General features: G+C 34.7%; 15 protein-coding genes and 1 long non-coding RNA gene across 19 annotated transcripts; 10 read left to right on the top strand and 6 right to left on the bottom strand.

Moving 5' to 3' along the window:
• Positions 1–13131: 13131 nt before the first annotated feature.
• LOC135151366 (protein FAR-RED IMPAIRED RESPONSE 1-like) lies at positions 13132–15050 on the bottom strand. The gene is made up of 4 exons (XM_064089778.1): positions 15026–15050; positions 13775–14711; positions 13421–13679; positions 13132–13326 (listed from the first exon to the last, which is right to left on the bottom strand). The coding sequence occupies exons 1-4, from the start codon at positions 15048–15050 to the stop codon at positions 13132–13134; spliced, it is 1416 nt and encodes a 471-aa protein (XP_063945848.1).
• A 10390-nt stretch (positions 15051–25440) lies between these two features.
• LOC108212198 (exopolygalacturonase) lies at positions 25441–29446 on the bottom strand. Its single transcript, XM_017383924.1, has 4 exons — positions 29241–29446; positions 26455–26701; positions 25780–26292; positions 25441–25689 (listed from the first exon to the last, which is right to left on the bottom strand). Exons 1-4 carry the CDS (start codon positions 29444–29446, stop codon positions 25441–25443), a joined length of 1215 nt encoding a protein of 404 aa, XP_017239413.1.
• Positions 29447–30625: 1179 nt separating this feature from the next.
• On the top strand, positions 30626–33425 carry LOC108213680 (small ribosomal subunit protein uS7). 2 transcript variants are annotated; one of them, XM_017385474.2, is made up of 5 exons: positions 30626–30710; positions 30789–30898; positions 32409–32680; positions 32863–33066; positions 33195–33425. In XM_017385474.2, the coding sequence occupies exons 2-5, from the start codon at positions 30803–30805 to the stop codon at positions 33247–33249; spliced, it is 627 nt and encodes a 208-aa protein (XP_017240963.1). In that variant the 5' UTR covers positions 30626–30710; positions 30789–30802; the 3' UTR covers positions 33250–33425. The 2 variants fall into 2 exon arrangements, with proteins under 2 accessions (XP_017240963.1, XP_063946762.1); XM_064090692.1 differs by lacking the exons at positions 30626–30710; positions 30789–30898 and adding an exon at positions 32132–32286 and having other exon boundaries at positions 33195–33383.
• Positions 33426–35203: 1778 nt separating this feature from the next.
• On the top strand, positions 35204–45044 carry LOC108214234 (uncharacterized). Its single transcript, XM_017386112.2, has 20 exons — positions 35204–36525; positions 36781–36984; positions 37180–37284; positions 37437–37502; positions 37589–37753; positions 37829–37903; positions 38045–38199; positions 38270–38405; positions 38507–38576; positions 38670–38797; positions 38880–38936; positions 40162–40347; positions 40432–40524; positions 41302–41387; positions 41478–41544; positions 41619–41685; positions 41766–41902; positions 42555–42646; positions 42731–42797; positions 44451–45044. The coding sequence occupies exons 1-20, from the start codon at positions 35293–35295 to the stop codon at positions 44613–44615; spliced, it is 3354 nt and encodes a 1117-aa protein (XP_017241601.1). The 5' UTR covers positions 35204–35292; the 3' UTR covers positions 44616–45044.
• A 21419-nt stretch (positions 45045–66463) lies between these two features.
• Positions 66464–68370, top strand: LOC108194384 (exopolygalacturonase). Its single transcript, XM_017361334.2, has 4 exons — positions 66464–66669; positions 66879–67157; positions 67530–68042; positions 68143–68370. Exons 1-4 carry the CDS (start codon positions 66538–66540, stop codon positions 68368–68370), a joined length of 1152 nt encoding a protein of 383 aa, XP_017216823.1. The 5' UTR covers positions 66464–66537.
• A 4986-nt stretch (positions 68371–73356) lies between these two features.
• Positions 73357–75006, top strand: LOC108212197 (exopolygalacturonase). Its single transcript, XM_017383923.1, has 4 exons — positions 73357–73455; positions 73770–74048; positions 74172–74684; positions 74779–75006. Exons 1-4 carry the CDS (start codon positions 73357–73359, stop codon positions 75004–75006), a joined length of 1119 nt encoding a protein of 372 aa, XP_017239412.1.
• A 10213-nt stretch (positions 75007–85219) lies between these two features.
• LOC135151098 (uncharacterized) lies at positions 85220–86778 on the bottom strand. Its single transcript, XR_010289607.1, has 2 exons — positions 85935–86778; positions 85220–85528 (listed from the first exon to the last, which is right to left on the bottom strand). It is a non-coding gene; the product is annotated as an uncharacterized LOC135151098 (long non-coding RNA).
• A 1247-nt stretch (positions 86779–88025) lies between these two features.
• LOC108211453 (protein SINE1) lies at positions 88026–91828 on the bottom strand. Its single transcript, XM_017383058.2, has 3 exons — positions 91567–91828; positions 89907–91234; positions 88026–88879 (listed from the first exon to the last, which is right to left on the bottom strand). Exons 2-3 carry the CDS (start codon positions 91221–91223, stop codon positions 88145–88147), a joined length of 2052 nt encoding a protein of 683 aa, XP_017238547.1. The 5' UTR covers positions 91224–91234; positions 91567–91828; the 3' UTR covers positions 88026–88144.
• Positions 91829–94125: 2297 nt separating this feature from the next.
• Positions 94126–95079, top strand: LOC108211454 (probable carboxylesterase 9). Its single transcript, XM_017383059.2, has one exon. The coding sequence runs from the start codon at positions 94126–94128 to the stop codon at positions 95077–95079; it is 954 nt and encodes a 317-aa protein (XP_017238548.1).
• Positions 95080–95383: 304 nt separating this feature from the next.
• On the bottom strand, positions 95384–100376 carry LOC108213746 (PHD finger protein ING2). Its single transcript, XM_017385535.2, has 7 exons — positions 100225–100376; positions 100058–100129; positions 99633–99820; positions 98142–98205; positions 96913–97160; positions 96786–96824; positions 95384–96115 (listed from the first exon to the last, which is right to left on the bottom strand). The coding sequence occupies exons 1-7, from the start codon at positions 100268–100270 to the stop codon at positions 96011–96013; spliced, it is 762 nt and encodes a 253-aa protein (XP_017241024.1). The 5' UTR covers positions 100271–100376; the 3' UTR covers positions 95384–96010.
• A 56-nt stretch (positions 100377–100432) lies between these two features.
• LOC108213741 (pentatricopeptide repeat-containing protein At4g13650) lies at positions 100433–104425 on the top strand. Its single transcript, XM_017385528.2, has 3 exons — positions 100433–100533; positions 101023–101176; positions 101267–104425. The coding sequence occupies exons 2-3, from the start codon at positions 101063–101065 to the stop codon at positions 104369–104371; spliced, it is 3219 nt and encodes a 1072-aa protein (XP_017241017.1). The 5' UTR covers positions 100433–100533; positions 101023–101062; the 3' UTR covers positions 104372–104425.
• Positions 104426–104575: 150 nt separating this feature from the next.
• LOC108213742 (probable serine/threonine-protein kinase PBL18) lies at positions 104576–110975 on the top strand. 2 transcript variants are annotated; one of them, XM_064090563.1, is made up of 10 exons: positions 104576–104964; positions 105215–105286; positions 105382–105414; positions 105471–105626; positions 105830–105959; positions 106694–107031; positions 107105–107240; positions 108782–108918; positions 109166–109289; positions 110184–110975. In XM_064090563.1, the coding sequence occupies exons 4-10, from the start codon at positions 105597–105599 to the stop codon at positions 110741–110743; spliced, it is 1455 nt and encodes a 484-aa protein (XP_063946633.1). In that variant the 5' UTR covers positions 104576–104964; positions 105215–105286; positions 105382–105414; positions 105471–105596; the 3' UTR covers positions 110744–110975. The 2 variants fall into 2 exon arrangements, with proteins under 2 accessions (XP_063946633.1, XP_017241019.1); XM_017385530.2 differs by having other exon boundaries at positions 104576–104998; positions 105382–105626.
• Positions 110976–111301: 326 nt separating this feature from the next.
• On the bottom strand, positions 111302–112221 carry LOC108213745 (NADPH-dependent aldehyde reductase-like protein, chloroplastic). The gene has a single exon (XM_017385534.2). The coding sequence runs from the start codon at positions 112219–112221 to the stop codon at positions 111439–111441; it is 783 nt and encodes a 260-aa protein (XP_017241023.1). The 3' UTR covers positions 111302–111438.
• A 220-nt stretch (positions 112222–112441) lies between these two features.
• LOC108213744 (uncharacterized) lies at positions 112442–115490 on the top strand. Of its 2 annotated transcripts, XM_017385533.2 has the most exons (7): positions 112442–112743; positions 112829–112883; positions 113142–113216; positions 113458–113549; positions 114505–114586; positions 114827–114910; positions 115119–115490. In XM_017385533.2, the coding sequence occupies exons 1-7, from the start codon at positions 112442–112444 to the stop codon at positions 115224–115226; spliced, it is 798 nt and encodes a 265-aa protein (XP_017241022.1). In that variant the 3' UTR covers positions 115227–115490. The 2 variants fall into 2 exon arrangements, with proteins under 2 accessions (XP_017241022.1, XP_063946634.1); XM_064090564.1 differs by lacking the exon at positions 113142–113216.
• Positions 115491–116773: 1283 nt separating this feature from the next.
• On the top strand, positions 116774–118458 carry LOC108213743 (GATA transcription factor 5). Its single transcript, XM_017385532.2, has 2 exons — positions 116774–117353; positions 117494–118458. The coding sequence occupies exons 1-2, from the start codon at positions 117231–117233 to the stop codon at positions 118268–118270; spliced, it is 900 nt and encodes a 299-aa protein (XP_017241021.1). The 5' UTR covers positions 116774–117230; the 3' UTR covers positions 118271–118458.
• A 5671-nt stretch (positions 118459–124129) lies between these two features.
• Positions 124130–125553, top strand: LOC108213543 (uncharacterized). Its single transcript, XM_017385348.2, has 2 exons — positions 124130–124624; positions 124701–125553. Exons 1-2 carry the CDS (start codon positions 124160–124162, stop codon positions 125385–125387), a joined length of 1152 nt encoding a protein of 383 aa, XP_017240837.1. The 5' UTR covers positions 124130–124159; the 3' UTR covers positions 125388–125553.
• Positions 125554–143306: the final 17753 nt, after the last annotated feature.

Genomic DNA, 143306 nt, shown 5'->3' with positions numbered 1-143306 from the left:
TTTAAATAGAAAATTATCCACTTAATTAATTTAATCATATAAATTCATAAATTAAATTAATTCGAGAGTGAATTAATTTAACAAATAAATTACATAATTAATTTAATTATTTGAGAAGTGAAATAATAATCTTATTAAATATTTAATCACCCATTAATCAGCAGAACTACTTCCCGTCTTCTTTAAACATTAAAAACTCCGTCTTGATCAGTCGAGCGAACGAACCATCAACTTTGCTTGACTTCAAATATTCAATTTGAATAACTGATACACAGATGCACTGTCTGGTTCATCTGTATCTAGTTAAATCAAATATTCTTGGTCAAATAAACATTAAGAATTTGATTTGTTCGTCGAGACTTCGTCTTGTAAGTACTTCTTCATTAAATGGAATCTTCTGATAAAATAAAGTATAGAAACTTTATATCTTCTGAACTCCTGGACGTGCCACAAAAGATTATTTGTGCACTGAGGCTTGAACATATTAATGAACTTCTTTCAGTGGTGTGCAGCAGCATCCTGGAATTTATCTGACATATAATTCCCATAAATAATTTGACGTTCTTCGTACGGATTCCGTTGACTTGCTATTTACTGAGCTTTCTTATCTGAATTGAGTTGTACCTCTTTAAATACAAATAGGCTGAACATATGCCTTTCAATCTCCCCCTATTTGTTTGTTAACATAACATGCAAATTTCCTAGAGGATAACTCAACTAACAGATAAGACAAAGATTTAAACAATGGAATGTAAATAGCAAAAGTTTATGGCTTGCATTGAACATTAAACCATATTCATAATAGATTACAAAAGGATGTTCCTTGAACATATCTAACAAAATATCCTAATCAATCTATTCACTCAGAACGAGTGACTTCTCCTTCTTCAGCATCTGAACAGTGAATAATTGGAGTAGAAGGCTCATTCTGAGTAGGCTCTTCGGCTGCAGTGGATTCTCCACGCTTCTTTCTTTCACGAGCCAATGAGAGATAATATTGAACCTCAATATCCACAGGGTCTTCGATGAAATCTGCTGGCTGAGATTGATTGATATACTTCATCTTCCTGAAGTATTGCTGAATATTTCTTCTTGTGCAGTAGTTCACAATCTCAGTATCAGCATCAGCTTTGGCCTTAGTAGCGAAGCCCTTGGTACGTAGAATAGTGGATACAAGAACCAACTGACTCACATCATACTTGAGAAGATGTTGGTGATCCAGGTAGAAGGTTCCAAATTTTCTCTCGTGAATGAACTTGACACAGTAAGGCTTTCTGACAACTTGTGGACTGTTATGAATAGCACAATCCATAAGTTTGTCACGTAGGAGTTCATTCAAATTCGAGCTGCGTCTAATCTTGTTACGAATCACCCAGATTTCAGTTAGAGATAGAAACTTGAATAGATCAATTGAAACCCTGAATGTTCCGTTTCTCTGAGTAGAAATAATGATCTCCCATTCATTGAGAAGATTCTTGACACCAATAGTTATATATTCTAACTCAAGAGCAAGAGCACGCATAAACATATCTTCATTAGGGTTAGCCTCTCTCAGGTCATAAATGAAGGATTTGAACTTACCATCATTGAAAGGTTCCCTTTGAGGTCCAGAGAGGATTTGTCTTGCAATATCCCAGCTTTCACCAACTTTTCTGGAGATATCCTCTCTCTTTTCCTTGCACTTAGCATCCCACAGCTTCTGTTTCTCCAGCTTGACCAACTCATCAGTTGTCCTCTTCTCATCCACCAGTTTCTGCAGTTCCTGAAGCTTTGCTTTGCTAGCTTCATGTTGAGCTTTAAACATCTTGACTTTTTCCATGTGCTCAGGATCTACAGACTGATCTTCATTGAAAAGAAAGCCTTCCTCGAAACGACCTTCTTCTTCAGCTTCAAAGTAAGCAGAATCAAATGCATCATCATCATCAACATCTTCAGGAATGTTGTCATAATCCTGATTAGTGAAGATGTTCTCAGTTTCAGGCATTTTGCCTTTAGACTTGCTAGCTTTAGAAGAGTCCTTTTCACTTGCTTCTCCACCCTTATCACTCCTATCAGTATCACCACCATTGCCACCACCACCAGCATCACCACCATTGCCACCACCACCAGCATTGCTGTCATCCTTATCTTTGTCATCCTTATCCTTCTCCCCCTTAGTTGAGGGATCCTCTGGAGTAGACGGAGATGTTGACGGATTGATCTTTAAGTGTTGAACAACTTGAGCCATAGTTCGCTCCAAGTTGTCAAGCTTCGTCAGACAGAGCTCCTGAGACTTATCAAACTTGTCCATCTTAGAGTGAATACCCTTGACATGAGCATCTAGTTCCTGTTTGAGGGAATAGAATGAAGGATCAACAACCTTTTCTTGTAGAGTCACCAACTCTCCACTTCTGAATCTTGCGTTCTCAGCATTCAGCCTTTCTATTTCAGCCCTTAGAGCAGCCATTTGTTCCTGTAACAGATCTGTGTTGGTGTGTGCACTCACCTCACGAACACTCAAAGATTTTTCACTATCCTCTCGTGCATGTGTTTCGCTCGGTGTTTGCCTGATTTCACTCGTAGTTTTCACACCGTCACCAGCACCTGTATATACAACCATAGTTCCCTGAGATGGAACTGTAGGAGGTGAAGAAACAAATTGTTCTCCGAATGCCTGTGAAGGCGGATGTACTTGCAGGTTGCCAAGTAGATCCTGATCCAAAAAGAAAGAGTGATCAGAAAGATTTTCATATAACATGTTTTGAAATTCTGTGCTCTCTCTAAGTGAAGAATCAAAAGACACAGGTTCAGTGTTTACTAGCGTGAGTGCTAGTTGTGTGCTTGACTCTTTACAGGATACCGCGGTCGGACGGCCAATTTCAATAAATGCATTCTGTGGAGAGAATGAATCTAGAGACTGTATATTTACCATGTCAGAGTCCAAATCCTTTTGGGAGGAGATGGATGCGGCTGCAGTTGTCTCCGGTTCTGCCACCCTTTGCTTCTTATGAGACAGAGCTGCGGGTTCTCTCAGAATAGCACTCCCACTCCGTTTCCGGGCTACCTTTCGAACAACTGGTGTATGAGTAGTGTCGGTTGATGTGTTTGACGAAGACTCAGTTGTTGAATTGGAAACATCAGCTTGGATATGAACCTGGGTGTTTACAGGTTCAATGCTGGGAGTCTGGAAATCAAATCCAATATCACAATCAAAATCTGCAATATCAATATTAAAGGTATCAGTGAGATTAGAAAGTACCTGAGCTACCTGTAAATCAGCCCTGAAGTCCTGTAGGGCAGGATTGATAGCAGAATCAGCAGGCAGTGGCTGAGAGGTTGATTGAGGTTGAGGAATGGTATGTGTATGTGTAGGTGAAGGTGTTGGTTCAGATTGAGAGGGAAGAATGGAGGCTTGTTGGTCTGGGAAGAAGTTGTATTGTGGAGGGGATTGATGTTGAGATTGGTGAGGAGAGTTGTAATCTGGTGATTGTTGTGGTGAATTGTAAGTAGGGTTGTAGGGAGAGTAATGTGAGGATTGGCTGGATGATTGGTAGTCTTGGAGGAGTTGAAGTGGTTGATTGATACGTGGAGGTGATTGTTGTTGTGGTTGTTCTTGTTGTTGAGCCTGTTGTTGTTGTTGTTGATACTGTTGTTGTTGTAGTGGTTCCGGAACTTGTACAGGCTGAAAAGGAACACTGAATTGCTCGAGCATGAATGGAGTCACCACAAGTGGTACATTATCATGCTTTTTCTTGTTGACCAGCCTAGTTTGGATCTTGGCACATGTCCTCTGAATAGGAACAACAGGAGAATCGTTGTACATGTGCCTATCATCAGCATTCATCTTATCATTCATAAACAACATCAGGAATCTGGGGTAGAAGCATTCAACTTTGTCATTCTTCTGAATAGATCTCTGTGAAACAGACCCCATCTTCCTTATGATCTCCCTCAGCAATATCTTCCCAAAATTGATTCGACGGTTGTAAGCTATGCTGAATCCAAAGATCTGCAGCATTGAAGATATATTTCCAAAATTCTTCCTATTTGTGGGAGCAAACACCTTGGCAAGGGTGTCAAAGAACACATCCCATTCAGCTTTCAGATTTCCCTTTGACATCTTCGGGAGAAAAATCTGACCCTGATAATGAATATCTTGAAAGAATTGTCTCAATTCATCCTCTGAAGGATCAGGTACAAAATTGTCCCTTGGAAGTCCTAATATCCGGTTCACATCATCGACAGTGATTACAATCCTCTTCCGGTTAGGTAAATCCCCTATTAACTTGTAGTTCTCCAGGGTTGTAGAGTTGACAGCATTTGAGTAGAAGTCAAACAGAGGTTGCAGCTTGATCGGAATATCTGCAGTCATTGCTGTACTGACTAAGCTCTGTCTTGAAAGGAATCTGACCCAAGTCCGGAATCTATCAGAACAATCGTCAGGGTTAAGACTGGCACAGTAATTAGTCTCAGCAACCACGAATTCTCCGGCCATTTTTAATAATTAAAAATTGAATTAAGCGAGAATTTTTCAAACGAAATATGAATTCTCAAATGTCTCGCAAATTTCAACTATTAATTAAAGCTTAATTAATTAATTAATAATTCGAAATATTAGAATAATATCGAATTAAAAGTTAATTAACTTAGATGGCTCCAATCAATCCAAACACGCCCTTAAGTTGAAACAACAATCCCCAAATCCAAATATCTCAAAGCCAAACGCAGCCTTAGCCAAAGAACCCTAAAATTGATTATCAACCAAACAGCCCCTAAACTTTCAAGAACCCTAATTCGAATTGGGAACCTTAATTCACAAATCAACACAAACGAATACACAGGGAAGTCGAATCACGGCCAACCACAGTAAGGTTCGAAAGTCCGGCGAAAATCCGGCAGAGTTCCGGCTATAAATCGAGCAAAATCACAATCCCAGCAAGCAACAATGGCTTGAAATCACGTAACCACAGCAAGTTTTACACAAAACTTGAAAAAGAAACGCAGTCGAGTGTGTGTATTTCGTGTATGTACGAGTTGTAGAAGATGAGTTTGGGCAAGACAATCGAAATTGTCTTGCTCAAATGTCTTACAGGGAAATATATACACATCAACAAGACAAACCAAAGTTAAGTCTCGGTAAGACAATTTGAAATTGTCTTGCCGAGATTTTAACGAAGCAGACAAAGTCAAGTGTCAGTAAGACAATTTGAATTGTCTTACAGATACAACAAGCGGTTACAATGCATGCTCGGTAAGACAATCTAATTGTCTGCCGAGTTGTGAAATTATACTGAAAAACCGGTTCAGCAAGACAATTTGAGATTGTCTTGCCGAGCCAATCAGTAGACAATGCAATTGTCTAATCAGAAAAATAATAATAAAAATATGATTTTTGATTAATTTAAAAGATAAAACTTTTTGCAATTAAAATCAAAAATCTATAATAAAAACAATACTATAAATTACACAAATATTTTGTAAATTTCAACTTTAATTAAATATAAATACTTATGACTTTATCTTTAATTCAAAAAGATGAATTAACTTAAAATCAAATATTTATGCTTAATTAATTTTGAAAAATACAAAATAATTACAAATAATTATCTAAATGCTTAGGGAATATTACATGGGAGTGTATTAGCACTTAGAAAATTACAGACTAATATACAAACATGCATAATTACTCAGAATATTATCAGATAACATACAGAAAATCATATAAAATCTAATAAAATAGATATAATTATACAGAAAAAAAAAAAAAAAAAATATATAAAAACATATAATGCATATGAAAAATATATACAAGAGAACTATGTCATATTTAACATCCCTAACTCACAAACCAGCTTAGAGAAAGTGGATTCATCCAGTGGTTTAGTGAAGATGTCAGCAATTTGCTCAGTCGTGGGTACAAAATGTAACACCACTGTACCATTCATGACATGTTCTCGTATGAAATGATACCTGATATCAATGTGCTTGGTTCTAGAATGTTGAACCGGATTGTTGGAAATGGCTATGGCACTTGTATTATCACAAAATATGGGAATTTTGTTTACTACAACACCATAATCATTCAGTTGATTCTTGATCCACAAGATCTGAGCACAGCAGCTTCCAGCAGCTATATACTCAGCTTCAGCAGTAGAAGTAGACACTGAGTGCTGCTTCTTGCTATACCAGGAAACCAACCGACGTCCTAGAAATTGACAGCTTCCAGACGTACTTTTCCTATCAATCCTGCATCCTGCATAATCAGAATCTGTATAGCCGGTTAAGTCAAAACCAGTATTCTTAGGGTACCAAATACCTAAACCAGGTGTACCCTTAAGATATCTAAAGATTCTTTTGACGGCTATAAGATGTGATTCCTTAGGATCAGCTTGGAACCTAGCACACAAACATGTTGCAAACATGATATCTGGTCTACTTGCAGTAAGATAAAGTAGAGAGCCAATCATACCTCGATAGCTTGTGATATCAACTTTCTTACCAGATTTATCCTGGTCAAGTTTTGTGGCAGTGGCCATGGGTGTCTTTGCCGGTGAAGAGTCTTCTAGATTGAACTTTCGAAGAAGATCTCTGACATACTTGGATTGGCAAATGAATATTCCATCTTCCTTTTGGCTTACTTGAAGACCAAGGAAGTAGGACAGTTCACCCATCATACTCATCTCATAATTACTCTGCATTAACTTAGCAAATCTCTTGCACAAGTTATCGTTAGTAGAACCAAATATAATATCATCAACATATATTTGTACAAATATCATATCCTTATCATGCAATTTGTAAAAGAGAGTTTTGTCTATGACACCTCTAGTAAAGTTGTTTTCTATTAAAAACTCAGAGAGAGTGTCATACCATGTTCTTGGTGACTGCTTGAGTCCATAGACAGCTTTAAATAGAAAGTATACAAAATCAGCAAACTCTGGATTTTCAAAGCCAGGGGGCTGTTCCAAATATACTTCTTCTTCTAGCTTTCCATTCAGAAATGCACTTTTCACATCCATTTGATATACTTTGAAGTTGGAGTGTGCAGCAAATGCAAGAAATATTCTGATGGCTTCAAGACGAGCAACTGGAGCATAGGTTTCATCGTAATCAATTCCTTCTTCCTGAGAATAACCTTTTGCAACCAGTCTGGCTTTGTTTCTTACAACAATGCCATCACCATCTAACTTGTTACGGAAGACCCATCTAGCTCCAATGGTAGATTTTCCTTTTGGTCTTGGAACCAGGGCCCAGACTTCTTGTCTCTCAAATTGATTGAGTTCTTCTTGCATGGCAAGAACCCAATCAGGATCAGCAAGTGCTTCTTCTATTTTCTTTGGTTCTAGTTGAGATAGAAACCCAGAGAATAGACATTCATTTGTCGTAGCACTTCTAGTCCTTACACCAACATCAGGATCACCAATAATTAAATCAAAGGGATGATCTCTGCTCCAAATCCTTTCCCTTGGAAGTTGTGTCCTTGATGATTCAGCAGTATTATCATTAAGCTGAAATGTGTGACTAGTTGATCCATCAGCTCCCCCTGAGTTGTTGCCAGGTTGACTTGATGATCCACCACTGGCATCAGTGGAATCTCCAGCATTATTGCCATTTCCTCCACCATTGCCTGGATCATCATCATTGTTGTCATCTCCTGTTGCAACCTCAGGTGGAACATCATCATCTGAATCAGAATCTGGATAGTTGTCAAACTTCAGAGATTCAGATGGATCAGCAGATTGTATACTTGGAAGTTTAGTGTCATCAAATGTAACATTGACACTAACTTTCACTGACAGAGTATCAATTATAAAAACTCTATAAGCATTATTTGTATAACCAACAAAAATTGCCTCAGAAGCCTTTGGTTCAAACTTGTTCAAGTTCTCTTCACCATCCTTGAGAACATAACACTTGGCTCCAAAGACATGAAGATGTTTGACATAAGGTTTCTTGTTGTTATACAAATGAAATGGAGTTTTCATATGATCCTTGTTGATCAAAGTTCTATTCTGGGTATAGCAGGCAGTAGACACAGCTTCAGCCCAAAAGTACAGAGGAAGCTTTGCTTCAGCAATCATAGTCCTTGCAGCTTCGATCAGTGTACGATTCTTTCTTTCGACGACTCCATTCTGCTGAGGAGTCCTTGGTGCTGAATACTGCCTTCTAATTCCCTTTTCAGAGTAAAAGTTGATTAGAGTTTGATTTTTGAACTCAGTTCCATTGTCTGATCTTACAGCTTTTACAGAAACACCTTTTTCCAACTCAACCAACTTGATATGATCAATTACTGTCAGGGGAGTTTCATCCTTAGAAGCCAGGAAGTAAACCCAAGTAAATTTTGAGAAGTCATCCACAATAACCAAGGCATATCTTCCTCCATCAATGGATGCAACATTTACGGGGCCAAACAAATCCATATGCAACAAATGAAGTGGATCTGTAATGGTATTGATGGTTTTGCCTTTGTGAGATGCTCTCTTCGCTTTTCCTTTCTGACAAGCTTCACAAAGATCATCAGTTGAGAATTCCAGGGAAGGCAACCCTCTCACTAGATCTCTCTTGACTAGAGAGTTCATGGTTTTGAAGTTGAGGTGTGAGAGCTTCTTATGCCATAACCAACTATCTTCAGCAGACGCTTTGGCGTAGAAACAGTGAACTTCGTTTCCTGGTCCTGAAGACAAATCAGCTACGAATATATTGCCTTTCCTTATGCCACATAGTGAAGGACGCTTATCCTTGATATGTTTAATGATACATATCTCTTTTTCAAAATGAACATAATAACCTTTGTCACAGAATTGACTGACACTCAGGAGATTATGTTGAAGTCCTTCAACTATTGCAATATCTTCTATGATGATCCTTCCAATTTTGTACTTGCCATATCCCACAGTACGACCTTTGCTATTATCAGCAAAACTGACTGTAGGGCCAGCTCCTTCTCTTATGTCCTCCAGCAGGGATTTGTTGCCAGTCATGTGCATTGACGCTCCACTGTCAAGCACCCAGGTAACACGAACAACTCCACTGGCACCCTGCAAAAGACAACTTGATTAGACAGTCTTTGGGACCCACACTTGATTGGGTCCGGCAGTCTTAAAGAACTGATTTCTATCAGGTAATACAACAGAGCCTCTTGGACTGATACTTGGTTCAGATTTGACTGAACTTACTTCCTTAACAACAGCCTTATAAACCTTGGTTTTAGGCTTTGGAACATAAGTCTCCTTTCTCTTGTGAGAAGGACTAGCAGTCTTTGATCTAGCATGCTTGTTGTTTGTGTGTTGTCTAGGTGATGTGTTTTCATTTTTAGCATGCAAATTTTTAAAATAAGCAGACATCAAATTGAAAGCACAAGTCATACAATTATCAACACTACAAGATTTATGACATGCATCAAAAGCAGGAGCAACAGAAGTATCAGTCATAGTAGTAGGAACATCAATAGATTCTACTCTAACCTTATTATCAGATTTAAAGTTCTCAGTAGAATGACATCTATTGTTTTTGTTCTTACTATTAACAAAATTATTGGGCTTGTTGAATTTAGTTCTCTCAGAGTTGACACCTAAACCAGCTTTAGGCAACCTAACATTGCCTTTCACTTTAATTGGTTTCAGGTTTGTCAGAATCTCATCTCTCATCTCATTACTCTCTTTCATTTTAAGGTCTTCCTGTTTTAGTTCATATCTAATGACAACAGGAGTCTCTAAAAGAGGTTCTGCTTCTGAGGTTTTAAACAAAGGTTTAAGGGAATCTTTCAAAACAAAAGGAATCCCTCTCTCTTCAGCACTCTTCTTAAAAGGAGTAATGTTACTAGCCTTACCTACAGATTTGTTATAGTCAAAGCCTATTCCAACAGTTCTCTTGATCTCTTGTTTATCATTAAGTTCTTTGACTATCAAGGAGGCATCCTTAAAGGCTTTACATTTCACTTTCTCTTCATCTAGCTGAAGTCTTAAGGCAATCTCACCTTTCTCTAGAACTTTGACTTTAGCACATTGTAATCCTAAGTCCATAGTCAATTGTTCTATTTTAGGTTTTAATACTTTCATCTCATTCATTTTATAATCATGAATTTCTAAGACTAAAGTATCAATTTTAAGATTAGCAGCTTTCATCCTTTTAATAGCATCATCTCTTTCAAGTCCTAATTGCATAAACAGTTTAGGGCATGTAGGATCTACCTGAAAGCTTCCAGCAGGAGTAGGTGAAGATGATCCAGTAGTAGCCATGAAAGCAACATTCCCTAGCTGCTCCTCTTCATCACTATCTGTATCATCCCAGCTTTTGCCTTCTGCCAGATAAAACTTGCTTTTGAAACCTTGACTTCCAGAAGTACCATGATGCTTTCTAACCAGTGCATCATACTTCTGCTTCAGCTCATCATACGAATCTTTTCTTTTTCCTTGAACCTTGGGCTGTTTGCATTCAGTTGCAAAGTGTCCAGGTTCACCACAATTGAAGCATTTGAACTTGCTTCTGTCCACCATCCCAGTCTTATATCCTCCTTTGCTTGTAGAAGATGAATAGCCTCCCTTCTGAAACTTACTAACAGTAGGTTTGTATTTATAGGAAGGGTTCTTCCGGAATCTCATGTTTCCAAACTTCTTGGCAAACAGTGATAGAGATTGATCTTCTAACTGTTCCAGCTCTTCCATTGTATAGAACTCTTCGTCCCCACTGGTAGAAGCAGTCTGACCCATCTCAGGTACAACAAATTCCTGAGTAGTCTCAGAAGGAACAACAACATCCTTCTTCTTTTCTTCCAGTACAGGTGACTCAACAACTAGAGCTCTCGAATGGTTCTGTGTTTTACCCCAGCCATATCTCTGTTTACTCTGAACTTGCTCCAGTTCATAAGTTTTCAAAACTCCGTAGAGTCTTTCCAGAGAAATCTCATTCAGGTCTCTGCTTTCCCTGATGGCAGTGATTCTGTGTTCCAGATGTTCAGGAAGGGTTAAGAGAAACTTCATGTTGACCTCTTTCTTGTCGTAGAATTTCCCATTTAGATTTAAATTATTTATCAAATTATTAAGTCTGATAAATACTTCTGAAATCCCTTCACCGGAATGAGAACCAAACTGTTCATACTGAGCCATCAGTATCTCTTTCTTGTTTTCCCTAACTTCCTCTGAGCCTTCATTGATAATCTCTAATGTATCCCAGATCTGCTTGGCGTTCGTACAATTTACAACAGCATTGTACATCACTGGATTTAGAGATTCAACCAAGATTAGTTGAAGAGCATCATCTAAGTTCATCTGATCACTCTCTTCGTCTGTGTACTCAGAAAGTTCTTTCGGAATGACCTGATGAGGTATCAACACACCATCCTCTTCGTGTGCTAATATGACCTTCATCGGAGTAGTAACACCTTTGTCTAAAATCCCAATGTATTTTCTGTTTGCAGTGCGGAGGAATAGGAACATGTGCCTCTTCCATAGGCCAAAGTGTTCCTGGCTGAACGGTGGGATTTTAATGCTACTGATCTTTTGTGTACTCATGATTAAGGATTTGAAGTGAATAGTGTTTGGAGAGATTTAGATTTTTGAAAGAAAAATATTTTTAATCAAAATTAATTTTTGGAATAAAATTAATTCGAAATAAAAATATTTGGACGTTACAGAGTGTGTATAGGATCTGATACGGAAAAATGGTATCAACCGCTCTGATGCCAATTGTTAGGTCCAGATATGATTGTAGAAGGGGGGGGTTGAATACAATCAGTACCAAATCGTCGCGGAAGTTAATCTGATTGAATATGATTTGTTAATCAGATTATAATTAATTAATATAACAATGTTTGAAGTCGTTATATAATTAAGATGGTTCAGTTTTAATGTCCACTAAAGTTCGTAGAATAAATTCGACAGGGTATATTCTAGATTTAGTGATTAAAACAACCGGGTTATCAAAGCACAGAAAACTGTGGATATAACGATCAAGCAAGTTACGAACAACTTGAAAGCTTTACAAATGCTTTGATTACAAAGTGAATGAACACTTGAAAATGAAGGATGCAATGCCATATTTATAGGCAAAGCATTTGTACTTGTAAGACAATTGAAAGACAAGACAATTCAAAGTTGCAAAGACAAAGTAGCAAGGGCAAGACAATTTTAGATTGCCTTGCAAGCACAAGACACTGCAGAAAGACAATTTCAAGGCCCGTAAGACAATTATGAGCTCGGTCAGACAATTTACAATCGGTCAGACAATCATATTGTCTTGGCAGAGTGGTTCTCTCGGCCAGACAATCCAATTGTCTTGGCAGAGCACCTTCGGTCAGACAATCTTGGATTGTCTGGGAAGTCACAGAATGTCTTGCAGACAATTCATCTCGGTCAGACAATTCCTGATTGTCTTGGCAAAGCATTCTCGGGCAGACAATTCCTTATTGTCTTGGCAGTTGATCTCGGGCAGACAATTCCTTATTGTCTTGGCAGTTGATCTCGGGCAGACAATTCCTTATTGTCTTGGCAGATGGAAATTCGGTAAGACAATCTCAGATTGTCTTGCTGAGCTTGAGTGAATGATTGAATGTGATTTGTAGATTATATTTAAATAGAAAATTATCCACTTAATTAATTTAATCATATAAATTCATAAATTAAATTAATTCGAGAGTGAATTAATTTAACAAATAAATTACATAATTAATTTAATTATTTGAGAAGTGAAATAATAATCTTATTAAATATTTAATCACCCATTAATCAGCAGAACTACTTCCCGTCTTCTTTAAACATTAAAAACTCCGTCTTGATCAGTCGAGCGAACGAACCATCAACTTTGCTTGACTTCAAATATTCAATTTGAATAACTGATACACAGATGCACTGTCTGGTTCATCTGTATCTAGTTAAATCAAATATTCTTGGTCAAATAAACATTAAGAATTTGATTTGTTCGTCGAGACTTCGTCTTGTAAGTACTTCTTCATTAAATGGAATCTTCTGATAAAATAAAGTATAGAAACTTTATATCTTCTGAACTCCTGGACGTGCCACAAAAGATTATTTGTGCACTGAGGCTTGAACATATTAATGAACTTCTTTCAGTGGTGTGCAGCAGCATCCTGGAATTTATCTGACATATAATTCCCATAAATAATTTGACGTTCTTCGTACGGATTCCGTTGACTTGCTATTTACTGAGCTTTCTTATCTGAATTGAGTTGTACCTCTTTAAATACAAATAGGCTGAACATATGCCTTTCACGTATTCTGATATAACCGCATCCCATCCTTCCTCAAATTGTATAGGTGAAGAGTTTTCTGAATAAATCACAGACTTCAATTTGCCCATAAAAACTTTATCAGTAGCACGCTTCGGACCAATCTGTGTCAAAAATGAGTTTCCCAATTATGACCATTTGAAACAATATTCCAGATGTCTTAACTACAAAATATGAATTAATAGTTGAGCACCAAACCTGAGATGGTAGCTTATTCATTATATGCCACATGCATAATCTGTGTTTTGTAGCAGTCCAATTAATCTGAATTGCCTTTTTAATTGCAGGACACTGATCTGTTATCACACACGTTGGTGCACGCCCCATTGCATGTTTGAAGGTATTAATCAACCATTTAAAATTCTTATAATCCTCTTTTGCAATCAAAGACGCCCCAAAAGTTACGTTCTTCCAATGATTATCAACCCCGGTGAAGGGGACAAAAACCATATTATATCTTGCATAAAAAAAAGAAATAATCCGGTTAGTTTGCATTATAAAAAACAAACTGCAGGACAGATGTAATAATAGTAGAAGTGCACAAGTAATTACTTGTTAGTACGGAACGTAGGATCAAAGGAGACAATGTCACCGAAAATCTCATAATTAGCTTGCCCTATTGCATCCGTCCAGAAAAGGCCAGTAAGATGACCCTCTCGATCCATCTTGTAGTCAAAGAAAAACTTATTATCTTCTGCCTTCGTTCTCGTTTTGAACTTGTCAAGTATCATACAAGCATCGTGCTCACCAATGCCAAGCTTAACATCACGTGCAAAATTCTTGAAGTCTGAGCAAGTTGCACCAACATTCTCGTAAGCACCAACCATCTCTTTGGCTAAATTGTAAGCTCTTGTTGCACCAATCTTCACTCGAGAGCAATCCATAATCAAATTCTGATGACTTTTGGATACGTTACGATTACATCTCAAAAACATACTTTCAACCCCTTCTGCTAGAGGATGGTTATGCTCCTCCACAAAACTCATTACAACAAATCCACGTTGCCCTGCGGCTTTAAGCACAATTCGAGCTTCACACCAACATCTACGCGACGTTGTTCTCCTGCCTTGAGAACTACCGGCATCCATATCATCTATAGACTTTTGTTTGCCCGGAGTTGGATTGCCACCACAATTACACTGCATGACTTTGGAAACAACATTACCCTTTCTGTTGGATTTTTGACCAGACTTACGAACATCAAAACCACCTTGCCTGCCATATTCCCGATAAAAAAGAAATGCATCTTCTAGGGTTGGAAAATGCTGGCTTGTTCGTGGTTTATAAATCTCGTCACATGATGGAGTCCATAATTTGGCTCCAGTAGGCAATATGGAAACTTTTGGAGCTGCCACTTTGGGGTATTCACGTTCAACTTCTATATTGATCTCCTCTTCATCATCCTCATCACTTTCAGATGTTTCAGAATCGGAATCTCTATATGATTGTTCAGAGTCTGAACTTTCGACGTGGGGGACTTTTTGCTCACCTATCCATGAAAAAATATTATAAGTACACCTAACCATATGGGCAGTACCAAAATTAAACGGATCACAGCGTAAACATCAAAAAAATAAACTGAAGATTCGACTGAGGAACATAAGTACAGGTGCAGAACACAGCGAAAACCAACGAAGACTATGTGCAGAACGAAAAAAACCATTTCTCTGTACTGATGATACGATGGAAGACATATACATGACTTATACACATGTCCTGCACTGAAAATTTATGCACAATGGGCCTTGCAGTACAGGACTTCAAATACACATAAGATGCATCAAAAAATCATACAAAACTTACTTGATTCGGCATTCTTATTAGCCATTAGACAAAATACACAGAATGTTCCCCGAAGTAAATATATTGCCTCACACGTATGAAAAAACAGCAATTTAGAAGATGAAATATTAAATGGTTTCGTAGGTGCAGGACACTTGTATTACAAACACTCCTGGAAACCCTCAGTGGCAGTTGTAACTGCATGAAAAGATAAGCACGCACCTCCTATTCAAAAAACTGCACGTTTGGCTTTTAAAAAATAAAAAAAACTAAGAAAGAAAATAATAATCCAAAAAACATATTAGCCATTGGATGTAATAGAAGATTGAGGGCCCAGATTGGGACTCCAAGGACTCCAAAAATTATAGGACTCCATATAACTTTTGTCTATATATATATATATATATATATATATATATATATATATATATATATATATATATATATATATATATATATATCAGTGTGTGGTTACTTTTTATTTTGAAACAAATATGCTAATCTAATACTAATAGAAAGTCATAAGACATCTACACCAATGATCTGAGTTGAAAAATTTATAAATTGCAATCACATGTTCTCATGAAAAAACATTTAAAAGAATATTTTGAAAATAATGGATAAACAAATATAATTACCCATTTCATGCATTCTTGTTGAATTATTAATTTATTAAATTATTAATTAATACCTTCTTCGTTATGCAAACTATCGCGCATTTCATACAAAATAATTAAGGTGCCAATGGATAGTGACCAGTTTCTTATTTTCCTAATCAGTTATTAGTCAATAATCATTGTTATGAGATGCCTAATTTGAATGGTTTTACATTTCCGGGTCCAATTATCCATTTCAAGATGCAGCGACCGAATTGAAAGGGACCGCCGGACGGTAACATAAATTACCTCGACACTATTTCTTATTTGATTTAAAGTTTGGTCAAATAATTGACGAAAATGTTCTTTTATGCTTCCAATTTACCAATACCAGACAAAAGTATAACTCGAATTTATACAATTTTGATCTATTTAAGATTGACTAAAAAGACAATTACAAATTCATTTGAGCTTCAAAAGCAATAATAACTTTTTTGCTGCCCGACTCTTTCGAAATTCTGGACTTGGATGAATGCTGTTTGGCAGGGGCTGTTCACGTGCATGGTCCACATGGAGGGGGGTGTTTGGCTGAACTTCTAAGCCCAGCTTCTGGATTTATAAGTTAAAAACATTTATTTGTACTATTTGTGTAAAAAATCAAAAACCATTTATAAAAAACTAGGAATGGTAGCTTTTGTTTCACGAATTCTACTTATTACCCAAACACTTTAATCACTTATAAGTCTTAACTTATTTCTCACTTTTAGTTCACTTTTTTACTTTAAGCAAGAAAAACTTATTTTAAGCTCAGCCAAACGGCCCCGAAATCTTTATCACTTATATTTTGTAGTCAGCTCTGTTTCGACGTTTTGCACATGTAAAACAAGCACAGGCCTCCCAGGAATTGACCAAGCAGGAACTAGTTGATGGGGGCGTTTGTGTCTTTTATTACACATAACCATTTGTTCCTCATGACGTGCTTCTTCCAGTAGATGCGCACATATTGTTTTTTAGCAGACCAGATTCAAGTAATCTTATTTTAATAAGATTCCGCTCTACTCTGATTAAAACACAGTATTTAAATCATCCCTTTTTCAATTTTGAGTTCAAAATTTAAATATCGAGTTTAAGAAGTTCAAGAGTATCCTAAACTAACGTCCTCAATTAGAATTTAAGTCATTTTATATATACGAGTGTTCGAACATTGTCTTAATGATGTCTTAAAACACTAGGTAATTCACTGAGTGCCTCATTTCTAAGGCATCACTAGGCATGCCCTATCACAATTCTATCAATGAAATATTTTCTTCCCTCCCTTTTTACACATCTCTTCTCTCTCATATTTTTTCTTTGCTCCAATTTTAATTCAAATATAATCTATACTATACTATAAAAAGCCAACATAGGTATAATTTGTAGTCGTACAAAATTTTGGTTTGGTAGTCTCCGTTAAAACTAAAAGTCTACAACATGTAGATAGCTATTAAACAGTTTCATATACTAAAAACACTCCTTATGTATATTAATATCTTTTTAAAATATAATTTATAATTAGTTGAAAAAGATGAAACTACTGTTAATAACATATATTAATATTAAAAAAAAATTATAGATAAATGTATAACTAATTATAAATATACAATTTTGAATATCTTTTGTCTAAAATACATATAAATAATTAGAGACGCTACTTTTTAATTATAACGTATTCTACTCGAAATTTAACTCTAACGTGTTCTATTTCATTACAAACACGAACCATTACGTAACATACGAAGATATATGAAATATGAAAATTTTGATTTAAAATTAATTGAATAATAAACTATCACATATTAATATCAGATTAATAATTATAGATAGATAATAAATTATGAAAGCTAAATTTCCGTTAGAAGATATAATCAGTTGGTTAATATAATTTAACTAAAATTCAAATTATTAATACTAAAATACTAATAAAATGGTGTTAAGATTTAAATTATAATTAATAAATTACGAGTTATATAAGCGCCCGTGCTTTGCACGGGTTAAAGGCTAGTATTATATTAATCATAAAACACAATTTTAAGGCATATTATTGAAGTTAATGTACAAAAAGCATGTCTCAAATCACTAGGATACATTATTTTATTATATTTATAAAACATATGGTAGAACAATTGGACTTGCTCCAAGTAATATATTCTGCATTAGTTCCGGTCACCGAAATGATACTCGGGAAGTTCGGATGACCTGTGCGAACTTGAATCGGGAATGATAACGAGTGCTATGGAAATGGGTATCACAAGGGGTGTGTAAAGAATCTGTACCAAGTGGTGTTGAGGTTTCAATTTCATTAAAAAAAATTATTAATCCAAACACCAACATATGGATTTGAAATTCAGATTTCCGTTATGATAAGAAGTTTCATGTCGGGGCTTTACAACATCTTCAATGATGTTAGATACGATGTTTGACTAGATTGGACCTATAAGCCATTATATAAAATTTGTTGAATCTATAAGACATTGTGCTTCGATATTATTGGCTATATAATGGTTGATTATAATTTGAAAATAATATGTTTTTTTTTGATAAAAAGGAATCGATTCATTAATTAAAGCCATACGGCATCTACAAATACAATCGAAATTGGACAGACGCTGAAGAATATCGTTGTTGAATCCTTCCTTCTTGGAGAGGCAACTGAGCGATTTGAAGATGATTTGAATATATGCACTTGTTTTCATCTGATTGGTTTTCACCTGAATGTTCTGAACAATCGACCATAGATGCGATCCCATAATAACCTTCAAACCTGAATTAAACCCATAACAATCATGCCGACCAATAACCTCGATCATGGAGAATATCAAAACACACCAAAACAAAACAAACCAACTCTCACAAGAAGGAGAGACTAACAAAACCCAAATAAATTGGGAACTTATTGAATGAAAAATAAGGTTTCAAAACAAGAAAGTAGAAAAAAGAAGAAATCGGGGCTTTCCACCAGTGGAAACCGATGGAAGCCCCTTCAAAAATATCAGATGGAGGCTAGGGTTTTGAGAGAGAGAAAGAGGGTATTAACCACTAATTTTGAAATGAAAAAAATAATATGTTATTAATATCTTAGATTGCTATAAATAGGATATATTACTTTAATATGGTGGGTGTCTGGCATTAAAAAGCGGAGCTTCTTTTCCATGAAAAACCCGTCTCGAAAAAATATGAATTAAGGTCGGGGTTTTTATATTTCGAGTCGGGTAATTTTTTACCTGAAAAACTCGGGTCGGGTTCGGGTTGACCCAGTGTACCCGAACCCGACCCAAAATATTTATATATATAATATATTATATTAATTATATATATTTATATTTTAAAATTACATATACTTATGATATATTTATAGATGATTAAGAATATTTTTGTTCACATATAATCTCATTAAATTATTATTATATATTTTTAATATATTATAATAGATATAATTAAAATAATTAAAGTTTATTAAATTTCAGGTCAAAACGGGTCATTTTCGGGTCAATCTGGTACTGAACAGGTCGGGTTCGAGTTGAAATTTTTTAACCCATTTCAGTTTCGGATCGGGTTCAGGCTGACCCAAAAACTTAACAGGGTAAGACAACCCGACCTGAACCCGACCCATTACTCGAAATTGCCACCCTTAATCGGGGATCGAGTTTTACTTTCTTTTTATTAATGTTCTACACTTGTGTTATTGTGATTTAGGATTTAATTTTCCCGTTTTTATAATTAATGTTTTCACTAATTTAATTGATTTTGAATTTTGAGTTGATTTCTAGGTTGTTGTTGTAGTTGTTTTTTAGGTTGTAATGTTTTGCCTCGCAGGAATTATTTTTCTGTCTTGCAACCGGTTGCAACTTAGTATGCAAACAAATATATTTTTTAATTTTTTTTTCAAAGTTGCCTTTCTAGTTGCATATGGTTATATTAATCATAAAACACAATTTTAAGGCATATTATTGAAGTTAATGTACAAAAAGCATGTCTCAAATCACTAGGATACATTATTTTATTATATTTATAAAACATATGGTAGAACAATTGGACTTGCTCCAAGTAATATATTCTGCATTAGTTCCGGTCACCGAAATGATACTCGGGAAGTTCGGATGACCTGTGCGAACTTGAATCGGGAATGATAACGAGTGCTATGGAAATGGGTATCACAAGGGGTGTGTAAAGAATCTGTACCAAGTGGTGTTGAGGTTTCAATTTCATTAAAAAAAATTATTAATCCAAACACCAACATATGGATTTGAAATTCAGATTTCCGTTATGATAAGAAGTTTCATGTCGGGGCTTTACAGCATCTTCAATGATGTTAGATACGATGTTTGACTAGATTGGACCTATAAGACATTATATAAAATTTGTTGAATCTATAAGACATTGTGCTTCGATACTATTGGCTATATAATGGTTGATTATAATTTGAAAATAATATGTTTTTTTTGATAAAAAGGAATCGATTCATTAATTAAAGCCATACGGCATCTACAAATACAATCGAAATTGGACAGACGCTGAAGAATATCGTTGTTGAATCCTTCCTTCTTGGAGAGGCAACTGAGCGATTTGAAGATGATTTGAATATATGCACTTGTTTTCATCTGATTGGTTTTCACCTGAATGTTCTGAACAATCGACCATAGATGCGATCCCATAATAACCTTCAAACCTGAATTAAACCCATAACAATCATGCCGACCAATAACCTCGATCATGGAGAATATCAAAACACACCAAAACAAAACAAACCAACTCTCACAAGAAGGAGAGACTAACAAAACCCAAATAAATTGGGAACTTATTGAATGAAAAATAAGGTTTCAAAACAAGAAAGTAGAAAAAAGAAGAAATCGGGGCTTTCCACCAGTGGAAACCGATGGAAGCCCCTTCAAAAATATCAGATGGAGGCTAGGGTTTTGAGAGAGAGAAAGAGGGTATTAACCACTAATTTTGAAACGAAAAAAATAATATGTTATTAATATCTTAGATTGCTATAAATAGGATATATTACTTTAATATGGTGGGTGTCTGGCATTAAAAAGCGGAGCTTCTTTTCCATGAAAAACCCGTCTCGAAAAAATATGAATTAAGGTCGGGGTTTTTATATTTCGAGTCGGGTAATTTTTTACCTGAAAAACTCGGGTCGGGTTCGGGTTGACCCAGTGTACCCGAACCCGACCCAAAATATTTATATATATAATATATTATATTAATTATATATATTTATATTTTAAAATTACATATACTTATGATATATTTATAGATGATTAAGAATATTTTTGTTCACATATAATCTCATTAAATTATTATTATATATTTTTAATATATTATAATAGATATAATTAAAATAATTAAAGTTTATTAAATTTCAGGTCAAAACGGGTCATTTTCGGGTCAATCTGGTACTGAACAGGTCGGGTTCGAGTTGAAATTTTTTAACCCATTTCAGTTTCGGATCGGGTTCAGGCTGACCCAAAAACTTAACAGGGTAAGACAACCCGACCTGAACCCGACCCATTACTCGAAATTGCCACCCTTAATCGGGGATCGAGTTTTACTTTCTTTTTATTAATGTTCTACACTTGTGTTATTGTGATTTAGGATTTAATTTTCCCGTTTTTATAATTAATGTTTTCACTAATTTAATTGATTTTGAATTTTGAGTTGATTTCTAGGTTGTTGTTGTAGTTGTTTTTTAGGTTGTAATGTTTTGCCTCGCAGTAATTATTTTTCTGTCTTGCAACCGGTTGCAACTTAGTATGCAAACAAATATATTTTTTAATTTTTTTTTTCAAAGTTGCCTTTCTAGTTGCATATGGTTATATTAATCATAAAACACAATTTTAAGGCATATTATTGAAGTTAATGTACAAAAAGCATGTCTCAAATCACTAGGATACATTATTTTATTATATTTATAAAACATATGGTAGAACAATTGGACTTGCTCCAAGTAATATATTCTGCATTAGTTCCGGTCACCGAAATGATACTCGGGAAGTTCGGATGACCTGTGCGAACTTGAATCGGGAATGATAACGAGTGCTATGGAAATGGGTATCACAAGGGGTGTGTAAAGAATCTGTACCAAGTGGTGTTGAGGTTTCAATTTCATTAAAAAAAATTATTAATCCAAACACCAACATATGGATTTGAAATTCAGATTTCCGTTATGATAAGAAGTTTCATGTCGGGGCTTTACAGCATCTTCAATGATATTAGATACGATGTTTGACTAGATTGGACCTATAAGACATTATATAAAATTTGTTGAATCTATAAGACATTGTGCTTCGATATTATTGGCTATATAATGGTTGATTATAATTTGAAAATAATATGTTTTTTTTTTGATAAAAAGGAATCGATTCATTAATTAAAGCCATACGGCATCTACAAATACAATCGAAATTGGACAGACGCTGAAGAATATCGTTGTTGAATCCTTCCTTCTTGGAGAGGCAACTGAGCGATTTGAAGATGATTTGAATATATGCACTTGTTTTCATCTGATTGGTTTTCACCTGAATGTTCTGAACAATCGACCATAGATGCGATCCCATAATAACCTTCAAACCTGAATTAAACCCATAACAATCATGCCGACCAATAACCTCGATCATGGAGAATATCAAAACACACCAAAACAAAACAAACCAACTCTCACAAGAAGGAGAGACTAACAAAACCCAAATAAATTGGGAACTTATTGAATGAAAAATAAGGTTTCAAAACAAGAAAGTAGAAAAAAGAAGAAATCGGGGCTTTCCACCAGTGGAAACCGATGGAAGCCCCTTCAAAAATATCCGATGGAGGCTAGGGTTTTGAGAGAGAGAAAGAGGGTATTAACCACTAATTTTGAAACGAAAAAAATAATATGTTATTAATATCTTAGATTGCTATAAATAGGATATATTACTTTAATATGGTGGGTGTCTGGCATTAAAAAGCGGAGCTTCTTTTCCATGAAAAACCCGTCTCGAAAAAATATGAATTAAGGTCGGGGTTTTTATATTTCGAGTCGGGTAATTTTTTACCTGAAAAACTCGGGTCGGGTTCGGGTTGACCCAGTGTACCCGACCCCGACCCAAAATATTTATATATATAATATATTATATTAATTATATATATTTATATTTTAAAATTACATATACTTATGATATATTTATAGATGATTAAGAATATTTTTGTTCACATATAATCTCATTAAATTATTATTATATATTTTTAATATATTATAATAGATATAATTAAAATAATTAAAGTTTATTAAATTTCAGGTCAAAACGGGTCATTTTCGGGTCAATCTGGTACTGAACAGGTCGGGTTCGAGTTGAAATTTTTTAACCCATTTCAGTTTCGGATCGGGTTCAGGCTGACCCAAAAACTTAACAGGGTAAGACAACCCGACCTGAACCCGACCCATTACTCGAAATTGCCACCCTTAATCGGGGATCGAGTTTTACTTTCTTTTTATTAATGTTCTACACTTGTGTTATTGTGATTTAGGATTTAATTTTCCCGTTTTTATAATTAATGTTTTCACTAATTTAATTGATTTTGAATTTTGAGTTGATTTCTAGGTTGTTGTTGTAGTTGTTTTTTAGGTTGTAATGTTTTGCCTCGCAGGAATTATTTTTCTGTCTTGCAACCGGTTGCAACTTAGTATGCAAACAAATATATTTTTTAATTTTTTTTTTCAAAGTTGCCTTTCTAGTTGCATATGGTTGCTGCCTTGCTGGCTGTTGCAGATATGGTTGCATATGCAGCCACCGTATTTTTGGAAATATTTTCAGGGGTATAGTATTTTTGTAATTTGTTTTAAAAAGTGATAGTATTTTCGCAAAAATTCTTTTAAACTTGGTTATGTATAAAAAAAAACCCTAATTAATTCGATACACTATCATCGAATTGTTGGTAAACTTATCTTAAATCTAAAATTTTATATTGACCGAATTTTTCTATTTATATTACAAATGCATGTGTTAACTTACTCTGTGGTGGAGATGGAAAATTCAAATGCGGTGTGTTAACAGCTGCATTAAAAATACGGGTGTCATGAGCTGTGCCTTCCCAGCCTGCTAAAACAAATGTAAAGCGCATATGAAAGCTACATACAGCCATCACATTTTGTGTTGGCAAATTTTTCCGTCCAATAAAACGCACTTGATCATTTACAGGTACACATGCATGCACATGAGTACCATAATAAAAAGATAAGTCATTGCTATTTACTATAATACGTTATTATGATAAATTATTTTTTACGTGTGTGTACTACAAGTTTTCTTCAATTCGAAGAGTTACATATGCAAAGCTTTGTTTAAAATTTAACTTCATTATTTTGTTTTATGTATGAGCTTTTTTAGAAAATATGTTATTAATATATGTATAATTTTTAATAATATATATATTTCATAATTTGTAATTATATATTTGCAAAATTATATAATTTTTGTAAAATATTTTCAACAGAAACGCATCATTTACATTTTATATTCAAATATAAATATAAATAAAATTATATAATTTACATTTTACCAAAATATACTACTTAAAATTATTTTTTATAAACTGATATAATTTTCTTCTTCGTTTAATGTATATTACTCACCATATTTAATTTTTACCACTATATTATAATTTATTTTTTTAAACAACAAATTTATTAAAACCAAAAATATAACCTTAAAATTCATTTAAACAACCAAATTTATTTTAATAATTGATTTTGAGTTTTCCTTTTAAATTTATTACAAAAAATTCCACCTACCAATTAATCCAAGTTATAATTAAAAAAAAATATTTTATACATATTGTATTGTTTTGTTGTTTTGTTTAAAGTGTAACAACTACGGTATAGTTATACAAAAAAATTGCATGTGCGAGGGTTCGATGGCAAGACCAGTAACAGCTGGACGCAACAGCCGCTTTTGTGAAAAGCAGGGGTATACCAACTTTCTGTAAAAGCAGCTTTTGGACAAAAAGCAGGGTTGAAAAAAGCAGGGTTAAACTTTACCAAACAGATTTGTACCAGCTCTTTGACAAAAAGCTGTTGTCAATCGCAACCCCAACAGACACTTAATAATGAATGTGTAAACTCATCCAACTAAGAAAAATATATAAAAGAAACCAGTAATCAATTTAAAGAAAAGACGTTATTATCAATATAGATTTGACTTCAACATTTACAAATTCAAAAATAAAAAAAATTAAATATGTCTATAAGAATTATATTTTTTACTATGTGCTTTATTATATCCTATGTAAGTTTAAACCTCTTAATTATCAAAAATACAGTCATGTTTGTTCATTAAAAAAAGGGGTCTATATTTTAAAATTTAAAGATGATATACATATATGCCCCCAATATTATTGATATGTAAACTCTACTATTTTTATGTTTTTTGTTAGAAAAATTAGTGGTTCATATTTTGCAAAATCATTAAAAGTATGTATTTGTACATTACAAAAATGGTGCGAAAAGACTTGAACATTGTGCACTATATATATTTACTAAAATGATAATTACAATATCATATGTCGTGATACACATTTAGATATCTTGCATGTTCTATTTTAGACATTTTATGTAATTATTTTGATTATATATCTTAGAGATATGGATCAAAATCATAATATAAATTATTTTAGTGTTTAAAAATAATTTTGAAGGGTTCAATTAAATAAGCAAATAAGATCATGCTCAGTTATCATATTCGATATAGTCAACATAATGTATCCATACATCATAAATATATATGTTTTATATTTGGATCACAAATTTTCATCTTCATATTTGAATTACATATGATTGAGGTGCAATGAGTTTGAACATGTAGGAGGATTTTGTGGTCCGTTATAGGTTACATTAACATTAGAGCATGATGAAGTAGTTTCACCACCATCATTTAAACTTATGCTTATTGTATCCAGTTCAATTCCTTCACATGGCTTTTCGGGACTACATTGGAGTTTTACTGCAATTGGAGAAATTGATGTTCCTTGTACTCCAATAAACTTAACATCACTCACTTGTACGTGCGAATTACCCTGCAACATATATAGTAAATAATTTGTTAATAAAATAATATAATACTACTCACATGTTCATAGTCTTGTAACTATGTGTGTAGGACTTACAATGCACTCTTGATGCCCGCCACAGTAGTTCTGATCAATAATTATTGGATTCTTGGATTGATCCACGGTGATATCTTGAAATGTGACATCAGAAACCGTTGCCATACAATCAGAAGTGTATGTTTTGATCCGTACGCCATTTTGTGTATTACTCATTGTGCAACCATTAACATATACCCCAGTTACACTACTGTCATCTGTATTTTTTCCGATACTTCCAATGCTGATGCCGTGTCCAGGGCCACAAGTAACTCCAGTAATATTTATGTTTTGACTTCCTCCACCGATAGATATGCAATCATCTCCAGTCCCAATTTCTGAATTTAAGATGTTGATGTTACTTGCTCCGCTCGTATGAATGCCGTCAGTGTTTGGACTATCACCAGGTGCCGATATGGTAACATGTTCGATTATTGTATCTCCGCCATTAATGATTTTAATATGAAATCCTTTGCTGTTGAGCGATGTAATGTCTTTAATGTGCCCATTGTTAACAAATGATAGTGTGAGGGACTGCGAAATTATACATACATAAATACATATATATATATATATGTATATATATATATATTAAAATATCATATATTAGTAACACATTATTACCTAACAGTATATATATATATACATATACACACACATATATATACACATAATATAATAATGAGAGAATATTACAGTGGTAAGAGGAGGGCATCCCGGACAATGTCCAACCCACGCCAAATCACCTTCGCCGTTCAATGTCCCACTACCTTGAATGATCAATCCATCAACATTGTGAAATTTAATCCAATCGTTAGCATCAATTTTACCCGTTGGAGCCTGCAGAGTCCCGTCAAGTTGAAATGTTACTTGACCTTGACATGGTCCTGAAAATTGTATGGGATCAATCACATATGTCCCATCTGGTACAGAAACTGTCCCCCTGATTGGCACGCATCATTCCATGAATCCAACAACGACTGTAAAAAAAAAGTATCACATTAGTCCTTTTAAAAATATAAAAAAAATTTGTCTAAAAAGTAAAGCATGATTAAAAAAATATACAAAATTAACTATGACTTATTATAATTAAAAAACATTTAAACCAAAAACATTATATTTAATATGTAAACATGATCCGTCCAATAACTTCAAGACAAAATTTCAAAATCACCAAAATAATGTATGATTGTACACTAATTGCCTTGTTGATTTTTAAAAAAAGTACATCACAAAAATTAAGTGAAGGGATAAAATAAGTTATAAATTATTAGACCAATCATGGTATAATAAAAAAGAGAAGAAAAATATATATTTAAATAATAGAAACATACTTGAGTATCAATATCATTTTTATCATAGTTTTTGACATGGAAGGTGCGCGAGCCACAAACTTCATTACAAAAAATTATCATAAAAAATATCATTAAATTTTTAATAGAATATATATATGAATTCATAATTCTGATTTCTATATATGATTTATTTTGTATAAGTGTTTTGATAGAGGATTGAGACAAAGCTTTAGAAAACAATTACTATTTGTTATGTCCATTGGTACTCATGAGTTTATATTTATAGTCTGGACATTTAAGACAATGATAATAAATCGGATTTTTTTGTAGATAACATCATTAAAATCTTTTATAAGATGTAAAACATATCATGCAAGATTTTTATGGATTCTATTATTTAAGTATTCATTAGTATCTACTTGAAACTGGTTAAATAATACATTAAAAAAAGTCAATTAAAAATTTGATAGAAAGTATAATTTTATATGGTGATATATGATATCTAAAGGATTTTGGTATGTGTGATATTGAATAAAATATTATCTATATCAATATTTTATTCAAATCAAAGATTAAAATCTTAAAGTATGAGTAAAAATATTATTGTGCTTACTAATATCATCATTATAAAATTAAAAGATGTATATAAGTACAAAAAGTGAATTCAGTTTTATACCAAAACGTGAATATCCTACATGTGGTGTTAGTAATAATTTCATAGATCTTATAGGTCAATGATTATTTGTCAATATGCTAATCTCATATATATATTATGAATGAAGATATTAAAGCATTAAGATATTTAAAAACTAGATATGCAAGATTAAGCTCATCTTTGGTGCTCATGGATTTATATTTATCACCTAGAGGTTTCATGCAATGTTGAATTAATTGGATTTTTGGTAGATTACATCAATTTAATATTTTATAAAATAATGGATATCATAAAATATAATGTAACATACTATATAATAGAGATAACATTTACTGATCAACACAATAGGATAACATGAAACATCAATAACTAAGTTAAACACAAAAATCTACAGAATGACGAAAATAATATATATAAAGAATCAAGAAAGCTACAGGTTTCTAATATATATATAAAATAAAAACCGTAATTAGAAATGATTTTCAAAAAATCTAAAATGAATTAGAAATAAATAGAAAATAATATAAACCGAGCGGGGCACACATGCACGGTTAAAAAAAAAACAACCTTACATGCATTAACATATGCATGATCACACACATCACATTACATAAAAGTGAACAACCCGCCCCGCCCATTATTGAACCGCGTGTCTAACCGTCGTGTCCTCATGCCGGTTACGATTTTGTTTCTTTGGCACGAGCCCGGCAATGACACGGCCCGTCTGCTTAGCATTATCAGTTTTGTGTACGGACGGAACGAGCACGTCACGACTCAAACCGCCCATTTGGTCGGCTCTACTAAAACACATACTACAATTTTTCCAATAAGGCGAGGAATCACACATTTCACTATAAATCTCACTAAAATCATTGTTTTTTATATTATACATCAAAACATGCAAATATTAAAAATATTACAACGATTTTCTGGTTTATGCAACGACACTTTTTAACAACACAAATTTTTTTCAAATAATATTTCCAAATATATCCTTAAAACTTAAATTTTCATATTTTTCACCTTAATATAAAAAATATTTAAATATATTTAAAATTAATTATAACTAAAAAATATAATTATTTTTTACTTTAAACACATCAAATCTTATATCAACACAATACATATAACTAATCTTATTTTTATAGGGTTGCACTCAAATGAGAACCATTGTTATTGTGAGATATAAGATCCTATCCTAACCACTCATTTTATACCTTATATCAATCTTTCACCACACATTAATTTTTAATATTTAAATATTTTATCACCATCTTCTTTCGAATTTAACCAACTGCCAACTCTAATCACCGTCGAACTCCATTTACGGTCATCATCACTTCCGGCGACCACCAAAAAATCACTATTGGCAAACATAAAAAAGCACCACCAGAAAATAAAAAAATCACCACTAAAAACGAAAATCACCACATCCAACCACTATTTGTTCCCACCAGAAAATTACTTTCCAAGCTAAACTACGAGTAATGAAGATCAAAATCATCACAATTCGTCGAATCTAAGTAGAGCACCTCCCTTCCTTAACATATTGTTGTAGCACTACTGTGATCAAGTCAGCGACAGTCGACTCCGGCGACATGATCACCATCACTGCACCTAAAATCCGTTGCACAATCACGTTGAATAACAGCTTCGTCAACTTCATCAGCTTCACCTCCGGTAAAGATACTCCAGCAACTCTTTTTCCTGCAGTAGCGGGCGGGGGCGGCTGGTGCATGGTGGTTGGGGTGGGTAGAGAGGTGGATGAAAGAGATGAAATAGAAAATAAAAATTTAAAATGTGTGGTTGTGATTTAATTTATGGATAAAAATGTGTGGCTGAGATTAGATCTCATATCTCATATTAATATAGGATCTCATTTGAGCAAGACGCAGTGAGAACCACTATTATAGTGAGATATGAGATCCAATCATAACCACTCATTTTATACCTTATATCAATCTCTCACTACACATTAATTTTTAATATTTAAATATTTTCTCACCATCTTCTTTCTAATTCCACCACCTGCCACCTCCAACCACCGCCAAGCTCCATTTCCGGCCACCACCACTTTCGGCGACCACCAAAAAATCACCACCGTCAAAACAAAAATCACCACCGGAAAAATAATAAAAAACACTACTAGAAAACGAAAATCACCACATCCAACCACAATTTCTGCCCACCAAAAAATTACTCACTTTCCAAACTAAACTACATGTAATGAAGATCAAAATCATCACAATTCGTCGACTGCAAGATCGGACGCTTCCCTTCGTTAACATACTATCATAGCACCGTCATGATCAAGTCACCAACTGTTGACTTTGGCGACATGATTACCATCACCGCACCTAAACTCCGTTGCATAGTCACGTTCAACAACAACTTCGTCGGTTTTACCTCCGGCGAAGATGCTCCGACAAACTTTTCTTCCGGTAGCAGAAGACGAGGATGACTGTTGGTTAGTGGTGGGTGGGTAGAGAGGTGGATGTAAAAAATGAAATATAAAATAAAAATTTAAAATATATGGTTGTGATTTAATTTACGATAAAAATGTGTGGTTGATATCTCATATCTTATGTTAAGATGAGAATTTATTTGAGTAAGACCCTGTAAATATATTTATCACTATGACATCCATAATTTTTGTTGCTTATTTGCTTTTACATGTTATAATATTTTTTTTTTGATAGCACAAAACACATTAGTTTCGCCTAATTAGTTTTTGCAAGAAAATTATAGAATACAAAATGCGCAACCTCCACTCCGATAAAAGGAAAAAAAAGGCGCAACATCAACTCAACGCGCTGAAACCAAAATTACTGGACTTCAATTCGTGCCATCGAATGTCCAAAGTATTGGGCTGATAAGCATATCTAAAAACCGAGGTTACAAGGCCCAAACTGAAACCCAGTCCATTACTATTTAGGGTTTTACCCCTCTCTTGTTACTGATCTTTCGAGTTTTCACAGTATTCACTTGTGTTCTTGCTGCAGGTTTTTCATCTTCTGCCATTGTACGTGTATATATAAAAATAACTATTTATGATGATAATAATTTTTTAATTTCTGCAGATAAATCGCAAGCAATGGCGGATGTGGCTGTTTCTAACGCACCGGTTGATCCCACACAAGTTCACTCCGATGTTCTGTTGTTTAATCGCTGGACTTACGATGATATTCGGGTATCTAATATACGTGTTTATATTTACAATTTTATTATTTAGAGGTTTTGATTCATTTTTTTGTTTAACTGTTAATTGGTAATTATGTGTATTTATATATGCCTAATCAATGATTTCCTTTTGAGAGGCATGCAAAAACTATGAGTTATCATGTAAAATCTGTGTTTTATTTTAATTTTGAATGCTAGGGTGATGACGATGTTTCTCTGATTTTGCTACAAGAGGTATTAAATTATTATTGTTTTCGTAGAATTTCGAAAGTATGCACCATGTTTATGTGAGCAGTTTTTGGGCAAAGATGCATATTGAGGTGTTACTGTTGTATTGTTGGATGTGTCTACTAGCTCAAGATACTTTTCTAGTTCTCGAGTGACTGCTTCTCGCTTTCATTATATAGATTTTTATTATCGTATGTGAATATATAGAGGAGTTCGAGTTCACCTTTGGGAAAATAAACGTATATCAAAGAACCTTATGTGGCTTTTGTCGTATAGAGGAATTTTGTCATATTGTAAGAAGTTCCTGGAGGTTTTATGCGCTTGAATGTTTTGAAATAAGTTGGAGTTCTGTGATTTATTGTTGTTCCGTTGGAGGGCAGTGTTTTGGGTTCTCTGCATTCACTGGTGATATACTAAAGCAGAGAAGTATATTAGATTATTGTTTTTGTTCTCATTGGCATCGTACTATTATGTTAAAGTCGATGCTTGCTGGGTGAGTGATAGTTCTGGTGACTTTGTTTCACCCCTCTTTTCCGGTGATCATTTGCTGTTTATAATTCTTTTGCCTCCTTCATACACTTATTTTTATATTAAAAACTATTAAGATAATTTATATGGTTTTATATAGGTCTCTGTTTCAATGTTTAATTCTGAATGATTTTGAAAACAAAATACATATCGAGGCAATACTGTTTTATTGTTGAATTTATCTACTACCTCAAGATACTTCTCTAGTTGAACTTTTTGGCTTCTCATTTCTATTTTTACAAAAATTTACATTATAGAATTTGAATATAAGAAAAGGAGTCATCCTTGGGAAAACCAACAGTAATTAACTGTGTTTTGTGATAGGTAATATTTGTTATGCTTGTCAGCTTGTGTGTTATATAATTACTTTGTACATGTGCACTTATACACAAGTAGTACTCATTATTATTGTCAAAAGTTCCTCAAGGTTTTATTTGCTTGAATGTTTAGACATGAATTAGCGTTCTGTGACTTCTGTCATTAGTTGTTTAGTTTAATTGCTTGTTGAGGGGCAATGTTGTTAGCTCTTTTCATTCCCTTATATTTTAAAGCAGAGAATTATATTAAATGATTACTGCTGTTATGGTCATTTTGGTATTATGTTCAAGTTCATGCATACATGCTGCTGGGTTGATAGTTCCGGTGTCTTTTCTTTGCCTATTGTTTTTAGGAATCATTTCCATTTTTATAAATAGCATTTGCTATATAATTGCTTCTATTATTAACTATTATGGTAATGTGTATATGTATATGGTCGTATATAGGTATCCGATATTTCTGTAGAGGATTACATTACTGCCTCTGCTGCTAAAAACCCAATCTACATGCCTCACACATCTGGAAGATATCAGGCAAAGAGGTTCAGGAAGGCACTGTGCCCACTTGTGGAGAGATTGACCAATTCTCTTATGATGCATGGGCGGAACAATGGAAAGAAACTAATGGCTGTCCGCATTGTGAAGCATGCTATGGAAATCATCCACCTGTTGACTGAACAAAACCCTATTCAAGTTATTGTTGATGCTGTTATCAACAGGTAGTCGAATTGGAAAAATTTACACTTGCACAGTTTTGTTATGTCTAGTTATTGGAAAGATCTTCTCAATGAAAACACACAAGCATCAAGCATGAAATCTATTCCCCTGGCTTTATCTTTGCTACTGAAATTATAAGCATCTATACTCTTACATACCTAATTATACAATTTTTCCTCAATAGTGGTCCAAGAGAAGATGCCACTAGAATTGGTTCTGCAGGTGTTGTTAGGCGTCAGGCAGTTGATATTTCTCCACTCAGGCGCGTCAACCAGGCAATATATCTTCTCACAACCGGTGCACGTGAGAGTGCTTTCAGGAACGTCAAGACGATTGCAGAGTGCTTGGCTGATGAACTCATCAATGCTGCTAAGGGTTCTTCCAACAGGTACGGAAAACTAGGCCTTCTTAAATTCATTTCTTTTGTGAACTTGTACTAAAAATAAAACAGTCTATCTGTTAACAATTTACCTATACTTCATTGTAATTCTTACCAGTTTTGCTTTAATGATGCAGCTATGCTATAAAGAAGAAAGATGAAATTGAGAGGGTTGCCAAGGCCAATCGCTGAAAACTTGATGTATTGTATGGAGTGACTTCTCTTATAATGATAACTTATTTTCTTATCACCATCAGAAAGTTTGACATTGGCAAGAACTTATGTTTAACTCATCTCATAAGAGCATGAACAAAGTGTTTTTGATACCAGAGAATAAGTTTATTTCAGAATGCTTAGATGTTTCTCTGTAACTTTGGAAATTTGTTTCTGAAACTTTTGCTAGTTATTGCATTCACATATGAAACATTTTTCAATCATAAGGTAACGACGATTTTTCCTCTTTTTACAAATTCGGTACTCAAAATGATTTTTCATCCTTCCCAACTGCTGAATCATGCATATCTAAAAAGCTGATATTAATTTAGTTCCGTTTTTTCATTAATTAAAAAAGCAATCACAAAACCCAAAAGCTAATTGAAAATTTTACAAATCATGTCAATTCTATAAGTACACATAGCTTAAGTAGACCGCAAGGAAGGTGTGAAAGAAATGATTCAGTTCACAAAAGGCCAGTCTTAGCGCGAAAATATTAAACAGCCAAAAGTGAAGTAATCGATTTGAATTTTTGTGCTTTATTTGCTTGTAGGGACATTAGAAAAGGAATATGACGACCAAATTAGATTTGTAAAATATTAATTTGTTGGCGCCAACTGTCCACTAGTACAAGAGTACTTCCTTTCATGATTAGTTGTCTGAGAATAATCAATCCCGGGGCCTTGCCAATGTAGATGCCACTTCGTCGCCAATTTGTTTATGTGCGCATTAACATTAAATAATATCGGTTTGGCTAGTGTGTGCCCATGGGCACATGCTAAGTGCGGAAATTTTTGGATTTGGGAGATTTTGATTGGTGTGGTTGGTGTATTTGCAGGGGGTCCACCATTATCATAAGATAAGAGCCAATCAAAATGATCTAAGCACAAAATTTTCCGTGCTTAGCATGTGCCCATGGGCACACCATAGAAAAACCGAATTAATATTATTACCGCTAACTAATGACAATTAATTTTCTGCCATATATTAACTCAATATAGCTGTCTCATTTAGACAACTTTATATTACACGCATGAATGTAAGAGTTTTTTGCTAGCGTGGCAGATTCAACAACTAACAGTTTCTCAGTAGTAATATTACTCCTATTTAATACCCTGAAGCTCATCAACATATTTTATTTATTTTTATATTACATCTTGAAACCTATTTTTAAGTCAATCAGATGGAAACAAGTGTGTATATTCAAATCATCTTCAAATCGCTCGGTTGTCTCTCCAAGAAGGAAGGATTCAACAGCGATATTATTCAGCGTCTGTCCAATTTCGATTGTGTTTGTAGATGCCGTATGGCTTTTAATTAATGAATTGATTCCTTTTTATCAAAAAAGTCGATTCATAAATTGAATATATAAATATAGGCAAAAGAATAGTACTATTTCTGAAGCGTAATGATATCTTTTAAATAATTTATTTGAATAGATAAAAAGTAGAATAAGTCTATCACATGAGATTTCTGCTAATTTTTTAATACCCCTCCATCTTATACTATGTATCCTGTTTTAACTATTAAGAGGTCAATTTGACCAAATTTTGATCATTAATTAAAGAAAATTATGAATTATTTTAAACATCTGAAAAATGGATATTGAAGAGGATTAGATATACTTTCTAATGAAATTATTTTTTAATCTTTTTAAATTAGATAGTTTGTATAATTTGTGGTCAAAATTTAGTCAATTTGACTTTTCAATAGTCAAAACAAAGACACATATACCTGGAGTATAATTTAAAAAGAAATATATAGAAAATCAGGTAAATTACATCAACGGGAAAAAATAAAATGATACAGTACAGTAGATGAAAAGAAAGTATACTGTAAATACCTGACAGTTAAAAAAGGAACAGTTGTGACAGACAGTGTCTGAAAAATAACCATCACAAACCCCTATCTCTAAAACCCTATGATATAAATGTAAGTGTATCACACAAACACAGAACAGAGCAAGCGCCCCCGCATCAAAAACAGAGCGCCAAAACAATCATCTCTATCCACACTTCTCTCATGGCCTCCACCGAGTCAACTCACCTCCAACTCGCTGCTCTCCTCGGTCCTGATTTCACGCACTTCGATGCGCTCCTTTCTCACCTCATGTCCGCCGACAACGATCGCCGCTCCCAGGCCGAGTCGCTCTTCAATCTCGCCAAACAAACTCACCCTGACTCGCTCTCTCTCAGACTCGCTCACGTTCTATCGGCCTCGTCGAGTGTTGAGTTTCGCGCGTTATCGGCTGTGCTTCTGCGTAAGATTCTCACACAAACTGATGATGATGACTCGTTTTTGTTTTATAATTTGACGAGTGAGACTCAGAATAATATTAAGGCGTCTTTGATTGTGTGTTTAAGTCGTGAATGTGAGAAATCGGTTATTAAGAAGGTTTCGGATACGGTTTCGGAGCTTGCTTCCGTGATTTTAGCGGATGATAAGTGGCCGGAGCTGTTGCCGTTTGTGTTTCAGTGTGTGAGTTCCGAGAATTCGAGTCTTCGAGAGGTTGGATTTTGGATTTTTGGACAATTGGCTCAGTTTGTTGGTGAAACCCTAGGGAATTATTTCGAGATGTTGCATTCGGTTTTCTTAAGGAGTTTAGGGAGTGGTGTGGATTTGAGTGTGAGGAATGCGGCGTTAGGTGCTTCGGTTAGTTTGATTCAGTGTTTAGAGAAGGAGAGTGAGAGGGATAGGTTTCGGGATTTGGTGCCGTTGATGATGGGTACGTTGAATGATGGTTTGGGTTTAGGGGAAGAGGCGAATGCGCAGGAGGCATTGGAGATGTTGATTGAGCTAGCGGGGATGGAACCAAGGTTTTTTAGGAGGCAGATTGTTGATGTGGTTGGTTCAATGTTGAAGATTGCGGGGGCAGGGAGTTTGGAGGAAGGAACCAGACATTTGGCCGTGGAGTTTGTGATTACGTTGGCTGAGGCGAGGGAGAGAGCGCCTGGGATGATGAGGAAGTTGCCGCAGTTTATTAGGGGATTGTTTGAGATATTGATGCAGATGTTATTAGATATAGAGGATGATTCTGCATGGCATTCTGCTGTGACTGAGCATGAAGATGCTGGTGAGACCACAAATTATAGTGTTGGACAAGAGTGTTTGGATAGGCTAGCCATGGCGTTGGGTGGGAATACTATTGTTCCTGTCGCTTCCGAGGTGTTTCCAGTCTATTTGGCAGCTCCAGAGTGGCAGAAACATCATGCAGCACTCATTGCGCTTGCTCAAATTGCTGAGGGTTGCTCCAAGGTATATTGGACTTTATTGTTTTGTTGTATTTTATATTTGTTGTTCACATGGTAACTGAATTTGGATATAGTTTCTAATCAATGTTTCATTTTATGGCAATAATATAACATTTTATGCTCTTTGTTAACATTTCTTTGTAAATATTTTACCATTACATAGTTACTTGTGTTGAGTTTGTTGATGACTTGCTAATCATAAATGTTTCTTGATGTTTGGCTATTTCATTACTTCGGATGCTTTCCTTGCAAAATACAGATAATGACTAAGAATCTGGAACCAGTTGTTTCTATGGTATTGAACTCATTCCATGATCCCCATCCCCGTGTTCGATGGGCAGCTGTTAATGCAATTGGCCAACTTTCAACGGACTTGGGTCCTGACTTGCAAACCAAATATCACCATTTAGTTCTGCCAGCATTAGGTGCAGCAATGGATGATTTTCAAAATCCTCGAGTTCAGGTCAGTGGGTTTTTCTTTCTGACAATTTGATCCACATAAACTCTTGTACTGTTCCATTGATCGTGATTGACTAACATAATTTGTTAGTTCCATTTTGACGGTTATTCTTGTTACATTCTACAAGAGTACAAGACTGATATCCTTATACTGTCGTGGTAGCATTAATTTGTTTATGGACCTTCATCTGTTTTGCAGGCCCATTCTGCTTCTGCAGTGCTAAATTTTAGTGAAAGCTGTACGCCTGAGATCCTGGCACCTTACTTGGATGGGATTGTGGGCAAATTGCTCGTACTCTTACAGGTACATTGTAGTCCAGAATCCAACATTCATCAAATAGAAGTAGACACATAAGAATGCCTTTCTCTTCCTATATTATATGATTTTTGTGAACTTGTCTAGCTTGATTGTCGATTGAGCTGACTATTTAACATGTTTTTTTCCCCTTTGTTTAGCATGGCAAGCAAATGGTGCAAGAGGGAGCTTTGACAGCTTTAGCATCAATTGCTGATATTTCACAGGTCTTTAGCTTCGGTTCTGTGAATATCTTACTTATTATGGAATGCTTAATATTAGCTTTGGGACTCATGCACAAGATTATTTGCAGGAGCATTTCCAGAAGTACTATGATGCTGTTATGCCTTACTTAAAAGCTATTTTGATGAACGCAACTGATAAGGCTAATCGCATGCTTCGTGCTAGATCCATGGAGTGCATTAGTTTAATTGGAATGGCTGTTGGAAAAGACAAGTTTAGGGATGATGCGAAGCAGGTAGTAGCTTAGACAATAGTTGTTTACAATATTTTGTCTGTTTCTTCCAGGACTTACAGTTTCCTAATTTTCCAGGTAATGGAGGTCCTAATGTCACTTCAAGGATCTCAGATGGAGACAGATGATCCAACAACTAGCTATATGTTGCAAGTATGTTACCGTTAATGGGAATTTCTGAGTCTTCTTTTCACCAAACAAAGAGAATTTGTCCCAACTAGTTCTGTATTAAGAATGAATATGATAGTAGAAGAGTTTCTTTTATTTGTGAGTAAATCTCTTATTGTGCTACAGGCTTGGGCCAGATTATGCAAGTGCCTTGGGCAGGATTTCCTCCCTTACATGAATGTTGTGATGCCTCCTCTGCTTCACTCTGCCCAGCTAAAACCTGATGTTACTATTACATCTGCTGATTCAGACGCTGAGATAGAAGAATCTGATGATGAAAGGTTTGTTTCTTTGAGGTTATTGTTACAATATATTTCAATCAAAAGTTACTTCAATATTTTCTTTTTGCAGCATCGAGACTATAACACTTGGAGATAAAAGAATAGGGATCAAGACAAGTGTCTTAGAGGAGAAAGCGACAGCTTGTAACATGATCTGTTGCTATGTTGATGAGTTAAAGGAAGGATTTTTCCCATGGATTGACCAGGTAATCACTTCTGAACTGGCAGAATATTATAATAATGATTCTGCGTAAAGATTCAATTAAATTTGAGATGAATCAAAATTAAGAATTAATGATTTATGCAGGTTGCCCCAACATTAGTCCCACTTCTAAAGTTTTACTTCCATGAAGACGTTAGAAAGGCTGCTGTTTCAGGTGTTTAATTGAGCTTAAAATTTTGGAGGCTTCTCTACAACTTTAATAGATATATTTGATAAAATTATTGATGCCATTTTTCCTGATTTGTAGCTATGCCGGACCTTTTGCGATCAGCTAAATTGGCTGTAGAAAAAGGACAATCTCAAGGTCGAGATGAGTCCTACGTCAAGCAGTTATTAGATTACATCATACCAGCTCTAGTGGAGGCTTTACACAAGGTCACAATCTTATGTCATGAATAAATTATTAGACAGATTATAACTTGGTATTGACCTTGATGCTGCGACAATTGGCTTTCAGGAACCAGAGACAGAAATTTGTGCTAGCATTTTGGATTCTCTGAATGAGTGTGCAAAGGTGTGTAGCGAAAGTTTAAGCGGCTGATGAGTATTTATGATCATGTGTAATATCTAAGCATGTTACATTTTTCTCTGAAAACTACAGCAGTCTATCCATATGGGTACATGATTAGTAAGAATGTGATGGCATATGATGCATGTCCACTAGGGTTAAAGCTAAATCTAGTAGTATTAGAGTCTGCACTATTTGATTGAATGCACCGACTGCAGGTGTGCATATATATTTTTTTACGTAGCGTGTGTTTTATGTCATATTATAAATTGTTTTTAGGAGCTAGTCGGCTTTCTTCAATGTTGTGTATATTTTATTATTATAGTGGAGTTATAGCTAATTAGCATTGTTTACAAGATCTGTTCGTGTGCTTCTATTACATCCGGTTTGGTCCTCGGTCCCTATAATTTTGCAAATTTATTTTCCTTCAGTCTGGTCCATGACCTGACAAGCCCCCGGACCAGACACCATATCTCTATAAGGCTTCTCCGTCTTATTGTTTAAAATTTATTCAGTCTCCATTGACACCTTCCTTGAAAATATCTACATATATAGAACAGTTTTCTTCTCTCTACTAAAAATACAAGACCGACTTCTCTTTCTTTTCTATTTTGATATATATAAACAGAAATCTCCATAATATTATGCTTTATAATTTAATTTGAATGCAACGTACGACAACGGAAATCATTTGCTAGTAATAGAGATAAAGGTAAACTAGCATATCATTTATTGTCCTTAATTTCTTATATATAACCAGTAGAGTTAAATGGTTTCTCCAAGTATGTAATACAAAGTGTTATTTTGTTTGAATTATTTCAAAATTGGTTCCATGTCATTATGGGTTGTCTCAGGACCGAATTTTAGCTCTCCGATCTACAGTCCACATCTTCTGATAATTTGAGATCTTTGGTCCAATCTTGTTTTAGACCTTTGTGCTGTGATATGCATCTTAAAGTACATTTAAAATTTGTTAGAGTACTTTTCAATGTTTTGATGCACATCCTACTTTAATCATGGTGTGTCAACATTTTTAAAGTTGCAGCAAGACAGATACTTATTGCAAACTTGACAAATAGTTAAATGTCTTTATCCCTGATTCTACTTTTGAAAGTTGGTTGATATATGTATTTGTTGATTTATAGTTGAAGGTATTTTTCACGCATTCCAACTTGGTACTGAAGTTTATAATCATAGATGCTTAAGATTTTTTTATGTTGTTTTGCCCTAGATTTGTGGTCTGCTTCTAGATGAAAACCAAGTAAAGCTTATAGTGGAAGAGATAAAAACGGTAATTGCTGCTAGCTCTGCTAGAAAAGGAGCAAGAGCTGAGAGATCTAAAGCAGAGGACTTTGATGAAGAAGAAAGGGAACTGCTGAAGGAAGAAAATGAGCAAGAAGAAGACCTCTTTAATGAAGTAGTTTATATGTCTTGAACTTTTGTGGTGTAAATGTACATGTTAAGCTTCATTCTTGATTCATACTTTATACTTATGATTCAGGTTGGTGATCTTCTTGGCACTTTAATCAAATTGTTCAAAGTTTCCTTCTTGCCTTTCTTTGAGGACTTGTCACCACATCTGAATCCTATGTTGGTAAGTCTGTTACCTCTTAATAGTTTCACTATTATATGATTTGAGTGCTTTTTGTTGCATCTTCTGCATCTAGTTTAAAGGCTGCAGACACTTTTGAGCCATTTGACAAACCCAGTTAATAACATGTATTACACTAGTAAATGATATTCAATTTGAATTTTTTATTTTTTAATGGATTCTGTATGTTGTGTTACTGTCTTGTTGAAGTTGTGATAGTGATACTGTTTCAGATATTTGCATTTCAGTTGGGCAAGTTTTATTTGTTTCAAACATAAAAAACTTCTTTGTCGGACTCTGTTCAAAGTCCTTTTCTTATACGAATATAATTTCCTTCTTTTGGTTGATATTTTTTATTCAACAGAGTAACTCATTTCTCCATCTGTAGCATTTTTGTGTAATTCAATCGAAGATCATTTGTTAGTAGTGTTATAATTTCCAAAAGACAATTATTAGAGATCTATATACCATTGGAAAAACTAGGAATTCTCTAAAATGTGAGATATCTCAGAATAATTACATTATTTTTCCAATAATGAGGATAAAGATGTATCTATATATGTTCCAGGTTTTTTCGTAGATCATACTGCACGTAATGTGGTGAAGAAAACCGACCTAATGTAGTATGAATAATTTACACAAGTGGCAGGAATTAATATTATAACTTTAGCCAACCCCCAGTTTAGCAGAGCTTCACAACATGTATCACAACAATATTTCGAGTGCAAAGTTACTGGATGTGTAATATCGTTTCTCAACATATATACCTTCTACATGCAGGGTAAGGATAAAACTTCCGAGGAAAGAAGGGTTGCTATCTGTATATTTGACGATATTGCTGAGGAATGTCGAGAAGCAGCTTTCAAGTGAGTATTCATCCATAAAGTTATTTAATTCGTTATGCTATTAACCTTATACTTCTTGATATTTAAAGATTGCACTTGGTGGTGGTCCAGATATTATAATCATTATCTTCCCTTTCTGTTGGAAGCATGCAATGACAAAAGCCCAGATGTTCGACAGGTTCGTTTATTGTAAATATTGCAGCTACTGTCAGGTCACTGTATCTATATTTAACATATTTATATACTCTTCAGGCTGCTGTGTATGGGGTAGGAGTATGTGCAGAGTTTGGTGGATCTGCGTTCAGCAATTATGTTGGCGGTAGGGACCTTCACATTTGCCTAGTCAATTGTTCAAAGATCTAGTGTATATTCTCTAAAAGTTTGGTTTACTTTCTGCAGAGGCTCTTTCTAGATTGGATGTTGTAATAGGACACCCCAATAAGTTGGATTCAGACAATATCATGGCATATGACAATGCTGTTTCAGCACTTGGAAAAATTTGTAGATTTCAGCGTGATAAGTTAAATGCAGCCCAGGTATTGCACACATCTTATCTTACATTAAGTATACACTACAAGTGCTAAATTGAAAATGCAGATGACCTTTAAGCAAACTTGTTATCTTTATGAAGAAGTGGAAAGTATGATTCCCATTAGTGTAGTCTTCTTGTTTGGTTAAAGTTGAATTTTTGGCATGTTAAGGTTTTTTTTTTTTTTTTTTTTGACATATATGGCTTATAGCCTTACAAGCATCTATTCTGATAAATTCTCGGGATGAGCCAGGGTCGAACCCGAGACCTGGATAACAGAGGATAAACTCTCAACCACTTGAGCTATCCAACCGTGCTCACGCATGTTAAGGTTTATAATAGCTAAAATTAACAGGAATGAAGTCTTTTGTTAACTAGTTTTATTACCTTCTAGAGGTTTGGAACTAATTATATCCATTCTCATAATATTTCAAGGGAGGTACCATTATCTTTTGCAACTGAAATTTATTTGCTATAGTTAAGTGATGAAACTGTCTTGGTTTTTATTCATGCTTAATCTACAGTTTTCAGATCTTTTTCTCAATTTTTCTTGTTTTATTTTTCCTATTTATGTCAGTTTTCTTTAATTAATGAACACTGAACTCAAGCATGAAGAGTTTTTGACACTTAATATTTGTCATTTTTTTTGGTTTTGGCAGATTGTTCCTTCCTGGTTAAGCTGCTTGCCTTTAAGAGGTGACTTGATTGAGGCCAAACTTGTACATGATCAGCTCTGCTCAATGGTAGAAAGGTAGAAGATTGAGAATTGCGAATAATGTTAGTTTGCTGGTGTATATATTTTTTAAGCATTTCTGCTTATCAAATTTTTTTACAGGTCTGATATGGAACTTTTAGGGCCTAATAATCAATATGTTCCAAAAATAGTGATGGTCTTTGCAGAGGTACACATAATTTACTTAGCTGTGTTCTATATGTGACTAATTAATATTACTTCATCCCAGGTTTTGATACCATACTAATTGATTAAATATGATGTTGTTTACTTTATCATATGCATAATTTGGTAGCTCTCGTCAGCATATTACATATTTCCTTCTTTTGTGTACATGGAAATGCTTAATTATAAGCACTTCATGCGTTGGCCTCTTTGGAAACTGTAATCCTTCTTTAGACTATATGGGCTTCACCGCAATTATATGAAAGACTTCTGCTGCTTATATTGATGGAATTTCTTCCATCGGCAGAATATTTGTAATTTTTGCCACACATTTGGCTCAAAAGACACTCATGTCCTTGACATGCAGAGGGGGCACACTCCTGTACTTTACCATTTTATAAATTTCAGACACTTCTTGATTCATACAAGTATTTTAGCTAATTTATATTGAGAAAAATATTTATTGTTATTAAGCCACAAATTATACATAATATTTTATCTTGCACTAAAGGAAAAAAAGTAACTTACATTATAAATTTGGGAAATTAATATTAAATATAGGGTTTGGTTATATGTGGGACCTTAAGTTGGTACTAAATGTAGGGTTTTGAGCTCTGTTAATGCTCAGCAGTATGTACTCTGTTCAAAATATGTAGAGAACATGGCAATACATGTATGAAAATTCCAGTCCTACATATAGTACTAATGTTAAGGAGTCCTACACTGGACTTTTATAACTTATGTAAAATATGTTATAGGGCTTTGGCAAAGGTAGGGGAATAAAAGAGGCTTTTAAGACAATGGTAGGAGGGCATGTATATGCAGTCAGTCTTCATCCACCATTCTTAGTGCAAGTCCAACAGCTTAGCTAAAGGAGCTATTAAGTTTAAATTTAGGAATTTATCTCAAAATAGTGATGAAACAATGTCGTGGAGGTTCCTTGAAAGGCTAGACCATACATCTCATTCCTTATTTTTGTGGAACCTATATCTATTTTTCATTTTTATCAAAAAATTAATCACCTGGCTTCTTTTCTACACATCATTTTCCACCACTCCCAACTACTCCCTACTTGTTTTTTTTTTTAATTAATATAACAGTAAGGAGCAAGTATAAGTAATGTTGGTGGAGTTGATCTAGAAAACAGTGTCCTGAATCACTAGGAGTCCTATTTTTTTATAATATTAAAAAGGAACTCATTAGGACATTGTATTGGACTTGCTCTAGATTATGTATATCAGCTGCTGTCTCTTAAGAAATTCTCGTCACTTGCTTAAGAAATTCTCTTCACTTGCCAGTTAAAACATCTGATGCAAACTTGTTCAGTCATGGAGGCGGATCCATGCATGGGAAAATTAAAACATCAAAATAATACATAATATCATTCTTCCTATTGATCAAGGTTGTGTGGAATATATTTTATTGGACTTGTGAAATTGAAATAGGGTATGTTGTGTCGGTGTAGGGCCATAACAGGGTTTATTGTATTATATAATACATTTATGTTTCAGTCAAACTGGCATAGCAACTCTGCCTTTATACCTCCTCAGTGCCCGCTCTCTCTTATTTATATGCATTATGTTTCTTTCTTAAATTACTACCTCTAGTTCATATATACTTTGTTTGTCATTTTCTCCTGTCAAATACTATATTGCAGGTCCTCTGTTCTGGAGGAGATTTGGCATCAGAGCAAACGTACAGTCGAATGATCACTTTACTGAAGCAGCTCAATCAGACATTACCTCCCGATGCCCTTGCATCAACCTGGTCATCTCTGCAACCTCAGCAGCAGCTTACTCTGCAATCTATACTATCCTCTTAGTTTCTTGGCGCCAGAGTGACTGTCTTGGCTCCTCTTTGTGGGAAGTTTTGTCTTCAGTTGTGTATGATGTGTGTACCTTTCATTACAAGTTCTTCTGCATGCTTATACATAGTGTGCCGACATTTTTTTACAACAGAGGCTCTCAAAAAGAAAGAAAATTAGATATAGTGTGCATATTACAATCATTCTTTTCATTGGCATTTTGTTTATTGGGAAGAGAAGGAAAAGCTGAAGTTGGTTTGTCAATATTGGTTTGTAAAATTTTTATTTTGCATTAATGAGTGTACTTTAAGGTTTGAGATTTTCAGAAGCAAATTTTGCAGCAGGTATTGTCTGCAATTTTCCGCTCTTGAATGCTACAAGTACTTTTCTTCATTTTTTAAGGAACATATGGAGTATTGTACACTTTATGTAGTGTTCTTGGGTTCACCCGTCCCTGTTTGAGTACTTAACTTTGTTGCTCATTTCTTAGCTTATAATTGTTTTCGATTATGAGCGGATCCTTCGGTATTTTCTCTTGGCTGAACTCATTTTTATACTAAAAAAGCTGAGAAGAACATTCATGGGGTCTGAAACTAGCTGCAAGTTTACGGAATAACTTGGTAAAAAAAGAAGAAAAGAAATAGATCACTATTTTTAATCTTGTATCATGTTACTCAGTAGATCTATTTGTGCTCGAGGAATTTGAATTTGAAAATTTAAGTGGCAGTTAGTAGATCAATTTTTGATAGCTCGGCCTCGGCTTCGCTTTTTTGTTCAAGGTTCTGAGCAAATCCCATCTTTGATACTCCGTACTCTGATCTCTTTTAACAAATTTTTTTTACACTGTTTAAAGTTTTGTAAGAGATATTTGTATTTTGTTCTGTTTTTTTTTGCTGCCAACGCATGCTTATATGCCATACAGATTAGTATCTGTTTTAATATTTTTCGGATGAGTCAGAGTCGAACCAGGGGGACAACAGAGTATAAACCCACCACTTGAGCTATCCAATCGTGCTCGTATTTTGTTCTTATTTGATTTCATAATAAAGATATAAATTATAATTTTTTTATTCAAAAGTTTGTTAAAATAATAGGTAAAGTGATCAAGAGCTTTCTTTCAAAATTTGAATATTAATGTGAACATAGGGAATAATTTTTTCTTTTTATAACGAATTAGTATATGTAGATATCGTTGGAGTTCTATACATCTCTTAGTTATAATATCTAGCTGTTATGTGAAGTTTTAAAAATATATCCATCATTTATATTATTTTCACGTTATTTCACTCTAAAATATACCATGTTGTTATACTCATGAGTCATGTCCGGTGTATTCATTTATGTTTAATAATTATATTATCTATAATGTATAGTAATTGAAAAATCAAAGGAAGGGTAAGTAGATTTTGGCCTAAATACTGACTCGAACCAAATTCGAAAAATTAAAGGTTATAATATTAGGGTCATGTTCTAAAGAGAACCACTAACCATAGAACCATGGAACCACAATTTTTTAAAATTAAAAAATATATAATATATTTGTTACATAGCCAAGGGCACTATAGACCCAAAATATTTAGGATAAAAATCAGCGCTCAATTTTGATTTGATTGACAACTTTCCAAAATTCACCAGCGCTACTACATCAGCAGCATCGAATCATTCTCGAATCATCAAATCTTCAGCATCTTCGAATCAAGCTTCTCTATAGAGGTGAGAACAGTTTTATACATATATATACATACACTCGTCGATGAACTAACGAAACCATTGATTATACTTGCAGTGCACGAAGAACAGTGCAAACGAAGATTGTGCGATAACAACACAATGGATAAGATTAAGACTAGATGTTTTACCAAAACTTGTTGGTGTTCGATTGAAAGTCTTATCACAAAGCTAAAGTTACGAGGAGGGATATTGAGGTTCACATGCTGAACCTCTGTCTAGAGGAAGTCATATCCACCATGTTTTCAAGTGTGTTGTCGGAGTTGATTAAAAACAATTATCGTGGAATGAGTATTGATGTTGATATGAAAAAAAATGTTGTACAGTAGAGAGCGTTCGAATTGAATTGTTATTACAAATATAAAATTCCACCATAACTGCAGTGGCACATAAAGCGGCACATAAAATTCCACCTTAACTGAACTGCTACATAAAGGTTCATATGCAGAACCTCTGTATATGGGAAGTCAAATCCAACAAGATTACAATTTGGTTGTTTGAAATGACTGAGAATAGTTATGGTGGAAGGAGTGTTTGTGTGAATTGGGGAAAAAGTGGCACAAACAGTAAAGTTCATAGTACGAACCTGTTAGGTCCAAAGTATCGTAGAAGGGGGGGTTGAATACGATACTCACTACAATTTAAAATTCTTTCGAATCTTGCGGATAAATAAATTGCAGTCCTGTAAAGGGTTTCGTGTTCCGGATATTTATTGGGTCGGTTTCTGAGGATATTAAAATATTAAACCAACACACAATATTTTCCAAGGTATATCTGTATATTGATAAATACCTCGAAGGTGCTACAAATCCAAACCCGAAGGTTGGCTACAATGACCACTCCTCTAAATATTACAAGCCCTATCCACTACAAATATTTATGGTACAAAACTAGGCTAGGGTGTGTGTATATTTGAGAGAGTTTGTGCAAAGCACTTGGTCATCCATCCCGAAGGATGATGTGTAATTGTGAGAACCACAATCACATATTTATAGGCTTTCATAAACTAACCATGGTTAACGAGTTCGTCCTGGACGACTTGAGTTCGTTCGGGACGGATTCGATTTATCAGAAATAAACTAACTCCCAGGTGTAATGAATTGGCGCCAGTTACATATACATATATATATACATGTATTGTAAAGTTGCGCTTGATCCAGTGTACAGGAGGGGAGTCAAACCTTGCGCGGTCAAACCTTGCGCTATACAGGGGTTCACTGTGATTTAACTTAGAAGAAATCTAAGTGAATTAGCGCTTTGACTAGGTGAGTCAAAGCTTGCGCTTTGACCACACCAGTCAAGAGTTGCGCCAACTCAATCCATACAGTGTCCACTGTATACTCCACTTAGACAGAAATGTACAGCTTTGAGTTTGCGCCAAGGATGATAGATAGGAGGCGCAACATTTGACCGGGTCAAATGTTGCGCTCCAAGCCTTTGTACAGTGTAGATGCCTTAGTAGAATTTCCAGAGATGAGCCAAAGTGTACCTCTGAAGGAATGGCTTGGAGGCGCAAACTTTGACTTGGTCAAAGTTTGCTCTCCAAGTGAAGTTGCTCCCATGTTGTATGTATGTGACTTAGAAAATATTCTAAGTCCAATTCAAGCTCCATAGTGAATGTATTCCCTTGTTCTCTCTCATCTCTTGGGGACGAACTTTGACTTGGTCAAAGTTTGCTCCTCAAGAGTGCAAGTCTTCACTGTGATAATACTTAGAGAAATTTCTAAGTGAGGAAGAGCTGTTGACTTTTGGTCAAATGTTGCTCCTCACATAGCTTCCTTGTTATCACTCCTTTGACTGATATTGACTTGAGTTTGCTCCATCCATATATTTATATTATATTATATTCATAATATTATATAAATATATGTATAAATAAAGATATATATATAAATGTATATAAATAATATTTATATAAACATATAGTAATATATATATATACATATATTTAAATATATTCTCATATATTTAAATATATATAATATACATAAAATTATATGTAAATATAAATATAAATATATATAGGGATATATATATAATTATCTATAGATATAAATATACACATATTTATGCACATAATATAATATATATATATACACTTAAATATATAAATGTTTATGTAAAATATAAATACATATACTATACATATATATTTATTTAAATATATATACATATAAATATACATATACATATGTTTAAAAACATATATACATATGTATTATATATATTATATTTAATTAAATATACATATATACATATATAATTATATTTGTACATATACAAATATATAAGTGCACACATATATAAAATGTCACTTCCTGATATGGCTTTCTGTGGAAGCTTTGACATATGGCATTTGAGCAGTAAGCTTTGGCATAGCTGGCATTTGGCTTGACTTGGCTTTGGAACAAATGACTTGATATGACTGGATCAATTCTTCGATCGATAAATACTTTGCAAAGCTCCGTACGTGCTGACGCTTAGTGCACTGGTCTGGTTCACAAGCGACTAACACTGAAGTTGAACATTGTACCGTCTTTGTCAGCAACCATTGATCAGTCGGTTCCGGGTTAGTTTATGCTTCAGTTTGTTGATTATAAATAACCAACCAAGATATATAGAAATATCTTGCTTCAGGGGTTGCACTGAAATCTTTCGAGTACTTGGACAACATCTTCATTGCTTCCACAATCTTGAATACTTCAATCTTTATTCTTCACTGAGGCATGAACATATTAATGAACTTCTTCCAGTGAACTTATTCCTTCAAGACTGTAGATGGCTTCTTCAACCTTTGTCTTCGTATCTTCCGATTCCGGTGCAGGCGTAGTGTTATTTACTTGTCCTGTTCTATTGTTGAGTTATCATCCCTATGTAACAGATAGGGTTGTCTTTACATTTAGACTTACAATCTCCCCCTATTTGTTTGTTAATCATAACAAGCAAATCCTCTGGAGGATAACTCAACTAACACTAGAAAAAGTAAAAGTCCTGGACTAGTAAATAATGCTACAAAGTTTCTGGATCATATAATACATTTCCAGATTTCATGAATAGAAATAACAAATGTGCATATCACCTTTATTTCTCTGGTTCTTGCTTACCTGCCAGATAATCCTCATAGTCTGTCTTGAAGAGAATTCAAAACATTCCATTATGCAAAGAACAATCAGCAGCTTCATTGAATTCTTCAGTGGTAATGAATAAGTTCCTGTCTACCACTTACTGAAGAATAGATGTATCACCTTATACTTCTCCTCCCGTTACCTTGATCAGGTTCCCCTTGGTGATAAGTAGTTATCTCCCCTTAGATGAAAGATCAATCCTCCTCCTTAGTTGAAAGAAGAATCTCCCCCTCAGTAGTAGAAGAATCTCCCCCTTAGTAGTACACAGCTAAAGAGTAGTTTAATCCCCCTTAGTTGTAGACAATAGAAGAAAGCTAACTTACTTTTTCTTCCCCCTTTCATATATTCTCCCCCTAAATATATTCTCCCCCTTAGTTGTGGAATCCTCCGAGGATATGTGGTATCAAATAGGTCAAGGAACGTGTACAATACTTCCTGTACCAAAAGATAATCTCCCCATAGAGAACTAAACAACACTAAGCTGGGGTCGAAGAAAGAGTTCAGAAGAAGGGTTTACTTTAATTGGGTTGGTCCCTATACTGAAAGAATAGGTTCCAAACGGAAAAGTAATGAATAAGAACTGACATTCCAGTAACAACATCCATTTTGTCTTTAGGTATAAATTTGGTAATTAGTAGGTGTCTCACTAAAATGTTCTGCAGGTGTATCACTCAACACTCAATTTTCTCTCGGTTGTTTGGGTAAGGGTGTCACTCACAAGTTCTGTAAGTGTATCCCTCCACACAAATACTGAGCTTCCAGAATGCTGAGTACCTACAAGAAAATCACCTTAGCCACCCTTAAAGGGGGTCACCGGTGGTGCAATGGGAGTTCGTAATTCCCAGTCCCTGCAGACTCATCAGATAAATCCGAATCATGGTCCACAAGTTGCCAACCACTAAGTGGCTTATCCAATTAAGGATCCAGAGTTGTTTGCTCTGGGAGGTTAGACAAAGGCTTAATTATGGCAAAGGCCTAAGTCCTCCTCAATGTCTGTGAAGACACTTGATTCAAGAGAATCATCAACCATAAGTTCACACCATGAAATGGAATGAACCGTAGTTGCTTCCGTCAATTCTTTCAACATGTGAGTTTTCGATACTAAATATTATAATATGTACCTCACAAGTGTTTCACTCTTCTCAATTTCCTATGTGTTTGCACTCACTCATGCTCACATATTTCTCATTCTGATATCTCACTGGTCCTTCTCAGAATCTCACCAAGTGTTTAACTCTCAGTGTTTGGCTCACAGTGTTTCTCTCAGCACTCAAAGTATGGTCTTCTGTACCTGCATGAGAAAATCACCATAGCCCCTTCAAAAGAGGTCACTGGCGGTGCAATGGGGTTTCGTAAATCCCCGATCCTCAACTGACTCATCAATAAATTGACTCATAGTCAGAGAGTTGCCGATCTCCTATAAATAGGAAATCCATTCCGATTGGATCCAGATCTGTTCTTATCTGGGGAGGGAGACGAGAATCCTGAAGATTTGGCAATTGAGATCCTCGTTTCCTCCTTACACCGGTAAAGGCATCAACCATCTTATTTACCGTAAAATGGTAAATGAAGAAGTTGCTTCTGGAACAAAACCTTTAACCTTACTGTGCACTCTCTTGTATTGTGTCCATAAGATTTTTTGTTTATGCTCTTCATCAGAGTGATTACTGATGATGTGCTTGACTCAATACAAGATGCTCTGGCTGACGAGCGAATTTCAATGGACTCATCCTGTTGAGAGAATGATTCCAGAGACTGTTTTATTGCCTTTTCAGCTCTATATTCTTTTGGGAGAATACAGATGAGCAACAGTTACCTCAAGTTTGAAAACACCTTTTCTCCTTGAGAGGTAGAGCTGTGGGTACACTATCCCTCACATCCTTATTTGCTGTAACGAGTACAGTTTCTCCCTCATTGACCTCTAGTCTAATAAGTTCCTTATCACTCCAGGGGGAAAGTTGGGATGTGTTCTGAATTTGGTTTTATAGTCTGGGATAAAGATTGTTGGTTTTCAACCTTATGACTATTTAGGAAAGCCAAGAAGCTGATTAAGTTCCGAAGAACAGAAAGAGATATAAATGCATTTTAGAAAATCTATGATTTTGAATGAAAGCAATTGCATTTAATCTTTTGAGGAAAAATGAATCAGTTGTGATTGTAAAAATGATTTTCATAATGAATGACAATCACAACCGATGAAAGAATCAAAGTTTTCCATTAAAAACTGGTTTGAGTATGAGAGTCTGAATCTATGCATAAAAGGTTTAAATGAACTTGTCTTTAAAAAAAAAAAACACAGACTCCTGTTTCTCACTTCAATTTAAAAAGGAAACAAGAAAATTTATGCGCTACAGTGTATAAAGCACTCGCCACACTAATAAGTGAAAAGGCCTCATACTAGCACATCGTCAAAACAGACGCTGCAAGTGACAAAGATTACCAAGTACACAAATACAAGATAATCAATGTCTCGTCTTAGGACGCTTCATGTATAGATGCAAAATATTCTAAGAAGTATTTATGAAATTGAGTAGTGGATACCAATTGTTGAAATCAATTGATAAGAAAATTTCTTTGAAGAAACTCACCACTCCAGAACATAAATATGAGACAGAATAAAAATTATGTTGTCTCCCTTGTACTCAGAATATTAAACACCTAAAATATATTAGCACCAGTGGTTTTAAGAAATATGCAACAATATTTCACCAGTGCCAATACATCACAATCAATTCACAAATAAAACATTAATAAAGCATCAAAAATAGATACCAATTAAACATTTCAAAAATGAATTAATCATGCTTCTATTATTCTATCAAAGTCAATCATGAAACAAATAAGCATATAATTGTCATGGATCACAATTTAACTAAGATAAAATAATAATTACCTACGCAATATCATATGATTATCAGATGAGCATATAACAACTATAATCATGACAATCATACAAAGATATTCGCAAGCCCGAGGGAAAGTTGAAGAAAAGTTCACAAGTCCTATACATGTAATCATTAAACACAAGTGAATTCACACAACTCCTCGCAGAAAAATATTAACAATTAATATTAGTGATCTACATATAAGCATGCAATAATATCACTAACACTAAAAGTATCACAACTATATGCAGTTAGACATGAAATAAAATATCAATTAATAAATCATCAAATATCCAACACAAATAGTTATGCTTCAAGTATATGCACTAATATAAATGGATTCAGCCTAGAGAGAATCTAAGTAACTCCACAAATACTAGTATATCATGACTAAATTCTAACTAGATTCTAACCACATACCAATTACTGATACAAGTCACAAGTCTAGAAACAAATAAGTCATGCTTCAGATTTTATACCTATAAAAATGAATTCAACCTAGAAAATAATCCTAAGTATGTTCACAAATACAGATATATCACGACTAGATTATGACAAAGTTCTCTACTAGATACCAATTGTTAAAGAGGTATAGTTCAAGAAAAATAACATAATTAAGTCATGCTTCATGTCATCTCTAATCATTTAAATCATGAACAAATAAGTCACTTAATTGTCATGCAACATAATTTAAATAATTGAAATAACAAACGCTCATGCTAAAACATATAATCACCATCTAAGCATGCAAAGCAATAAACATGGCAATCACATAGAATAGCAAAAAGCACGAGGTACTGGATTTTAAATAAGTTCACAAGTCCTATGTATAGACAATTTAATACTCATGAATTCATTCAAGAAATACGATAGACATGCTCATGAAAGAAGTAATACCTTATAGAAAGTATAGTATGTGATCCACTTGCAGTTAAGTAAAGTGATAAGTTGAATACCTCTGAGACTTGACATTTCAGTTGATGTTACTTTCTTGTACTGATGAAGTCCAGTGGTTGTTGGCATAAGTCTTGGCAGGTCTAGAATCTTCCAAAATGCGCATATTCAAAAGATCCTTGACTTCCTTTTATTGCCATCATTCTTTAGGCTAACTAGTAGACCATAAAAAATTGCAACTTTCCAACAAACTCATCATATCACTAATCTGCATTCACTTAGCAATTATCTTGCACAAGTGACGTTAGTCCACATATAATATAATCATGGTATTACAGCACAGATAGTTGTATTGTGTGTGCCTTGTATCATGAGAGGTAATAATTTGGATACCAAATATGACTCTAGCAAACAGATATTAAGATAATATGCTAGTCAGAAGTCATACCATGTCTGTGACGATCATCAGGTATTGGATAGCAACTCATAGAGAGCTGGTGAAGAAATAGGTATACAAATTCCGTTGGATCTGCAACTGCAAAGTCCTTGAAATATTGTATGAATCTTCATCTTCTAGCTCACTGTAATATCCTGAACCCGAGTCTCGTCAATGGTGCTTTAGTTAAATCATGAAGGTCGTTGAGTCCCCTAAGATGTAGAGTCCTGAACTTGAAGATTCTATTTCCATCATCTTCATAACCTTCTCCTTTGTAATAACTCTAAGCAACCAAATTGGCTTGTCCCTCGTAACAGAGCCAAAAACATCCAGTTGGAATCTAAATACCCGACAAATACTAAGTACTGAATTGTCATTAGGTCAGGGTATCAGACTCCGCATAATCTGCTTTCAAACTGACTGAGATCATCTTGTTGTGCAATCACTCAATCTGGATCCCATTAAGAGCTTTTGAATCTTCCCCAAGTTTCACTTCAGATTGAAACCCAAAGAAATAACATCCTTTCACCATAGCTCTCCTAGTCTTCACTTCACCATTAGGAACATTTAAGAACTAGAACCCAAGAATGATATTGATTTCAAACCCTTTGTCTAAGCAGATACGTTCTTGATATGTCCTGTTCATCTTCAATTTGGTGTTGAGTTTGACTAGTAGATCCACCAAATGCTCCCCCTAAGCTGTTGCTGGGATGTCTTTAATAATCCTTATCCGTACAAAGAGATTCTGCTTGGATCTGAATCATTATTAAACCAATAATATCACCTTTAACAGCTTGGAGCAAAGTGTCGTTCAGTCTCTTGTCCAGACTTACAATCACCTTCTGTTGATTAATCACAATCACCCTGTAGACTGTAGACTCCATAGAGTAGCCGAGGAAAATATTCTTTGATCTTCAAATGCAAGACTTGTAAAGAGGCATTTTCCTCCAAACACATACCAAGAGTTAGTGTTTGCTTCTGATTGGCCACTGGCAAAAATGATGTCTTTCTGGATTTATCAATGATCAGGGTTCATCTTGATCAACCTTCATTTGTGACGTCTCGTCCTTCGAACACATACGAACAACACGAAAGAATCTAGAGCAGTCAATGATCATCGCAAAAAGATATCTAGCTTTGTTGTAGACATGACATTAACTGATCCGTAGAAATCCATACGTATCATCTGAAGCGGCTCAGCAATATTGATCATATCTTTGCTTCTGTGCGATGCTCCTTTGACTTCCCTATTGACATACCTCATAATTTTCATCCATAATGAATTCCAGATGAGGCAGTCCTCTCACCAAATCTCTTCTTACTAATAAAAAGAGCTCCTTGTTTTGACATACAAGTTTGAGAGCTTCAAGTGCCATAGCTAATACTCATCTGATGAGGCTTCACTATCAAAACAGCTCACTCCATCTTCAGTTGAAGTTCCATATTAGCTACGAGCAATATTCACATCTTTCTTGATTTAAGATAAAACACTATTCCATGAACTGACATAATGTCCTTTGTCAGAGAACCGTCTGATACTAGGAATGTGTGTTTTGACTCCTTGCAAGAAAGATATGCTTCCATGATGACATTCCAGGAAAACAGGCATGTCCCGTAAGAGAATCTTTGTTGTCATCTTTCAAAGATTATTGACGGAACTGCTCACATGATCACATTTGCTAATAGGTTACTTTTGGTGAATATATGATTTCAGCTACTCAGCAAACAGAGTGCACCAAAAATCATATGGAACATATGTAACCTGCAATCACAAATGGAAAGAGTTCTATGGTCCCCAATCATAACTGGGTCCGGATGGATTAGAGATTTTTCTTTAACAATGGTAACAACAAAAGCAACCTTAACATGCTAATTCTTATCTAGACATTGCCCTAATGTGATTCTCAAACATGCTTTTCTAAAATCAATGCAATGACAAAGACATGCATTCATGACATGAAAATAAGCAGACATATATGATGTTGAATACACATGGAAAACAATCAAAGATAAGACAAGAGCAAGACAGGCAGTTATGCAATTCAGAAGATTTAATACTCTCTACTTAAACCAATTAACACAAGTGCAACAGGTAGCAAGCAGAATTACATATATTCAATAATCTTCGAAAAGCATAAGGATCATAGACAAATTAATAATCACATTATCAATTCAAACTAAATCCCACTTTGTTGTTATATGGCATTATACTATCTCTATTACCAAAGTCAGTTTTAGATCTAACATGAAGTTCTAAAAGTTCTACTGACACAAGGTAGACATTCCATCATAGAACAAAATAAAATCCTTAACAAACAATTCAGATTAGATAAGCAAATCTAATTGTACTAGGGAATCTGAAAGTAAGTGTTTTAACAAAGTTATATATGCTAGGATCATAACCCCTAAAACTAAGAGTCGTGTTCCAAAGGAAAGCTTCTAATCTCACCATTGCAAATAATCAAATCCTAAATATTCATACACATGTTAAGAATCTGCTAAAGACACATGCATAAAATTGTCATCAATCCTAGTAACTAGAAAAGTGATCTAGCATACTAGTTCAACATTATCTATTGTGATGCTATCATGCTTGTGCTTGTGTGTTAAACAATTCTACTCGAAGATTTATAACATGCTTTGAATATAAAGAAATAAGTATTGCATAGTTAGAAAGAATTCGTACCTGAGATGTGCGAGTTGAGTCATCTTCAGAGAATGCTAGGATAGCCAGATAACCATAATCATCCTTCTCATCAGCAATTGATCCATCTCACACCTTTCCTAAAATAGCATAAGAACTTGTTGTGATGCTTCTTTCAAAACATCCACTTGAATTTCAGACAAGCCCCATCATCGTTGTTTGTCGAGGCTTCAATATATATAGCAACCCTTCTTTGCTAAAGATACCAATCAATATTGTGTGCACTGACCAACTCAGTTTTCAAACAACCTGTCGAACTGAACCCCGAAGAGTCACCACTTGAAACCAATGGATTCCATCTGAATCTGACATGACTAAACCTCTCAGATAGTGTTATGCTAATCCTTGAAGTTATGTCCTCACATTCTTCAAAAGTGTTAACTTTCGTCGACTTGAGCTTCCTCAAATTCAGTAGTTACAAACTCTTCTGTTCAATCCTAAGGTTCTGACATAAATGCACGAAACTGATTTGGTGCGGTAGTAACTCGATAATTATATCCTTAAACCTCCACAGTTCTCTGTCTTTGGTTCAGCTGATTCTAAATAGATTTAGCATTGGTACAATTCACTGTGTAATTGTATATCCCTGAATCACTGAATTAGATTGAAATCCCTTGAAGATTCTTCTGCAAAAACTTCTCTTTTCATACTACCAGTGGTGCCATTCAAAGTTGACATTCCGAGCCCTGGAAATATGCTTCATTATAGATGTAGCACATTCCCATCCTGATCTGGTGATCTGATAATCAAGTCGGAGTAATTACTCAGATCAAGGCCTGAAGTACCTTCTTCAAAATCCACTTTTAGTAGTACCAAATTAGTCTTCAATAGAATCTTTTTCGAATCACAATCAGCTTTGTCGAACATAGAAAACTGCTTCTAATAATCCTTTGAGAAATCAATTGGATTGGGTCATCAATGTACTTCCATTACCGGTTCTGAGAATTTGGTATTTGAAAGCCCGGTGTTTGTCTTGTAATCTGTCAGCCTGAACTGTCTCAACTAAATGTCAATCTGATTTGTCTTGGAGTAGAATAATTAAAAAAGTTACGGGACACTTGATTATTTAAACTAAGTTTAAATTATAAAAAAAATAAATTTAAAAATAAGTTTTAAAAGATAAAAGAAAATAAAGTATAAAATAAACTTAGTTAAATCTATAAAGTAAATTTAATTATATTTAAAAAATAAATTCAAATAAATTCATAATAAACTGAACAAGTTTAGAACAAATTTATTATAAATTCATTTAGTAAATATATTAAAATTTATTAGATAAATTTAATTTTTGAAAATATTCAAGTGTCTCGTCTCCAATTAAATCATAGCTTCCAGAACAAACTAAATTGAACCCTTGAACTTGAACTTATATCCATAATCAGTTAAAATCCTCTAAAATTTATATTTTATATTTTAACTTAAATTTAAATCATAAACTATACAAATTTAAATAATAAATTTATAAAAATTTATGATAAACTTGATAAAGTCTAAGAGTAAACTTTACAAGTCTGAAATAAATTTAAGCAAATTTATTAAATGAATTTAGTAAAGTTTATAAAGTAAATTTAATTAAGTTTATAAGATAAATTTAATTAATTCATAATAAACTCAATTAATAAGTTTAAAATAAATTAAGTCAAATTTATAAAATAAACTTTTTAAAATTTAAAGTATAAATTTATAAGTCCCGGTCCAAAGTTCAGTATCCGACAAATAATCCTTGCTTAGGCCTACGGACAAATTCAGCAACACAAACCGGAAGAACATTTCCCCTAATCAAATATCAAAAGCTAGGTTCTTGATTTTCCGTACGATAAGGATCCTGATTTGTATATCAATCAGCCTGCTCTGATACCAATTGTTAGGTCCAAAGTATCGTAGAAGGGGGGGTTGAATACGATACTCACTACAATTTAAAATTCTTTCGAATCTTGCGGATAAATAAATTGCAGTCCTGTAAAGGGTTTCGTGTTCCGGATATTTATTGGGTCGGTTTCTGAGGATATTAAAATATTAAACCAACACACAATATTTTCCAAGGTATATCTGTATATTGATAAATACCTCGAAGGTGCTACAAATCCAAACCCGAAGGTTGGCTACAATGACCACTCCTCTAAATATTACAAGCCCTATCCACTACAAATATTTATGGTACAAAACTAGGCTAGGGTGTGTGTATATTTGAGAGAGTTTGTGCAAAGCACTTGGTCATCCATCCCGAAGGATGATGTGTAATTGTGAGAACCACAATCACATATTTATAGGCTTTCATAAACTAACCATGGTTAACGAGTTCGTCCTGGACGACTTGAGTTCGTTCGGGACGGATTCGATTTATCAGAAATAAACTAACTCCCAGGTGTAATGAATTGGCGCCAGTTACATATACATATATATATACATGTATTGTAAAGTTGCGCTTGATCCAGTGTACAGGAGGGGAGTCAAACCTTGCGCGGTCAAACCTTGCGCTATACAGGGGTTCACTGTGATTTAACTTAGAAGAAATCTAAGTGAATTAGCGCTTTGACTAGGTGAGTCAAAGCTTGCGCTTTGACCACACCAGTCAAGAGTTGCGCCAACTCAATCCATACAGTGTCCACTGTATACTCCACTTAGACAGAAATGTACAGCTTTGAGTTTGCGCCAAGGATGATAGATAGGAGGCGCAACATTTGACCGGGTCAAATGTTGCGCTCCAAGCCTTTGTACAGTGTAGATGCCTTAGTAGAATTTCCAGAGATGAGCCAAAGTGTACCTCTGAAGGAATGGCTTGGAGGCGCAAACTTTGACTTGGTCAAAGTTTGCTCTCCAAGTGAAGTTGCTCCCATGTTGTATGTATGTGACTTAGAAAATATTCTAAGTCCAATTCAAGCTCCATAGTGAATGTATTCCCTTGTTCTCTCTCATCTCTTGGGGACGAACTTTGACTTGGTCAAAGTTTGCTCCTCAAGAGTGCAAGTCTTCACTGTGATAATACTTAGAGAAATTTCTAAGTGAGGAAGAGCTGTTGACTTTTGGTCAAATGTTGCTCCTCACATAGCTTCCTTGTTATCACTCCTTTGACTGATATTGACTTGAGTTTGCTCCATCCATATATTTATATTATATTATATTCATAATATTATATAAATATATGTATAAATAAAGATATATATATAAATGTATATAAATAATATTTATATAAACATATAGTAATATATATATATACATATATTTAAATATATTCTCATATATTTAAATATATATAATATACATAAAATTATATGTAAATATAAATATAAATATATATAGGGATATATATATAATTATCTATAGATATAAATATACACATATTTATGCACATAATATAATATATATATATATACACTTAAATATATAAATGTTTATGTAAAATATAAATACATATACTATATACATATATATTTATTTAAATATATATACATATAAATATACATATACATATGTTTAAAAACATATATACATATGTATTATATATATTATATTTAATTAAATATACATATATACATATATAATTATATTTGTACATATACAAATATATAAGTGCACACATATATAAAATGTCACTTCCTGATATGGCTTTCTGTGGAAGCTTTGACATATGGCATTTGAGCAGTAAGCTTTGGCATAGCTGGCATTTGGCTTGACTTGGCTTTGGAACAAATGACTTGATATGACTGGATCAATTCTTCGATCGATAAATACTTTGCAAAGCTCCGTACGTGCTGACGCTTAGTGCACTGGTCTGGTTCACAAGCGACTAACACTGAAGTTGAACATTGTACCGTCTTTGTCAGCAACCATTGATCAGTCGGTTCCGGGTTAGTTTATGCTTCAGTTTGTTGATTATAAATAACCAACCAAGATATATAGAAATATCTTGCTTCAGGGGTTGCACTGAAATCTTTCGAGTACTTGGACAACATCTTCATTGCTTCCACAATCTTGAATACTTCAATCTTTATTCTTCACTGAGGCATGAACATATTAATGAACTTCTTCCAGTGAACTTATTCCTTCAAGACTGTAGATGGCTTCTTCAACCTTTGTCTTCGTATCTTCCGATTCCGGTGCAGGCGTAGTGTTATTTACTTGTCCTGTTCTATTGTTGAGTTATCATCCCTATGTAACAGATAGGGTTGTCTTTACATTTAGACTTACAGAACCTCTATCTATTGGAAGTCAACACCAACAAGTTTTGGTGTTGATATGAAAAAGAAGGTTGTAATGTAGAGAGCGTTCAATTTGAAGTGTTAATACAATTCTAAAATTCTGAAGCGGCACATAAAGGTTCATATGCTGAACCTCTGTATATAGGAAGTCAAATCCAACAAGATTACAATTTGGTTGTTTGAAATGACTGAGCATACTTATGGTGGGATGAGTATTTGTGTGGAATTGGAAAGAAGTGGTACAAACATTGAAGTTCATATGCTGAACCTCTGTCTATAAGAAGTCAAATCCACCAAGTTTACAATTTGGTTGTTCGAAATAACTAAGCATAGTTATGATGGATTGATTATTTGTGTTCATTGGGAAAAAAATGGTACATTACAGATCATCTGAATGAAATATCATCACCAAAGTTAAATTTCCGATGTGAAACTTACAAGTTTCTATTAGCCACCTTTATTAATTTTTGTATCTTCGATCTTGTGAATCAAAGATATAGTGGGATGATTATGTTTGGAGATTTTTATTTTATTCCTCATTACCTAATCGTGGTACAAGGGGTCATGTTCCTCTTAGAAACCTTGGTCCAGGAACCCTTTAAATCTTCAAGTATTAATAAGGGTTCCGTAGCAGAACCTTTGTGTATATTCACTTTAAAAAAGGGTTCTGTAGAAGAACCTTTGTGTATATTCACTTTAAAAATGGGTTCTGTAGCAGAACCTTTGTGTATATTCACTTTAAAAAAGGGTTCTGTAGCAGAACCTTTGTGTATATTCACTTTAAAAAATGGTTCTCTAGCAGAACCTTTGTGTATATTCACTTTAAAAAAGAAATCAAGTAAAGGTAAAATTAAAGTACACTGAGATTATAAAATGTGAAGAGGAAATGTGTAAGAATAATAGAGCTGCCAAGATTAGAGGAGTTCATTTTGTAAGAATTATAGTACGAGAGGTTATTGTAGCTGAAGGTCCATCGACCGTTAAGTTCTAATGCAGAACCTCAAAGTCCTGATGTATAAAAATATAGTTGTCATGTAGAAAAGTCCCTATATACAAAAGTCCCTATATAGTAACCAGTTGGACAATTCTTGAGAATTATCTTAGCCTCACATTCACACTTAAGAGTATTAGTCCTTCTACGTTTAATCGTTTTCTCCTCAAACCTTCCGGCGCTACTACACTCTACATATTTATGTGTCATGACTCCACCTTTGTATTTTGCAGAGTTCTTACGTACAACAAACCCGCATAGTCGTCCATATTCAGTATAAAATTCAAATGCAGCTTCAACATCTGGAAACATCTGATTAACATATGGCTTGGATTTCTTATCACATTTCGGTATCCAATATTCTTCTCCGTCAGGTGATGTGTACTTGTACGAATCCACATAAATATCGTCATTGAGCTCATTAGTCTCCCATGGAATGCTGAGTAGCAGATTGTGATCCGTTATTTTCAACAGATACAATGTAAGATAAACACGTAGATTGTCAAAATATATAAGAATTGGTGTGCAGCAGCAGAACCTAAAATAAAGAGACCTGAGTATACATTCGTGTTTCTTCATGAACGCCCTCCATTGAGTACCAAATGAAAGAACACATGATGCAGTGTATGGAAAAATATGAAAAACAATCTGAAAGTAATACATACAACTAAGTTGTAATTGTTGTTTATGATTGATTTTGATTGATTTTCAATAAATGACAATATATGTAAAATTACACCACTATCCTTATAATTGATTGTACATATTTTATATTGATTGTCATATTATTTTTAAAGATTCTCTACGTTAATCTTGAGCCATTAAATCCAAATGAATCCAACGGTTGAGAATTGGTTCTATGGTTCTATTTTAAGCCTTGGTTCTCTCTAGAGCGCGACCCTATAATATTATATTATTAATAATGATGATGTTAGTGTAGTATTACAATTATGTTCTAAAAGTCGGTGATTAATCACCGATTAATTCCTGTTTCATAACTCGCCGTACTAATTATATATCCGATTATTTAACTAATCATCAGATTAATCCACGTTCAATTTAATTAATCCCCGATTAATCCTTGTTCAGTCACTTCACCGATTAAATTCAATTCCCGCTTTTTACAACACTGCAATTTACACACACTGATATGTTTCATATTTAATTTGATTTATTTGACTATTTTCTATTTATTGTGAACTTTATAATTGATTTATAGGATTCTCATTTCCATGCTTGCGTGTATCTCGATAACTGACATGATATTAGAAAAGATGTCGTTGAAAGAAATGTTTATGTAATCGAAACTTCCAAGTGAGCGACAAATTGGGAGATTAAGCCTCTTTCAACAAAAATATGTATTCGTTTGTTAAGTGACACAGATATAGAAAGTGTGCAAGATGATATCTTGATCCTCGTGTTCGAGTTCGGGTCTGATGTGTTGGAAGAAGCTATTTATAATATCGATGATGATCGAAACCTAGAGTTTATTATATAGGTTCGTTAAAATGCTTAACATTTTTAGCTAATTTTGTATTACTTCTAAACTGAACACAAGTGTACCCCAATAATTGAATTATTTCACAATTTGTTAAGTGCATTGCAGATGTGATTGGTGTTATTGAAGACTATAAAAAAGTCAAACGAATACTCCCTCCGTCCCCTGAGTTGTATACATTGGGGGACGGGGACGCGGCACGGACTTTAATGCTCCTGTAAAGTATAGTTCTATAATTTATTTTTAAGATTTTTCTTTTCTGAATAAAAGTTTGAATGTTATATTTTTATTTAGAAAAAGAAAATTTTAAAAATAAGTTATGGAACTATATTTTACAAGAACATTGAAGTGCGTGTCGAGCAGTGAAAAAGAAACGTATAGAATTAAATGGGACAAAGGGAGTAACTATTAAGATTAGATGGGATTGGGGTGTTATTGAAGACTATAAAAAGATCAAATGAATAACTATTAGAATTAGAGAGGATAATTATAAGATTTAATTTAAGTAGTAAAAAGCAAAGAAAAGAGCAGAGGTAACTTCCTCTCAAAACCCTAAAAAAACCTCTCAAACTTCTTCCTTTTCCCTGACCGTCGTGAGGGGCTTCCATCGGTTTTCACCGGTGGAAAGCCCCAAATCAATTATTTTCTTTGCTTTGTTCTTGTTTTTCAATAATACTCCTCCCCAGGTAAGGATTTCTATCTTTCAAGATTGTATCTTTGTTTGATAAAATCTTTTTTGGGTGAGTTTTGTTCCCAATTTATTTGGGTTTTGTTTATTCTCTCCTTGTGAGAGCTTGGTGTGTTTTTTGGTGTGTTTTGGTGTGCTTTGATGTGATTCAATGTCCAGGACGTTAGATCTGCCAGATTTTCAAGGGATTGGGATTGATTCAGTGGTAAAGATTTATATGGGATTGCAGTTACGATCGATAGCTCAAACGGGTTTTGATGAAGTTTTGATGAAGGTTATATGTGTATATATCAATTTCAACAAATCGCTTGATTGTGTCTTTGCAAAGACTAGATTAATCAGCGATATGATCTGTTTTATGTTTGTTCGACTCGATTGTTCTTGTAGATGCCGTATGGCTTTTCATTATTGAATTAATTTCCTTTTTTTTTTCAAAAAAAAAAAAGATTTAATTTAAGTGATGAGAGGTAAATTAAATTTGTAGACAATATCGCAGTAAAGCAGTCTATATCATTATGCTCTTACTTTTGATTATAATGAAATTATCTTTTTAATATCAATAGTATATCACATAAAGTTAGCGTATGGAGTGATCTGGATCAGTCAGTTAATGAGAATTTCTACCAGATGTTCACAAACCTAAAAAATCTGTGGTTGTCATCGGAACTGATACGAAACTTACTATCTTCTGAACTAGTTATCAAAAAATATATAAAAACATCCCTCCTCATTAGACACACGAAATCGCTCATTCGACGATGATTTATGAATGCATTGATTACATCCCTCATTAGCCTTAACAACGTCCATAACATGATCGATGCTTTAAAAGATTTCTAGATGAAGGAGTCAACTTTCGAAACAAATCCGTTTACGACTACTCGAGATTAACATGAATGATTAGTTCTATAAAATAATATGATAATACTATCATATCATTATCAGTATAGGTCCATCGATTATGTAGCAGTTGCCGGAGTGTGCTAAATAAATCAAGATTCGAAATTTAATTTGGTAAATTATAACTAATTGGAATTATGATAACTTCTACAATTTTAAATTAGTGACTACTTAACTTAGGATTAATATGGACATGTGAATATTAATATGGAGCTCCAGTCAAATACAAAAAGACGACAATACCCAAATAGTTAGTATATTGATTGCTTGGAAAAGGGAGGAATAGTTTCAATAAAAAGGAAAACCTAGTGCCAGCGGATATTAAAATTATATTGATATTGGTAGTCTAGGAAGACTTTGAGTTCATATATTGATCAAAGTTTAAAATAGATCCTTTACAGTTTTATACACAATTTTTTTTTCAATTTTTTAAATAAAAATTTAAAATCAATCCAAACTTATCATTTTATGTAATTCAAGACGTCAATCATTTCCGAAGGTAAAAGTTAAAAATGGTAAGATTCTAAAATCTGATATAAAATTTAATCCTTTCACATCACATTTAAAAATAATTTGATTATATCGCTAAATTTAACGAGTCTTTAATATCTTTCCAAATTACAAAAGTCAATGTATTAAATTTTTTGTTTAGTTGGTTGTTGGCTTGCAACTGATAACCTAAATTTTTATTAGTTGGTTGTTGATAGTTATTTGACCTAAATTTAATACATAATTTACTATATTCCAACTAAATAATTTAAATATTAAATTTATTATTTAGTTTACTTAATTTGTATATTTTAAGAAACCTAAAATTTTATAATTTATTTCAACAAAATAAATAAAATTATATTAATACAAAAACATTTTTAAATCTATTTATTTCGAATAAAATAAAAGATCCGGTGTCTAAAAAATATTATTATTGAAAGACACACCTTATTATATAACCACGTTTTTAATATAAAACTAAAATTTAAAATTTATTTATACTATTAATATTAGAATAACATAAAATTGACCTAATTATTAAAAATAGCTCATTACAAACTAGTATTCATTGAATAACTAAACATTCCAGCGAGTTTCCGAAAACCCTTATGAAATATTGTGTCTGAGTTTTTTTTCCTTTAATTTCAAAACCGACCTTGATTATATCCTATATAAATTTGAATGTCCTCCCTCTCTCATAAATAGTTTTCCAACAAAAGTCAGATGATTAAACGCCACAAGTCTCTTTATATGTTTTTATGTTAACAATTTATAATAGTACTACCAGTAAAAATAAGCAAACTGCAAACCTTATATTGAAAATCTTGGATATTAGATTTTCTTGAGTTGGGTTGATTTGGATGAAATGGAATAAAATAAAATGAATAATTATAAAGAAGTTATGTGGAAAAGAAATAATTTATGAGAAAATAGTGACCAAATATGAGTGAAGGTAAATTCTTTATGACGAAGATTATAAGAAAACATGATGAAAAAGTGTAATGAGAGTATTTGGGTAGAATTTCTAATTCAAATAGTTTGAAATTGAATGATTAAATGAATGAAAATTATGTACATTTTGTAATAAACCCCAATTTAGAATATAAATTTCATTCCATTCTCTCCTCATTTCACTCCATACAAGCGAACCAACCTTAGAATTTTCTCGCAAGGTCTTTAGCATTTATGTGGAACTCAAAACTCTAGCTAACAACTTCTCAACTAATCAATATTTTGTCTCTTGTGGCATCCTAACGAAAATTTTAGGTATAATCAATGTATATAACTAACTAATAAGTACTGTCACATTGTGAGACACTAATTCATAAGCACAGTCAAACCATAACATTCTCTTAAAAACAATCTTATTTTTTGTGATAAGAAAGCAAGAAGGAATCGATATGTCGATTGTTCAAAAGATTTGCTTCTTGATACTAATGCTAGTTTTGAGCACTCCACTTAATGGTGATGATAATACTTATAATGTGCAAGACTATGGCGCTGTTGCAGATGGAACAACTGATAACACTCAGGTACAGTCTTTCCTTCACCTTTCTATTTTCCGAATTGTATATTTCAATTGAAGAAACCCATTTTTTTTTACTTACTAATATGACTTATAACCTTACAAATTGAGTATCTGTTCTAAGATATTCTCGAAGTGAGTGATAAGTCTATGAAAGATAGTTCCAAACTATCTCCAACCAGCAAGATTAACACCTTCTTTTAATATAAATGACAGCCATTCATGGATACATGGAAAGCAGCATGCTCGTCAGGTGGCACGATGGTGATACCAGCAGCAGGGGGAAACTTTTTTGTGAATAAGATAGAGCTTGAAGGACCGTGCAGTGGTCAAGTAACATTTCAACTTGATGGGGTTATCGTGGCACCATCGGGTAATCCATATCCAGATTCTTGGTTTACATTTCACGCAATTGATGGATTTACTATGCAAGGTTCTGGTATGTTTGATGGCAATGGTCCTTCAGCTTGGGCGCAGTGCCCCGTATGCTCTGCAGTAAGTTGCATAATTTCACAACTTTCTACTGAATTCCTTATATGAGCTGCTCCCTCCGTCCTAAAATACATGTCACTTTTGACTTTCAACCATTCAAATCGACTATATTTTGACTCAAATTTATATATATTATATAATTGGAAAAAATTAAAAAAAATTATATCATTATAAAGGACATTTAGTCTATTTTAAAATATATATAACTTTTTTATTTTCAAAAATAATAAATAGATTTTTTTTAATACTTAGTCAAAGATTAGTTAAGTTGACTTCTTGAAAATAAAAAAAGGACATGTAATTTGGGACGGAGATAGTAGCAATGACGGTGTTTCTTGTGTAGTGTTTTTGTGACGATTAAAAATGTTTTGGCAGTCAATAGGACTGTATGCTATTACCAATGCACATATTCAGGACATCACATCACTTAATAGTAAAGGCTTCCACTTCGTCATGGTTGGAGGGGAAGGTGTCACATTCGAACACATCAACATAACAGCTCCAGGTGACAGTCCCAACACGGATGGAATAAATATGGCGCAATCTAACAATATCCAGATTATTGATTCTGATATTGGCACCGGTGATGACTGCGTGGCCATTGAAGAAGGGTGCACAAACATCAATGTGACGGGGGTTAATTGTGGTCCGGGGCATGGTATTAGCATCGGAAGCATTGGCAAGCTTGAGGCGGATAAAGATGTGCAAGGAGTTTATGTACAGCACTGTACTTTAACCTCTACTCAAAATGGTGTGAGGATAAAATCCTGGGCTCCTTCATATCCTGTCACTGTTTCAAATGTTACTTATGAAGATATCACAATTAATAATGCAAGTAATCCAATAATCATTGACCAGACATATTGTTATGATAACAAGGAGTGTCCGGTGAGTTCCCTGCATGTGAATAAATTCCTATAATCACAGATCTGGCAAGAGGTGTTAAATTATTAGTTCTCTGCTAAACAATTTTTTTCTTGCTAAGCAGGGCGAATCGCAAGTTCGAATCAGCAATGTGAAGTACATCGGCGTTACCGGAACTTCAGCATCTCAAGTTGCCGTGAGTTTACAATGCAGCAACAATGTGCCATGCCAGGACATATATCTGGAGAATATTGATTTAACATTATCAGGTGGAGGACAAACATCTTCTCAGTGTGTCAATGCTAATGTGACGTACTCGGGGACACAGAATCCTCCTCCTTGTAATCAATAAGAGATTGATGCATGTTGCATGTCGTTTTTTTTTAACGAAATATGAAAGTCCAACTTGGATAGATCTATCTATTTTCTATATATTTTTGGTGGAAAAAGTATGATCGGCGCAGAAACTTTCATTAAAATAGAATTGATTCTCATGGTTGTTCCGGAAAAGAATGGCATGTGAGTCATTACTTAAAACATCTGCATATACATGAATAATATTCATATCAATTTCAATATACACACAAACAAGAATACACACAAACAAGATACACACATACAAATGTTAAGAGCTGTCCTTTTTTTTTTTTTTAATTAAGAAAATATCTTCAATTAGTAACTTACGACGGATTTTGTTTCCATCGTAATATGTTACGACCGAATCATGTTATCGTCGTAAGTTGAGGCAGTAATCCGTCATAAATAGCCTATTTGTTGTAGTGTAATTCACACCTGGCATAGAAATACAATTTAATTTTATTTAACAACAAAGAACAACATGTTTTAGGTAATATATATTGAGAAATCTTTTTCCGCAGATGCAACTAATACGGTCAATAATATCTTATATAATTACAATATTAGAAAAATAATCAAGTTTTAAGCAACTATTTTTTTAATTTTAATTGTTTGCCATATGTAATGTGGATAAAACAAATATTAAATCTTTTATTTGTCGGCCTACTTTATTTCTTAATACATATTTTTCAAACTAGCTAACAAAAATGAGGATCACATAAAAATCAGATTATCATCGGATTTCACAAACAATACGTATACGATGATTACAACTTACAAATACCTATATATATCGTATGCCCTACACACACATATTACAACTATAGGTAATATATATACCTCCTCCAATCAATAATCAATAATCAATAATCACTCCCGCAACTATAAACATCTTACAACTATACTTGCCTATCTATAATCGATCACCAATAGGTGATATGGGTAAATTTTTTCTCAATACTGAAAAATAAATGTCTATTAACCGATGACACACATATTCACACATATTTTGAGTTTGAGTATATGGCATTTTAAGCATAAATGCGTTTCTGTGCAAAAATTATCATACCCCAACCATAAATGCATGTCACCTAATACCACAATGACAAATGCCTATTTTGCTTACGAGTTTTCAAATAATGTTATATTTGTTTTCCCACATAGTATTATATCATTACATAGATTCAATCTTAAGAGTAAATGAAGACCGAGTTTTTCAATAATGTTATATTTGTGTTCACATTGTATTATATCATTACATAGATCCAATCTTAAGAGTAGATGAAGACTATTTTAAGGTCATTTATGAGCTTTGCAATGTGCTGAGATTTGGGCTTTTTGGGCTTGGTCAAATGGTGATCCATTTGTAATCGGCTCTCCTATTGAGCTTGTATCATTGTTCACGTTATTGAGCTTGTAACCCGTTAACAACAAAAGAACAGACCAATATGACCATATTTTTAGAGATTTTTATGGCGCTTGACATGCTTTATCCATGGAACAATTTGTGCAAAACAATATATAATCGTGGTTGTGTGCATGTAAGTAGTAACGACCTATAATCAATCAAACAATAAATGATATAATAAAGATCTGAATCCAATACATAACTGTCTCCTTAAAGTATATTTACATGCTTACCGTGTGTGATTTGCGGTAATTTTCGAAGATAAAACAGATTGAACAAATCAAAAAAATTACCACAAGATATTCATGAAAATATTAAAAAAGAGAAGGCGGCCGTGTTTTGATGATTAACCCTAGATGTTTTATAATGACTATATAGACATTTAATTAATTAAGCCGGTGGTCAATTAATCTGTGATATAATCGGATTAATATTTACGGAATTGATTAGTTTTAAATTGAGTTAACTTAAATTAATTGTCAATTATTCAAGTTCAAACCTACTAGAAATATTTAATTAGCAAATTAGTCCCGGTGTTTTTGACTCAAGTTTCTGTTTCATTTGTGTCCGAAGGACACTCGTGCGAAAAGCATGAAAGCTTGCAAAGCTCAGATTATTTACCTAGAAAGCCCTTGATTCAGACCCCTTAGCGCCCCCTAAGTGATGGAACACATAGTTAACACAAGTAAACAAGGCATATGTGTTTTATTATATATAGCTAAGATAAGCTGTATATGTATATATGTTGAATATTGTAACCTTTTTCCTTCATAATTTTGCATTAACCAAATTTAGATAAATATATTTATTGAATACTTGAATATGCATGAACGAGCCTTTATGAAGAACACACTCTAAACATAATCCGACCCCCATTTTTCGACATCATCCCAACTATTTTCTTGTTCATACATTGTAGATTATCATTCGACCCACAACTAACAAGAGGTTACATATGGCCTTACTATATATTTAATATATAATATCTTATAACAACATTGAATATCATTAAAGGTTTATGATTTTATTAACATGAACAACATGATAATATTCTATTTATATTGTAAAGTCTAAAGATATATATAATCATAAAAAGTATAAACAGTACATCAATTGCATATTAAATTTTAATACTCGTGTTATATGTTCTTAAAATATTTATGTTAAATATATATAGAGTTCTACTCGAGTGGAAACCAAATTAGCCTAAAAACTAAAAACCAGTTTCTGGACAGTTTTTTATCACTATATTTAACTACAGATATCACTAATTTGTACATAACATATCACTAATTTATATATAGCATATCTCGCGGATATAAATATATACACACACATATATGCAACGTTTATGACCATCATCTTCACCCAAATCGTGATAATGGATCTCTTACCGCCGTTACCAGACGTTTCCATGACTTGCCACCATTGTCTATCATCACCAATAGTCACATATACTTTCCATCATAACTTACAAAACTAACGACTACTTACTATCATCATACAACTTCTCTTGCGGCTTCCTACCGTCAAGAACCTTCCTACGTATTAAATTGATCATCTATAATCGATTATCAATAGTTTAAATAAGTAGATTTTCTCAATTTTGATAATAAAAATCGATGTTTAAATACTGTATAAAAACAGTGATTAGTGCAGTATAAATTAGTGATACCCGTAGTTATAAATAGTGGTAGGGAAACTGGTTTCTAGTTTTTATTTTAAGAATGGTTTCTATTTGATCATGAGCCTATATATATATATATATATATATATATATATATATATATATATATATATATATATATATATATATATATATATATATATATATATATATATATATATATATAATGAGATTTAAGATTGATCGGTTCTCAACAACTTTCAAAGAAAAATTATAATTTTTATGTACCGGAAACTAAAGGTTCGGGATGGCAAATATGAAAGTGTATGTGAAAGAATAGTATGAAATAGTTTAATATGATGAACGTAAATATATATAAATAACATAAATATCATGAGGCCTAATAGAATTCAACTCTCTACTTACATATTAGTTCATTTCTCAATATTATCTACATATAATAGTGCAGTGTGTCTAATAAATTTTTTCTCTTTGTTATATTATAAATATATACAATAAACACACACACACACGCACATATATATATATATATATATATATATATATATATATATATATATATATATATATTTCTTTTTAGTTTTGTAGCTATTAGGTTCGTGTGTGTGTGTCTATATATCTATAAAGAGAGAGGGGGGAGGGGGGCTGTTTAATTAAGTTGGAATTTAATAATAAATATTATATACTATTTATAAAACATCCTAATATTTGATTTAGAACATAAAAGAAAGTTGTATTCTGATTATATAATGTACTTATATTTAATTTGTACGTATATATAATAATTTATATCTAAATATATATATAATTTTCTTTTATTATTATGTAATCCTAATCGTATATCAAATAATAAGATCCAATAGTTCGTATTTATTCTACTGTAGCATATCAAACAACCAAATTCTCATGCTTACTATATATAAAGATATAATTTATGTGTGAACTAAAAGAAAAAAATTATCTTTCTATTAACAAAAATAAGTTAAGAGTACTCTTGAGGATCAAATTTCTCAAAGAGTTTCTTGAGATCTATTTGGACAAGATTTTATATTTTTCTATTTAAAAACTTGTATATAGAAATTTTTAGAGATGTTCTGAATTACGTACACCCTCCATCCTGTTATTATTATTATCTTGTGTCAAAATCTAGTTTTTATTTAATTATAATAAATAGACTAAAAGTTATCAAGATTGTGTATTAAGTATTAAACAAATTCCGGCAAAAAAAAAAGTATTAAACAAATTAACATTTATAACACATAATTAAGTCAATAAAATAGGGACCATATAAAGAGGGATGAAGGAGTAATATATAAAGGGCGACCATCGTCACAATGTCATCATGAGCTAATAATTAAAGATTCAGCCTGCGAAATCTTTTAGCTAGCTTAATCGGTCCAGATATCATGAAGATATGATATATGTAATAATCTTACAGATCTAATAATGGGGCTGTTTGGGAAGCAGAAGTAATTTCTGCTTCTGGCTTCTGCTTTTCTTGACCCGTTTGTGTAAAGAAGCAGAAGCACTTTTAAAAAGCTGAGAATGCTAGCTTCTCTCTCACAGCTTCTGCTTCTTTTCCAAACACTTTATTAACTTTTTTACTTCTCACTTCTACTCTACTTCTTTACTTTAAGTATGGAAGCACTTTTTTTAAGTTTGGCCAAACGGCCCCAATATCTTAGATCTTTTTGGCCATAAATAAATCTGTATAGCCAGAATTAACTTATCACACTGTATATAAATAGGCCATGCATGAACGATGTACCACACATGATCGATTAATTTATAAGCACAAGCGTAAATAACAGTCTCCTCTGAGAAACACCAGAAAATCTCATTATTATTTCCATCATTTTTGTGCATAAGAAAGCCAGAAGATCGAGTAGGATATGTCGATTGTTCGCAAGATTTTTTTTTTAACCATGATGCTAGTTTTGAACACTCAAGTTAACTGTGATGGTAATACTTATAGTGTGACAGACTATGGTGCTGTTTCAGATGGAGAAACTGATAACACTCAGGTATTCCTTAAATTTAAATGGTCGCCAAATGTTTCATTTACGGTTCGAAAAAAGATACCTCGTTTTTTTGGTTAATAAAAGAAGGAAAATACTTGGTACACATAATTGTATATATATAAAATGTTGTGCATAATGACATGTGGTGGGTTTTAATTGGAATGGCCCTCCGTATTTACATCAACAACCCCAATTAAAACCCACCACATCAATTGCCACATCATTATGTACAAATTTTCTGTACACAATTTTGTGCACCTGGCTAGCACTACTCAAGATTTTTTTTTTTTCCTTTTTAACTTTGTGTTTTACTGCAGTCATTCATGGATACATGGAAGGCAGCTTGCAAAGCAGGTGGCACGATGGTGATACCAGCAGCAAAAGGAAACTTTTTCGTGAACAGGATAGAGCTTGATGGACCATGCAGCGGTCAAGTAACATTTCAACTTGATGGAGTTATTGTGGCACCATCGGGTAATCCATATCGAGGTTCTTGGTTTACATTTTACTCAATTGACGGATTGACTGTCCAAGGTTCTGGTATGTTTGATGGCAATGGTCCTTCAGCCTGGGCGCAGTGCCCCAAATGCTCTCCAGTAAGTTTCATAATTTTTTAACTTTTTACAGAATTTTGATTACCCCGGGCCGTATGATCTAGAAATAGCCCGGGTTCTTGTAGTGTACCTGGGAATTGTGATGACTGAAAATGTTTCCTGCAGTCAATAGGTCTGTATGCTATTACCAATTCGCATATTCAAGACATCACGTCGCTTAATAGCAAAGGTGTCCACTTCGTTATGGTTGGAGGGGACGGGGTCACATTCGAACATCTCAACATAACAGCGCCAAGTGATAGTCCGAACACTGATGGAATAAGTATGGCAAAGTCTAGTAATATCCAAGTCGTTGATTCCTACATCGGCACTGGTGACGACTGCGTGGCTATTGGACAAGGGAGCACAGATATTAATATCAGCGGAGTCAATTGTGGTCCGGGACATGGTATTAGCATCGGAAGCATTGGCAAGGTTGAGGCAGATAAAGACGTTAATGGAATTCATGTACAAAACTGTACTTTAACCTCTACTCAGAATGGTGTGAGGATAAAATCCTGGGCTCCTTCATATCCTGTCACTGTTTCGAATGTTACCTACGAAGATATCACAATTAATAATGCAAGTAATCCAATTGTCATTGATCAGACATACTGTTTTGTTAACAAGCAATGTCCGGTATGTTCCCAATATTTCAATGGATATAATTCTTATTTATATTCGTCTTCAGATTTATTTGCTCTTTACTAAAGAAATTTTCATTACGAAACAGGGTGACTCGCAAGTTCAAATCAGCGACGTGAAGTATATCGGCGTTACAGGAACATCAGCATCTCAAGTTGCTGTAAATCTACAATGCAGCAACAGTAGGACATGCCAAGACATACATCTGGAGAACATCGATCTTACGTTGACAGAAGGAGGACAGGCATCTTCTAATTGTGCCAATGCTAATGTGACGTACTCAGGGACACAAAATCCTCCTCCTTGTAATCAATAATCTCAGTAAGAGACTGATGCATATTGTTGTTAATTTTTTTGTGAAATTGGAAACTCCAACTTTGGATAGAATCATTGGCGCCATCTATGATCTATAGTGCTTATAAACTTAAATTTAATCATATGCCTATATAAAATTGAGAAATGTTATTGAACATGTTTATGACAAAATTGAGAAATGTTATTGAACATGATTATGACATGTTAAAAATATTATTTTCAATTTTAAAATAGATAGCTCCATATATACTTATTTACAAGTAGTGGCACTACAAGAAAAAACACTAAAAATCACCAAACAAAAGCGGCCAAGTATAAAAGCCACCGAAAATGATGGCTTTTATTCAAAATAGAAATTTAAGAGGTTGTTTGATAAAACTGAATAAAAAATGCTGAGTCATTAAATTTGCTGAATACACTGAATGAAGAATTTACCTGAATGAAAAATTTACTGAAAGAAATTTATTGTTTGATAACAATCATATTAAAATATCTGAATGTCAATATATTTATCATTTTACCCTTATAATTCCAACATACATCATAAATCATCCAAAATTATAACAAATATAATTTTATTCAAAATTATAAAAAAAGTATAATCTTATCCAAAATTATAAAAATTACAAAAATGTAAATCATCAGAAATTATTAAAAAATTATAATTTTGGATAAATTTTTATAATTTTTGATGATTTATGATGTTAAATTTTTTATAATTTTTATAATTTTGGAATTTTATCCATAACTATAATTTCAAAATTATATTTTTAAATTTTTATCTAAAACACATCATAAATCATCCAAAATTTTTATCCAAATCATAAAACAATTAATCCAAAATTATAAAAATCATCCAAAATTTTTATAATTTTATATATTTATAGCCCATATCAAGATTAATCAATTCTTTATTTTTTAAAGAAAAGTGACGGGCACCTGATAACACACTGTTAAAACAGCTAGCATAAATGCAGGAAGAGTGAAAATAAATGGTTGAGTTTGAGGGTATACGTTGGAAAACCCTATTCAGAGGCTCTCTTACCCACTAAGCGAGAGTCCACGCTCTTATCCAATAAGTGTGTTTTGGTTTCATTAAGCACGTTTGATAATCTGTTAAAAAAATTAAATCTCTGACCGAATAAGTAAAATGGCTATTAAGAGGCTATTAAGAGTTATCAAACACCCCCTAAGTTGACTGATAAACAAAAGCAACCCCCTTAGAAGCTACCACCAGTTTTCGGTGGTTTTTAATCAAAAGCGACCCCATACGGTCGCTTTTAGCTAAAAGCAACCGCATTTAGGTGGTCGCTTTTAGTGATTATTCTTGTAGTGTGGGATATTGTAATTGCTTATATATTGATATTAACAATTTTACTAGAAAAAAGAAATTAAAAGATTAGTAATTCGATCAATGTGATGGAACTAGGAAAAAAAATTAGTGTTAGAGAAAAAGAAGATGTATAGATATTCAAATATTCCAGAAGAGCTTCTACTACAAATGCTGAAGCACACACTTACATAGCTCCAGACTTGGTTTATAAGAATACATAAGGTTTTCTAGAATCATCTGTAACATTGTTGTTACATTGTCATTGTCTTTTCATATTTTAGCACATGAAAATTAATAAGATATAATTAATTCCAAGTCAAGTTTATTTATTTCAACATATAGAAGATGAATTATTTACAACAGAATTTTAAGACTAATCCATAGTAAATGATCGATTTATGACAAAAAGGTTCAGTCAATTTGTCCAAATTATAAATTCGAAAAAATATCATAATTTCTAGCATATATGCGTTGGAAGTTAAGTAGCTGGATCACAAGTTCAATCCCCGTAAGTGTATTCAAGTAACAGCTAAACTTATGACCACTGGTTTGTCTTCATATATACCAGCTAGTTTCATTATTTGTCTGAGGATCTAACTTAATTCAACCATAAATATGTACATATATGTGAATAATATACGTATCAATTTCAATATGCACATGAACAACAATACACACAAACATAAACACACACATAAATAAAAATTTATTATATACTTACATTAGTTCAAGTGATAATCATGATTGTTATGTCATATTTTGAGTGGAATCACATGAAGTGGAGATTAGAGAAAGGGGCAACACGTTCTAGTTTATCACTCAGATTAACTACGATGGGATCAATATATTCTGTTATAATTTAATTTAAATTATATTAATTTTAATAAGCAATTTAAATATGGATGGTAGTATTAACTATTAAACGTGTTTGGTAAACTTATGACAGAGTCGTCGTAAGTTAATGTAAACGGTGTTTTCTGCATGATTGGTACTTTTTGGTTGTTTTTTAATTTTGAAAAATATTTATATGATCAACTTACAACGGAAAACATTGTCCTTGGTAACTATTCGACGATGTCATTTCCTCCCACGTGAATATTTTGTATTTTTAACAGATTAATTATACCATGATTTAAATGAAAAATACATCTATTTTATGTAAAATATATTTTATAAATAAAATGTATTATGAATTTCGGGAGTTGAGAGTAATAAAAACTTTAGCTGTAAATTTACTCGGCATCAAGATTACAATCGAAATATCCAGGGATATTGATATTCATAATCAAGATGAGCGGGGATATATAGGTAGATCCCTCCGGGTCTCGCACTCCACAAGCACTCCTGACCACATCTATTCTTATCAGAGCCAGTAAACAGAGTAAAATTTCCATGTTGATAATCAAGAGGACCAAAATTTTGATGTTCATTTCCAGGAGGATTACAGGTCAGTGCGCACACCCAAAAAAATGAAAAGTGCTGCTCTGGTGTGATCAGTAAACAAGGCCATCCTTATCTTGTTATGCTATTGATCGAGTTAATTTACATCCTTATATAGTATGATTCGAGTGTGTAAACTATATCCAGAGACGGAGGGGAGGGGGGGCTGGAGGGTGCCCGGTCCCTCCTAGATTTTGATTTTTTTACTTATATAGTATTAGAAAAATATTTTATTTACAAAATTTGGTAAAAAAAATCAGTGATATGTGTTAAGTTTTGATTGTAAGGAATGTTTATATGTATAAATGGCACCAATTAAAATGATCACTTTAATTATCATATCATTTTGTATCCAATTTTGCAAATGTAGCATTACATATAATACTATATTATTTATATTTATTTAATTTATAAAATAAAATTATATCATTCGTTATAAATTTTAGTAATATGGACTCTCATGTTAGACAATATCATTTTACTTTCTTTGTCGCGTCTGTGAGTCTCCCTGTTTGCAGCTCGTTCTTTCAAATCTCTGTCCTAGACGGCGTGGTAGTTAAACAATTAAAGTTTCTAAATAAAATGATTAAACTTTTTCACAAAAATCTAAAATAAATGGACTTTTATCACTAATGCTAATATATGATATTTTTTAAATTTAAAAGCATTTACATTCCGGCCCCCCTAAAAATTCTTCCTGGCTCCGTCACTGACTATATCCCATACAAACGATAAAGTTCAAACTATCATCTTCTAGAGCAAATCCTTATCTCTATTCTTTAAACTTCACATCATAGCATCTGGTAGATTTGTCGGGATGTAAAAATATAAATTTTTTAGTTAGGGAAACCAACAAAGCTACCCATGTGCTTGCCTAAGCTGCTCTTCATTCAAGAGAGAGTTATAGTTGGTTGGAAGCTATTTCTAGATATTTAGCTATTGGAATTTGTAGTGACTATCCTCTGTGATGTATCTCTTCTTTTAGTTTAATGAAATTTTATCATTTCAAAAAAAAAAAAAAAAAACTTCACATCATAGCAGAAATGAGATGCCATCATAGTGTGACATATTTATCTCTATAGTCTATGTGCCATCTTATCTCTCATATTTTTTCAATATTAAAGAAATATAAATAACAACACTTGCATCCTCAAAGAAAAATAAAAACATATATATTCAATGTTTCGGAATATTTTAAAGTGTAATAGATGTAGATTCTAGTAATATATTTTTCATAATTTTTTCTAATTATTTTATATATGTAAATTTCAGTCAAAATTTGGTCAGTTTGACCAGAAAAAGTCAAACAAGACAAATAACTTGGGACGAAATGAGTATATACAATTATTTTTATTGGGTTAACCCACTACCTTAAAAACACTATTTCTAATATACTTAGTTAATTCTTATCTACCTCACTCCACACACACATATATAAGCAAGTGCTCAAATACAAATTTCTTATTATACAAATGTGTTGAACAGAATCACTAAATGTTTGAACAAAATCACTAAATCACTATATGTGTGTATTGTGCGATAGAATTTTGTTACTACCACGTTACAAATAAGTTCTGTTTAATTTGCTAAAGTAGTCATGACATTTAGCGGGACTTTATCGAGAAAAGTTAACAAAAACTGCATTATGTTGCCAATTTTAATTGCTAAACCCGTGACTATTTTCTTGGGGCATTTTCGCGTCATCACTAGCGACACAAATTTAAAATTGTGAAAGTTGTGTCGATAATCGGTTAGCAAGTTGTTGATAGATTGGTTGACCAGTCTCTCAATGACAGTTGTCAATATTCCTTCGACAATTAAGAACAAATATTTTCTTGTTCCTAAATTAGGTTGTCAAACTCGAAAATTTGTGTTTAAAGAAAATGATTGTAACATGGGCCTAGATATATCCTCACTCTTTTTTTTTTGATGTTGTGATTCTTAGTCCACGTATTTTGAATGAATAATTAATATTTTTAATTTTTAATTTTTTCTGAATAAAAATATTTGATCAAAAAATTGAATCACAAATAGTATATTTTATTGTGCATTTAAATCATGTAAAATTGTGTGTCAAAAGTCAAAATATTAAAAAATATATATATACATATACCATTAGTTAATCATATTGAAAAAAGTTCACAAAAATTATACAAGCTAGAAAGTCGGGTCGAAGAGATCTTGAAATAAGAACATATGTAGTTCAATGAGCATCCCCTCATTCGTACATATACATTAACTAAATTTATAATGAATTTTCATAGTTAAATGACAAAACTTCTGCATAATGTTACTCCTCGAATGGATTATGTATTCATGAAAAGCATGATTAAGATGCACCGTAAAAGATATAAAAGATGCATAGAAAAGCATATAATAACTATTAATTATTCCCATTTAAACTGAAATTCGTAAGTAAAATGAGCAGGGATATAAAGGTAGATCCCGTCCTCTCTTGCACTCCACAAGCATCTTTGACCACATCTTGTGTTATCTCTCTTGCTGATAAATAGAGTGAAATTTCCATAATAACCTTTAAGAGGAGTACATTGCAGTGCACACAACCAAATCTCATTTTCCCCGGGAACATTGATGTCACCTGTCCAGGTGAAATTGGTACCAGGACCTAATAATTTTGTGCCTAGATCTTTGCCTGTATTGGATTTGCAGCTAACACTTATGTTATCATAACTAATATCATTTGATAGGTTTATCTGAACTTGGTCAGAATATACTAAAGATGGAGATGCTACGATAAAGATGAGAAGTACTGCTATGGTTTGATTGATGAAAAAAGTCATTTTATTTTGCTAACTATGGTGACCCGTTTACATCCTTAAATAGTGTAAGTTCACAGCGTAAATCATACTCCAATATATTTAAAGGTAGTAATATCACCTTCTTTATCTTGAAATGTATCTTTATCTCTAATTTTATAAGGTTGATATAGTATAGTGTGATGGTGTCACTTATGGAAGCTTATTACTTATAAATAGAAAGTTATTTTTTAATTTAATAGTTTGAATAATTTTATTGATAACTTACAATTAATTATGTTAAGAATTTATTCTCCTTCCCACCCAAATGTGCGGAACTTAATGAAATTGAAGTAAAGTGGTGTGTATCAATGTGTTGGTATTCGAATTAGCAATTTTGTGATATGGAATGAGAACCTCAATCTCACTTGGAGGGTAATCATTCATTACCCTTCTCCTTAATTAGATACCAATTTTTCATTTCTCTCATTCTCATGCACTTTATTTCATTCCCCATTCGAATTTCCACTAACAGTAAAAACGGATCTTATATCATCTATATATCTTTATTCTCAATCTACTTACCTTATTTGTCTATCTACTTATCTAATTCGTAATCCATTTGACTTTTGTATAAAATATAGTGATATTATATTTATATTTCTTCATTTATAAAAATGATATATCTTATATTAGTTACATGATAATTTAAAAGTATAATGATGGAATTTTTGTGTTGGCACCAATGTGATGGAGTATATATTAGTTGTTTAAAATTTTCGGATAGATGGATATAGCTTACTATAGTTCATGTGCAAATAAGAAAAAATAGTCAAAATTTATTTGATCTTCACTAATATTGACATTTATTACCGCATGTCAATAACATGAATCGATTATTTTAATTGTTATACACTAACTTTTTTTTAAGGAATATGCACACTAACTTATTTTTAAAGAATATACACACTAACTTTAATAACTTATATCTTATTGTTTCATAACAATTTGTCAATAAAAATGTATAAGTTAATTGGATAAAAAAAATCATTAATCTTATACATAGCACGGGCAAAAAATGCTAATAGTAGATAATATATAGATTACCTCAGATAAATGCTAATCTAAAAGTTTCATGACTTCGGACTTTTGAAAATAAGTCAATTTACATTCCAAGATATTACTATTTTAAATCACCAAGCTGAGATGCAAGCGGGGTAGTTTGGTTCGAGGAGTGGTATGAGGTTGGAACGAGGAATCAGGTTAAGCTAGTATGGATTTGAGGTATCACATCTGATATCATGTGTTTGGTTGAGTGTTGGAATCAATATATACAATTTTTTTGAAAAATAAGTTATTAATTTATATTAATTAAAGATATTAATAAAATTATTATTGTTATATATTTTTGCATCATTGATTTAATTTTGTATCAAACATTAATATTTCATTACTTAAACAGAGACAAAAAAAATAAAAAATGAATGCATCTCATACCTCCAGCTCATACTCACCTTCCCACTTGGGTATCAAAACATCATACTTTGAGGGTTTAAAGTATGGGTTCGAGATTTTGCCAAACACCAGGTATGAATTTGTAATGGACAAACACCATACCTGATTGCAGATACCATTAAACAAACGACCCCGCAGTGTTAGAAGTAAAATATGATTCTATAGATATCCGGCCATTTTTTATCTGAATAAATTCTACTGAAGCTGATATTTTGAATTGAATTCATTTTTCAAACCCAAAGGATTTGGAATTAGATTTTGGATATTAATTAACTTCAAATCGAAACCCGACCCATTGGAACCCAAAACTTGAAAAAAAAAAATCCTAACATATATGTTATAACTGTTATCCTGAACATTATATATATTGGATAATGTTAAGAAGATTGAAGAAAAATAGGCAATTTGCAAACTCCAGTTAAAATGGACAATCAGGTATATCAATAGTCAGGAAATGCTCCCCAATAACCTCAAAATTCATAATCACCAAGACGGTGAACCCCCCAACTGCAAGATAACAAGGCACCTTGCCCAAGCTAGCAACTAGTCATTAACAGAAGTAACAGAACAATACGCGAATAATGCAGAAGGATAACAATAAGCAACCGTGCAATAGGCAAAGAATGCAAAAGGCCGACGCCCAAGCATAGAGTGTATTACCATATTCACGAACATAGGCTCCAGACACATGACAATAAGCAACAGAACAATAGCAAAGAATGCAAAAGGCCGATATCCAAGCACAGAGTGTACTACCATATTCATGAACAGAAGAAATAGACATAATCTTCAATGGGATCAACTAATTTAAAAAATGAAAGAGATCAGAACCGTGGAAATCCCATGTTATATCTTACAGTGAACTTTCTGCCAAGTGCTTATCCACTAAACACTTTTGTGCAATACATAACATAATTAATTGTAGTTTATCTACCATTTTCCACATTCATTACAATAACATTAACTGAATTTATAATGAATTTTCATACTTAGATGACAAAACTTCTGCGTAATATTACTCTGCAAATGAATAATATATTCATGAAAAGCATTTAGATGCACCGTAAAAGATATAAAAGATGCAAAAAAAATCATATAAATAACTATCAATTATTCCCATTTAAACTGAAAATCATAACCATCATTAGCAGGGATGTAAAGGTAAAGCCCGTCCTCTCTTCCACTCCACAAGCAACTTTGACCACATCTTGTGTTATCTCTTTCGATGTCAAATAGAGTGAAATTTCCATAAAAACCTGTAAGAGGAGTAATTTCAAGTACACACCACCAAATCTTATTTCCCTCGGGAAAATTGATGTCACCTGTCCAGGTGAAATTGGTACTTGGACCTAATAATTTTGTGCCTAGATCTTCGCCTCAATTCGATTTGCAGCCAACATTCATGCTATCATAATTATCAAAATCGTTTGATAGGTTTATCTGAACTTTGTCAGAACATACCAAGGATGAAGATGTTACGATAAAGATGAGAAATACTGCTATGATTTGATTGATAAAAGAAGCCATTTTTATTTTGCTATGATGGTGAACTCGTTTACATCCTTATATAGTGTATATTATACTCCAATATATAAATAATACTTTTAAAAGGTGGTGATATAGACCTCCTTATCTTGGAGTGTATCTTATCTCTAATTTTGTGAGTCAGATATCGGATAATGTGTTATCTGTTTTTTAGTTCATATAATTTGGATAATTTATTGATAATTAACAATTTATTACATTTAAAATTAGTAATTTAATAATAATAATTACAAATTAGCTTATAATAACGTGATCATATAAATTTCATAAAATATAATTTCAGAAATAAAATATATTGATAAAAGAAATTAAGAATTTCAACTTCCTCATATTTTACTGATAATTTAAAATTTGATTTATAAATTTATTATATAGAACAAATAATGGGGAGAAGTTTATTTTCATTTATGAGAAAAAAATTAGGATATCTTCTATTTTTCTAGTCTATCTACTTATCTTATTTGTCTATCTACTCATCTCTGATTTGTTTGAGATAAAGGAAGATATTCTCTAATTTTATCATTATCCTTTTGCTGATCTGGTTTCACTTCACCCACTATTGCCTATTTTTGATGATATTTGTCTATCTACTCATCTCTGATTTGTTTGAGATAAAGGAAGATATTCTCTAATTTTATCATTATCCTTTTGCTGATCTGGTTTCACTTCACACACTGTTGCCTATTTTTGATGAGATATTCTCTAATTTTGTCATTATCCTTTTGCTGACCTGGTTTCACTTCACCCATTGTTGCCTATTTTTGATGAACCCCGTATTGTAATATATCGTGAATAGTGAGACTGAAATTTACAATTGGCCCATGTTGATGATTTTTGTGTAAAATGTAGCATGAAATATTCAAGATATATGAATAATGGATATTAATACTTACTATTTATAACCCGTTCATGTTAACCTATAAAATTGAAATATATATTTCAAATATTTTTTAATAAAATATATGTAGAGAGAGTAAATTTCTAGCTAGGAGAACTATTAAGTCCAGAGGATTGGGTGAACTTTAGAATGTTGGTTTAAATATTATACTAGCAATCTTGCCAATATGTAGAAGAATGGTGCATTATCAATATACCCCTTTAATATAATAAAATAATAGTTAATTTTATTTTGTTATAACACCGTCTATGAAGATCATCGAAATATTTCTGTTTAATGTTATCATATCATTCGTTTTTTTCTTTGTTCATGAAATTAAACTAGAGATAATCAAATTATGTTTAATTACATTCTCAAAACCTCAAAATTCATAATCACCAAGACAGTGAACCCCTTTTTTGCAAGATAACAAGGCACATTGCCCAAGCTAGCAACTAGTCATCAACAGAAGTAACAGAACAATACGCAAAGAATGCAAAAGGCTGACAATAAGCAACCGTACAATAGGCAAAGAATGCAAAAGGCCGATGCCCAAGCATAGAGTGTATTACCATGTTCATGAACAGAAGAACCACACACATGACAATAAGCAACAGAGCAATAGCAAAGAATGCAATAAGCAGCAGAACAGTAGCAAAGAATGCAAAAGGCCGATATCCAAGCACAGAGTGTACTACCATATTCATGAACAGAAGAAGCAGACACATACATTTGTACAGACACATAATTTTCAATGGGATCAACTAATTTATAAAATGAAACAGATCAGAACCGCGGAAATCCCATGTTATATCTTACAGTGAACTTTCTGCCAAGTGCTTATCCACTAAAGACTTTTGTGCAATAGATAACATGATTAATTGTAATTTATAAGCCATTTTCCAGCCATTACAATAACATTCCAATACCTATAAGCTACAAAACCTCACAAGGAGAGTATTTTTCTTGACAGGCCTTGATAATTGTCCTTCAGATTTGAACTTCGGGTTACATCACCAGTGGCTTCAACATTGAGAGTTGTGGATTGGGAACACACCTGTGGATAGATGCGCAAGAGACGAAAGCGGTGTGGACTGATACTATCAACCATCAAATGCAATGCCAAGGATATATTCAACATAAAATCATTGCTAAGAGAAAGATTATTCTATATAGTTTTTCATCAAGTACAAACAAATAACATCAACTAAAAATCGCTTGAAAAATACATTACTCAAAGAATGTTGCAGCCCCCGATGGGCAAACCAATATCATTCACAACACAGCAAACCAAAACGAATTACATCCCAAATACATACAAGGCAAGTAGTAAAACCCAAAAATATGCAAAATAAAACAACTTAAGCAACAGATGGTCAAGATATTCTTCTGGCATATAGAAATTAACACAGCACCAACTGGTTTCAAATTTCAATCATCCAAGCAACAATCGAAACACTAACCTGATAAACTTGTTGGAGCACGCATCCAATCATAACCAGACAACCTCACATGTTCAAAACACATGATCCGAAATTCCCAATCAGTTACCAATTCTCACCATACACAAAAACACATCACATCAATCACACAGAAACCATACCTAAAAACACAATAAATCCATAACGAACGCAAAATTCACATTCCATTATTAATTCAAAACATGACAAATTCATTCAATACAATAACAGTATAACTTTAACCATCATAATTATCTAACCATGTTACACTACTATACAACAAAATCTAATCCGAGTGGGAATCGTACGGCTCCGAATCGGAGTCCGAGTCGGAATCCGATACGAACACATTCCTCGCAGGGCAACAAAAAACAGAGCACAAACAGAGCGTGAATCGCCGGAACTGTTGAAAGGGGAAACAGAAGATAAGATGCAAAACTTGATCGCTGTTGAGGATTTGCGGATTACAAGCGATGTATTGGCAAGCATTCGCGGATACTTTGGCAACTGTGACGATTATGGGGCTGTTGAACACCATCTCCGGCGATCCGCCGCCGTGGAGTTGTCGTGGGGAGGGGGGCTTCGCCGGCGTGGGGCGGTGCTGACTCAGATCTCAAGGTAATGATAGAAAATTAGAAATATGGGCACCATTTTTTTAATCATATTCAATGTGTTCTGTTCGGTGATGTTTGCTTGCTTTTCTTTTGTTTTTTTTTTGGTTGAGGACTGTTTTGTGATAACGATGGCTGGTCGGGTTGGGCTTCTGTTTCGGACCTATACAACTGTCATTTGTTTCATTTATGGTTTTGGATATTCTATAACAAATTCATTTTTGGAAAGGCTTTTTTCCTCTGCTTTCTCAAATTCGATAAAAAGAATGAGTAATTTGATTTTGTTATAAAAATTATTAATTTTACATTTTTATAAATTAAATTGTGATATTTATTTATAATTATGCAAAATACAGATAAGTCAGTACCCAAAATTATAACAATTTGACAAATATATAAGAGGATAATTATTTTCTATACTTGTAATATTTTTGTTTTTTCTTTTCTTTTTTATTCTTACTAATCATATGAATATTTAAAATTATATTCCTGCATCAATATATTGGGATCTACATGTCAACAAGATGTTGAATTTACTCAAACTGTAATTGATGAGCATCTACTTTTGATAAGAGCATTATTTCCTATTATTTGTTGTAGCTTTTTGTGAACTTTTTTGTTATAATTTAGTAGTCATTTTATTATGCTCGTGTTTGGCTTGCAGATTTTTTGCACTAAACTATGCTGCTGATGCCGTCTGCACTGTTCTACGGGTAGTCCCAGTAATTTTACTGTTTCTGATTTACTCTTGATCTTCGTAATCCACAGGTAATACTTTCTCGTACATATTATTTGTGTGCAGATTATTATGGCTAAACCAGCTGTGGTCCAAGTAGAGATCAACAGCCCGCTGGAGTTTTGGACTAGGACTAAGTAATCACAAGCATATGGGGATATTTGGATTTTGAGCCGGAATGAGGATGAATGGTATGAGTAATGAGAATAGTATTTCAAAGAGATCACAAAGAATGATTTACCCTCGAAATGGAATTGGTTTATCATTTCATATCACAAAATTGCTAGTTCAAATACCAACACATGGGTTTGAGGTTTCGATTTTCGTTAACACGACTCACTAACCATGAACCAAATATCTCCTCAATTATTTCGGGTCTCTTTTTGTTGGGATGAACTTGACTTCAGCAACAAACCTATATTGAATTAAATTGTAACAGTGCGGCAATCAGCATGTACGCATACTAGTGCGGAAATTTGTATATAACAAATAGTCCAGACTAAACTCGGTTCTGTGACCCAAAAAAAAGAAGACTAAATTCAGTTCTGAATATTTTCGGGGAAAAAAAGGAAGCAAAAAAGCCCAATGAACTGACAGTTTTGACAAATCAATGACCTCTGCAGATTAAGCAAGAAGTAAATCATTGATTATCAGAAAGAAGAACAGAAAATGTTAGCCTCTGGAAGTAACAGGAAATGATCTCATGTGATCAGCTAACACATCAGAAAGAATAACTAACATCAGAAGTCAACCTCAAAAAACCAATGTTTAACGGTCCAACAGAAATCAGACACGATGCCAGGTACAATTGTTGTTATAAAAGGTCCCTGAAAATTTGATTGTTACATTAATTATCAGGAAAAGTATTAGGTAGGTGGAAGATAATAACCTTCATCCTGATCACTACCAATCCACGGTAAGCAAACAAATGCTATGAACACTACGATTAAGGTGCCCCAAACTATGATGCGGAGTGACATTGGATAGTGCTTCTGAACGCTTACTACCAGTGATTCTTTTTGGCTAGCGGAATTCGACTTTTGACACACCTGCACTTTACCTACTGCTGCAGCTTCTGATGAAGAAACTGATTTGGAGCTACCATAGGAATCTTCGCCAGTGAGAGACACATTTTCTTTACTTTTGGTCTTATATTTTACATCACTAGGGAAGCCATATTGGTCATACATTGGATAGTGCTTCTGAACGCTTACTTCGGGTGATTCTTTTTGGCAAGCGGAATCTGACTTTTGCCACACCTGCACTTTACCTACTGCTGCAGCTTCTGATGAAGAAACTGATTTGGAGCTGCCATAGAAATCTTCGCCAGTGAGAAACACATTTTCTTCTCTTTTGGTCTTATATTTTACATCACGAGGGAAGCCATATTGGTCATACATTGATGCAGGATGATTTAAAAAGCTAGTTTCTTCGCATTTTGACAGACTTGATTCATATCTGCTTTTGCAAGGGCTTTTATACCGCCGGCTTTGCTTTTCAGAGATATTTGAGTTCCCGCTGCTTTCATCTTGAAGCGAGTAGATTAGCTTTCTAGGGGTTGTGAAGATTTTGATATCATCAACATTCATGTGTCGCGACCTCTGAAAGACAGTTATGACAGAGATGTGAATTTTACAACCACTAGAATGGGCATCTAGGTACCAAGTAAAAAAACAACTCTTAACAACGCAAGAGGCTTCGTTTCTTTGGCATAAAATATTTGCTAAACATTAAGAAGCATGTAATTATATTTTCCCACATTTTTAGGGTGCAAATCTTTTACTCACTTTTGTCGGTCGTTTCTCTTTTACCCATTTTCTTTAGCTGCTAAGGATAGAAAAATAGGGAAAGTGGGAATACATTTTCTTGTATATTACACTAAACAGAGTTCTAGCGTCTAGACAAAATGTCGGTTTTTAATGATAAAACCAAGGCAGATATAGGCAGAAACTTGGTAAGGTTCAGCCTGTAGGTGCAGAAAAAGCTAAAATCTTTTAGAAACACACCTAACATTTAATTTTTTAGGCAAGAATTTTTTACTAGCAATATTTCTTGCACCTTTAATCCAATACGCAACATTAATTTGACCATGTACCTTAAAATATAGGTAGTGAAAAACCATTCCACTTTAACAATGTGTCTAGGTAATGACAGATACAAGTAAAGGCATTCTCACATTGATAAATTTTACCACTCCAGCTTTACATTTAAAATAAATTTGCAATGGTCTATTAATATCAAACATTCTGGGACCTGTTCAATGTACAAAGTTTTAGGAGGCGTTTGATTCATAGTTAATAAGCCCAAAACAGGAATCGGAACCCTTAGCCCATGCGTTACTGTTTGGATTAGGAATTTAGTTGCTTGAACTGGGAACCTCATTCCCATTAGATGGGTAAATCATCCACTAACTACACATTGGGATTTTATATTACCCATCCCCATACACTTCATTCCCATTCCCGTTTCCCATTTCCATAGACGATCCAAACGCCCCCTCAGTGTGCATCATACTATCATCCAATACCAGATGACCAGATGCCGCATAAAACAATAGTCATGCTTAATTCCGTATCTACTTCATATAAAACTAAGCAGATGAGAAATAATGAAATATAACAATTTTACCTGAGGACTAGGAGTGGTGCTTCTCACGCCTGCACCTCTTGAACTTTCCTGCAGAAAACCTGCAAATTCATTTGCACATTCCCTGTTCTCTAAACATTTATTTTCTTCAGTATATTCCATTAAAGTTTTAGAGGTTGCCTCTGTAGATATTCTGTCCTTGAATGACAGATCAAGTCCACCATTCTCAAACTTCCTCCAGAGCTGGGCGTTCACTCTCCTATCATAGTCCAAGTCACCAGACACATAGCTGTGTGAAATTGGCGATTCATTTAAAAAATCATACTCAGCAAATGAATTAACAGTTTGAGATTCTGGTGATGTTTTAATTGGTATCTGATCAACTGCATCAGACAAATTTCTCCTCCAGTAACCATTATTACTACAAAAGTTTGATCCACTGACTGAACCTGTATCCTCCTCGAGGTTTGATCCTTTCTCACTAGCAATATTTTTCGCTGTTTGTAATGCATCAAAAGCAGCCCCTTTGACATACGACATCTTATCATCTTGACACTTCTGCATTTCATCCATTATCCCTTCTAGCTCTGAGAATAAGCTCCTAGGATCCAAAGACTTCATCAGACAATTCACCATCTGTATGGCTAAAAGTCTTTTTTGAGAATTATCTTCTGCCACCCCAGCACTCAATATCCTCAATCCAGACTGTATTAACAGTCTTGCATATGCTTCAACAACAAGACTATTACTCTTAGCAAGTGCCATGACTAATCCCATGTGTGAGTTCGTCTGCATAGGTTTCTCCAGAGCTCCAGCAACTCTTTGACAAACCTCATTAACCATGTCACCGGACGCAAATCGCCAATTATCAGAATCCACTAATGCCTTCAAGCACAGTGCAGATCCAAAAGATAAGTTCTCTTGGCTAACCAAAATAGAATCAGAAAGAGGCTTACAAAGTGAATGAATTATTTGTCTTTTCATGTTTTCAGGAGTAGTTGGATCAATCCCGTATCTTGCAATTGCTGAAACAACCTTTGAGCAAGCTTGATGAAGTGCAAATGATCTTACACTTAAAGTTAAGGTATTTCCAATGGTTGTCATGATAATATCAATGTAAGGTACAATTCTCGGGCCATGAACACGAGCAAGAACTTCATAGAGTGAAATCGAATACTCTCCAGCTGATGAGCTAGTTTCTTTTCTCTCCGAAACCTGAGCAAGAAAGAATGGAATCGTCTCCGAATCCAGGTTTTTCACATAAGACTTTAACGCCTTCATAGCTGATTTTCTACAATCAGCATCCTTTCCAAGATTATCCAATTCTCGCCGAAGCACAGGTCCAACATTTCTCCCCATCTCTAATCAAACTAAAATCAGACATAACCAATATAAAAATCACAACAATAAGCAAAAAAATGCATATACCTAATTGATTAATTACTCAAGAATCACATTTGCTGCCAAAATACACAATAATATAACTAATCAAGATTTATCCCTATCTCGATTATTCGTTACAAGTGATTAATAGTTCAAGCCCACGATGTATTATAAGAAATTCATAAATGGGGCAAATCATCTACATGGGTCAGTCCACAACAAGATTAGAAGTAAAGGCTTATCAATATTTTTACATCTGGAGTAGAATAAAATGTAAAACAATCAAACTTCAAGAATTTAAAGAACATAAAAATCATACCTTATGAGTTTCTGCTTAAACCTCTTTTCTTGCTGTTACAGACATCAATCGAAAGCTTTAATCTTTAAAATTCTGGGAGCTTTATTCTGAGAAATTTGTGAATGACAAGTTCTTGAAACTAATACAGCGGCAATATACTAAAGAAAGAATTGGAATATATTTTTGGGCGGATTGGGATTCAAATTTTCTCAAAAAGGTGAGCTAAAAGAGGGGTGAGGTGTAATAATTTCTTCGGTCTTTCTAATGTGCGATGTGAATGAGGGGGGTCATTATCATTTATTGTTCATCCACCAATCAAAATAAGTTATTTTTATTGGATTTAGGGACTATTGTGTGCCCTTGTCACACCATAGAAAATCCCTGATTTCTTTGAATAGCTAAAAATGTGAACGAGGCTGTGTCTGTATGCCTTTCAAATCTTTGTACAAAATGCCGCCGCTGTCCCACTAATACTCGTTCGACCGTTTATAAATTATTATTTTAATAAAAATGAATTTTGTTTAAATTTTTATTCAAAAATCAAAAAATTATTCTCTTGGACCTATTTTAACTGATATTTAACTTTTTGACACATGAGTTGTAAAAAAAAATCTACAATCAATAAAAAAATTCAATTCTTATATCAAATAAAAGTTTAGATACAGAACTTTTAATTGAAATAAATTTTATAAAGAATAATTATGTTTAGATGTGATATTTTTAATACTTTTGACATCAATACCCTTTATTAATAAGCCAAACCATGTTTCGGTGGAACATCACTACCAGATTATCAAAATTTGGTCATCATATATTATATTTAATTATTATTATTATTATATCATTATTAAACTCATATTAAAAATATTATACTCCTATTAAAAGATATAAGACATATATATTGATCAGGACTTTTTTACATAACGATTATTCATGATATAGAATTCTATCCCAATATAACTAAATATTTTAATTTTTAAAACCGAAACAATCTAACTTAGAAATTAACTCTACAAAATCCTTATCACATAAATATGAATTCTTTATAAAATTTCTATCAAATAAATATAGAGAGTCAACAGAGCTTTTGTGCGGATCTGAGAACATAAAATAAATGATATATTTAAATAATGAATTTTATTTATAAAACATATTTTAGTTATTAAACTTAAAAATGCCTTCATACTTCTATATTAGTTTGTCATACAAACAAATAATACTCTTACGTCTAAAAGAACTCCAACCCACATTAGAATTACCTATTCTAACTCTAAAATAATTATGGATTAAATATACGTAACACATATCTATTATAACTCTAAATTAATTACAAATTATAGATTCATCGAATAATTTAACATATGAATTAACCGTATAAAATTTCTATCAATTAAATATGAATCAACTCAATAAAATTCATATTAAATAAATATAAGGAGTCGGCATAGTTTTTGTGTGGATATGAGAACATAAAATAAAAAACAGGCTAAAAAACTCTATTATTGTTTTGTTTTATTGTTGTTTCATTATTTATTGCGAATTTTATCTATAAAATATATTTAAGTTATATAACTTAAAAATTTCTTTCGACTTCTATATTAATTTGTCATACAAACAACTACCACTCATAGATGTGCAGGAACTCCAACCAACCAACATTACACATACTTATTATAAGTCTAAAACAATTACAAATTAAATAACATTACACTAATATAAATCTAAAACAATTACAAATTATTAATATAAATTTTAATTTATTCTGTGCATTTCAGAAGATTGCAATTAAGATGAATAAGGCGGTGGTAACACTGACTTGACAAACAAAAACTCGAATTTTAGCACACAATTCTATATTGGATACAATTGCAGAGGGTTGTACTAATGTACTTCCTTCATCCCAAATTAAATGAGCTGGTTGATTTTAGCACACAATTTAAAATTCATGGACTGTATAACTACATTATTTATTTTTGAAATTTTATTTTTGCAAATAAAAATTAAAATATGAAATTTTCTTCTACAAAAGAAAAACTAAAAAAATAAATTTCGAAACTATACAGTCAATGCATCTTAAATTACATGTACAAAATCAATTAGTTCATCAAATTTGGGACATAGGGGGTAACAAATCACCTGAACACTTTGAGGAAGTGTTAATTGCGAATATTATACCTCATTTGTTATCATAGGCTACATATTCTATGTCTTGAAGAATGATAATATATTATATATGCAAGTATGATTATTTCAAAAAAAGAAAAAGAACTGAAAGGTTTTTAATCTTTGAAAAGAAAATCGTGTGAGTTGGGACAGATGACAGATGGACCGAGTCTAAAACTGGACACAAAGTTGTTACAAGAAAAACTAAAACTCCTCCAGCACACCTGATTTACATGTAAAGATGGTAGGCTCAAATTAATAGTGCATCTATGGTCACGGATAGTCACTCATTACAATCTACACCACTTTCTAATGAATATATTAACCAATTCAATGTTTCCTTCTGCATGAAACTACAACTCCAGCTCTCTGTTTAGCTCATCTTGGACAAGTCCTGGATTCTAAATCTTCATTACAATGTCGAAATTTGATCCTTATGAGCACCTGAATGTCAGCCTTAACGACGATGGCAGTCTCACACGCCATCTTAACATCCCTAAACTTCCTGCCACCGGAGAAGACCAACTCTTGCCTGGCCAAACTGTAGTCTCTAAAGATGTCACTCTCAATGCAGAGAACAAGACTTGGATACGCATTTTCAGGCCAGTGAAAATGCCCTCCAGTGAAAAATCCGCTAAACTTCCCATGATTCTTTTCCTCCATGCAGGAGGTTGGATTGATTTAAGTGTTGCAAATGTATTTTGTCACGAGACGTGTAACAAAATGGCGCATGAAATTCCTGCGGTTGTCATTGGCCTTGAGTTTCGCCTAGCACCAGAGCACCGACTTCCAGCACAGTATGATGATGCTGTGGAAGCGATAAATTGGGTGAAGAATCAAGCAAAGGATTCCAAGGGTGATCAATGGCTAAGAGATTATGCAGACTATTCAAGATTTTACCTATATGGGGCGAGTTGTGGTGCAAATATTGCATACAATGCAGCCTTACGCATTCTAGAAACGAAGATGGAGCCATTAAAGATAGTAGGGCTGATCATGAATCAACCCTTTATTGGAGGCAAGAAAAGAACAAAATCCGAGTTAAAATTGGCAACAGATCAATATTTTCCGTTGCCAGTGATTGATTTGTTGTGGGAACTTGCATTGCCGGAAGGGATGAACCGCGATCATAGATTTTGTAACCCTTTGCAGGAGGCGGACAAGGAGAAACTGAGATCGATTGGGAGGTGTTTGGTTATCGGATTTGGTGGCGATCCGTTGATTGATCGACAACAAGAATTTGTGAAAATGTTGGTGATGAGCGGGGTTATGGTTGAAGCCAAATTTGATGATGTTGGATTTCATAACATAGATATGATTGATCCCAGAAGGGCTGCTGCTATTAATGAATTTATCAAAGAGTTCGTTTAATTTTCATATTTTTCATTCAAGTCCAAGTGAATGTAGATGGTATCATGGATATTGTAGGGATAGGAAGTGTCTCATCTGTTACTGCTTAGCATGTTTGATTCATTCTTGTGATATCTTCTGTTAGTATTATTCATAGTATAAATAAATTCTTAGATATGCCATTTTGGCTCAAGTTGATAAATTCTTAGATATTTTTTATTCGGGATAACTATAAAATAATAGGGATTTAAGCATTAGGTTGATGCATCTTCAGTTGCAAGAGATTAATTAGACAACCAAAATAAATTTTTTAGGGGAAACTGTATTATAGCAAGAGAATACATAATAATGAAGATGGTACATCAAAGTTTTGTTTTAAGAATTAAATTCAGATTTAATTGCAAAACACATCCCGTTGATCTGGTTCTAACTACACTTTATTATCTAAACTTTAGATAATTGCACAATGCACCCTTTAACATATTTTAGCGTCACATATTGAACCCTTTTGGCTTGTTTTCGTCTATTTTGACCTATTTTAGAATAAAAGGGTAAAATACATTTAAGAACCTATAACATTATATTTTAATCAATTCTTAAGTCTATTTCACCCTTTTAAATTCCGCATTGATAGGTCAAAATAGACAAAAATCGGTTAAAAGGGTTCAAGGTGCATTGCCAAAACATGTTAAGAGATGCATTTCACAATTATCTAAAGTTTAGGTAATAAAGTGTAATTTGCTCGAACTAAAGGGATGCGTTTTCCAATTATCTCTTAAATTTATAATCTGGAGAACAAAGTAGAACAAAAGGGCCAAGCCTTGCGAAAACTTCAATATGCCCTCTTCTATACAAAACTCATTAATACGGCATTATATCACACTCCTGTGGAAGAGAGACATTCACTAGTACATTCCTTTCTTTCGTAAAGATTTAGAAAGAGAATATCTAACTAGCGCTGTAGTTGCCGGCACGTTGGACAATACCACTTTCCTCTGAACCTTGTTTCTGGTGTGAGGCCAACACATTGATAATGGAACCATTCACCACCTTGGCACTGCAGAAAAGATATGTAGAAGCATACTAGGTAACTTGGGGGGAAAAAAATCCACGACTTGAAAATTAAACAGAATCGAAATTTATTTGTGATATCTTAGATGTAAATTGCAGTGTTGATTTTACACAAATGGAATTTAACTCCTCAAGTACTAATAGTGTTAAGAGTTGATTCCTGATCTTTGGATTTTTGAAGAAATGCAGTTTAAATTACTTTGCAGAATTGATGAACTTCTGAGTGGTTTTTGTGGTTAATGCAAGCCACTATCCGACAATAGATGCATCAAATAACAACTAGGACATATTTGGATGGGAAAGACCTAGGAGAATAATAATAGGGCTGTAGCTGATGAACAATTTAACACAAGACTTTCCTAAATTGGAGCTGTAATGTCCTCCAGTACTGCTGGAGTGCCAAATCAATATAGATTGATTTTTTCTGTCAGGAAGACTATTAAGTACTCATGTTAAATTTGACGAGAACATTTTCTTTCATATTATTGCTTTAGTAATTTTTTGTTACTAAATTTTAGAAGCATTTTAGACAACTTATTATATACAAAGTACTACAAGAAGAATATCCAAATATGAAACTAGTTTGGAGTATCTCAATATAGTGTATATAGCAGCTAAAACCAAAGAACAAGTGAAGCGGTGAAGTAGGGGCTTACATTCTCATTGTCACAGGCAATCATATCTCCAAAAGATACCTGAAACATGTTGATAAGATATATGTTAATTTGCTGAAGTAGTACTGTAATAAGTGTGGTATGATCATAATGGTGGAGAAGGCAGAACCTGATGACAGACGCAGTATGTTGGTTCGTTAGGATCAATAGGTTGATCTATTTCGATAGGAGCATAATCTTTCTTCTGGCTACCTGGAGGAGGCATGAGCTCAGAGTCTCTGTCACGCTCATAGTCCCTGTCTTTGGCATCAACCTTCTTTTGCTGCGGCGTTCCATAAGGTAATTTTCGTTTTTCATTTTTAGAGATTAACGGTAGTGGTGGAAGGTTGATCGGCTCATCCGGTGGTAATTTTCCCTCTGCACATTTTGGTAAAGGAAATCAAAAGCATCACAAGGAGCTACTTAATATTCCTCTAAAGGTAAATTATCTGATTATCTATTTACATTGACTTCATAATTAACACATAGGTAACAGTTACAACACTGCTAATCAGGCTGTGTTCACTTGGATCGAATGGAATAAGGTGAGAATGGAATGAAATTTATAGTTTTAATTCGGAAAGATTGGGAAAAATGTTTATAAAATTTTTATTCCTTCTTTCATTCCATTCCAAGTTATTTGAACTAAAATTCTAACCCACATATTGGGAAAGGAATGCTCCATTACACTTCTTCATCATTTTTTCTACAATCCTCATGATAGAAAATTCAGACTCCTTCATGCTCATCCAGTATTTCACTCATATAATCTTTTTTCTCCATAAAATTAGTGAATAATTTTCATTCCATTCCTTCCCCATTCTATTCTAACCAAGTGAACACAAACATTATATATTTTATAGAATGTGCAACCAGCTATATAAAGAAACTTGCAATTATATTAAGAGTTAATTGCAAAACGCACCTTGAACCCTTTTGGCCGATTTTTGTTTATTTTGACCTATCAATGTGGAATTTAAAAGGGTGTAACGGACTTAAGAATTAACTAAAAGTTAACGTTATAGTTTCTTAAGTCTATTTTACCCTTTTAATTTAACATAGTAATAGGTCAAAATAGAAGAAAAGGGGCCAAAAGGGTTCAATATGTGGCACTAAAATATGTTGCAATTTTCTAAAGTTTAGGTAATAAAGTGCAGTTGGAACAAACCAACAGGATGCGCTTTGCAATTAACTCTTATATTAATAGTGGTAAAAAAAAATCTCTTTGCAAATATATTGAATATATATCCAGCTTAAAACCATTGGCATATACACCCATTGGTTGTGCCCTTCTATAGCATACATTAATAAATACAAAACTTATATTCAGCCAGATAGTCCACAACTGTACAGCTGTACCTTGTTTCAGATCTTCAGAGAAGTTATTTAGATCCTCATCGAGACGTTTGACATGGCTATCTATCTGAGAGAAGATAAGGATAGAAACAAGAATTGTAAGAGTACATATTGCTAGGGAATGTCGAGGTCCCCCTTTCTTGGGTAATGTTATTTCCAGTGTTCCAATACAAACTACTGTGGAAATAAAGATATTACGCAGGAAATACCATTCCCCTCCCCCTCATATTACAATGGGTTTTGACCAAATGAACCTTAAAACGAAAATCTTCTAGCAATATTCAATGTGCCTGAATATATTCGATTCGTACAACCTTATATTTCATGCAAATTATATAATCAAATTATGAAAAACTATTTCATCATTTAATGGTAGTATTTTATCAGAATGCCACATCACCTAAGCTAGTTAACTCTGATGCTACCAATAAATGCAGAAAATTAATCAAAACTATTTAATATAGTCACGCCATTGGACCGACATGATACAACCTGTGTAGAATTAATTGCTTGACCGATTAAAAAAAAACCCGGTCCAAATCATTCATTCCCTCTTCGGCTCTTCCTGAATTAAATATATCCATCTTTGCTTGAAAATTGGGATACACATTAATCAAAGACCATAAAATGGCATAAAATTCTTTTATGAATCATCAATTACACTTAAGAGCTAGAATGTTAGCGATCCATTCGGAGAGCTAAAACCTACCTTGAAGGCTTTTTATACATTACTTGACTTTTGGCAGGGAGGGAGTAATGAACTACTGGAAGAAGTCAAGTAAGAATCCAGTTCATATCAGAGCAGGGAGGAAGTACTCCTTCCTTTTTGAAATATAGGTTGTCTAACTTTTTGGCACACATTTCTAAGTCCTTTGACTGCATCGTTAAAATCATTATTTTTAAAATTTTCTTTTTTTTGAATTATAATATTAATCATATATTTTTACTCAAAAAAGAAAATTTTAAAGATAATAATTTCAACTATGCAGTCAAAAGACTTAGAAGTGCGTCAGAAAGTCAAACGACCACTATCATTTCAAAACTGAGGGAGTAATAAACTACAGGCAGAAGTCGAGGAAGAAGCAAATCCATTTCAGGGCGGTGTTTCGATACTATTGCAATTACTGCAAGTAACACCAATATCATTGATGCAGCATAGGACGAAGGTATGCTCGAAGTAAAGATCACCGAGCAGCAACTTACAAGTCAGACACAAAAATGTAAAAATTAATCATTTTGGATAACAACATATAGTATTTAGCTGAACCACTTTTCGCTTGAGACAATGTAACAATTCTGCTGGACCCTAACTTCAAACATAAGACATTCCACTGCCTGCAATAAGCTTACCAGACATTTGTAAATTCACGTAAATTATGCATCTCGTGTTGGCATGCATGTTTGTGCAAAAAGTATATTCCCTATTTACAAAGAACAGAAAAGCTCATAAAGAAACCCAACGAAATCTAAAGTCCTATAAACAATGAAACTTACAAGGTCATAAGCCTGTCGTGCCAGCAAAACCTTTTCGGTGCAAAGGCTTAGAGCATTTTCCTGGCTGACTTCTATATCCTTTTTCAGTATGGCCTCGTCATCTTCATAATTTCCTCTCTTCAAGCTTTGGAAAGAAACTCCCATACCCAGACAGTAATTAATCTGCTGTCTTGTCTGATTTATCATAGCTTTTTAAATTTCACAGATTCAGCTACATTAGAAACTCTAAACTTAAAAAAATATAAAAAAAAAATCCAAGTTCCATTTATTAAACTTGCACATTCCTACACTTCCAATACTCCAATTACAACAGCAAAATCACCTCAACTACATATGAAGCATTAAAATTTATGAACATTTATTATCATTAATTTTATTTTATTTTTGCAAAATAAAAATGATGACACAGATAATTGTACAGATACCTTGGGAGCGGTCATCAAGTTCTCTAATTGTATTTAGAAGCCTCTGAAGCTCAGCTGGTAAAGTGCTTGCATCTATTTCACAATTATACACATCACATACAAATGATAAAGTTGAGAACTTTATTCAAGAAAATTAAATTATAGATACAATAGATACAGAAACTTACATTCCAAGTAGTCATCAACATAAACCCCAGTTCTTGCAATTGCCATTTTCTTGAATTGGATAAGATTTCATCATCTGCTATTATTAGGGCACATATATATAGACAAAACAAAAACTAAAGGAAGGCAAATTATAAAAAAACAGAGTAAAACGACGCCGTTTGAGGGCTTAAAAAAAATACTCGGCCTCTTATTTATTTCACTCATAGCTAATAGCCCCTTGTAGAGCAGATATATGCAGTTAAAAAATGATGGGTTATTAGCAAGCTCAAGCTCTTCATTATCTACTCTATATATTCTGGGTTTTATAGGTATGATATGAATTTTTTTTTGATTTTTTTTTTGTTACATTTGTGGATGTTTTGATTTGTTGCCCTTAATTTTTGTTTGGGGAACTGGGTTTTGGTGGGGGTTTTTCATATGGTATTTCTGATTATTACTCTGTGTAAAGATTTGAGTTACCATGATTTACTACTTGTTTACATGGTTATTTAACTTCAGGCATCACTTAGTACAGTTCTTTAGTACTGAACTACTGATGTATATGCTCTAATGGTCATATAGTACTTTTGATCATGTACATAAAATTCTATCATCATTGGTATTCAACTGTGCTGCTGCATTAGTTTTATCTGCTGATGCCTAGGGGTTTTACGGAATTTTTCTGCTGTCTGTTGTAATTTAATAATTTGTCTATCCATGCTCTAGTCCAATTCGCTTAATTGTAACAAATTTGGTTACAAACTTACAATGTTATAAAAATTGGATGTGTGCGTATTGAATTAATTTTTTTTTTGCAGAATGTTGTAAAGTTCGTGCAATTGTTGTGATTAAGAATCAATGGTGACTCAACTTCAAGGATTTATGCTTCCGAATTCAAAGCTGCTTGGCAGGTCATTCTCTAATGCTTTATTTCTTTACGCCCCTCATGGATCTACTTCTAAGTTTCACAAGGTAGTTTCTAATCCTTTTTTTACCTCTATCTGCTGGAATCAAATACCTCCCACGATGCTTGAACTCATGTAAAGTTCTTGATTGTTGCAGTATTTATGTGGGAATATTGGTGTATTAACCAAAGCTGCATTTGGTAGCAGTGCAAGCTCCCCGATTTTTGATGAAGAATCTTTTGTAGAGAATGGGACAAATTTAACAAATATGGGTATTTCTGAGGGACTTGAATCCCTTGAGTTGAATAAAAAGAATAAAATTGTTGCAAATCATCAAACCTATATCTGGCTCTTAGATGGATATGTAAAGTCTGGGTCTTTCCCTGATTCAAAGAAGCTTCATGGGAAAATTTTGAAATCTGGTTTTGGTGGGGATCATGATATATGTACCAGGCTTATTGATGCGTATGCAGCGGCCGGTGATTTAGAAGGTGCAGTCCAGGTGTTTGATGATATGCTGTATAAAAGTGTGTCATCTTGGAATAAGTTAATGTTAGCCTTTTCTGGGAAGAAGCTGACTACTCAAGTTTTGGGTCTTTATACTCAAATGCTGGCAGAAAACGTTAATCCAGATGAAAGTACATTTGCATATATTTTACGGGCCAAAGTTGATTTCCAATATGTAAGACAAGTACACGGTAAAGCTATTCGATATGGCTTTGGTACATGTACAGTTGTTTGTAATCCATTAGTTGACTTGTATACCAAGAATGGGTTTTTAGATACTGCCAAAAATGTTTTTAATGGCATACATATGAAGGATAACGTCTCTTGGGTGGCTATGATATCTGGTTTCTCTCAAAGTGGACAAGAAATAGAAGCCATCCTTTTGTTCTGCGAGATGCATAAGTCTGGAATTTTCCCTACTCCTTACGTTTTCTCCAGTGTCATAAGTGCCTGTACTAAAATACAGCTATTTAAGCTTGGTGAACAGCTTCATACCCTTGTATATAAATGGGGCCTTTCATCAGAAACCTTTGTGTGTAATGCTTTTGTCACTTTGTATTCTCGTTCTGGGAACTTGATGATGGCTGAACAAATTTTTAGAAATATGCAAAGAAAGGATGGGGTTTCGTACAACTCGCTCATATCAGGGCTTGCACAGCGTGGATTCAGTCAAAGGTCTCTCCAATTATATGAGGCAATGCAGCTTGATCATCTGAAACCCGACTGTGTTACAATTGCAAGTCTCTTGAGTGCATGTGCATCAGTTAATTCTCTTTATAAGGGAAGGCAACTGCACTCATATGCAATAAAAGCAGGAATGACTTCGGATATCATTATTGAAGGTTCCTTGCTGGACCTTTATGTTAAATGTTCAGATGTCAAAACAGCGCATAAATTCTTCCTTATGACTCAAACAGAAAATGTTGTTCTGTGGAATGTAATGCTTGTCGCATACGGGCAGATGGGTGATTTAGCTGAGTCATTACGGTTATACTCGCAGATGCAGATTGAGGGCATGTGTCCAAATCAATATACATACCCTAGTATATTGAGGACCTGTACTTTAGTAGGAGCCCTGGATCTAGGAGAGCAGATTCATACACAAGTATTAAAGACTGGTTTTCAGCCAAATGTTTATGTTTGTAGTGTGCTTATAGATATGTATGCCAAACATGGAAGACTAGATACTGCTCTGAGAATTCTTAAAAGGCTAAGTGAGAAAGATGTAGTTTCGTGGACAGCTATGATTGCGGGATATGCTCAGCATGATATGTATGCTGAAGCTCTTAAGCTTTTTGAAGAAATGCAGGACCACGGCATTCAATCAGATAACATAGGATTTTCAAGTGCAATTAGTGCATGTGCTGGAATAAAAGCTGTTAACCAAGGAAGACAAATTCATGCTCAATCAATTACATGTGGCTACTCACTTGATCTTTCTATTGGCAATGCACTTGTTAGTCTATATGCAAGGTGTGGCAGGAAAGAGGATGCATATTTGGCATTTAACAAAATTGATGAGAAAGATAACATCACATGGAATGGATTGATATCAGGATTTTCACAGAGTGGACACTGCGAAGAAGCATTACAGGTCTTCTCACTAATGAATAAATCTGGGCTGGAAGTTAATATGTTCACATATGGGTCTGCAGTTAGTGCTGCTGCTAACACAGCAAACATAAAACAAGGGATGCAAATTCATAGTCGGATTATTAAAACTGGTTACAGTGCTGAAACTGAGGCATCAAACGTTCTTATTACATTGTACGCTAAGTGTGGCAGTCTTGATGATGCCAGGAGAGAATTCCTAGATCTGCCTGAGAAAAATGAGGTTTCATGGAATGCCATGATTACAGGATATTCACAACATGGACGTGGTACTGAAGCACTAGAACTCTTTGAGGAAATGAAACGGCTTGGCTATATGCCAAACTATGTTACTTATGTGAGTGTGTTATCAGCTTGTAGCCATGTGGGTTTGGTAGATGAGGGGCTTAATTATTTTAAGGCTATGAGCGAAGAACATAACCTAGAGCCGAAACCAGAACATTATGTTTGTGTTGTTGATATTTTGGGGAGATCTGGCTTCTTAGGACGTGCAATGAAATTCATAGAGGCAATGCCAATTGAACCAGATGCAATGGCTTGGAGGACTCTACTAAGTGCTTGCACAGCGCATAAGAATATTGAAATTGGAGAATTTGCTGCTCGTCATCTTTTGGAATTAGAACCTGATGACTCTGCAACCTATGTACTTCTTTCAAATATGTATGCAGTTTCCGGGAAATGGGATTACAGGGACCATACAAGACAATTGATGAAAAACAGAGGGGTAAAGAAGGAGCCTGGTCGTAGCTGGATCGAGGTTAAGAACTCGGTTCATGCATTTTTTGTTGGTGATCGACTCCATCCATTAGCGGGTAAAATCTATGAACATTTAGATGATCTAAACAGACGAGCTACTGCAGTTGGTTACATACAAGACCGTAGTAGCCTTTGGAATGATATAGAGCAGGGACAGAAGGACCCAACAACGTACATTCACAGTGAGAAGCTTGCTATTACTTTTGGACTTTTGAGCTTGCCTGATACTATCCCCTTACGTGTGATGAAGAATCTTCGGGTCTGTAATGATTGCCATAATTGGATTAAGTGTGTGTCAAAGGTCACAAATCGGTCTATTATAGTTCGAGATTCATACCGCTTTCATCATTTTGAGGATGGTGGCTGCTCGTGTAAAGATCACTGGTAATTCAAAGTCATGAATATAATTCTGGTTGATAAGCAGTAAACATTGAATTTTCAAGGCATGCATCGTCTGCAAGGTTTATTTGGATTATGTCCCTATCTTTCCTTAAAGGTACCAAGATGGTATATTCTAATTCTGGCAACTGTTCATCCAATATGCATATTCAATATTCACTATAAGACTATTACTTTATTTTCAACTTGAAAGACTCAAGTATCATTTTACCGCTCTGTTGCAATGGCAGGTTGATGGTTTAATCATACTGACAAGTTATTTCAACATATGGCCATATTCTGTTCATTATGTTCTGGATTACATTCTCTTTTAACATGATCGTTTTCCCTCAATATCAAGTCATATATGCTCAGTTTCTACTACAAAATTTAGACTACATTACTTTGATTGATATAGTACTGATAAGTGATAAGATTGTACATCATCCAATATTTTTATTACTTCAACGAAACTATATAATTCTTTTATAAAACCTTATCCTAAAGTCTACAGATAATGCAATAATATGATTCAGTCTTCAGACTCTTTACCGAAGGATTTTGGTGTTTGTACAGAGCACTCTGCAGTGAAGTTTGCTTGGGGTATGAAGTTTTGAAAATCATACTCGTAGTATGGGTAATCTTTAGTCTTTTTTATAATTTGATTTTTATGCCAGTACCGACTGTATGACATTGTATTAATAATTTATGACATTGTGTATCACTTTTGAAAATTTCAATGGGAATTTACTCTGATTTTAATATTTAATTAGTGAATGGTCGATATGATATATTAGTTAGCAATTATTTTAAATGAATGATTTTGTATGTTGAAAGCTTTTATTGTTTGCAGGTAGCTGTGTTGTCAGCGGTATTAATACTTAGCTACTGAAACAAAAGAAACTCTCCTTCTAGTGCCGAACAGGTAACTCAACATTGTTAGCTGGTTTAGGACACCGACTTTTCTTTTTTGGTATTAGTGACCTAACTCTCTTGTGAAACGTAATGGACATATTGCAGCTTGAAAAGGATGCAAAAGCTGAGGAAGCATGGGTCCATTTTTTTGCTATTGACTTGTGAATGTAAGAGGAGGACTAACTATGTTGCAGATATGCCGGCATCACTGAAATCTTGAAATTCCAAGTTTGACAATAATGAGTGTGCATGCAATGCTAGCCTGGACTGTAGAGAGGTGTCTCTACAAATGGAGGGTTAAAGATTAGGAGTATGAATGAATGGCCAAGAAGGATTTTTGGTTATATATAGTAAGTTAACTCCACAATTGATGCTATATTCATTGGAGAAATATTTACTAGAACCAGGTGCAAAAACTAATATGCATTTTCATATTCATCTATTATTATATATATAAAGATGCAAATTTTTTACACCTATTTAATAAAACGTATATACATGCATTGATTTGGATGTGATGAGTAATCTTTTTTATCTCTTCTCTCACCCAAAGGGTGGAGAAGAGAGAGAATTCAATAGGCAAAGAGCAGGTTTTCATTTTATGATGGGCAACTGCATCCAAAGGGCTCAAGATACAGACATTGCTGCTGTTCCAGCTGTTACCGCACAGCCAACTTTCCCTCGTAATATCTCTATCTTATTTGTAAACGTCTGATTTCTTCAAAATTTTGCAATTATTTCTTTAATAATGATTGACTCTTGTTTTTTTTTTTAATATATACACAAATATGCTTATAGATTTGTTTGTTTGTGTTGGAATCTGTCAATGTAATGGACTAATGGCTTTCAGACATCAATAAAACTAAAGTGGTGTAATCTGATCAAAGATATATTGCATTCAGTCTAACTATGATGGATATATGAGCATTTTGATGTAGGTGATAATTAACTAGTATCTTCGCATAATCTCGTTTAATATGAAACACCTTCTTGATTAACAAATAGAGGGTTATTTTATTATGTACACCATGTGTTCCTGGATTTTTTACATGGATGACAGATGATTTAACACGTATTTTTAAGATCTTTATAAAATATAGTTTAATAAATCATTTCCATTATTTTTTTTCCTTTTAAATAAAAACTTAATATTTAATTTTTTTTATTCAGAAAAAAAAATGTAAAAAATAAGTGATGAAACCGTATTTTATATACAGTGCCAAATAATGGAAAAATCCGTAAAGAAATGAGTTACGCGAAGGAAGTATGTAAAACTTATATAGGTGTATGATATTAATAATCCTGAATGAAGAATAGTCATATTATAGTTGCATAGATAATTAGATATACAGTTATTCCCCATTAATCCTATTCAGAGTTTGCATGTTGTAAACACTGAATCATATTTTGATTTCAGGGTCCGAAAATTCTGAATGTACTAGTCATCCTTTGCCTATTCCATCTAAACCTTTAGTGGCATCCAACGATAATGATAAAACTCGAGTTTTGCCTATTTCAAGGCCTGAAAGTGAAATATTATCTTTCCCACATCTGAAATCCTTTACATATGCTGAACTTAGCACTGCCACTAGAAATTTTCGAAGTGATTGTCTTCTTGGAGAAGGCGGTTTTGGTGATGTTTACAAGGGGTGGTTAGATGAGGAAACTTTTGCTGCTGCCAAGCCTGGAACAGGGATGGTGGTTGCTGTAAAGAAGCTTAAGCCTGAAGGGTTCCAAGGTCATAAAGAGTGGTTGGTGGGTTTTTTAAGATTTAATTTTCTTTGTTCTCACTTTTTCGTGTTGTTAATTAATGATTAGATTTTTGCAGAGTGAGATAAATTATCTTGGCCAGCTTGATCATGAAAATTTGGTCAAGCTTATTGGCTTTTGCTTGGACGGTGATAATCGATTACTGGTGTATGAGTTCATGTCTAAAGGATCCTTAGAGAACCATCTATTTTCGAGTAAGTTAATCGATTTGCCAAATTTTTCCAAATTAATTACCTCGTGACTGTAACTTTTATTTTGCATCATTAGCATCTTAATGTTTACTATATTACTAATATATACATATGGAACCTTCTATGTCTAATTCATTAAGAAGAAATTTGGGATGTGTTTTGTCTGCTCCAAATAAGGATAGTATTAGCTGTCAAATTTCACAAATCCGATGAAGTGGGATAAAATTGATTGTGTTTGTCCGTCTGATAGAGTGGGAATGTGATTGATTTAGACAGAAAAGGGTTTAGGAGTACAAATAAGAAAATATTAGGGTGTTCGAGATAGAAGTAAAAATGAGTGTGCTAGAATTAAATTGAAGTTAAAAATAAAAAGTTGTTAAAGAGTTATATTATAACTTGTTATAGTTGGTCTTTTGACTTCGGCACTAGTGGATATAATGGCATGTATAAAAAATAGCCAAAACACATATTAATTTACATATAGGATTTTATTTTTTGAAACTACAGAGAAAATGACTATGCTCCATGCTAGATTAATATACTTGTATAAAAAATAAAATATCTCTAGCTCGTATGGCCTGATAAGTTTATATCATGCACCTTCGTGTTTGCAAAGTTGTGATTATGTCACCTTTTCTATCTATTTCGTCAAAAGTAATTTTTTGAGATGTATGTTAAGTGGTGAATGCCAAGAAAGATATTATTTGTAATAAAAAATTACATTTCACGAAAACGCTTAAGATAAATATCATAAATTTGTAGATTAATTATCATCAAATGACTCACTTATGCCATTCTAGTGTATCACACTATCATGCAAGTCACCAAGAAGTTTTTGATCTTTACTGAAACACTTAACTAGAAACATGTTGCATTCTGTTAATTTTCTTAAAATTTGATAAAATGTAAAGGTTGATGTGTCAGTGTAACTCAAACTCGACTCGCTTATATTATATAATCCTCGTAGCTTACTTCATTATAACCCTTTGAGTAGTATCAGGATCAACTATTAATTATTCAACAAATCTACTTGAATTACAATTTCAGTTACGTCTTTCATTGACTATACACTCGTTTAAAAGGATTGGGGCTTTCTTCAAGTGTCGATTGATTTATATTTTATTGTTTGTAGTATATATGTTATTTTGAGATAGATAGACTCTTTAGTTGTCATATTTTCCTTTTGATTTCTTGTTGTCAAAAGTCTACATTAACTGTTAGTTAGGTCCATGTCAAGTCCGCATAATATCATTTAACAAAAAATATTTAGTGCAACATGTCTCTTGTTAAGAGTATCAATAGAGGCCAAAAACTTTTGGTGACCCACATATACTTACAAAAGAAATAAGCAAGCCATTTGATATTGATCAGTAATTTATTTTTGCAACACACAAGTGAGATTTGTGATAAATTTATTCTAATGCTAGTAAAAACCATATTATGAATAAGTGACTACAATATCACATATTAATCAAAAGAGAGACATGTTTCTAAACTATACAAGTATGAATGTTTTATTAAGTTTAGATTTGTCTACTTTTCAGGAAGTGGACGACCTCTCTCATGGGATATAAGAATTAAAGTTGCTATTGATAGTGCCCGAGGTCTTTCTTTCCTGCATGAATCTGACCCTCAGATTATCTTCCGTGATTTTAAGGCTTCCAATGTTTTGTTGGATTCGGTATGCTTAGGACAATATTATATTCATTTTTAGTGAGGTCTTGCATTATCTGCTAACAAATCCTCTACCAAAATATTATTCACCAAACAAGTAGATCAATGTTAATTAAAGGTCGATTTTTTCAGCAAACTATTATGTCTAGTCCTCTATTAACAAAACATTTATTTTGCTACATATACAGTTCTGTTTGATAATCATTTAAAAGGTGTTATCCTTATAATAATTTACTTATATTTAATTAATGCAGGAATTCAATGCAAAGCTTTCAGATTTTGGGTTGGTGAAAGCTGGTCCAACAGGTGATATGACTCATGTAACCACTCGAGTCTTTGGTACCGAAGGTTATGCAGCCCCGGAATATTGTGCCACAGGTCTATATATATATATATATATTGCTTCTTTTTTATTTTGCATTTAAACATTAATGATAATATTTTATACATGCATTTGTCACTGCATCGTTGTCTAGCATATAAGGATGATCATATTTTATGTTATTTTTCATTGTATTTATTTAAGAATTGCACGCACAATAAGATATAACCGCAAAATAAAAAAATGAAAATATCATCCATCTTTGGTTTTAATTCTTTGAAATGGGATAGATCGTGATCTCATCAATTCTTTCGACTTTGTGCTTAGATTACAGGATCTTAAGTCCTTTTTAGGATCAGATTCCACAAATATGGTCACACTATCTTAAAATTTAAGAATTACTTACTAAGATTCATCAAAGTCTCAATATCAAGGATTAAATTGACATTGTAATTTCTACATTTATAAGTCAAAAGTTTACATTTACAATTTTTGGCTACAGTTGTAATCGAAGCTCATTTGTATTATAGTGGTTTACTCTATCGTTGTCGAAGCTCATTTATTATATAGTAGTTTACTCTAGCGTTGTCATGACATAAGAAATTATGAAAGATAGTTTTCTCCTGATAATAACCAAGACTCCATAGAATTTTTTCCTCGTATAATATCATGCCATTTTCTTTTAAGTTTCATGAAATGGAACTTTTTTACATCTTCATTAAGCATAAAATATTTGTTTAGTATCATATTTTTTATATTACATTCTGGTCACCTAATTTTGTTATAAGCACATAATAAAACTTGACAAGTTTCATCCTTTATTTCATACATGAATTTATACGTGACACTAGAAATCGTAGGTAATGTCAATGATGCGTTCTATAATTAGGAAATTCATCCTATGTCAATATTTCTTCTTTTTTCAAAACTTTCATTTTTTTGTTAAACAGGTCGGCTCACTACCAAGTGCGACGTCTATAGTTTTGGAATAGTGTTGCTGGAACTTTTAACAGGACGTTTTGCAGTTGATAGAAGTAGAGCTCGTCCAGAACAGAAACTGTTAGATTGGGTAAAGCCACAGCTACCTGACAAGCGTAAGCTATTTCGAATAATGGACTCAAAATTAGAGGGACAGTACAGCCGGAAGGGAGCTTATGTGGCTGCAAATCTTGCATTACAATGTGCTCATATTGAACCCAAATATCGCCCAAGAATGTCAGAAGTGGTAAATATTCTGGATAAGATCCCTTCTTTGAAACGTTCTCATTCACGAGCATCTTCTGATGGAGACAATGATGTGGGGGACCCCATGTCCCTACCTGATCCCGCTGTATGGAAACACTCTCATGTAAGATCTTGTAAACAATCAAAAGTTTCTCCTGCTCCAAGCCACCAAACGGAGAAACTGTCAAAAGAAGCTATATCAGCAGCTCGTACGATGTCATCCAGATCAGAAGGGTCGGCGCCATCTACTTGGCAAAGCAGTCGTGGATTTGCCACACGAAGATGAATAAAAATTTGTTGATGATACATTTTTAGTTTTATAATGTAGATTTATACCTCTTCTCAAGTAGTACTTGATTATTTGAACTCATTATCCATGGGGCTTTTGGGGATTGTAAGAAGGTGAAGAGTTGATCTGCAAGTAATAGCAGCTATTCTTACTGCTATAATTACGCCATTTTTTTCCTGTGTGAGACAATTATATATAATTATTGAAACCGATAACATTATATCTGAAATATATAGCACAAGGGTGTGATCTTGTGTTAATTGGTGTGGCCCTCAGCTCGAAACTTGCAGAGTTGCATAATGTACGATCACAATCGATACAACAATCTGCCAACGGACTTAGTGAGCAGATTTATCAACTAGATAAACAAGTGTCTACTACAACCAAGGGACTTTTCTCACTGCCAAAATTGGTCGGATATAACGCCTTCCGATCATTTAGAGAGTCATGCTCTGTCCCATTTAATTTTCGACACGCATTAATGCTTTTATAAAATATAGTTTTACAACTTATTTTTAAAATTTTCTTTTTCTGAATAAAAATATAACATTCAAATTTTTAGACAGAAAAGAAAAATTTTAAGAATAAATTATAGAACCGAGAGAGTACATTTTATATTTTGAATCCGTAAATTAACTGTAGAATTAATAATGATTAGGAACCGATTATAATCTTAAACCAAAATAATAAACTCACACATAACCACCATTAACTTTAATGACCTGGCCATTAACCCACCCTCCCTCCTCACTTACCAGAAACCCCACCACCGGCGCCACGTCCTCCACCACCCCCAACCGCCCCAACGGACACTCCGCCACCGCCCTCTCCACCATCTCCTCCGTCTTCCCTTCGTAGAACATCTCCGTCGCCACCGGCCCCGGCGCCACACAGTTCACCGTGATCCCCCTCCCTCTCAGCTCCTTGGCCATCACCTTCACCATCGCCTCCACCGCCGCCTTGGACGCCGCATACGCCCCGTACCCCGGCTTCAACCCCGCCACCATCGATGACGTCATGCACACGATCCTCCCGCCACAACCCAGCCGACTCGCCGCCTCCTTCATGCACAGAAACGCGCCGCGCGTGTTGACTCGAAACGTGCGGTCGAAGTCATCTATATTTGTATCTGATACAGAGGAGTACGACGAGTCGAGCACGCCGGCCGAGTTGACGACGATGTGGACGGGCGAGTTGAAGGATGACTCGGCCGCATCGAAGAGGCGACTCACCTGCAGCGGGTCGGAGATGTCGGCTTGCACCGCGACGGCGCGTGAAGTTGAAGAGGCGGCGTTGAGCTCGCTACTGAGGAGATTCGCTTGAACTGAGTTCGCGGTGTAATTAATAACGAGTTTGCAACCGAGTGAAGCGAGGTGGAGCGATATGGCTCGCCCGATCCCTCTGGAGCCGCCGGTGACGACGGCGACTTTATCTTGCAGTTTGAGCGGAGATGAATTTTGTGTAGCTTCCTCCATGAGTCCAAAATAACCAAATCTGAATCACAACAGATTCTACTAATACCACGATTTGACCCATGACACGGCCCATTTTTCAAGGCCCAATAACATCGAGGACAGTATGATATATATAGCCAAAATATGTGGTAACGGTTTTTTGGATAAAACAAATTCGATTCTACATTTCTGCGGAACAAATATGACATGATATTGATATTGTGTTATCGGTGATTAGTAAATGGCACAGTTGATTAGAGCGCAGTGTCGAGGAAAACCACTCTTTAATGGCGAGGCGACGTTGATTGGTTTCGAACCAAAGAGCAAAATCAGATTTGTTTCAACTACTACTACTAAGCTACTTTCATCGGCTTCCTCGTCTGTGTCATCCTCGCCTGATGATTATAAGTTCAGAGAAGATGTTAGCAATGTGGATGATAGCGGCTTTTGTAATGTTGGTTATGATCTGTTTTTCGATGATCCGGAGTTTGGTAGAGACGAATTGTCTTGTTTTCGAGGTCTTGTACTGGATATTTCTTACAGGTTTCAACTTATTTTGCATCTCTTCTAGACCTAGTTTGTTAAATTTGAATATATACTTGTTATGTTGTGCCGCCTGTTGTTTCAGGCCTGTAAATGTTGTCTGCTGGAAACGCGCTATTTGCTTGGAGTTTATGGACAAGGTCTAAATGATTTTTGTTTCCTAATTTCAGTTTCCCTCGTTGTTAGTAAACACTTCGCTAGTTAGCTGTCTGATTATGACTCATACTAAATTGATTGCTTACAATTTTGTACAGCAGAGAGCTCGTAAAAATATTGATTTCAAATTTTGGATTGTATCGAGTTATAATATTTTTGATATTTAAGATCTGAATCTAGATTGGTTTTCCTGTCTGCTGCATATAATTAGGAGAATGCATTAAATATTTTGTATTTTACAGGCTGATGTTCTGGAATATTATGATCAGACTGTTAATTCTCCCAGTGGATCCTTCTATATACCTGCTGTTTTAAGGGTATGCAACTAGGACTTGTTGTTTGATGTATAATTTCTCTTATTGGAGACGAGTTGGGGCGAAGTGAGGAATATTGTTCCTTTAATTCATTGATTCTACTAGCACAGCATTACACCATCACTGCCTCAATTGTTTTGGCACTTTGATATTGATTTGTTAAAACTTTTCTGAATGTGATTAATCTTTAAGGAATCACTTATGAAGATAATATTTTAATGGTATCTTTGGTTTCTTCTGCCAGGTGCCACATTTGCTGCAAGTTGTCAAAAGAAGAAGAATAAGAAGTACCCTCAGTCGTAAAAATGTACTTGCTCGGGACAATTTTACTTGTCAGTAAGTACTCTTCATATACTTTCCGATATATTTAGTCATCATTAAAATGGCATCTTTACCATTTGCCACTTGTTTGTTCTTGGGTAATGAGCAGCAATACATTTCATCCTTTGCTTGTCAGATTGCACTTGCTTATGAATGCACCACTTGGAGAAGTTTAATATTGTAGAAGTTGTAAATATCTGTTTATAACATCATTGTTAGGTAGATAATTGCAATGTTGCCTATTGTAGGGATTGTCATGCAATGATCATCAGATGCTATATAGCTTTTTGTATGTCCATCATAACTACCTTTAGATTGATCTATTTTCTTGTCTCTTTTTACTCAACCTATAGCAGATTCCACAGTTCATATGGTTAATCTGAAAAGCACTTAACTACTTACGAATTCATGCACTAGGATTTCTGCCCAACTGATTGTCAAGTTTTATATCTTTGCACTATCCCCTCTTAAAAAAATTCACTTATTATATATTAGTTATACTTTTTGTAGTTATAGCTTGTATGTTTCCTTGTTCCACATTTTGCTGAGAGAGTACACTGACAACTAACAAGGATTGTTGTTCTAATTTTTTAGTTTTCTTACTATTTTGGCATCTGGAATTAGGCGAATACAATATAGAATAAGAGTGTATAACTATAAGAAATAGAGAGGTTTAATGTGAGACCAGGCAATTTACAGAGAGGTAGAGAGGGAGATGGTAGTAGAAATATTGGGAGAGAAATATCACACAACTTCATTCTTTGAGATTACCATGAACTGGCTAATTCAAGGTAATTAAAGGCTGCATTTTTTCCTATCAGATAGGGACACCAGTCATTCCAAAATAGCTGTTATCTGCAGTAATGTAGCTTGGTCTAATTATATCTTTGCTTAGTAAAGTTTTTAATATCTTATAAAGCAGTCTAGGTTAATTTTATATCTTATTTTATGGAATTCCTCCTGGCAACAGGTACTGTTCTTCGAGCGAAAACCTAACAATCGACCATGTAGTTCCAACTGCGCGAGGTGGGGAATGGACATGGGAAAACCTGGTAGGACACTGTAGAATGTATTTATCAATGTGTATTGTGCCATATTTGTAAGCTTCCAATTGCTATAATATCCAACTATTAAAATATAAAACACTATTACCATAAAAAGACATTTCCGACATTTTGAATGATACTGTGTTTGTAGATTCTAGTAAAATTAGTCTTAGTATGACATGATACTGCATTCTTCATTATCATTTTTGACATATTTTATCACTTGTGCTTTCTTTTGGTTGACAGGTTACTGCATGTTCCCGTTGCAATAATAGAAAAGGTCAAAAGATTTTGGAGGAAGCAAACATGAAATTGAAGAAGATCCCTAAGGTGATAATTTATTTTCCCCTTAACTGAATTCAGCAAGAAGTCAAGAACTTATTTATCTACATATGTTAACTTTATGAAATTTTGAAGAATCAGGAATTCCTAACCAAGTTGATCAACAGAGAATATTTGGGGGTTTGAAACCGTCATAATAATGTAATGAGTTGATTAGCAATAAGTATTATGGTCCTGCCTTCTTTTATTTTTGCAGGCCCCTAAAGACTATGACATAATTGCCATACCCTTGACAAACAGTGCGATACAGATGCTGAAAATGGGAAAGCAAACACCGGAAGAGTGGCATGAATACCTAGCATAGCCATCATCATGTTGATCCATCAACACAGGGTTCACTTTTACATTTCAGTATAACATAAAACGTAACCTTAAGACATTAATATCATCTCTATTCTACTCCGTTGTAAGCGTCTCACTACATTCTGTCACATATGTAAACAGAAGTTCTTGTAAATTTGGGTTTTAGGCTTCGTTTCCTAGTTTCTAATGGTTCGGCATGTATATAAAGTTGTATTAATATTTACCTGTTATATATTTAATGAAGTGACTTTACCTTTTATCCTTATTTGGAGGTCTCGTTAGTTCTTAAACATATAAAGTTTGCTGGGTACATGCACCCAAGATTCTCCATAAACTCTGTAGAATTACTTGCTTTACTTCATGTTAATCGTTCAATTGATCTTTTTTGGGTCTTGGGAACCTGCTGGTAGACACGCAAATTAAAGGAACCATATCCAAGGTACTGTGCTTTCACTTCTATTTTGTGTTTAACTGCTATGAGCATGAGGTATCAGCAAGTTATCGATACAATAAATACTATAATTGGTAGTTAGGGATAATCTATCTGTTACCATAAAAAATCTGATAGTATCATAATTGTTCTAGTTATGCACAGGTTTTAGTCACATCGTTTCTTTCTATCCTGTGAATCGTATCATTGAATAAACCATGTTATGTGTTTGAAACATTCTTCCTTTTCTTTTTTTGTCGTCGCTAAATTTGTATACTACAAGACTAAAGGTCCCAACTCGCAATTATGTATAGCCAGTTGCATGTGCTCCCAAAATGGTTGTCATGGGACTATAATTGGCTGTGTGATGATTATTACACATGAGGTTTAACATTCTTGGATATTAGTACTCTTTACTGAAGAAAATGTACACTATTACCAGAAGGAAGAACAATGTCTCCACAAGGATCTCCTTCTAGTGAAATTCTTCTATTATAAACCTGAAAGACCCTTTCAGAAAATAAAGTTTCATCTTACTGGAGATATCAGTTCAGGTGTGTGCCTGTGTGGTTGCATATATTATGTTCCCAAGTGCATACCCTGATTAGATGAGTAGAATATCTCAGTAAATTGACAAGATATTTATTCCTCTCTTTTTGAATTTCTTGTTCATTTGCCCTTTTTTAAGCAATTGGATTGCTGCTCAGCTCACTCTTTACTGTCCTGATGCAGAACAGCACAAGTGATTACCAATTTCAGAATATAATCGCTCTGGAGATTCGAGAATCTGGCACCATATTGTCAGATTTTTTTGGTTTGCAAATATACTGTGTGTTTTTGTGTTATCATGTCTTGGTGTGTGTGCTTATTACAAGCTCAATGCCATTATTCTCTCCCTCACTTGGGAGGAATGGCACTAGTGCAAGCCTGTATTACTGAAATAGAGAGCCCACTAGACTGGGGGGCCTATCACTTACTTTCTGCCTTTAAAAGCTTTTACTCAACAAAAGAAAATATACTGTTTTAGTAGAATGATTGAGAGCTCATTTACCTTGATAAATGGTCATAAATTGTTTATTAAGATTTTTTTTTATTCTTTTTAGTATTAGGGGGTGGGACTATTATATGATCGGACAACTGAATTTGACACCGTGTTAAATATCCAGTTCTCCCGAGACCTTGAAATACTAGGATGATCCTTAGTCGGATCATAAATTATATTCAACAATTTCATTTTTGCTGGAAGAAACAGAGATTAGGCTGTGTATGTATGCATAGAACTATTTACAGTGAAAAATTGAGAATGAGAGACATGGGTGAGGGAGAGGAAAAAGACAGGGGTATGGGATTGTGGGGTTTCATTTTTTATTAATGAATATCTATGGTATTTTGTTTTCTTGCTTTTATCTACCGACAGAGAACAAGTTACTGCACATTTCAGAAAAAGAAAAGAAAGGAACAAGTCACTATAAGAACTACAAATTACTCTATTCTCTTTCTCTCTGCCCTCTCCTCTCCTACTCTCTCTGTGTTAAATTTACAGGGTGGTGAAGGCTATATACTTTGCTTACAAATATGGACTTTTGCCGGGATATTTCAGTTCAACGTGATCTCTCACCGGAATATGAACTGGAGCAGTTGTTTTCTCCTTGCTCTAAGCTTGGCAGCTTGGATGACATGCTTTCCGGCAACAGTATGGTATGCTATTACATTTTTATAGTGCAAGTTTCTGTTATGCAGACTATATTCTATGTTTTGGTACAATTTTTCCCTCTATAAAACCGGAACTTTACATAAAGGCCTGTGAAGACAGTCTCTTATCTTGCCTAATAATGCAGGAAGCTGACATGAATTTAGAGTGGCTGTCAATATACGTCGAAGATTGTTTCTCCAGCTCTGGGAATTGCTTGCCCCCTGCTGCAGTGACACCGCAGATTGTTGAAAAAACTAGAAGCAGCAGCAGTGGAAATACAATGATTTCTCATGCAGGAGCAGAAGAGGCAAATTTGAAGCCATTGCAATTGGCAGGACCGGAAAGAAACATCAAGTCATCTACCCTGCATAAGTTTGTGATACCAGGCAAGGCAAGAAGCAAAAGAACCAGAGGCCCAATTGGTAACAAATCCAGAAGAATCACTAGCCAATTAACAAGCTGGTCCCACCATCTCCAGATGACAAACTCAGACCCTCCTTTGCTTGAACAAGCATACTGGCTAGCTGACAGTGAGCTTATTTTACCCAAAAAGGAGGAAATCGTAGAACTTAAGAACGAAAAATCGAAGCAGGAGCAGCAGCAGAGAAATGGGGAAGAAAAGAAGGTTAACAATAATACGAATAAGTTGATGATGGAGATACAAGAGGAAAGCTTAGAAGACAGGAATGGGCAGCAGGGAAGAAGATGCACCCATTGCTTATCACAGAAGACCCCACAATGGAGGGCAGGGCCATTAGGTCCAAAGACCCTGTGCAATGCATGTGGAGTGAGGTACAAATCAGGCAGGCTGTTGCCTGAATACAGGCCAGCCAAAAGTCCAACTTTTGTGAGCTACAAGCACTCCAATTCACACAAGAAAGTCTTGGAAATGAGAACCATGTCTCATCTTTCCTCTCATTAGCATCACTCTCCGATCAAACAATCAGTCTTTGATTAGGCCAATGGGAAAAAAGACTAGTTTTTATCTAGCATGTTCTAGTATCAGCAGACCAGTAGTATAATATTTTGTGGAGGACCAGTACTCCAGTAGTATAATATTGCATGCTAAGAGACAATCCTTTAATTCTTTTATAATCCTTTTAGTGCTAAGAGGCACTCTTAGCTTTCACAACACTCACAAGCACACGAGGCTGCTGCTACAAATTGCTTCTTTGTTGTCCATGAAACTATTCTCCACTCATCATAAACTTATAAGCTCATGTACTTCTTCAGTCACCTATATCTCCAGCGCAGTCACTGTGTGTATAACCCAACAAATCTTCGTCACCCCCTCTCTTATAGAAAACACCCGATATATAAACGTCTGGAGGATTGTTCTTTACTTTGTCTAAACAAAGTATGGCTCTCCATGTCGATGCCACTACTAGTAATCTTTTACAAACCCTTTCTTCATCGAGTGCGATTTTATCGTCTCTGCATTTTGGAATCTCTGTTTCTTACACCGGAAACAAGGACATTTTGTTTGAACCATTCATCGACGATGTTTGAAATATAACATATTGCATAAAATTTTTGATACTATTTTTATAATATCCCAAATATAAAATTTCATTTTAATATGATGATAAACATGAATGTAAAATAATAAAATATTGTACTGACGTTAAATATGGAACTATTTTAACATGCATTTTTTGGGCCTATTTTTCCTAACAAAATATTTGGCTGAGAGATGGTAATCTGTTGCTGACAACGCGAAGAGAAAATGTTTGTGTTGTCAACTTTTGTTGATGTATGTTTCGTTAATAATGCCTTAAATTATTGTAATATTAAGTATCTCTACTAATTTTAAAAACTTCAAAAATTATGAACATTTAAAATTTTAAAATAATAAGCATTCATTTAGTAGGAGCATCTCCACCCATAGAGTACCATTAGTTAAAATGTGAGTTGGCATACCATAATTAAAAATTATAGCCAACATCGTAAAAAAAGTACACTCCAACCACGCTCATCTATTATTTATAATTATAGCCAGACTCCTATGGATGACTAAATTTGTCGAACCTCTCCAAGTCTGTAAGAAATCTGAAGGAAAATTGTCTATCATTTATTACCATATTAAACTGATATATTCTATTTATAACAATTTCAATATTAATAACATACTATTTTTTAATTATAACCAACTAATATAACCAATACCATTGAAGCACGATGTCTTACAGATCCAGCAAATTTTACATATTGTCTTAGAGCATCTCCAACGGCGTTGGCTATAATCGTTGGCTAAATTGAACCTGTAAGACATTATGTAAAATTTGTTGAACCTGTAAGACATTTTGCTTCAGTGGTACTGGCTATATTGGTTGGCTATAATTTAAAAATAGTATGTTATTAATATTTTAAATTGTTTAAATAGAATATATCAGTTCAATATGGTAATAAATGATGTACAATCTTCCTACAGATTTTCTTACAGACCTGTAGAGGTTCGACAAATTTAGCCATCCATAAGAGGTTGGCTAAATTTATAGAAAACAGCTGATCGTGGTTGGAGTTGAGTTTTTGAAACTGTTGGCTAAATCTTTTTATTTTAAGTATGCCAACTCACTTTTTAACCAAGGGTTTTAGATGGTTGGAGATGCTCTTACAGGTCCAATTTAGCCAACGAATATAGCCAACGCGGTTGGAGATGCTCTAATAAAATAAGAGTAAATACCACTTTTACAAAATACTGGATGTTTTTGCGATTTAGTCTCACTATTTTGAACATGACATGTTGCATCCTAAATTTTTGATCTCTCACATTTTACATCTCTTTCACCGTTTTTCTTCAAAATTGAAATTAACAAATGGTAGGGGCATAATTGAGATAACACTCTACTCTCTTATTTTCATCTCTCTTTTTCTCTCTCCCTTTCTCCATCTGATGATCGATACATATTAAGAACGCAGGGGATTCATCATTGCTTCGTTCTTATTCAACTACAAGGTCATTTCTCTTCTTACGTAGCTGGTGATAGTCAAGTATATCGGTGAAGCCAAGGCATCTCTCTCAATACTTAAATCTTTATTTTAACTGTTAAGTAAGCTTACTTATAACCTTTACATAACATAAAAATCAGTTGCTTAAGTTTATGGTTGTAATTACCAAAGTCTGTTTCAAATTAGTATGTGGGAAGAAGATGTTCATGTATGCAATGTAAATTTGTATAATATACTACATTTTTTACGCGATTCCTGTGTGATCTTTATGATTTTATTTGAGACTGTTTGATGCTCTTAGTATCTTAAACATTGATTGGATGTTAACAGGAATTGATTGCACAACTTTGTAAAGAACACTCGTATTAAAGTTAACTTTTTTTGTTTGCAAATTGGTTGCATTGATAACGCTAAAGTCCGTTCGGGTGCTCCCTCCGCCGTGAGCGGTTGTTCTGCGGTGTCGCTGCTGGATGGGCACCTACAAAACAACACCGGAGGAGGGTTTTGGCCCCGCGGCGCCTCCGGCGTGAGAATCAGTAACGGCTTCGGGATTAATGAACAGTAAATTAGGTTATCTATGTGTGTGGAGGGTGGATATGTGGTGGTTGTATGGTGGCTTGGTGGCTCTAGTGTTTGTTTTCAGCTGAGTGCATGTGTGTGTAATATGAGTGTGTGGAAGAATGTAACCCTTAAACCTTTGATCCTTGGTCTATTTATAGGCCAAGGATTAGGGTTTAAGGGTGTGTACCTTGGATCCTGATCGTCCACCTGTAGGGGCTGGATGCTTGACACCTGTCCAGGTGTCAGCTGTGGAATAGTATTTTGGAATGTTTCCACAATTGTTTCTTCTGGTCAGTAGTTGACCGTTAGGTACTGTCTTTGTCATGTCAGACTGCAGCTTGTTCAGGTGTGGGCTTGGACTCTCGTGTTCCAGTCCGGGGGAAGAGTGGATAGGTTGTGTCTGGATCTGGGATCATTTCCAGGGTCCGGGATCATCTCCTTGGTCCGGGTTCACCTCCTTGGGTCCGGGATCATCTCCTAGGTCCAGGACCGCCTTCTAGGTCCGGGGTCCAGATTGAGGCAATCCGGATTATATCCTATCATTTGCCCCCCACTCCCTTGTACAGATTCTCTGTGTGAGGGAGTAAAGTGTATGGTCCAGTCCGGATGTATAGCGGAGGAGGTGAGGTCTTTCTTTTGCCCCCATGTCCGGATTGGTCCGGATTTAGGAGAGAAAATTTGCTTTTGTTCCTCTGTCCGGGTTGATCTAGACAAAGTGAGATGTTCTGCTTTTTTGCCCCCCTGTCCGGGGTGTGTCTTTCGTTCTTGTTCCCGAGGTTTGATGGATCCGGACTAGGGGTGGGTTTTGTTGTTGGCGTAGTCCGGGTTGATATGATGGTCGCCTGAGAAGTTTGAATTCGTCCGGATTTGAAGAATTCGTCCGGACCAAACGGAATGTGAACGGTTTTGTTAAGTATACTGGGATTCGAAAGGTTGCTTGCAACGTCATTATTTGTTTTGAAACTTGAACGTGCACGCCTTTTTAGGAGTGTAATGATGACAACTGTAGTAACTTCCCCCTGTTCCAATACCGTGCTGCCACGTGCCACCCACCCTTCTTGGGTATAAATACCCTTGAGGGCTTGTCTTTTCAGTTTTTTATTTTCTCCTTGCACACGCCATTTTCATCTTTTGTTGCTGATTGCCGTGCTTTTCTTTGAGAACCTGTGGAAGTTGCTGGACTCGCGTCGTCCTTCCTCTGGTTTTCTATCGCTTTGTTATACAAGTAAGCTCCTTATCTCTTCTTTTCGTATTTCATCTCTACCGTTGTGTATAAGTTCCATGCTTCGTTTGTTGGGGTTTGAATGTAAGTTTGTAGCTTGTATTTTTGTTGGGTTTGTGTTGGATTGTTGATGATTTTCACGGGTATTGGCTTGATATATATATAGGTATGTTCGGGTTTTGTGTATGAATGTGTGTTTCGGGGTGTGGGTCTTTGCTTTGAGATTCCTGGGTTTGTTCTTGAATGCTTGTGGCTGTTCTTGGAATGTATATGTATGTATAAGTGTATATTCTTAGGGCTTTGTGTTTGATCCTTGCTTCTGGTTTGAATTTGTGTAAAACTTGTTTGTGCCCCTTACGATTCCCTGGGTTTGGCATTGGGTCCGGGTAGGAGTTTCACTTTCTTTACTGGGTAGGTGGGGTCCGAGTTAGGGATATATAATGATAGGATGTTTGACGATCCGGATCGAGTGATGAGTCCAGATTCGCCTCGTCTTCTTTGAAAAGAAACGTTGATCTTTCTCTGAAGGGGGTACGGATCCGGGCTGATAGTCTGGTCCGGATTAGCATAGCTTCTTTTGATAATCATTAGATGTAGGGTCGGATCCGGATTTTGCTGGGAGGTCTTGTTCCCTCTGTCTTCTTTGAAAAAGCTGAAATTCTTTTTCTTTGAAGGTGGTTTGAATCCGGTCTGTGGACGGAGTCCGGATCGAGTTGTTGCCTTGATGATCACTAGGAATAGGTTTGGATCCGGACCAGTGTAAAACTTGCTTTAATATGTGGGGTGATTAAAACTAACTCGGGCTTATTGTTTGATATAGGTAAATGGTCCGGGTCCCTTGTCTTCAAGATTAGTGTTGACAGGCGTTCCCGGAGAAGTCGAGTGTTCTAGTGACAGTGAGATGGATGAGAATCAGAGCCTTGCTGACCGTGCCCGGGCTAATGTGGAGAGAGCTGCTTCGAGTTCTGATCGGGTCATTTCGGAAAGGATGGATGTTGTTGAGGTGGAGCCGAACCAAATAATTTCTACTCCGGATGGATTATGGTTCGAGACCAAATCGTACTTTATTAAGAAACCATCGAAGGTTCCGGATGAGTATTACTATAGGAGTTTAAGGGGTTGCTATCGGGATAGGCATCCGCACGGGCGTCTTTCCCCTTATAACAAATAGGACTTTGATAGGAGATTTGAAAAGTTGCCGGTGAATCGGGCTCCTTTTGCGCTCAAACCCGAACTTGCGGAGGCTCCGAGAGAAGTTATGGACGAATCTCTCCGGGTCGCTTTTCAGTTGCCTCCGGAGGTGGATTGGAGATGGCCGGAACCCGGAGAGAGGATTTACCATCGGCCCTCGGACGGGTTTGTCCTGGTGTGGCTTGAACATCTCAGGTCCGGATGGAGCCCCCGCTGGCATAATTTTTTCAGGCAATTGTATAAGTATGTGTACCGATGCTCCCCGATGCAAATCACTCCAAAATGGGATTAAGTGGATGACTTGGTTCATTATTTGCTGTAACCAACTGAACCTTCAGCCAACCTTCAAGCTTTTTCATTAGCTTTTCCTTTTGGTGAAGTCCGGGCAGCAGCCCCTTTATGAGCTGCGTTTTTGTGCGGCGGAATGCGGCTATTCGGACGCAATTCCAAAACCGGTGGTTCACAAGGACTCCCTGAAATACTGGAATCAGGAGATCCTTATGCTGAAGGGCCTTGACCTGGAGTACATGCCGTACATTGCCACGTCCGGGGTGGTGACCGACTTTTCTCCCCCGGTTTTGGAGGGTGAAGCTCAGAAGCAAGTTTTTGAGTTTTGCCGGGTTATGAAGCATCAACTTACTCGGGACTCGTTCATGCAGCATGATCAGTTGCATGAATGGGGCTGTAAGCTTCCTTTTCCTTCCTTTTTTTTTGTCTTTGATTTCTTGCTCTAATTGTTGTGGTTGTTTCTTGCTCCGAGTCTTTGTTTTGGTTAACTCAATCTGGATTGCCTGTGTTGACTGATTATCTTCTCCGGATTGCTTTTTCTAATCTAATTTTTGTTTTGTTTCAGGTCTTCCTCACTTTGATCCCGAGCGTTGGGCAAAAATGTCTTCAGATGCTTACGCGTCCATGTTTCTCGGGTTGGGGAAAGCCCATGTTTCCCATGTTACAAATGTACCCAAGCCTAAGGTAAGTCCGGCGGCTGGGTCCGGGTCTTCTAGCCGCCCTGATCCGGAAAATGAGAAAGCTGTGGAGACGTTGGGTGCCTCCGGGTCGGTGAATCCGAGCCCGGATGTCAAGAAGCCCTCCAAAAAGAAGAGGAAGAAGGAGGAGAGGAAAGCAGAGAAGGCTGAAAAGAAGGCTGCCCGGGTCAAGACTACTCCGGGTTCATCGAAGGGGAAGGCTATTGCTGCCATGGAGTCTGGATTGTCTGGGGATCGGGTTGGTGATCATTCAATTTGGGCTGCGGCCAATATCATGACCACAATGGCCCCTACTGAGGAGTGGGAGAGAATGACCAAGTCCGGGTTGATGAGGACTTTCAATGAGGTTGTCGTTCATTGGGGGAAGGTATGGGTTTCTGTTTGTTCTTCGTTTCCCCTTGCTGTTTCCTGCTTCCTTAATTCCTTCCTTTTTGTTTCCGCAGTTGGGGGCTACTGTTGCCTGCTTGGCTAATATGGCTGTGGAAGTTGAAGGCAGCGATCAAACTCAGTTGGAGGAGCAGCAGGCCCGGATCTCGGCTCTGCAGACCGAGGTTGGAAATGTGAAGTTGCTGATGTCCGGGATGCAGACTTCTCTGAAGAAAAAGGGAGATGATCTTGTGGCTGCGGAGTCCCGGAGTGCGACCTTGCAGACGGAGAAGGAGAAGGCCGAGAAGGATGCTGCTGATCTCCGGGCGGAGGTGGAGAGGTTGAAGAAGGAACTTGCTGAGAGGGAGCCCGAGAAAGCTGTGATTGAGAAGTACAAGAAATCTGAGGAGTATGACAAAGCCTTGGCCGGAGCTGGGATCCCGGAGGTGATCCGGAGCTGGAAGATTGCCGAAAGACACATAAAAACGGATCCGAAGGCTAGCTTTGAGAGTTTCTGGCAGTTGTTTCTCAAGGCTAAGAAGGATGTTGAAAAGGGGCTTCCAGAGCCGGACTTTTACGAGGGTCCTACCCCGAGTTTCATCTCTTCTGCGGCTACTCCGGATCCCGCTGTGAACCGCGTCGCCATGCAAACTGAGGCTTCTCCGGAGAAGCCGGACGATGAGCAGCCGGAGGATGAACAGCCAGAGGACGAGCAGCCCGAGGATGAGATCAATGAGCCCTCTGGAGAAGAAGACTTGGATTAATATTTCGGGGTTTATTCCCTTGTAATCTTTTGACGTGTTTCTGAAAACTTGTTTCCGGATTGTGGATGGTTTTTGGGACGGTGATCCGGACATATCTTGGTCCGAAGTGAATGCTGAACTTATTGTTGCTGTCGTTAAATATTATCACCTGATTTTGTTCGTCGTTTGTTTTGATGTTTGTCATTGCTTTTGCTTTTAGAAAATTAATTCTAAGCAATTACCCCCAAGTAAAATTGTGTAATGTAATCCGGATTGATTGTTTGTCTATAACATATATAGTTGGATCCGAATTGGTTGCTTGAATAACTTTGCCTTAGAAAATTTTTCCAAGTAAATGTGTATGATTGGGTCCGGATTGACTGCTTGTCAACAACATATATAGTTGGATCCGGATTGATTGCTTGAATAACTTTGCCTTGGAAAACTTTTCCAAGTAAATGTATATGATTGGGTCCGGATTGATTGCTTGTCAACGTATTTAGTTGAATCTGGATTGAATGCTTAATTAACTTTGCCTCAGAAAATTTTTCCAAGTAAATGTATATGATTGGATTCGGATTGATTGCTTGTAAATATATATAGCTGAATCCGGATTGAATGCTTAAATAACTTTGCCTTAGAAAATTTTTCCAAGTGAACGCATATTATTGGATCCGGATTGATTGCTTGTAAACATATATAGCTGAATCCGGATTGAATGCTTAAATAACTTTGCCTTAGAAAATTTTTCCAAGTAAATGCATATGATTGGATCCGGATTGATTGCTTGTAAACATATATAGCTGAATCCGGATTGAATGCTTAAATAACTTTGCATCGATCAACTGGTCAATACTTGGCAGTGGGTACGGGTCCTTGGGGCACGCTGAGTTTAGATCTGTGTAATCAACACACATTCTCCATTTGCCGTTTGCTTTTTTGACCATGACTACGTTTGCTAGCCACTCCGGGTACTTGATTTCGCAGATGATATCTGCCTTCATCAGTTTTCCCACTTCCTCATCAATTGCTCTTTGCCTTTCTGGAGCGAAATTCCTCCGCTTTTGTTTTACTGGTTTCTTTTTCGGATCTACGTCCAGGCTATGCATTGCTAAGGATTCATCTAATCCGGGCATGTCATCCGGACCCCATGCAAAGACATCTGCGTAGTCCCGGAGCAATTGGATGAGTTCTTCTTTGAAGATTGTTTCCAGGCCTTTTCCGATCTTAATTTTTCTGGAAGGATTGTTTTCCTCAAGGGTAATGGTCTCGGTTTCGACTGCGGCTTCAACCTTGGTCAGTTCCTTCGCCGAGATCATTTGTTGGACCCGGGCATCAGTATTTTTGTCAAAGAAATCCTGCTCCGGATCCATGGTTGCTTTTTGGTTGCTCTGTCCAGATTCAGGTTCGGTTGCTCCCGGGTTGGACGTACCCTGGTTGAGGTCAATGACCTGGATTTCTCCTTTGGAATCTTTCCTTGGGTAAGGTCGATGTTTTTTGTTACTCCTTTGTTTTTGAAAGACGATTGCTTTTCTCTTGTTGGCCATATGTGTTTCCGCCATGACCAAGGCTTGGCTGTAACATACTCCGGCTGTTTTCGAATCTCCTTTGACTTCTCCCACCCCGAGCGGGGTTAGGAACTTGAATTTCAGGTGTGAAATGGATGTGATGGCTTCACTTTTGTTCAGACCCGGACGACCAATTATCACGTTGTAAGAGGATGGTGTGTCTGTGACGTAGAATTCGATCACATGGACGATCTGGGTTGGGGCTGTACCAAAACGGACCGGGAGGTAAAGGGTTCCCAGGACCGGGACGATGCTGTTCCTGAATCCGTATAAGGGGTCTTCCCTGCAGTCATTCATCCGGACGTTCCCTAGTTGCATTCGGTCCATGGTATGTTTGAACAAGATGTTGGCTGAGGAGCCGTTGTCTACTAGGATCCGTCTGACCTTGTTTTCGGCTATATCCAAAGTTACTACCAGGGCCTGATTGTGATCCCGGGTGACTCCCTCGAAGTCCTTGCTGCTGAAGGAAATGACTTGTTCGGGGAAGGTCTGTATGGACATTACTTCTTGACATGAGTCCGGGCTAGGAGGAGGAGAACAGGATCCTCCTAGGACTACATTGACTATGTTCTTTTGCTTCCCCGATCCTTCTCCCTTGTTTGCTGTGTTTCGGGCTATGTATTGCCCCATGTTGCCTTTGCTGATCTATTCTTCGATGAGATACTTTAGGGACATGCAATTTTCTGTTTTGTGGCCATGCGTTTTATGGTAATCGCAGTGGCGGTTGGTGGGTCTGCTCTCCGGAGGAGTTTGCATGGGCTTAGGGGCGTAGTAGGAGGGTTTGTCCCGAACCTCTTTCAGAATTTCAGCCCGGGGCCGATTGAGAGGAGTCCACTCGGGTTCTGGTTTCGGTTCTCGTGTTGGTTTGTTAGGACCCGGGTCACTCCTGGAACCCTGTCCGGGTTGGGGTGTCCTTCGTGATCCGGAGACATGAATGAAGTTGGTTTGTCTTTCGGGTTTGAATTTTTTGTCTTGGTGGTATTCTTTTCTCGGCCTCTCTTCGGTTTGCTTTCCTTTCGAGCTGCCCTGCCGGGTCATTCTCATGGCTTGAAGGACATTGGTTTCTTTGATGAATTTTGCCGTCATAGCGTATGCGGCGGCCAGGCTTTGGGGTTCCTTGTTGATCAGCTCTGCGACATATCTTTCGTTGTGCTCCGGATCCAGGTTCCTTCGGAAAATACTCAGAGCTTCTCTTTCATCTAGGCTGGAAATTTTGTTGATTGCCACTTGGAAGCGCCTCATATAGTCTGCGAGTGCTTCGTTGTCGTACTGACGGATTGTTTCCAGGTGGCACATGTGAAGTTCATAGGTCTTGTTGGCTCGGAACCTCCGGAGAAAGGCTTCCCTAAAATCTTTCCAGGACCTGATGCTTCGGGAGGGGATCCGGCTGAACCATCTTTGGGCTCCTCCCTTGAACGTGGAAGCGAAAAATCGACACTTTGTCAGTCATTGTATGAGTATATTTGCGCTATTTGTTCAAAGTAATGCAAGTGTTCCTCCGGGTCCCCCAATCCGTCGAAGGATTCAAAGTTGTAGTGCTTCATATTTTTTTGCCGGGGAATAGACTCAAGAGAGTGACTGAAGGGGGTCAGGGTTCCCCCTATTTCCAATCCGGAGTCATTCCCCATTTTTCGGTTAAGTTCATTTATCATATCCCTGAGGTTGGTCTATCCGGGTTCTTCATGTTCATCATCCGAGATGAGCTCGGGTGTTTCCTTTCGGTATCGCTTGGACCGGGATCCCTTTGTTAGCTTTTCTTCTTCTAGTTGGATCCGGATAGCAATTTTTTGCTCTAGCTTTTCCTCTTCTTCTTTCCGGATTTGTTCCCTTTTTTCAGCTAGGATCCTTTGCTTGGTTGCGTCACTCTCTTTTTGTTTTTTCTTCTTTGCTTTTTCTCCGAGTCGGTCGAAGACAGAACCCCGGGATTGATGACTGTTCCCGGAGTCTTCAGATTCGTCGATGTGCTCAAGTCTGCGGTTGCCCTCCCGGCGTTCATGGTACTGTCGGATGGCTTCAGCCAACTCTACACTGGTGAGTTGGGACAACTGGAGGGTGGTGACCGGGACATCAGTATACTTGTATTGGTTCATTTCAATGGTGACCCGGGCGTCATTCGGATCAATGGTCTGATTTTCTTCACCCACCCGGGTTATAAGAGGTTCCGAGCCCAGGTCCCCTTGAGGGTTGTCCGGGTCCAAGGGAGGGACCAGGTTGGAGCGGGTTTTTTGCCATGGTTTCAGTGGGTTGTGATAGGAGTTTTCAAAGGGTGTATGGTTGCTGTTTTGGTGATAGTGCACGTGGTCAGTATAGATGGTGACAGGATAACAAAAATAGTGTGTACAGGTAGTCAACTTACTATTTTGGGTTATGCTAGAAATAGTTAAGAGATGAAAGTGTAAGGGACTACAGGACAAGCTTTTTTAATGAGCTACAGACAAGATTAGGGTTTTTATTGGTTGGGGTTTGCTAACATGCACATGGTCGGGAAAATCATATATGGGGTGGTTTTGAGAGATTTGGGGTGGTTTACGAACTCAGGTGAGTGATCGGGGTTGCTTTTCGGGAGTTTTCTTGGTGAGGATGGGTCCAGTGGCTTGGTTCCCACAGGACAGAGAGTTCCCCCTCCTTCTAGCGCCAAATGATAACGCTAAAGTCCGTTCGGGTGCTCCTTCCGCCGTGAGCGGTTGTTCTGCGGTGTCGCTGCTGGATGTGCACCTACAAAACAACACCGGAGGGGGGTTTTGGCCCCGCGGCGCCTCCGGCGTGAGAATCAGTAACGGCTTCGGGATTAATGAACAGTAAATTAGGTTATCTATGTGTGTGGAGGGTGGATATGTGGTGGTTGTATGGTGGCTTGGTGGCTCTAGTGTTTGTTTTTAGCTGAGTGCATGTGTGTGTAATATGAGTGTGTGGAAGAATATAACCCTTAAACCTTTGATCCTTGATCTATTTATAGGCCAAGGATTAGGGTTTAAGGGTGTGTACCTTGGATCCTGATCGTCCACCTGTAGGGGCTGGATGCTTGACACATGTCCAGGTGTCAGCTGTGGAATAGTATTTTGGAATGTTTCCACAATTGTTTCTTCTGGTCAGTAGTTGACCGTTAGGTACTGTCTTTGTCATGTCAGACTGTAGCTTGTTCAGGTGTGGGCTTGGACTCTCGTGTTCCGGTCCGGGGGAAGAGTGGATAGGTTGTGTCTGGATCTGGGATCATTTCCAGGGTTCGGGATCATCTCCTTGGTCCGGGTTCACCTCCTTGGGTCCGGGATCATCTCCTAGGTCCAGGACCGCCTTCTAGGTCCGGATCCACCTTCTAGGTCCGGGGTCCAGATTGAGGCAATCCGGATTATATCCTATCATGCATATTACCGGTGGCTGACTTCGCCAGCTCACTAAGCTAGCCTTGCGAGTTTTTGCCACTCGAAGGAATAGTCGGGGACATAACAGACTTAACTCAAAGAGTCACATATACAACATACAGCATAAACAAATTTATTATACAAAAAAAATTTAAATTTGAAATGAAAAAGAGAGAGAAGAGTGTAATCTCGATTATGCTCCTATAATTTGTTAATGTTAATGACGATTTGAATAGAAAACAGTCAGGGGTCGTTTGGTTGGACAGAGAGTATGGGGTTGGAATGAGGAATCAGATTAAACTGGTATGGGGTTGAGGTATCATTTCTGATATCAGGCGTTTGTTTGAGTGGTGGAATGAATATGGTTGAGTTATAATATTCATGAGTTATTAATGGTAATTAATTTAAATTATCATGAAATTAATATTTATATACATTTTTGAGTCATTAATTTTATTTTGTGTTAATGATTTACAATAAACTAGCATAAAAGCCCGTGCGAGGCACGGGCCTCTAATTTATGCTTTTTTTTTTAAATAATATTCATGTGTCATCATATTATTTCGAGCCTAATTATTATGTTTTTTTTCTTTCACAAAATATATAAATATGAAATGTAATATTTGCAACCTAATAGCGTTAATAGTAATAAAAGTACTATATATTTAAAAATTTATGGATCATAAACTACGTTTGGCCTGATTTTTCTATATTCAAATTCGTTAAGATATAGAGGCCACTACCATATTAGCTACATGTTCAAAATTATATTCGTAATTAATACAAAAACTTTTAGATTCTAAATATAATATGCCTCGTTGAAAGTATGTGTAATTTATTGTTGAAAATTATTAAATTATTTCATCTAATATAACTATAATTTTGATGAAAACTTGTTCTTGATATGTGGATTAGGATATCCTAAATCATGATTAGATGAAGATGTCATATGTGGTCCGCGTTGTTTTATATTTATTTCTTCTTTTTTGAACGTACATTTTGTTATATTTAAGTGATACATGATGGGCAGATCATGAACGCATTCTTTTTTAGCATATGTTGCACACACTTTGTATAAATAGAAATTGAAACATTTGTTGTATATAAAAAGACTCATACCTTATTTTATTAAAAAAGCATCAACTGAACTACCAACCTTATAATTGTACCCAAAAAATTCCGACACATTTCATGCAACTTACCCTTTTAATTTTCATATCAATTATATAATACTTCAATGTATTAGATTTTTATTGTTAATTTAAAATATTAGATAATTATTACTTTGATACAGTATCTTATAATATTGTCTCGTTATAAAATTTTAATTTTTAACATGGGTTTGTCTAGTATGTGCCCATGGGCACATGTTAAGCACAAACATTTATAATATTGGAGGGTTTTGATTGGTGTGGTTGTTGTAACTGCAGAAGGCTCCACCATTATTAAAGAAGGTAAGCCAATGGAAACCATCCAAATTCATAAATTTTGGTGTTTAGTGTTTGCCTATGGGCACATCATAGAAAAAACGTTTTCTCATTAGTTTTCTGAGCTTGTTGATTAAGACTTTTAATGATTTGTCATGTAATTGTTATAAACCAAATCTCAATATGATCATCTGGAATTTCAAATAGCAAAAATGGAGTAGATATGAGTTAGGCCCTATGAAGTTTATAAACACATGAAATATTTAGTTTAATTAGTCGTGTAGTTACCTTTTTAGCTCCGTGCAAACTCACATTTTTAAATATCTTGATACTCGTATTTCTTAGGGGTGAGCAATGTAGCATATCATGTTCAATTGTTAAAAATCAAATCATGTCTTCGATATTCTGGATTATGGAAAAACATTCTTGTTCTAGTCCCGTTGAATCAGATATAAGTTTTCACCGTATCGCGTCGGATTATCCGGTTCAAAATTAATTATACTTTATTAGTTTAATATGTAATTAATTAATTAATTTAATTGTGATTTGAATCATTTTATTTAACTGGTATGTTATATATTGTTGGATGACATATTATAATTATAGTTTTAAGACTTTAATATATATATATATAACTTACTTCTCTGTGCTATTTTATTGTAACCAAGTAATAATTATCACTCAATTCTTTTTAGTAGGTCTCGTAAACACGTTGTATTATTATTTGATTGACTTTTGATTGACATTATAGAATTTCCCTAAGTTCACCTTCATATCACAAGTTATAATATTTCAAATTCATGTATCATCAAAATTACATCATTTAGATATATTTTGTAAGTCTAAATGTAAAGACAACCTTATTTGTTACATAGGGATGATAACTCAACAATAGAACAGGACAAGTAAATAACACTACGCCTGCACCGGAATCGGAAGATACGAAGACAAAGGTTGAAGAAGCCATCTACAGTCTTGAAGGAATAAGCTCACTGGAAGAAGTTCATTAATATGTTCATGCCTCAGTGAAGAATAAGGATTGAAGTATTCAAGATTGTGGAAGCAATGAAGATGTTGTCCAAGTACTCGAAAGATTTCAGTGCAACCCCTGAAGCAAGATATTTTTATATATCTTGGTTGGTTATTTATAATCAACAAACTGAAGCATAAACTAACCCGGAATGACTGATCAAGTATATTATCAAGCAAAGGATTCAAGGAATCATTTCAGTTCGAGTCGTTCGTGAACCAGACCAGTGCACAGGACGTCAGGACGTACGAAAGTATTCAGTGGATTCGATCAACGGATTAATTGATCAAGTCAATCGAGCTGTTCCAGAATATTGCCTGAGTTATTAAATAATCATATATATATATATGTATATATATATATATTAATTGTGAATTACTTGGATATAAATATTTCAAGTAATTAATTAAAACACAATTAATTATGTATGTATATATATATATATATATATTTATTTAATTATTGGTACAAAGAATAGAAGAGCCAAAACTCTCTAAGTCATACAGGAGTGCACAATGGAACGAAGCGCAAACTTTGACTAAAAGAAAGTCAAAGTTTGCGCCATATGCTGTGAAGGAAACAATGCTCAAATATTCTAAGTACATGGCTTGGTGTACTGAGGTTATGAGGCGCAACTTCAGTCAAGGCGCAACTCTTGACTGAAGTCAACTCATCTTTTACTTAGAAAAGATTCTAAGTGCTTACAGTGGCTTCTGTGATGGGGCGCCAAGTTTGACTGGGACAGGGGCGCGAATTTTGACCTGGCAAAAGCTCAAAGATATTACTTAGAATATTTTTTCTAAGTAATACACACCACTGCACTTACTGGCGCCACATTCAGTCAAAGCGCAACATTTGACTTTAGTCAAATGTTGCGCCTCCACTCATCTCCCTTGGCGCAACTTCATTCTACACTCGGATTTTTTTCTAAGTACCACACAGGGGTACACTGGACTGAGTGTTGGCGCAAGGTTTGACCAAGCGCCAACTTTGACCATCCATTCACAGGCGCAAGTTCAAGCAATTTGGAGTTAGATTTATTTTGTTAAATCGAATCCGTCCAGGACGAACTCAAGTCGTCCAGGACGAACTCGTTAACCATGGTTAGTTTATGAAAGCCTATAAATATGTGATTGTGGTTCTCACAATTTACACACATCCTTCGGGATGAAATGGCCAAGTGCTCTGCACGGCTACTCCCACTATACACACACCCTAGCCTAGCTTTGTAATAGAAATATCAGTAGTGGTTAGAGTTTGTAATATTGAGAGTAGTGGCCATTGTAGCCGAACCTTCGGGTTTGGATTTATAGCACCTTCGAGGTATTTATCAATATACAGATATACCTTGGAAAATATTGTGTGTTGGTTTAATATTTTCATATCCTCAGAAACCGACCCAATAGATATCCGGAACACGAAACCCATTACAGAACTGCAATTTGTTTATCCGCAAGATTCGAAAGAATTTTAAATTGTAGTGAGTATCGTATTCAACCCCCCCTTCTACGATACTTTGGACCTAACAATTGGTATCAGAGCGAGGCTGATTGATATACAAATCAGGATCCTTATTGTACGTAAAATCATGAACCTAGCTTTTGATATTTGATTAGGGGAAATGTTCTTCCGGTTTGTGTTGCTGAATTTGTCCGTAGGCCTAAGCAAGGATTATCTGTCGGATACTGAACTTTGGACCGGGACTTATAAATTTATACTTTAAATTTTAAAAAGTTTATTTTATAAATTTGACTTAATTTATTTTAAACTTATTAATTGAGTTTATTATGAATTAATTAAATTTATCTTATAAACTTGATTAAATTTACTTTATAAACTTTACTAAATTCATTTAATAAATTTGCTTAAATTTATTTTAGACTTGTAAAGTTTACTCTTAGACTTTATCAAGTTTATCATAAATTTTTATAAATTTATTATTTAAATCTGTATAATTTATGATTTAAAGTTAAGTTAAAATATAAAATATAAATTTAAGAGGATTTAACTGATTATGGATATAAGTTCAAGTTCAAGTGTTCAATTTAGTTTGTTCTGGAAGCTATGATTTAATTGGAGACGAGACACTTGAATATTTTCAAAAATTAAATTTATCTAATAAATTTTAATATATTTACTAAATGAATTTGAAATAAATTTATTCTAAACTTATTCAGTTTATTATGAATTTATTTGAATTTATTTTTTTTAAATATAATTAAATTTACTTTATAGATTTAACTAAGTTTATTTTATACTTTATTTTCTTTCATCTTTTAAAACTTATTTTTAAATTTATTTTCTTTATAATTTAAACTTAGTTTAAATAATCAAGTGTCCCGTAACCTTTTTAATTATTCTACTCCAAGACAAATCAGATTGACATTTAGTTGAAACAGATCAGGCTGACAGATTACAAGACAAACACCGGGCTTTCAAATACCAGATTCTCAGAACCGGTAATGGAAGTACATTGATGACCCAATCCAATTGATTTCTCAAAGGATTATTTGAAGCAGTTTTCTATGTTCAACAAAGATGATTGTGATTCAAAGAAGATTCTATTGAAGACTAATTTGGTACTACTGACAGTGGATTTTGAAGAAGGTACTTCAGGCCTTGATCTGAGTAATTACTCCTACTTGATTATCAGATCACCAGATCAGGATGGGAACTTGCTTTATGTGTTGAGTGCATCTTCCCAGGGCTCGGAATATCAACTTTGAATGGTACCACTGGTAGTAGGAAAAGAGAAGTTTTTACGAACGAATCTTCAAGGGATTTCAATCTAACTCAGTGATTCAGGGAAATACAATTACACAATGAATTGTATCAATGCTAAATCCATCCAGAATCAACTGAATCAAAGACAGAGAACTGTGGAGGTTTAAGGATATAATTATTGAGTTGCTACCACACCAAATTAGTTTCGTGCATTTATGTCAGAACCTTAGGATTGAACAAAAGAGTTTGTAACTGCTGAATTTGAGGAAGCTCAAGTCAACGAAAGTTAACACTTTTGAAAAATGTGAGGACAGAACTTCAAGGATTAGCATAACACTGTTTGAGAGGTTTAGTCATGTCAGATTCAGATGGAATCCATTGGTTTCAAGTGGAGACTCTTCGGGGTTCAGTTCGACAGGCTGTTTGAAAACTGAGTTGGTCTGTACACACAATATTGTTTGGTATCTTAAGCAAAGAAGGGTTGCTATATATATTGAAGCCTCGACAAACAAGGATGATAGGGCTTGTCTGAAATTCAAGTGGATGGTTTGAACGAAGCATCACAACAAGTTCTTATGCTACTTAAGGAAAGGTGTGAGCTGGATCAGTTGCTGATGAGAGGGATGATTATGGTTATCTGGCTATCCTAGCATTCTCTGAAGATGACTCAACTCGCACTTCTCAGGTACGAATTCTTTCTAACTATGCAATACTTATTTCTTTATATTTAAAGCATGTTATAAATCTTCGAGTAGAATTGTTTAACACACAAGCACAAGCATGATAGCATCACAATAGATAATGTTAAACTAGTATGCTAGATGATTATTCTAGTAACTAGGACTGATGATAATCTTGTGCATGTGTCTTTAGCAGATTCTTAACATGTGTATGAATATTTAGGATTTGATTATTTGCAATGGTGAGATTAGAAGCTTTCCTTTGGAACACGACTCTTAGTTTTATGGGTTATGATCCTAGCATATATAACTTTGTTAAAACACTTAGTTTCAAATTCCCTAGTACAACTAGATTTGCTTATTTATCTGAATTGTTTGTTAAGGAATTTATTTGTTCTATGATGGAATGTCTACCTTGTGTCAGTAGAAATTTTAGAACTTCATGTTAGATCTAAAACTGACTTAGGTAATAGAGATAGTATAATGCCATATAACAACAGATTGGAATCAGATCCTTATGCTCTTAGAAGATTATTGAATATATGTAATTCTACTTTATACCTGTTGCACTTGTGTTAATTGGTTTAAGTAGAGAGTACTGAATCTTCTGAATTGCATAATTGCCTGTTTTGCTCTTGTCTTATCTTTGATTGTTTGCCATGTGTATTCAACATCATGTCTGCTTATTTTCATGTCATGAATGCATTTCTTTGTACTTGCATTGAATTTATAAAAGCATGTTTGAGAATCACATTAGGGCAATGTCTAGATAAGAATTAGCATGTTAAGGTTGCTTCTGTTGTTACCATTGTTAAAGAAAAATCTCTAATCCATCCGGACCCAGTTATGATTGGGGACCATAGAACTCTTTCCATTTGTGATTGCAGGTTACATATATTCCATATGATTTTTGGTGCACTCTGTTTGCTGAGTAGCTGAAATCATATGAATCACAAAAAGTACCCTGTTAGCAAATGTGATCGTGTGAGCAGTTCCGTCAATAATCTTTGAAAGATGACAACAAAGATTCTCTTGCGGGACATGCCTGTTTTCATTGAATGTCATCATGGAAGCATATCTTTCTTGGAAGAGTCAAAGCACACAAATTCCTAGTATCAGACTGTTCTCTAACAAATGACAGTATATCAGTTCATGGAATAGTGTTTTATCTCAAATCAGGAAGGATGTGAATTTTGCTCATAGCTAATATGGAACTTCAACTGAAGATGGAGTGAGCTGTTTTGATAGTGAAGCCTCATCAGATGAGTATTAGCTATGGCACTTGAAGCTCTCGCACTTGTATGTCAAAACAAGGAGCTCTTTCTATTCGTAAGAAGAGAATTGGTGAGAGGACTACCTCATCTGGAATTCAATATGGATGAAGCTCATGAAGTATGTCAATAGGGAAGTCGAAGGAGCATCGCACAGAAGCAAAGATATGATCAACATTACTGAGCCGCTTCAGATGATACATATGGATTTCTACGGATCAGTTAATGTTATATCTACAACAAAGCCAGATATCCTTTTGTGATGATCGTTGACTACTCTAGAGTCTTTTGTGTTGTTCATATGTGTTCGAAGGACAAGATGTTACAAATGAAGGTTGATCAAGATGAACCCTGATCATTGATAAATCCAGAAAGACAACATTCTTGTCAGTGGCCAATCAGAAGCAAACACTAACTCTTGGTATGTGTTTGGAGGAAAATGCCTCTTTGCAAGTCTTACATTTGAAGCTCAAAGAATATTTTCCTCGGCTACTCAATGGAGTCTACAGTTTACAGGGTGATTGTGATTAATCAACAGAAGGTGATTGTAAGTCTGGACAGGACATTGAACGACACTTTGCTCCAAGCTGTTAAAGGTGATATTATTGGTATAATAATGATTCAGATCCAAGCAGAATCTCTTTGCAAGGATAAGGATTATTAAAGAAATCTTAGCAACAGCTTAGGGGGAGCATTTGGTGGATCCACTAGTCAAACTCAACACCACATTGAAAATGAACAGGACATATCAAGAACGTATCTGCTTAGACAAAGGGTTTGGAGTCAATATCATTCCCGGGTTCTAGTTCTTAAATGTTCCTAACGGTGAAGTGAAGACTGGGAGAGCTATTGTGAAAGGATGTTATTTCTTTGAGTTTCAATCTGAAGTGAAACTTGAGGCAGATTCAGAAGCTCTTAAAGGGATCCAGATTGAGTGATTGCACAACTATATGATCTCAATCAAGTCGTAAAGCAGATTGTGCGGATTCTGATACCTTGACCTAAAGACAATTCTATACCTAGTACTTGTCGGGTATTCAGATTCCAACTGGATAATTTTGGCTCTGTTACGAGGGACAAGCCAAATCTGGTTGCTTAGAGTTACTTCAAAGGAGAAGGTCATGAAGATGATGGAAACAGAATCTTCAAGTTTAGGACTCTACATCTTAGGGGACTCAACGACCTTCATGATTGAACTAAAGCACCATTGACGAGACTCGGGTTCAGGATATTACAGTGAGCTAGAAGATGAAGCTTCATGCAACATTTCAAGACTTTGCAGTTGCAGATCCAACGGAATTTGTATGCTCTTTCTTCACCAGCTCTCTATGAGTTGTTATCCAAGACCTGATGATAGTCACGGACATGGTATGACTTCTGACTAGCATATTATTCTAATATTTGTTTGCTAGAGTCATATTTGGTATCCAAATTATTACCTCTCATGATATAAGGCACACACAATACAACTATCTGTGCTGTGATACCATGATTATATTATATGTGGAGTAACGTCACTTGTGCAAGATAAATGCTAAGTGAATGCAGATTAGTGATATGATGAGTTTGTTGGAAAGTTGCAATTCTTTATGGTCTACTAGTTAGCCTAAAGAATGATGGCAATAAAAAGAAGTCAAGGATCTTTTAAATATGCGCATTTTGGAAGATTTTAGACCTGCCAAGACTTATGCCAACAACCACTTGACTTGATCAGTACAAGAAAGGTACATCAACTGAAATGTCAAGTCTCAGAGGTATTCAACTTATCATTTTACTTAACTGCAAGTAGACCACATACTATATTTTCTATAAGGTATTACTTCCTTCATGAGCATGTCTAACGTATTTCTTGAATGAATTCATGAGTATTAAATTGTCTATACATAGGACTTGTGAATTTATTTAAAATCCAGTACCTCGTGCTTTTTGCTATTATATGTGATTGCCATGTTTATTGTTTTGCATGCTTAGATGGTGATTATATATTTTAGCATGAGTGTTTGTTATTTCAAATTATTTAAATTATGGTGCATGACAATTAAGTGACTTATTTGTTCATGATTTAAATGATTAGAGATGACATGAAGCATGACTTAATTATGTTATTTTTCTTGAACTATACTTCTTTAACAATTGGTATCTAGTAGAGAACTTTGTCATAATTTGGTCGTGATATATCTGTATTTGTGAACATACTTAGGATTATTTTCTAGGTTGAATTCATTTTTATAGGTATAAAATCTGAAGCATGACTTATTTATTTCTAGACTTGTGACTTGTATCAGTAATTGGTATCTGGTTAGAATCTAGTTAAAATTTAGTCATGATATACTAGTATTTGTGGAGTTACTTAGATTCTCTAGGATGAATCCATTTATATTAGTGTATATACTTGAAGCATAACTATTTGTATTGGATATTTGATGATTTATTAATTGATATTTTATTTCATGTCTAACTGCATATAGTTGTGATACTTTTAGTGTTAGTGATATTTTGGATGCTTATATGAAGATCACTAATATTAAGTGTTAATATTTTCTGCGAGGAGTTGTGTGAGTTTACTTGTACTTAATGCTTACATGTATAAGACTCGTGAACTTTTCTTCAACTTTCCCTCGGGCTTGCGAATATCTTTGTATGATTGTCATGATTTTAGTTGTTATATGCTGATCTGATAATTATATGATATTGCGTAGGTAATTATTATTTTATCTTAGTTAAATTGTGATCCATGACAATTATATGCTTATTTGTTTCATGATTGACTTTGATAGAATAATAGAAGCATGATTAGTTCATTTTTGAAATAGTTAATTGGTATCTTTCTTTGATGCTTTATTGATGTTTTATTTGTGAATTGATTGTGATGTATTGGCACTGGTGAAATATTGTTGCATATTTCTTAAAACCACTGGTGCTAATATATTTTAGGTGTTTAATATTCTGAGTACAAGGGAGACAACATAATCTTTATTCTGTCTCATAGTTATGTTCCGGAGTGGTGAGTTTCTTCAAAGAAATTTTCTTATCAATTGATTTCAACAATTGGTATCCACTACTCTATTTCATAAATATTTCGTAGAATATTTTACATCTATACATGTAGCGTCATAGGACGAGACATTGATTATCTTGTATTTGTGTACTTGGTGATCTTTGTCACTTGCAGCGTCTGTTTTGACGATGTGCTAGTATGAGGCCTTTTCACTAATTAGTGTGGCGAGTGCTTTATACACTGTAGCGCATAAATTTTCTTGTTTCCTTTTTAAATTGTAGTGAGAAACAGGAGTCTGTGTCTTTTTCAAAAGACAAGTTCATTTAAACCTTTTATGCATAGATTCAGACTCTCGTGCTCAAACCAGTTTTTAATGGAAAACTTTTGATTCTTTCATCGGTTGTGATTGTCATTCTTTATGAAAATCATTTTTACAATCACAACTGATTCATTTTTTCTCAAAAGATTAAATGCAATTGCTTTCATTCAAAATCATAGATTTTCTAAAGTGCATTTATATCTCTTTCTGTTCTTTGGAACTTAATCAGCCTCTTGGCTTTCTTAGATAGTCATAAGGTTGAAAACCAACAATCTTTATCCCAGACTATAAAACCAAATTCAGAACACATCCCAACTTTTCCCCTGGAGTAATAAGGAACTTATTAGACTAGAGGTCAATGAGGGAGATACTGTACTTGTTGCAGCAAATAAGGATGTGAGGGATAGTGTACCCACAGCTCTACCTCTCAAGGAGAAAAGGTGTTTTTGAACTTGAGGTAACTGTTGCTCATCTGTATTCTCTCAAAAGAATATAGAGCTGAAAAGGCAATAAAACAGTCTCTGGAATCATTCTCTCAACAGGATGAATCCATTGAAATTCGCTCGTCAGCCAGAGCATCTTGTATTGAGTCAAGCACATCATCAGTAATCACTCTGATGAAGAGCCTAAGCAAAAATCTTATGGACACAATACAAGAGAGTGCACAGTAAGGTTAAAGGTTTTGTTCCAGAAGCAACTTCTTCATTCACCATTTTACGGTAAATAAGATGGTTGATGCCTTTACAGGTGTAAGGAGGAAACGAGGATCTCAATTGCCAAATCTTCAGGATTCTCGTCTCCCTCCCCAGATAAGAACAGATCTGGATCCAATCGGAATGGATTTCCTATTTATAGGAGATCGGCAACTCTCTGACTATGAGTCAATTTATTGATGAGTCAGTTGAGGATCGGGGATTTACGAAACCCCATTGCACCGCCAGCGACCTCTCTTGAAGGGGCTATGGTGATTTTCTCATGCAGGTACAGAAGACCATACTTTGAGTGCTGAGAGAAACACTGTGAGCCAAACATTGAGAGTTAAACACTTGGTGAGATTCTGAGAAGAACCAGTGAGATATCAGAATGAAAAATATGTGAGCATGAGTGAGTGCAAACACATAGGAAATTGAGAAGAGTGAAACACTTGTGAGGTACATATTATAATATTTAGTATCGAAAACTCACAAGTTGTTGAAAGAATTGACGGAAGCAACTACGGTTCATTCCATTTCACGTTGTGAACTTATGGTTGATGATTCTCTTGAATCAAGTGTCTTCACAGACATTGAGGAGGACTTAGGCCTTTGCCATAATTAAGCCTTTGTCTAACCTCCCAGAGCAAACAACTCTGGATCCTTATTTGGATAAGCCACTTAGTGGTTGGCAACTTGTGGACCATGATTCGGATTTATCTGATGAGTCTGCAGGGACTGGGAATTACGAACTCCCATTGCACCACCGGTGACCCCCTTTAAGGGTGGCTAAGGTGATTTTCTTGCAGGTACTCAGCATTTTGGAAGCTCAGTATTTGTGTGGAGGGATACACTTACAGAACTCGTGAGTGACACCCTTACCCAAAAACCGAGAGAAATTTGAGTGTCGAGTGATACACCTGCAGAACATTTTTGTGAGACACCCACTGAATACCAAATTCATACCTAAACGCAAAGTGGATACTTTCACTGGAATGTTCGACTGACTGCCGTTGGAGCCATGTTAAAGATGTTATCGAAACCTTATCAGGGATCTAACAATTGGTATTGCAACCTAAAAATATCGGGAAGCTTTATCATTTGGTAACAACAAAGGGACACGGTTGTCAGATTTTACTCATTACTTTTCCGTTTGGAACCTATTCTTTCAGCATAGGGACCAACCCAATCAAAGTAAACCCTTCTTCTGAACTCTTTCTTCGACCCCAGCTTTAGCGTTGTTTAGTTCTCTATGGGGAGATTATCTTTTGGTACAGGAAGTATTGTACACGTTCCTTGACCTATTTGATACCACATATCCTCAGAGGATTCCACAACTAAGGGGGAGAATATATTTAGGGGGAGAATATATGAAAGGGGGAAGAAAAAGTAAGTTAGCTTTCTTCTGCTGTCTACAACTAAGGGGGAGTAAACTACTCTTTAGCGGTATACTACTGAGGGGAGATTCATCTTTCAACTAAGGAGGAAGATTGATCTTTCATCTAAGGGGAGAAAACTACTTATCACTAAGGGGAACCTGATCAAGGTAACGGGAGGAGAAGTATAAGGTGATACATTTATTCTTCAGTCAGTGGTAGACATGAACTCATTCCTTACCACTGAAGAATTCAATGAAGCTGCTGATTGTTCTTTGCATAATGGAATGTTTTGAATTCTCTTCAAGACAGACTATGAGGATTATCTGGCAGGTAAGCAAGAACCAGAGAAATAAAGGTGATATGCACATTTGTTATTTCTATTCATGAAATCTGGAAATGTACTATATGATCCAGAAACTTTGTAGCATTATTTACTAGTCCAGGACTTTACTTTTTCTAGTGTTAGTTGAGTTATCCTCCAGAGGATTTGCTT

Source organism: Daucus carota, chromosome 3 (genome assembly GCF_001625215.2).
Source record: "Daucus carota subsp. sativus chromosome 3, DH1 v3.0, whole genome shotgun sequence".
NCBI classification, from domain to species: Eukaryota; Viridiplantae; Streptophyta; class Magnoliopsida; order Apiales; family Apiaceae; genus Daucus; species Daucus carota.
Note: the sequence above shows the minus strand (reverse complement) of the source record. Positions and strands in the feature narration are given on the sequence as shown.

What these genes read in the sequence shown, in the direction of transcription:
- LOC135151366 (XM_064089778.1), bottom strand. Translation starts at nt 15,050, where the DNA reads ATGGCTAATAAGAATGCCGAATCAA. An exon ending in TAATAAGAATGCCGAATCAA is followed by an intron (nt 14,712 to 15,025) that starts GTAAGTTTTGTA and finishes TTTCATGGATAG; the next exon opens with GTGAGCAAAAAGTCCCCCAC. An exon ending in TGAATAAGCTACCATCTCAG is followed by an intron (nt 13,327 to 13,420) that starts GTTTGGTGCTCA and finishes TTTTTGACACAG; the next exon opens with ATTGGTCCGAAGCGTGCTAC.
- LOC108212198 (XM_017383924.1), bottom strand. Translation starts at nt 29,446, where the DNA reads ATGCACCAGCCGCCCCCGCCCGCTACTGCAGGAAAAAGAGTTGCTGGA. An exon ending in GATGCCCTCCTCTTACCACT is followed by an intron (nt 26,293 to 26,454) that starts GTAATATTCTCT and finishes ATAATTTCGCAG; the next exon opens with TCCCTCACACTATCATTTGT. An exon ending in GCGGGCATCAAGAGTGCATT is followed by an intron (nt 25,690 to 25,779) that starts GTAAGTCCTACA and finishes TATATGTTGCAG; the next exon opens with GGTAATTCGCACGTACAAGT.
- LOC108213680 (XM_017385474.2), top strand. Translation starts at nt 30,803, where the DNA reads ATGGCGGATGTGGCTGTTTCTAACGCACCGGTTGATCCCACACAAGTT. An exon ending in GTTGATGCTGTTATCAACAG is followed by an intron (nt 32,681 to 32,862) that starts GTAGTCGAATTG and finishes TTTCCTCAATAG; the next exon opens with TGGTCCAAGAGAAGATGCCA. An exon ending in GCTAAGGGTTCTTCCAACAG is followed by an intron (nt 33,067 to 33,194) that starts GTACGGAAAACT and finishes TTAATGATGCAG; the next exon opens with CTATGCTATAAAGAAGAAAG.
- LOC108214234 (XM_017386112.2), top strand. Translation starts at nt 35,293, where the DNA reads ATGGCCTCCACCGAGTCAACTCACCTCCAACTCGCTGCTCTCCTCGGT. An exon ending in CTCTGAATGAGTGTGCAAAG is followed by an intron (nt 38,937 to 40,161) that starts GTGTGTAGCGAA and finishes GTTTTGCCCTAG; the next exon opens with ATTTGTGGTCTGCTTCTAGA. An exon ending in ATAAGTTAAATGCAGCCCAG is followed by an intron (nt 41,903 to 42,554) that starts GTATTGCACACA and finishes TGGTTTTGGCAG; the next exon opens with ATTGTTCCTTCCTGGTTAAG.
- LOC108194384 (XM_017361334.2), top strand. Translation starts at nt 66,538, where the DNA reads ATGTCGATTGTTCAAAAGATTTGCTTCTTGATACTAATGCTAGTTTTG. An exon ending in GAACAACTGATAACACTCAG is followed by an intron (nt 66,670 to 66,878) that starts GTACAGTCTTTC and finishes TATAAATGACAG; the next exon opens with CCATTCATGGATACATGGAA. An exon ending in ATGATAACAAGGAGTGTCCG is followed by an intron (nt 68,043 to 68,142) that starts GTGAGTTCCCTG and finishes CTTGCTAAGCAG; the next exon opens with GGCGAATCGCAAGTTCGAAT.
- LOC108212197 (XM_017383923.1), top strand. Translation starts at nt 73,357, where the DNA reads ATGATGCTAGTTTTGAACACTCAAGTTAACTGTGATGGTAATACTTAT. An exon ending in AGTGCCCCAAATGCTCTCCA is followed by an intron (nt 74,049 to 74,171) that starts GTAAGTTTCATA and finishes TGTTTCCTGCAG; the next exon opens with TCAATAGGTCTGTATGCTAT. An exon ending in TTGTTAACAAGCAATGTCCG is followed by an intron (nt 74,685 to 74,778) that starts GTATGTTCCCAA and finishes ATTACGAAACAG; the next exon opens with GGTGACTCGCAAGTTCAAAT.
- LOC108211453 (XM_017383058.2), bottom strand. Translation starts at nt 91,223, where the DNA reads ATGGGGAGAAATGTTGGACCTGTGCTTCGGCGAGAATTGGATAATCTT. An exon ending in GCACCACTCCTAGTCCTCAG is followed by an intron (nt 88,880 to 89,906) that starts GTAAAATTGTTA and finishes ACTGTCTTTCAG; the next exon opens with AGGTCGCGACACATGAATGT.
- LOC108211454 (XM_017383059.2), top strand. Translation starts at nt 94,126, where the DNA reads ATGTCGAAATTTGATCCTTATGAGCACCTGAATGTCAGCCTTAACGAC.
- LOC108213746 (XM_017385535.2), bottom strand. Translation starts at nt 100,270, where the DNA reads ATGGCAATTGCAAGAACTGGGGTTTATGTTGATGACTACTTGGAAT. An exon ending in TGTTGATGACTACTTGGAAT is followed by an intron (nt 100,130 to 100,224) that starts GTAAGTTTCTGT and finishes ATTGTGAAATAG; the next exon opens with ATGCAAGCACTTTACCAGCT. An exon ending in CACGACAGGCTTATGACCTT is followed by an intron (nt 98,206 to 99,632) that starts GTAAGTTTCATT and finishes ATCTTCTCTCAG; the next exon opens with ATAGATAGCCATGTCAAACG.
- LOC108213741 (XM_017385528.2), top strand. Translation starts at nt 101,063, where the DNA reads ATGGTGACTCAACTTCAAGGATTTATGCTTCCGAATTCAAAGCTGCTT. An exon ending in CTACTTCTAAGTTTCACAAG is followed by an intron (nt 101,177 to 101,266) that starts GTAGTTTCTAAT and finishes TGATTGTTGCAG; the next exon opens with TATTTATGTGGGAATATTGG.
- LOC108213742 (XM_064090563.1), top strand. Translation starts at nt 105,597, where the DNA reads ATGGCCAAGAAGGATTTTTGGTTATATATA. An exon ending in AGGATTTTTGGTTATATATA is followed by an intron (nt 105,627 to 105,829) that starts GTAAGTTAACTC and finishes TCTCACCCAAAG; the next exon opens with GGTGGAGAAGAGAGAGAATT. An exon ending in CGCACAGCCAACTTTCCCTC is followed by an intron (nt 105,960 to 106,693) that starts GTAATATCTCTA and finishes TTTTGATTTCAG; the next exon opens with GGTCCGAAAATTCTGAATGT.
- LOC108213745 (XM_017385534.2), bottom strand. Translation starts at nt 112,221, where the DNA reads ATGGAGGAAGCTACACAAAATTCATCTCCGCTCAAACTGCAAGATAAA.
- LOC108213744 (XM_017385533.2), top strand. Translation starts at nt 112,442, where the DNA reads ATGGCACAGTTGATTAGAGCGCAGTGTCGAGGAAAACCACTCTTTAAT. An exon ending in GTACTGGATATTTCTTACAG is followed by an intron (nt 112,744 to 112,828) that starts GTTTCAACTTAT and finishes CTGTTGTTTCAG; the next exon opens with GCCTGTAAATGTTGTCTGCT. An exon ending in AATGGACATGGGAAAACCTG is followed by an intron (nt 114,587 to 114,826) that starts GTAGGACACTGT and finishes TTTGGTTGACAG; the next exon opens with GTTACTGCATGTTCCCGTTG.
- LOC108213743 (XM_017385532.2), top strand. Translation starts at nt 117,231, where the DNA reads ATGGACTTTTGCCGGGATATTTCAGTTCAACGTGATCTCTCACCGGAA. An exon ending in TGCTTTCCGGCAACAGTATG is followed by an intron (nt 117,354 to 117,493) that starts GTATGCTATTAC and finishes CTAATAATGCAG; the next exon opens with GAAGCTGACATGAATTTAGA.
- LOC108213543 (XM_017385348.2), top strand. Translation starts at nt 124,160, where the DNA reads ATGTCTTCAGATGCTTACGCGTCCATGTTTCTCGGGTTGGGGAAAGCC. An exon ending in TTGTCGTTCATTGGGGGAAG is followed by an intron (nt 124,625 to 124,700) that starts GTATGGGTTTCT and finishes TTGTTTCCGCAG; the next exon opens with TTGGGGGCTACTGTTGCCTG.